Below are 144,179 nucleotides of genomic sequence, written 5' to 3' on the forward strand. Positions count from 1 at the left end.
GTCAAATTTTTGCTTTTAGCGACCCACGTTTTTGTTGATGTGGCCATACCCCTATACTTCCTTCACTTTCAAAAGGCTAGAGAGAGAAAGTAACCCCTTAGGTCCACATTTGTTTAAAAAGAAGGCTAGAAAAGCCTACTTAAAACTACCTTCTTGAATGTCCTTATCCCCTTAACCCTACACAACATTAGCCTTAATCCCTAAAAATCAAGATTCCTTACAAGGCCCATGCAAAGTCCATATTTCTCCTAATGCTACATTGCATAAATGTATTTTGGACACTACATCCCAAAATACTTTGCTCCTACATGACCGTGTCATGTCTCTGAAGAGCAAAATGGATGAAAGCGTAGAAGGGTATACATCCTACTTGGAAAAAATCAATCAAAAAATATACAAAAATGAGATAAAAGTAAATCAGACGTGTACCTGGCGGTTGAGCATAGTGTTCACTTATCCGTAACCGAATGCACATGCCCAAAATAGCCAAATACACGCCCAAATTTCTCGCCTGCAAAGGCCTAGGAAACCTAATTGAAGGATTAGTGAAAATCAAACAGTAGAGCACTAGTAATCCGGAGTGTTGCATTTGCAATCTAAATCCCTTGGTTAGAATCTACATTGTCAAACCCCTTGTTTAGATTTTGTATGGACACTGCTCAAACTAGGAGCCAACAGTGACCAATACAGTCTACTATGTCCAATAGTGATTAAAATAAACTTTGGAAGTTGAACTTGTCCACTACCCCTTGGAATATTGAGGACTTTTTTCCTTGAAAGTATAACTGTGATGAGATCTGTGACCCTCAACACCTATGGAGTGAGTGTATATCAATTGGGTCATACCCGACAAATACTACTATGAGAGACCCATTCAATGCTACAACTAAGCATAGAGAGGGTCGTAGTTGGAATCATATTAACAACTAAAGTTCAGAATGATCATATCTCTCCTTGAATAGAAGAGAATGATTCCTAAGACCCCAAATAAAGTAGTCATATGAGATTTTCTTGGGTTTGCAAGAAGAGATTACCTATTGGGAGGCTCTCTTAAGATATTCATGTCTTCTCATGAAATATTTGCTTGATAGCGAGGCCATGCCTACTTGATGCACTTCACAAAAAGTATCATCTGTATTGCCAGCACCTTGTGCATAGAAATTGCATACCATTGTAGTTATATACAACGATCGCAAGCAAATATACCAGCTTCAACTCTTTCTGAATAGAGTAGCTGATGTTATAGCAGAAGCATAAACCATGCTTTAGTGGAATAAGTCCATAAGGCTGGCATGCCATGCATGCATATCAAAAAATAGTGTGAGAAGCCCTTGACTTCACAGTTGGTCATTTGCAAACCATAACTATGAGCTTATATCCTCTTATTGTCAAACTTGTGTTCCATTATCCTCGTTCCTAAATCAATGGATAGTATTGTGGCACAGAACAGAAGCCTTGCTTCGCATTAAGTTTGTCAAAGTACTTTGATTTTCTCAGTAGAGAAATCTTATTCAAATGAAAATTGAAAAACAAATATACAAGTAGAACTTAAAATGGTCTAATCTTGTCGCCCATCTCAGAGTAGTTGCCTTTGCTGGAATGCGGCTCGTAGCCATGTACGTTGAGAAATTTAGAGTTGTCAAATGTACCTTGCATGCTATCGTGGCTTGATTCATGCCGACCTCTAAGAAAAATAACAGATTGACATGTTGCCAAGTTTCTGCAAGGTCGTAGCTACTAGCATATTCCAAATCTTGGAAGCTACTAGGCAACATGCCCTAAAGGGAAGCCTTTGATTTTCATAAGTTCATTGAGGAGATGAGATTGACACAGAGATGTGAAAGTAAAAGAAAATCGACCTTGTTGAGCTTGCATAGAGAATCGGCCTTGCCAAATCATGTAATTTATTGAAAATACTTAGATTGCCCCACCTTGAATTAAATGGCTCAGGAAGCTTATCTATCAAATTTTTATCAATGTACTTTGTGCACTTACGTTGCCTACTCTCTGGCAAGCTTTCCATAATTTCTTTAAATAGATCATGCACCTAATGCATAAATATAGATAAGGAGCCGTGCTCTTAAAATCCTTGCTTTTCTCCTTTGTTTGACAGCACAAAGAGGATACATCAAGGAGATACTGGCCGATGCAATGCACAAGCTAGTTCCTTGAGTATCTGTAGATGGAGCCTTGCTCTCGTAATGCATCTTATGGCAATGTTAGATTAAATAGAATTACAAGAAAATAAACCCCATCAATTATTGACCTTGTCGAGTAATATATCGTACTGGGAGCATAACAATACCGATAGTAATTGCAGAAGCAAAGCATACTTGAGTTGCCTAATACTACCTGTATGCACCGATTGCCATTTAATTTTCAAACCCATCAGATAAGGTGCGAGATCTGCCCTCCTTGAGAGCTGTGCGGATAAAAACTTGGGCGCTATAAACCCTTCTTGGAGAGCTTGCTCAGATTAAACGACCTTGTTCGTCTAATTGTCCTGCATAGTACCTTAAACAAACTTTATAGGCCATCAAAAACACAAAGCCTTGCTTGATTGTGATCTGCAAACTTAGCTTTGATCTTTGCTAATAGTGTACTTAGCAAAATTTAGTGCTTATGGTAATTTCTACAAGCCTTGCTTGTGCTTGCATTACTGAAATTGCACAAGTATGGACAAAAATCCTTCCATGGCAGCACACACACTTGTTGCATGCCATAGTTATCGAGCACATTCTCAAGAAACGTGAAAATCAACTGCGTACCTCATGACGTATTCATGCCAACTTGGTGGAAGAAATTCAACTTGAATTCATTGTATTGGTTTTGAGAATTCTCAAAAATCACTTGGTGAAGGATGACCATGTATGCTTGGCAATAATCACCTTGATGATTGCCCGATCTTGCATTAAGAGGTGGTCGACTTTGTGCGTTTTTCGAATCCACACGGTTGTCAAAAATGTGAGCTTGAACTTAAGCAAGCTTTGAAAAATTATCAATGTTGTTTTGTGCACTTGCCCAAATCGTTGCAATGCCGATTACGGCGTTTAGAAGCCACTAAAATAACACGTCCCTTTGGAATTTGAGACAGCTTTGAATTAAAGCTTTAAACACCATTCATTGATCCATTCCTTGATCGACTAGGAAAATTTTATGTAATTTGCTGATAAATTTCTTTAATTTAACGTGGAATTTCTCGATGCTACTCCGAAACTGTAGCAAGAGGGGACTTCCCTAGCTTGAGTTTTGTGTATTCATGTGTGTACACCACTTATCTTAAAATTTGATTGACCAAGGCCATTATCGGGTGGGTACACCCCTTATCTTAATATTTGATTGACCAAGGCTAATGGCCTTGGCCAATCAATGTTTGAAAACAATAGCCAAGAATTGGCTATGGTGTTGCACGCGACATAGAAGAACAAGAAAGAGAGAGTTTGCACGGTCTGTTACTCTGTTGGCCATGCCGTAAGGTCGTGAAGTGCTCCCCACAGCAGGACGATCCCAATCTTGCCTGGTTTTTCTCTTTCCCCTTCTCAACACAAGAGGCCCTGCACACGATCGTCCTCCTCTCCACGGTTGACCTCTTCCCCCTTCTCGACATAAGAGGCCTTGCACACAACCGTCCTCCTCTCCACTGCTTGCATGCTCATTCAATTCATGCATGTGCAGAGAGACCACGCCCCTCTTTCCAAAAAATTTTGCCTCTAAAACCAATGTGAGACCTAGGGGTGGACATGCATAATGATCTCCTCCCAACCTCCCTACTTATAGCCTTTGATTCTTGCAATAGGTGTTGGGGTAAAGGCGTTACACCTTTTGCTCGGCTCAGACATCCAGTGTCTAGTCGCCCGCCCACATGTGTACATACCCTTATTCTTCATATACATGAGAATAAGGAGCTCCTCACTACTTTTTCCTGAGGTTGCTCCACCCACATTGGTCTTGTGCTCTTCCCCTTCCTCGCACGCATCTGTGCACACGTGCACTCATAAGTGGTATCAGAGCTTTGGCGACGCGTGTGCCACGGCTTCCCGACGAGACGAAAAAGCGACGGAGCTCGGCTATGGCGGCTTGAGCTCGACGACGGTGGATCCAACTTGACGGTGTCAGATATCAACTTAGGCATGTATATTTAGCTTTGTGTAGAGCTTGTGTAGCAAGACATTGCTGAATTTTGCGGAGAAACAACAGGAACAAGAAGTGTTGCAGCTTGTTTTTGCTATTTTTGGCTCCCGAAACAATGTTTTTTGCATATCTCCGTCACACGGAGTCAGATAAATATGATCCATGAGATTAGGTGGGGGTTTTGGCACATTACAAACACGATGGTGATGTCCATTTTTTGAAATTCTAATCAGAATCACAGCAAGTGCAACAACAACAAGTTTATGCTGCGTTTTTGAACCGAAAACGGATGTTTTTGGCATACCTCTCACACTCGGACTCGGATATATGTGATCCAGGAGTCCACCCTAGGGTTTTGGCACGTTCTAGATGTGTTGATTATATCAGAATTATAAAATTATGAGTGCTGAATTTTTTGCAACAGGCTGTCAACAATCTCGACATATCAAAGTTTTGCAGTTTGATTCCTACATTGTAGAGAGTGATGCGGTTTGCATTTTTGGCTATGTATGGCACAATGTGGTGCTATTTGAGAGAGAATTCACCTTGTTTTTGCATATGCAAGTGATGCTTTGGGATGTGACTTTCGGATCTTTACACATTCGGATGCGGTTTTATGCGCATTGTATGACTATGTGGGGCATTCCAAAGAGCTTTTTTAGCACAATTTCTTACAGTTTTATGCTATGTATGCATTTTGTGGATCCCACTTGAGATAGATGTAGTTCGTAGATAGCAGATTTATAGGTTTACAACATTTTTGGACAGGTACATATCCATAGAGACACTTGTTCAAGAGTGAGTGAGTTTGCCAAGCTTTTGGCAGTACATGTACTCAGTTTACAGGGGAAAATATGTCGAATTTTTTCCCAAATTCTCCCCATGGTTTATGCGTATCCTGTTTGCTCTCTAATGGTTTAGTGGTCGAGTTTACTCCCACTGGCACAATTTCTTGGCTTGCGGTTTGTGTTGAGTTTTAGCTCATTTTGCAAAGAAAACTCTATTCGTTTTTCCTCGTCTTCTCACCATAAAAGTTTGCAGTGTTATGTCATCTTGTACAGTGGTTGATATATTCCCACTTTGACAATGATCGAGTGTTTACTCTCACTTTTGGCAGGTTTTGTCAATTTTGGACACAATTTAGTGTTCTTGTACCCACTCTCGCAAGAGTGAGGATTTGTGTATGCTTGTGTGGCTACAATACAGATGGTCACATGTTTCACAACTTTTTGTAGATTTTTGCAGGCAGTTTCTCTTGTGGAATGCGTTTTGAGCTAGTTTGATCTTTACTTGCGTATATGGTTATGCGCTTTATGCTCGGTTGAGCAGTTTGTCCCAATTTATGCTTGCAGATTGTGGAGTTGCTTTATGCATATGTGAGCATCGGTTTCGATGCGATTGGTCATGGTTGTCAAGTTACCTCCCACTTTGTTGCCAGTTTTTGGCATGGTTTATGGTTGAGATTGTACTTGAGGTTTTGCTCAATTTACGTCCCATATTTTTTTCCAGATTTCTCACCATACTTTGGTTCTTAGCCATTCACTTATGGTTGCAAATATGGGTGACAATGTAGAGTCCACTACAGTGACTTTTGAGAGACAACGGTCTCGTTCTTGCCGATACTTGCGTTGTTGGCATTGCGATCACACAAGGCACATTAGACATAGTTGTTTCAGATGTATGAGATAGCAGCGAAAATATATGCGTAGTGCAGATATGGCTTTCACACAGGTTAGAGAGGCGGTTCCAGTGGCAGTCTATGCCAGTGATGGTGATGTCATGCTTGCCTTGAGTGCATCTCTTGTAGATTTGTCTATGGATAGCACACTTTCTCCACAGTGGTTACTAGATAGCAATACTGCTTTCCACATCACACCATGTTGTGAGTGGTTTAGCGCATTTTCTAGTGGGAGACTTGGTTGTGTGCACCTGGCCGATGGCTTGGTGTTTGACATAGAGGATGCAAGAGACGTTTGTTTGTCATTGCCCAATGGTGTGTCATACACGCTATGACATGTGCGCTATATTCCTCAACTGAGATAGAGCTTGATCTCAGTGAGACAGTTGGCAGCTTTTGGTTGTCAGATACCACTTAGAGAGCAGTCTTTCCAGATGTCTTGCGATTCATTAGTGATTGCGAGAGGAGCCCACAACGGCCTGGTATATCCTATGTATGTGTCTTGAGGTTCAAGACGGTGTAGTCTTGATTTTGTTGTTGGCATGATTTCAGTGAGAGACGAGACATGTCTCTTTTGTAGGTGAGCTCCACCATGCTCCCTAGACAAAGCATTTTAGTTGTGCAGGACGTGCTAGTAGACTCCGTAGAGACAGAGATAGAGCAGTAGTGCTCTAGTGAGACACAACAGGTGTTGTCAGACTTTGTGTGTTGGGGTAAAGGCGGTACGTCTTTTGCCCGGGCCGGACGCCCGATGTCCGATCTCCCGCCCATCATGTGTACATGCCCTTATTCATTTTATACATATGAATAAGGAGCACCTCACTCGTTACTTCGTGAGGCTGCTCCACCTATACACGGTCTCTTGTCTCTCCCCTTCTCACTCTCTGCACACGCATCGCATTCGCGCACTCACATTCTGCAAGCAAAGGTAGAGCAGGTCTGCTCCCTAGAGACACAGATAGAGATGACAGACATGGAGGTTTTCTATATGCTCATGTTAGAGGCTGATGAATTGGTACCAGGACGCACAGTTCTTCCTATGGGTGACAGGGACGTATATTTCCCAGTGTCGGCGTTGACACATCCACACGTGATGGATAGTCCTAATGATGCAGTGATTACAGATAGCACAGGGGAGGCGAGTACAACTAGGTTTGTGTAGATTTTGTCAGCGTTCGGGCGTCTCATGTTCAACTTACTAGTGTCGAGGCCCGATCTAGTAGCTGCAATGGGATCATTTGCAGCACGGGTTGTCAGTCGTGCGATGGTTGACACTAGCATGATGCATAGTGGAGTTTTGCCGACCATACAGAGTAGTCTGCAGGATAATGCAAGCTCTAGCATGGGTACACACACTCGTCTACCACCAAAGCCGATACAATTGCATGTAGATCGACAGAGTGAACCAATGGGCATAGGTTGAGAGAGTCTCTCACCTAGTTTCTTGTACATACTAGTGGTTTAGCTAATAGGTCTCACTTATCGACGCATCGCCTTTAAGTGGGAGATTGTTGGGGTAAAGGTGCTACGTCTTTTACACGGCCCGGACGTCCAGTGTCCGGCCACTCACCCACATGTGTACATACCTTTATTCTTCATATACATGAGAATAAGGAGCTCCTCACTACTTCTTCCTGAGGTTGCTCCACCCACACCGGTCTTGTGCTCTTCCCCTTCCCCATACGCACCACACTGCGCATGCACACACGCACACATCCGCGCACACGTGCACTAACAATAGGACCCTTACCTTATGCCCTTGCCCTCGGCTCCTAGCCGTATTGAGCCGTTCGGAACCCTTTGGCCCTAGGACTGACACTACGATGCGACTAGTCACCCTTCTTGAACATTATTTGCCATCCAGTTTCCACGAGGAAGTTCCATGCAATCATTTCTTATGAAGGCTAAAGTTATTCATGATCAACTATCGGCTATGCGAAGTACACTAACAAGTACTTCAATTAGCTGCTTTAGCTTTCAGGAAGTTGCCTGAGGAGTATGAAACGATGTCTAGGACACCAGCCACAAATCACGAAGGAAAAGATGGAATTTGATAATCTTAGCTCTTTTCTCATCGAGGAGGAAGCCGTGTTGATAACTCAAGGCAAAATTTAGATTTCTGAGAAAAAAGCACTTGCTGCTTCGTATTCCAGAAAGAAGACCAAGAACCGTTGTTACAATTGTGGAAAGCGTGGTCATTTGTCTAAACATTACAGATCCAAAGGCAAAGACAGAGGCTCTACAAAGGGCAAAGGTAAAATCAAGCATCGAGAGGAAATCAGTGATAGTGATTGAGGGAAGGACAACAAAGAGGCTGCTAGTGTAGTGGAGTCTACACTTGTAAGGACTCCCGCCTTCTAGTCACATGGAGACTAGTGCCTCCACCAGCTTTAGTCAGAGAGAGGCTTGTGAGTGGCAAAGAGGGGCAAACAATGCTCCGTATAATTAATTTGGACCCTTGTGTTGGACTTCAAGTTATCGGTGTTTGAATCTGTGATCGGAGTTCAATGCACATGCATCTAGTAGGGAACCGATCAGACGTATCTAAAACACTATGGATGACTGCACCAATCCACTGTTGTTGGTTGAATTATGGACAGGATGTGTTCCACATTTCATTCTTGGAAGTATTTTTGGACGTGATGTGTTCACAGTTCACGAATGGGCATTCTTTGACATAGTGTGGTCTACAATTCAAATTTTCTAAACGGAAATGATGCTCAAGATGGCATTCTTTTAAGGTAAAAAGTTGAGGGTAGCAAATCGGAGGTGTATCCAGCAAGGAGTTGTTGCTGGGGTGTCCATGGTGGCTTCTTCATTGATTTGGTCTCACTATTTATGTCCACTATGAGGTACAAAGAGGGTGTTAGAGTTTTGGCATCTCAAGTGAACTACCCGTTGTGATCTCATACTTTATTTTGGCTTTTAGGTATTTATTTTACTTATTTTGTCAAAGTTTGGACAGGGCAATTTATTGAGGTTAGTATATATGCAACCCCTTGCCTGCATTGTATTACACATTCAGTTATTAATTTCCAAGGCTGATTGGTTCAAGAGTCTCTCTATCTCTCTCTCTCTCTCTCTCTCTCTCTCCCTCTCTCTCTCTCTCTCTCTCTCTCTCTCTCTCTCTCTCGTGCTCACTCTCCTTGGTCTCTACGCTTTCGTATCGTCGACTTTGACATGAATGCACTCAACCATAGTTGTAAAAGTTGCATTATGCTCAGCCTCACAATACGAGTGGCCACTATAGGGTGCTTCTTGCTCAAGCAATTTATGAATGAGCTAGAGAACATGAAGAAAAAATACTAGTAGACACCATAGCAACTAGCCTAGGTCGAGTCTTGAAAAGAATGTGAATATGGTGGCAATGATCCCCGTGAGATAAAACAATCCAAAATGTATAGCATCACTCAAGTAACAAAAGATCCTTAATTGCCTTCCAATCCATAGACCAGGCTATGCATAATTCTACTCATTTGTGAGAGTGCATACTGAACATCTGACCTCTTAGTCCATACATGTTTTGGAAAATCAATAGCGTGTTGATAGAGAGTGATCCACCAAAGTAAACTTTAGCATCATGAAGATTGAGGTTCAAGCGTGTCTTGGTAGAAATAGCAACAGGCTAGCAGTCTTCAAGCCCAAACCTATGCAGTAATATCTTCGTGTCCAAGACACAAAGCAATACCTATTGGACCTGCTTAAAACTTATGCCCACATAATGATGCAAAATCCCCAATCCAACATTTCAAAAAAGGTATCCACAATATGTCTGTCATTTGGTACAATGAGCAACATGTTATCCACAAAGAGCACAATGATCAGAAGTACATCATCCACACGCTTGGCATACAAAGTGCTCTCAGTTGTAATATTCTAAAAACCCTATTCAACCAACTAAGCATGTTTCTACTAGGCATGTGGAGCTTGCTTCAAAACCATACAAAGACTTTTTAAGCTTGTATACCTTGTTTTCTTGTTCTTTATGAGGAAAATCATGAGACTGCACTGATTAATCACATTTCAAAAACACAGTTTTGTGTTTGATTGATGTACATTCCAATCACTATGAGCTACCAATACATGCTTGTTAGTTGTCACTCCCTCATTATCCATAAGGACCGTATCCACATGTCCTGGCATAACCATATCAACCTCTAGCATGAGGATCATCCCCAAGTGATATAGTGATGAGGGTTTGACTAGTTTGGGCAGCAGCAGCGTAAACAAGCGTAGAACAAAAATGCCACGTCATTATATTGTTTCCAGCAACTGATTCCATATGTTCTCAAATTACCTTTATGCTCGTTGGAAAAGGAGGCATGAGTCAATAGGGAACAGGATAAGTCTGTGGTTGGCAAAGATGGCGCTGGCAGCAGGCAGAGTAGCCATGGTCTCTGAAGCTTCGTCCTTAGCTGCATCGTCTTCATATAGCTCCAGGGACTCCATGCCGGCTTCCATTTCCTCGTTCACTCTCGTGAGAGTTTCCAGGAATGCAATGTGTGTGCGATCCTCTTCCGCTGCTGTGGCCGAAGCTCCTGCTTCCGCTGTTGAGATGCCCCGACTTAAGTCCATTTATGTCAACAAGGTCGTACCCGCCCTCAAAGAGGAGTTCCAGTATACAAACTTGCTGCAGGTTTGCTCTTTTTTCTTGCTAGCGAAGTTTCATATGTGGAAACTGCTTCCACCTATCATACTGCAGGTTTTCGGCTCTCTCTTTGTGATGCTTCCTGTCGCTCTTCATTAAAATCTGCCTGTAGTTATGGCTTTCTTTGTGGGTTCGCACCTGTTGACATCAGCATTTTTCTGCAGATTCCTAGAGTTGAAAAGGTTGTCATCAACTGTGGCATTGGAGAAGCCTCTCAAAATGCCAAGATTTTGGAAGCTGGTATAAAAGACATCTCCACTGTCACTGGGCAGAGGCCCAACATTACTCGTGCCAAGAAAGCCATAGCCGGTTTTAAGATTCGCCAGGGTGTGCCAGTTGGTGTTGCAGTGACTTTGAGAGGAGAGGTAGATCTTCCTTAAGCATATCAACTCTTTTCTCTGCTCTACTTCTTCTTTCTTTTTGTCTGAGAGAAATACAGTTATTATCTAAGATCGTGCTGTTATCTCTCAATGGATGAAAGGCGAATCTTTCAATCACCATGTTTGTTTAGACAACAACCCAGATTCACAGAAAGATTTTGAATCACTGCTATCTAGAGCATAAAATTCTCTTTCTGGGAATTCTTGTTTTCCAGAGGAGCAAGGTTGTTAATGTTCAGGTGTTGTTCGACAGCCTAGTGCGGTCCTGACTCCCCTATGTGGTCATGTTTAGTGAGAGATTCCTCTTGTACAAAAAATGCTATTATGTTAACATGGGAATTGGCAATTCACTGAGTTAATTAAACTTAAGAGACACAGGACAATACCAGATAATGGCTAAAAAATTCCTGCTATCACCACTGTGGTGAGTGCCTGAGCAAGCTATACAAAGTGTCCACTACATCGCTGACTCATAGAGTTTATGTTCTTGTTCCACTCGAGAAGCTCTTCTTAAGGTTATACTCATCTGCTGCCATGGGAGGGAGGAAAAGTGCACAATAGGACATCCCCCTTTATGCAACCTTCATGCATTCGAGTATACAGGAAGAGTGAAGAGGCAAGCAAGTGGCACTGTTTTGGTATAGAAGCACCTATCTTTCAACATGGATGAAACTCGATGGGGCTGCGTATGTTTCAGCTGAGCTTGCCCATCTCACTCTTTCAGTTGAAGTACCCTCTGTAGCCTGCCCCCATCCCAAGAGTGGATGGCCATAGCATCGTTGTTTGTTACAACTCATGGTGGGCCGTATGAGGATCAGCAAGCTGCAATTTTTGTTAAAGTTATGGCATCTCAAGTAAACTGCCCAATGTGATCCCAATATTTATTTTTGCTTTAGGTGTTTATTTAACTTATTTGTCAAAGTCTGGGTAGGGCAATTTGCTAAGGTGACCATATAAGTACACCTTGCCCCCATTGTGTAAGTATCAATTCATTGCCAAGGTTAGTTGGTTCAACTCTCTCTCTCTCTCTCTCTCTCTCTCTCTCTCTCTCTCTCTCTCTCTCTCTCTCGTGTATTCTACTATTCTCCCCTTTGAAAAGCTGGGCTGAGAAGAGAATGGGTGGCGGGGCTCTGCATTTTAAAATACAGGAAAAGTCGACGTTTTGTCTCCTATTTGCGTTTTGAAACGCAGTGGTTAGAGGCTCCACCGGCAATGCTAGAAGGGCTTGAAGGGCTGGTCTCACAGCGTTTTGAAACGCCAGGAGAGTTTGTCTCCACTAGCAGCATTTTGAAAGAGCGCTAGGCGTGCTAAAGAGGTGGCATGACCAGTGGCATTTTGAAGGCAAGCTATTGCAACAACACCAAAGTGCAGGGGATGTGGGCAGTTTCCACGGCATATTGAGAGGCATGGCCCAATGCCCAAAGGTTTGGCCAGCTGTTTGGTGTCTGCGTTTTGAAACGTTGCAGGGCAAGAGGCCTTCCACTAGCATTTTGGTGGGCTGGGGACAAGCATTTTGAAATGCTGCATGTTGACGATACCTTTGACATGAGCATCTTGATATGTAATTGTGGCATTCAGCCTCAAGACAGTTTTGAAGGTCTGTCTAGTGCTAAATTCCGAGGGCCGTTCCCATGCTATCTCACCATCAATGGAGAACCATAGCCAATACCAATGATCGGCTATGGAAAATGGATCGAGCAATGCCCAGTTAGCGGCTTGTGCATGGGCAAAGTTCTCGAGCAAACCATCGATTTGTTTGGCTCGAGATTGTGAAGTCAAAAGCAAATGCATGTTTGCTAGAGGACAACGGCAAAGGCAAGCTTGACAAGGACGACAATACTAGTATTGAGTTAGTTGCTCGATACCGACGAGGTCCAACAACCTATGTTAAAAATGTGACACGACGCTTTGTTTGGCTCGGGAGTTTGAAGCCAAAGACAAAAGCAGAACTCACAAAGAGACAAAGGCAAAGGCAAGCTGGACAGAGATAACAACGATAACGAATTGACAAAGGAGATCGACATGTCACATGTGGTGGCGGCCACAATGGCCACGATGCCAGATTCCTAGTCAGTTGGTGGTTGTCGCAACTAGCTTCAGCCAGAGAGGTTTATGAGCGGCAGAGAGGGGCAAAATGAAGCTCCCTATAAATAATTTGGATCCTTGTGTTGGAGTTCAAGTTATCGGTGTTTGAACCTGTGGATCAGAGTTCAATACACATGCATATGGCAGGGAACCAATCTGACATATCTAAAACACTATGGATGTGCGTGCAAATCCATTGTTGTAGGTCGGATTATGGACAGGATGTGTTTCAAAGTTCATCATTTGGAAAGTTTGGACGTGATGTGTTCACAATTCACGAATGGGGATCTTTGGACGCTGTGTGGTCTACTATAACCGGCCAATACACAGTAGAGGGCGATACTAAATCAATTACCTGTTAACTTTACACTGAGCATTCAGAAGAAAAGAAGCACAAATGCGTCCAATGACCACCCGACACCCTGTAGGCCCCAAAGATTGGTGCCCCTTTTGGTATTTCTTTATTCAATTAAAAATAGACGATTTGAACACTTAGATCAAACTCTCACCAAGCTGTCTAAACATGTCAAGGGCTGAAATCGTAGGTTTCTGACTTGATTTCGGCAGCATAACGGCGCCAAAACTCCTGCAGGTCAAAAGTGCACGCAAGGACACTTCCCCTTGCATTTTAGAAGCTTTTTGGTGAGTTGCAGGTCAATTTCAGTGTGCTGTGATTCTCTGTTTTGCCACTATGGGGTGCCCAAAACCCTCTACATGGATCCCAAGGTTTTCCCGAGGCTCCTGAGGTGATTTCTTGTAGTTTATGTGCAAAACCCTAAACTTGTAGTATCACAGGCTTGGGCACCCCAAGTCGAGAACCCGACACGACACATGAGAGAATCGCTTAAAATACTTCACAACTTCAAAATCACAGTTCAATTTGATCGACACGACCCGCGCGTAGTTTCGCGCCCAAAAAGATTGGCCCCAAAGACTAGCGCCTCTTTCGGGTATTTCTTTTATATTAACGCTTGATCAAAGTACAACTCTCGTGGGTCCTCGGCTCTCTGGATCTGCGTCTAGATGCTCTGGAAAATGAGGCCTTTGGGCTCCTTATAATCTTACAAGGGATGCCAAAAGCAGAACTGTCCCAAAAGCAATTGGTCATCAAAAGCTGCAAAAAAGAACGAGCGCAATTTATGGAATTCCGTACAGCTCTGCCACGTCATTAACCAGCGTGAAACGCGGAAATCTATACAATTTGCCATGTCAGCCTGCCAGCGCGTTTTGCGGGATTCCGTACCACTGCCACATGGCATGCTGTCCGTACAGTCTGTCAGCCACATGTGTGTGTCCGGGTAACATGGCCACGTCATCATTTTGTGACATACCCCCCTCTTGAAAGAATTGTAATGGCCCTCGATAACGCCTGCAAAGTCAGACATAAGCCATAAACCGGTTCAATAGACACCGACTCTAAGTACCGACGCACTAGAAGACACAAATCCAGCACTTGTGCAAAGACGACAGTCACATCACATCACATCACATGACAGATCAAATGTAAGGTGCAGCGAATGTGAATGTTGAACTTTGCTCAAGATGAGTGCTCCGAACTGTGCTCAAGGGTTCCTTTTACTTACGGAAGGGAGAGCCTTCCGTTCCTTTAGTGAGAGTGCAAAGATCACAAACAATGTGGAAAAGCACTGTGAATGAAGGTGCTGAGACTGAGAGAGAGAGAGAGAAGAATATGACACGAGAGTGTTGTCAAACCCTCCTCTGAAGGCCCCACTCTTTGGCGAGAGCGGTCTACTATTGATTGCACAAATCTCTACAATGCAATGGCCTTGCTGACGATGTCGACGATGATGAGGACGACGACGAGATGGGCTGAAATGTGAAAACGGTAAGGGCTGAAATCAGCAAATCTTGTATCTACTGAATTCTGACTCTATGTCGGTGACAACGGCGATGACGACGATGCGACGATGACGTGCTGAAAACGCAGATGCTGAAATCTGCGAATAGCGGGCTGAAACTGCAAACGCTGGCTGATCTGACTGTGCAGCGAGGATCTGCTGTAGGAGGGTGAGATCTGCGAGGTTTGGGGGGCTATTTTGCGGTATCTATATGCTGAAAACTGAAAACGCTGAAGCAAAGGGTACTTCTGGGCTGGGAATCTGCAAAACGCTAGGTGCTCTGCTGTCCCAAAAACGCTAGGGCTGATCTGGTGTCTTGCTGCAAAAACGCTACGGAATTTGCTGGGTCCTGCTATTGCCAGGCTGATTTGCAAATGCAAGACGCTGGGGCTGATCTGCAATGCTGAAAAACGTTGGTCCTTGTTGGCTGAAAACGCTAGGTCTGCTGCCGGGGGGTCTTGCTGAGAAGGTGCACTATTGAACACTCGGTTCCTGCTCCCTCTTCTGCCAAAAATTGCTAGCGCTATGTTTTCTTATATACTGACTTACTCAATTTGCCCTACCCCCAGTTTCCCAACAAAGTCACTTATTAATAATAAGTGAAAAATACTAAAATAGGGAAAATAGGTTCTGTGCACTGTAAAAATGCTCCTGATGGGATTTGATGGTCATGCTATGTGCAACCAGAGGATATGCATCTACTCTAAGTGCCTGGACATGCACGGTCTGTGCCAGAACACTTCCTAAGCTAGGCTGATTGAACCCATGTCATGAAGTAGGTTGTCCACGTACACATAGGGTTAGATGTGCAGGTGACATCAAATCAATTACATAAAAAATCATTCCAAATCTCAGACCATGACTGTCAGCAACGTATTTAGTAATCGCATCTAGATCCATCTCGGACCTCATTGATGTCGAATTAACTAATCCTTATTACGATCATGTCTAAAGAGATTTTCAAGACCGAAATGCTGCAGTCATTCCACTCAAGCACTGTTGTGTGCGAGTAGTCATTTCCAGGAATCCCATTTCGAAGTACTTCTTTCGTAAAGTCATCCAGTAGAATACTGTCAGCACATCAATATCTATGAAGTCCAAAGGGAAATCAATAACTTTATTCCATCCAGGTAATCCATGACAAAGGAGCGGAGAAACTCCCCTCTTGTGCAGTCCCACCTGCACTAGATTCACCCGGTGATCTCCGGGAACTCTTGGAATAGCCAATGCTAGAGCAAAAGAGTCAAGGTAAAGTTCCAAATCTGAGGAGTATTTGCTAGATCCTCCTCCTCTATCCATTTCGCATTCAATGCCGGATAGTTTTTATCTAAGAACCACTGTTCACTTTACCTTTGTATCTCCTCGTTCTCTTCCACTTCAGGTTCATTCGGGAGCTGTCACTGCTCCAAAATCATCATCATCTCATTCTTAATCGTGTTAATTGTTCACAAATAGGAGGATCTTTCATAAAACATTAGTCTCATTCAAAGTCATGATACTAACGACGTTAGTGGGGATGTTGTGGTATTTAGGTTCAATACTATGCATGATGGAGTTGATGGTTATATTGTCTTGTGGGTGACTACCATAGGTCTATACCTTGCACTTTCCTTCAAGGGTGAATCTCACCATGTGAAAATTTGCCAAAAATTCAACCCATCTTCCTTGACAAGGATTCATCACTAGTTGAGTAAAAATATACGTCAAAGATTGATGATCTGTTTTAACCACTGCATCTGCGCCAAGAAGGTAATGTTTCCAAGTGCGGTAAGCATGGACGATAGCCAAAAATTCCTTATCATATGCTGGGTATCGCATTTGTATTGCTGAAAATTTTCGACTGTCAAAAGCAATGACACGATCATTTTGCATGAGAACACCACTCGATGCTTGATCAGAAGCATCGGTCATCACGTCAAATGGTTGAGTAGGATCTGCAATTGCTAAGTCAGGTGTTGTCATTAAAGCATGCTTGAGTTCATTGAAAGACTTTCTTGCTTTAGGAGTCCAATGTAGCTTATCCTTCTTTGTCAATTCCGTTCGAGGAGAAGCAATATCTGAGAACTTATGGACTTTGGTGTGATAAAAATTAGCAAGACCCAAGAAAGATCGCACATCTGTAATAGTGAGAGGTAAAGGCCAATCAACAATGACCTTAATCTTCTTTCAATCCACAGCAATCCGTGTAGCAGAAATCACATGTCCAAGGTATTCCACGTGATCCTTGAAAAACTCGCTTTTCTTCTTGTTGATGTACAACACATTTGTACGTAATGTCTCAAAGACAATCTGCAAGTGTTCTTTGTGATCTGCCATGGTTTTACTGAAGACAAGGATGTCGCCGAGGTACACGATCATCACAAATTTATCCAAATAAGGGCCAAAAATTTCATTCATCAAGGTCATGAAGGTTGCTGGGGCATTGGTTAACCCAAAAGGAATGACCAGAAATTCATCACGACCATACTTTATCCGAAAAGTTGTTTTGTATTCATCGCCAATTCTAATGCGAATTTGGTGATAACTTGACTTCAGATTGATCTTGGAATAGACCCTTGAACCCACTAGTTGATCAAAAAGTTCGTCGATGCGAGGTAAAGGAAATTTGTTTTTTATCGTCAGCTTATTGAGAGCACGATAATCAATGCAAAGACGCATGGAGCCATTCTTCTTTTTTACCAATAAGACTGGAGCGCCAAAAGGACTTTTGCTGGGACGGATATGATCTTTATCCATTAAATCTTCCAATTGTCGCTGAATTTCTTGAGATTCTGAATATGAAACGCGATAAGGAGCTCGAACTAGAGGAGGTTGTCCGGGAATCAAATCGATTGTATGATCCACAGGATGACGAGGAGGTAATGTAGTTGGGAGCTCATCAAGAAATAAGTCCATGAATGGTTTAAAGAAGTGCTGTTGCAAGTAAACAGTGGGTGATGTTGAGGATTTTGATGTTTCTTCCGTTTCTGCTTCTTTTTCTTGCAATATAACTAAGGCTGTTGCACAATCACGCTTGCAAACCAAACGCTTAACTTGTAAAGCGGAGACCAAGGTGATAGGCTTTGCATTAAAAAGACCTTGAAGTTCCACTTCTCGATGATCATGATAAAGCCGAATAGAATGATCTCTGAAGCTGATGACAGGATGAAGCTGATGACAGGATCATACTGATACAGCCAAGATTGACCAAGAATCATGTCGTAGTGCGATAAGGGCATTACTGCAAAGCTTAACTGATCCTCGTAATCTTGAATTTGAAATTGTAACTGGTGAAGTTTCTTGTTGCAGTTCAAAAAATGAACCATCTGCAAGTTCCACTTGAAAAGCTTCCAAACTCTGTTGGGTTGGTAGGTGAAGCTTGCTGACTAAAGAAGTGCTGACAAAATTTGTGGAACATTCACTATTCACGAGCACATTGATTGAATGTTGACCAATGAAACCAAGAAGACTGAGCACTTGGTTAGAAAGATCAATAGGACTTGAGGTGCGCTTGTGGGCATTTAGCATTAAGGCGCTAACCACTTTGGATACTCGAATTGCACGAACTGCTTGTTTGCCTTTGTCCTTTATAGGAGGTGGACAGTGTTCTGAATCTGTACATGACTCCATATTTGAATTTTGCCGTATATTTGAAGGGTTTGGACGCTTCGGGCATGCATATCACCTGTGTGATCCACCACAAATTGTGCACAATCCTGTGTTGTTGGATTGAGAGGTGGAGGGAGCCGAGGAAGAGGCTTGTTGCTCTACTGAACCATTACGACGGCCGTTACGTTGGCGGTCGGACCGAAACTGTCCTCGATTCTGATTGTTGTTGCTAGAAGAGGAACCGTTATATGAAGCTGCTGCTTGTCCAGAGAACCGAGGCCGAAAAGACTGTTGTCTAGAAAATTGTTGTCCAGAAGACTAAGGCTGCTGTAGTGAGCGATGATTAGGATTAAAGTTGCTTGGGTGGCCACGCTGAGAAAAGCGGCCACTGGTTGAATACTGATTGCCCATAAATGAGGTCTATGTTCGACGGCGATTGTCTCCAAGCCGTTCGACATAAGCAATGGCAGTATCCAAAGTGGTTGGGTTAAACTTTTGCACATCATCCTTCAAGTTGGGTTCTAGTCCGTCGATGAAACTTACAAGTTTATCCGAGGAACCGAGGGTCTCTATCTTCAGAGTTAGCCTTTGGAACTCTGTGATATACGCGGCCAAGGAAGCTGTTTGGTTCAGGCGGCGGAGAGCAGACCGACGGGCATGAAAGTCTGCATTCGCAGGTTCAAATGCTTTGCGAATGGAGCGCAGGAATTGTATTGGATAGGTTGTCACGTGACACATCCGACCCTATGTGTCCGTGGACAAGCTACAACACGACAAGGGTTTAGTCAGTCCAGTCAGTCTAGAATCTTAGAAGTGTTCTGGCACTTTTGTGAGTCTGTTCGCAGACCGTGCATGCCTAGACACTTAGTGTAGATGCATATCCTCTGGTTGCACACAGCATGATCATAAGCATTCCCATAAGAATCCATCAGAATCCTTCAGGGGAATTTTCCAGTGCATTTAGCCTATTTTCCCTATTTTTGACATTTTCACTTATTATTTTTAAGTGACTTTTGTTGGAAAGTAGGTAGCGCAAATTGAGTAAGTTTATATTTAAGCAAACCTAGGCTAGCACTAATTGGCAGAAGAGGCAGTAGGAGCACAAGCTCAACACGCAACTTCTCAACAAGAACCCTCTTGGTGGCGTTTTCTCCTCCAAGCAAGATACCCTAGCCCTAGCATTTTCCATCAAGCACCCATCGCCCACAGCCTCCCAAGCATTGGCGTTTTCAGCAGTTAGATTGCATCGCCAAGTCTCCTCAGGCCTAGCGTTTTTCATCCAAGCACTTGTCGCCATAGATCTCAGCCTTGGGCGTTTTCAGCAGGCCTTTGTCACCCTCTTTCCATAGCCATTTCAGCCTCACAACAGCAACAGAAGTTCAGCGATAAAGACCAGCAAACCAGCATTTTTCCATAGCGTTTTCAGCAGTAGCAAAATTCAGCCAGCAACGTTTTTGGACAGGAGATAAAGAGCATCAGATTTCAGCCACAACGTCGATCTCGTCATCCCCGTCGTCGACATCGACCTAGCCTAGACTTGCATCAGTTTTATGCATCCACTTTGTACCGGATTGTGCAATCAATAGTAGACCACTCTCGCCAACGAGAGTGGGGCCTTCGGAGGAGGGTTTTACCACGTCTCTGCTGTCGTATTTCTCTTCTCTCTCTATCTCTCAGTCTCATACACTTTCATGCACAGTGTCCATTCACTTGTTTGTGATCATTGCACTCTCTCACCAAGAACGGAAGGCTCTCCCTTCCATAAGAATAAAAGGAACCTTGAGCATCGATTGGAGCACTCATCTTGAGAAAGAACAACATTCATTCCGCTGCACCTTACACAGGTAGACCTCCATCTTAAATATCCATTGGTCTAGTACGCGCTTGTCGTGGCGACCATTGTATGGTTTTGGCAGCTTAACATCGAGCTTCTTTTTCTGTCCGGAATTAAACTTTTTATAAAGAAGCTGTAATTCATTATTGTCTACGTCTGCTGTAGGATCTGGTTCGTCTTCGTGTGCGTTCACTGAGGCTTCTGAAGAAGAGGGTGCAGCAGCAGAAGGGTTTGCTCGAGAAGAAGTGCCTGTGTAAGGTGCAGCGGAATGAATGTTTGAACTTTGCTCAAGATGAGTGCTCCGAATTGTCCCCCCATTTCTTGATTTAGCCCCATTGTACATATGCTGGTTTTTTCATTGGGAGAGTCTCCCACCATGGTTGTTGTAGCCCTCTCTTGAAGAGGTGGCTGTAGCCCTATGGGCAGTTTCAGTAACTAATAGAAGGATCTTTTTCTCGTAAAAAATAAATAAATCATCATACTCGTAAGAAATCACATCTTGATCAGACAAATCATCATGCTTATCATGCTTATCATTATCACGCAAATCATCATGCTTGTCATTATCATCCAAATCATGTGTGTCGTGCTTTGGAGAAGACGAGACTGAGAGAGTCTTCTTCTCTTGAATCCTGTCAATCTTCGTCTGCACATTAGAAATGAGAGATGAAGAATGAACAACTTGCTTCCCACGAATGACAATGGGAGTCTCACTTTTAGCATTGAAAGTGAACGTACTAGCTGCCCAATCAATGAGAGGGTTATGCTCAGGAAACCATCGAATGCCTAAAAGCATATTACATCCTGAGAGAGGATAGACTACAAATTTTCGACGGAAGGACGCTTGTTGAACAGTGAAGAAAACATCAAGGCACTCTTGTGTGATGAGAGAGTCCATACCGGGAGCGAAGCCCGACACCTCGAAAGGAGATGTCTTGCTAACCTCCAAGTGGGCTCTTTCGACAAGAGAGTCACTCATCACATCATGCATACTACCTGGGTCAAACAATATGACAACGTTGACCATTCACATGACCATAACACTTAATGAGAGACTAATCAATGGGAGGATGATGAGAGACTTGGGTCACACTCGTGTTCTCATTTATTCAGAGGAAGTGGGTTCTGTGGGTTCTTTAGTGTCTTTAGATTCAAGCTTAGGACATGTTCTTTTTATGTGACCCTTAATGTGACAAAGAAAACAACGACCTTCCTTAGAATAAGTGCTTTGCTCTTCCGACGTGATGTATCCTCCTAAAATTCCTTGTTCTACCTTTTCATATGGAGTGAGCTTAGGTTTAGTAATTGTGTTAGCCTTACCCTTAGGTTCATTTGGAGAGTTCTTTTCTGAGAGACTATTGGAAGATTGGTTCGAAGAGTTACCGCTCTTACCATTCTTACCGTTCTTACCCTTCTGAGGGTTTTGTGAAGTCTGATAGGTACTTGTGGAAGTCTTGTTTTCCTTAGGCTTTCCCTTGCTGTGCTTCATCTCCTATGCGAGAGCAATTGCTACCGCCTTGTTGAGATCGATTGGGTCGAGGACTTCGACATCAAACCTGATATAGTCGTCCAACCCGAAAATGAAAGCCTCTTTGTGCTCATCATCCGATTTGCGTAATTGGGTTCCGAGCTGCAAAACACGATTAGAGAAAAAGATAACTGGCATATCATTTTGCTTGAGACCGCGCCAATCGTCTTTCAACTGTGCTAGGTACTGTGGGGGCATAAACCGCGCCTTGAGCTTGTCTTGGAAGTCGGCCCAATTGAAGGAAAGAGGCGTGCCATCCTCGGCTTCCTCTAGGTGCGCGGTCAACTGTGCCTCTTTCCATGCATGGTACCAATTGATGGCATCACCGGCAAGGTATATAGCTGTCGTCAAAACCTTGCTATTTCCTGTCTTCTTAGTTGTTGCAAAATAAGCATTAAATTGATGTAACGAAGAATGAATAACAGTAGCATCCATCTTACCATCATACTTACTGAACTGGATCTTCTTTGTGACTGGGTTGTTGGAGTCCGAATCTCGGCTTGCGCCACTTGATGAACTACCAACATCTTTGGCTGGCTTGGACTTCGAGGCGAGAACATGTCGGACCAACTTTTGCATGCGTCGTTCACTCTGTGCCGCATCTTCGGCCGCTAAGCACGCTTGATCACGTTCACGCTCCAAGGCAATGCGAGTCGCTTCTTGTTGTGCCAGCGCAACGCGATTCGCTTCTTGTTGTTGTGCCATCATGTCCATCATCGACTTGACCAAAGCCTCCATAGGATTCGGTGCAGTCCGTGGCGTAGATGGGGAAGGGGGAGGGTCCGAAAAACCTCTTGGTGGGGAAAATTCTTCTTCTCCTCTCTCATGCTCATCACCTCCAAGCGAAGTATCCATTCCGCTTCAAGTGATGACTATCCATTGAAGTCTTGGGTTCTTAAGTTCACGAGGAACTTGGGTTCTTGTGGGTCCTGGGTTCTTGAGGGTCTTGAGATTCTTGGGGGTCTTCAGGTTCTTGGGTTCTTGAGGTTCTTCTTTCGCTTGCAATCTGTGTTAGAGAAGGATCTTCTCTTCACCCGAGTTCTGCTCTTTTCCGCGGGCGCACCCATTGGCGGCCTTGCGCTCACACCAAGGTTGCTTTTTCCCACCTCACGTCGATTGGCTGGCTTCTAAGTGCACGGTCCGCTCTCAATGAGTGAAAAGAGGAACACTGGGAGGCTGGACAAGTCCTTCTTTCTTGGGTTTCCTGTCACTCTTCAAAACACGATTAGGAATCGACACGCCGAAGAGGACTTATGTCAGGTGCAGCGGAAGAGAATAAGGATTTTGCTCGGATCTAGTACTCCGCACACAAACACAAGGGACAATTTACTTCACTTGAAAGAACTGAACTGAAAGAGAGAGAGACGACGAGAGAGAGAAAAGAGACGACTCAGGGATGTCGGGTCCCAACCCTCAAGGCCCCCCTTGCTCTGTTGCCAGAGCAAGTACTTTCTTTATTCTTGCACAATGCTGATACAATGACTAAATGTTGAGATGCTGATGCTAATGGGTACTGATGCTACTGATGATGGGTACTGGGTACTGTGGTACTGAAGGGGCACTGAGGTATTGAGGTTTTGTGCCGAAGACGAGGAGGTCGACGACGAGGTCTATGTCGAAGACGATGAGGTCGATGACGAGGTACTAAGGGTCTTTGTCGACGACGGGACTGTGTCGAAGACGGTGAAGTCGACGACGGTTTTGTGTCGAAGACGGTGATATTGACGACGGGGTCTATGTCGAAGACGGTGATGTCGACGACAGTTACTGCTGGTCTATGTCGTCGAGGATGATGTCGACGACGACGACGACGACAATGATGGTTACTGTGACAATGACAACGATGGTGTCGTCGTCAAGTTCGGAACTGCGATGGCGATGGCGAAGGTGTCGTCGTTAAGATAGGGATGTGTGATGACGACGACGAAGGTGTCGTCGTCAAGATAGGGACTTCGACGATGATGACGATGGTGTCGACGACGACGGCGTCAAGGCTGAAAACTGAAAACGCTGGGCTATCTGCTGAAATCTGAAAACGTCAGGCTGATCAGGGTCTTCTTCTTGTTGAGAAAACGCTATGGCTCCTGTAGAGGTGCTGTCTGCTTGTTGGGTGCCTGCCTCCTTGTGTCCTTGCTTCTTTTGCTACTACCGAGTGCCCAATGGGTTTCTTTTATAGATCTTTAGCAATTTGCCCTACCTACTTTTCCAACAAACTTACAAAAAGAATTCCAAAAGTCACTTTTAACAAAATGACTTATAAGAGGTGGTTCACGCGGTAAAATGCGTGCATGATGAAATGACTGTTCTTGTGCAAGAGAGGGTATGCAAGTGTGACTGGCCTGGACATGCACGTCCTGCTAGAGGCTCACAAAGGTGCCAGGCTCAGTCCTAAGCTAAGACTCATGCTAGACTATGGCAGAAGCGTGTCCACGTGGCGCAAGTGAAGTGCGCACGTGACAACTTGGGCTACGTGCGACTGCAACAAGCAAATTTTTTTTTCTGTGTGTTCTTGTGGTTCTTTCCTTGAGTGATACAGAACACTGCCAAAGCTCTGATACCAATGTAAGGTGCAGCGGAAGTGAATGTTGAACTTTGCTCAAGATGAGTGCTCCGAACTGTGCTCAAGGTTCCTTTTACTTACGAAAGGGAGAGCCTTCCTTCCTTTAATGAGAGAGTGCAAGTGATCACAGACAAAGTGGATAAACACTGTGAATGAAGGTGTTGAGACTGAGAGATAGAGAGAGAAGAATACGACACCAAGAAGTTGTCAAACCCTCCTCCAAGGGCCCCTCTCTCGATGGCGAGAGAGGTCTATGCTATTGATTGCACAATCGGGTACAAGATGTTGATGCAAACTTGAGAGACTATGATTCAATGTGTGGAGACTATGGTGACGACTACCGGGAATGCTATCTGCTACTGTAATGGCTGCTACAAACGCTGAGTTGGCTGCTGTAAAACGCTGATCTCTGCTGCCCCAAAACGCTGCTCTATGCTGTCCAAAAACGCTGCTCTATGCTGTCCAAAACGCTGCTCTGTGCTGTCCAAAAACGCTACCTGCTGGTTATGAAAACGCTGAGGTATTGGCCTTGGGAAACACTGTAGCAGCAGGCTGTAGTACTTGGCTGAAATCGCTGTAGACAGTTGGCTGAAAACGCTAGGCTTGTGGGGGTGGTTCTTGCTTGAGAAGGTGCTCCAGAGGGCCTGTTGCACTGGGTGCCTGTTGCTCTCCTTCCTCTTTTGCCAGAAATGCGAGTGCTAGGGTTTCCTTATATATTAACTTAATCATTTTGCCCTATCTAGTTCCCAGCAAAAGTCACTTAATTAATAAGTGGAAAATGTCAAAAATAGGGAAAATAGGTTTTATGCACTGGAAAATGCTCTTGATGGATTCTGATGGTAATGCTGTGTGCAACCAGAGGATATGCATCTACGCTAAGTGTCTGGACATGCATGGTCTGTGAACAGACTCACAAAAGTGCCAGATCACTTTGTATTCTAGATTGACTTGATTGAACTGAAACCCGATCATGCTGTAGCTTGTCCACGGATAGGGTTGGATGTGTCACTTGACACGTGTACTCTCAAGGAAGAACTTCTCTAGCCAAATTCTATATGGAAAGAATAGATACGATTGCTTAACTACTCCTTTGAGCATCATGAACCATGCTCTCACCTTGCTCCATAGAGCTAGATCAAGTCACTATGGGTTCCATCTGAAAGGTTTCAAGATATAGTTGCAATAGCTGAGGTGAATCAACCAATTCAGACTCTGCCATCCATTTAGCATCCAAAGATGGATAGTTCTTGAACTTCACCAAATAGCATCTTGCAACCTTTCTTCTAACCTTCCTTTGCTTATGTGCCAATATCTGTTTAAGAACAAGAATCTCATCCAATTCTTTCACTTCGGGTTGTTCGTCATCAAGCATATTTTGTGGCACATGAAACCGGCCTGTTCAATCCAAAAAGGGCGGTAGACTTTACTTTAAACCTTGATTTAGCTTTCACCCATTATTAGTCGTCTATTTTACCTGTACTTTCAAGACACAACAAAGGGGAGAGGGATACAGGCTGCTAGATTGAACCTGTATGAGTAGACGGACACCAGATTGGCCCCTAACTTAGGCGCCCCTTTCGGTATTTCTTTATTGTTCAAAAGAGGGAATAAACGCTGTGGTTCCTACAAGCTGCCCCGCACAAACTCGGCTGAATTTCCACTGTTCCAGCTCGATTTCGGTAGCATAACTGTACTAGAACCCTTCACAATCAATATTCCCACGCATTGATCGACTTTCCCGACGCATACGGGCACTTTGCAAAACTTGGCGAGAATCTGCAGCACGCTGAATTCTCTGTTTTCAGCCCTGAAAATGCGCCAGATCACCTGTACAGCGGTCCCCTTGCGTCCCCGAACCTCCTGGGGGTATTAGGGTCCGTTTAGGGCCAAAACCCTAAACCTGCAAAAATACACAGCAGGCTGTAATTCACTGTTTCGGGCTCCGTTTCGCGTGCCGGTCGCATCCCTAGCAAGTCCTCGAGCTCCGCTCCCGCACCTGTAGGGCTACTTGCCCTTTGAATCGAACGAGATTTCTGGCGTGAAACCTCTCCGAATTCACCTGTACCTGCGGGGGGATTAGCCGCTAGCTAATCCAATACCTGTGCAAGAGGCTCTTGCCTCGGCAATCGCGCATGAACCCACACAACTGTACATTGGTCAAATGAAGAGCCCACTAGAGGGGCATAACATACTGCCAAAGGGGAGAGAGAGGGCAGTGCGTAGCGTGCAGGGCATCACTCCTGGCACCGCACTGTGCATAAGAGGGAAAGCAAGCACTCCATAGCTCTTAACCTGTGACAAAAACTTGCAAAATGAGCCTCCCAGCTATAAATCACGTTTTTGCCTTCTCTATAAGTAGTAAACTGGCCTCAGAGTGCCAAGTGTCACTCATTTGTGCATTTTCCCGCTTTAGACCCTCGGGTCTAAAAATATCTCACCTGCAGCCTCTGTTGACTTGGCCACAGAGTAGCAAAATGATCCCCATGTCAAACTGTACGTAATGACGCGAAGACATTTTCAGGTCCCAAAATAGCAGTTCCCTAAATTTTAGGAGATGCTGCCATTGTATCTTTCTAGGTCATCCGACCCTCTTTGTACACTGCGGCCACATCCAGAACTGAAATGTAGCCTCTGTAGCAAAGGATTCCACTTTGGCTAGTCAATGACCCCACTTGGCTAACCATAGTCCTTGTCCAACCTTAGTGCTCTCTTGCCCTCAGGCCTGGACTCCCTCTGGACAGTTCCACACTAGCTATGCAATGCAGGGCAGTTAGATTTCCCGAGGGGTGTTTCCAAAAAGTGAAAGTAAATAGATAATAAGAAAGAAATCAACAAAAAGGATAGATAGTAGTCACACGCTGGTGACATACCCCCCTCCTGAAATCTCAAACGTCCTCGTTTGCATCTATGTCGTACATGCTTACTGTCAACACCTGTCGACACATATACGACACATACATGCTCATTGTCAACCCTGGTGTATTCAACACCTCGTCGACTGATGTATTGCCTGCGTGTGAACCCTGTCCCAATGACATAGTGGTAGCTTCGCACTCTGCCATTGCTTTGAGTCACTAACTTTCCAATGACAAAATGGTAGCTGCACATTTTGCCATTGTCTTATAGTACACGTTGGATCCCGTAACACTTTCGAGCATACCCAAACGGACAGTTTAAGAATGCAGTTACACATGTACTCTTTAATAGAAGCAATCACTGTATCCTTGACAAATTGACAAGAAATACTCACTTCTATAGCACTAACCAAACTTTTGGACATTCCATAAGAGCAATTGCCAAACTGACAATCTGTACAGCTCTAACATTCATGTAGCAGGTATTTGATTTGAGCTCACTTTAAATACCATGTACATCATTTGTTTCAGAAGCCATTGTCACACTGACAATCCATTTAGCTTTGAAACTCAAGGGGTCAAGGTAGGTTGCAAATCGAAGGCTTCCAGGTAAAGTGATAACACAGTTGGTGACTCTGCAAGTTCACCTTCTTCCATCCACTTAGCATCCATTGGTGGATAGTTTCTGAACTTTACCAAGTAACGCCTAGCAACCTTGCCTTTCACTTTCCTTTCTTTGTGTGCCAAAATCTGTTCAGGGACCAAGATCTCGTCAAGTTCCTCGACTTCCGGCTGATCTTCAGCTGGCATATCTTCTGGCACATCACCCACATAGGGTCTGAGAAGACTCACATGAAACGCATTGTGAATCTTCCAACTGTCAGGCAATTTCAGCCTATATGCAACATCACTGATTATGTCGCACACTTGAAAAGGCCCATAGTAACGCATGCTGAGCTTTGGAAACACTCTTTCCTTGCCCTTCATCTTCTTTAACCTTGCCTTTTCAAAGCGTAAAAGCACCCAATCACCAAGTGAATATACCACTTCACGACGGTGACGATCAGCTGCTTTCTTTTGCTTTGACTGAGTCCTTTCTAAGGCCACTTTGACCTTCTTGTACATTTCATCCATGTCCTGAACATACTTATCTGCTTCAAATATCTTGTCCTTTGTATGCAGTATGGGAGGAACTTTCTTGCCACCTTCAACTATCTCAAAGGGTGCCTTGCCAGTTGATGAATGCACTGTATTATTGTATGCATACTCCACCAATGGCAAATACTGCTCCCACTTTCCTTTATGCTCTGACACATAGCACTTCAGCAGATCTAGGACAGTAGAATTTGCCTCTTCTGACTGTCCATCTGTTTGAGGATGAAATGACGAAGAGAATTTGAGCGTGGTACCCATATTCTCAAACAAGCCTTTCCAGAACAAACTAGTCATGCGTGGATCACGGTCGCTAATAATCGACTGTGGCATGCCATGATACTTGAAAATATTGCTCATAAACAAGCGTGCCATCTGATCTGGCTTTATCTTCTTCCTGACAGGAATAAAATGAGCCTGTTTGCTGAATCTGCAAATAATGGTCCAAATACCATCATTTCCTGTCTGCGTTCTTGGAAGATCAAAGATAAAATCCATAGCAATACTTTCCCATGGTTTATCTGGAATAGGTAGTGGTTGCAATAACCCTGGTGCCTTTTGCCTGTCAAACTTGACCTTTTGGCATATTAGGCATTCTCGCACAAAGGCATCCACATCCCTTCTCAATGTAGGCCAATAGAAGAATGTCTCTACCGCTTTAACTGTAGCATCGATACCACGATGCCCTGCATACGGTGGGACATGACTCTCTTCCATAACTTTGCGTCGCAATGGCTTTGTGACACACAATCTGCCATGCATCATCATGAACCCGTCTTTAAGAAGATAGTGTTCATGACGTTGTCCATCCATTAGTTGCTCGAAGACCCTTGCAAAATCTTCATCATTTGCATACTGTTCTCTCATATCATCAAGTTCATGATGATAAGGAATCGACACAGCTGAAATTTGTGGCTTCCTTGACAAGGCATCGGCCACAACGTTCTTCTTGCCTTCCACATGCACAATCTGAAAATGGAACATGGACAAGATATTTGCCCATCGCATATGCTTCTCAGATAACTTTGTTTGTGTCAAGAAGTATCGCAAGGTCTGATGGTCCGTTTGGACAACGAAATCTGCACCTAGCAGGTAGTGTTTCCAACTTAAGAGCGCATGAATCACAGCCAGTAACTCTTTCTCATAGACCTGCATGGTCATCTCTGGCCCTTGCAAAATTCTGCTCTCATAGGCTACTACCCTGCCATCTTGCATTAGCACTGCACCAATGCTACTACCGCAGGCATCACATTGGACCACAAATGACTTCCTAAGATCTGGCAACACAATGACTGGATCCGAAGTCATCTTTTCCTTTAAGAGATTAAAAGCTGAAATCTCTTTTTGTGTCCATCTAAAGGTGACTGCTTTCTTTTGAAGAGCATGTAAAGGTGAAGCAATCTCAGCGAAATTTCGGATAAACCTTCTGTAATAGGAGCATAGTCCCAAAAAGCTTCGGATATCATGCACCGTCTTCAAATTTGGCCATGACTTGATCGCTTCGACTTTTGCAGGATCCATTCTGACACCGTCCTTTGAGACAATGTGTCCCAGAAAGTGAATCTCTTCCAGAAAAAACTCACTTTTCTTTGCATTGATGAGCAACCTATGACTGCGTAGCTCTTTGAACACAATGGCCAAGTGATGCCTATGCTCCTCTTCATTCTTTGAATAGACTATCATGTCATCAAAGAACGTACCAACAAACTGCTGGTGTGGACGGAAAATTCTGTCCATCATCCTATTAAACGTAGCAGGAGCATTTGTGAGACCAAAGGGCATCACTAAAAATTCGTAAAGGCCAAACGTCGTTCTAAAAGCAGTCTTGTGCACATCCTCTGATCTAATGCGGATCTGATGGTACCCACTCTTTAGATCTATCCTGCTAAATATAGCTGCTCCTTCTAATTTGTCCATAATATCATCAATTCTAGGTATAGGGAACCTATTCTTGATGGTATTCTTGTTCAGTGCACGGTAGTCGATGCACATACGCCATGAGCCATCTTTTTTCTGCACCAACAATACTGGAGAACAGAATGGAGATGAACTGGGCTGAATCAGCCCTTTTTCTAACAGCTCCTGTACTTGGCCCATTATCTCTTTCTGCTGAGCCGCACTAACCCTGTACGGAGGCTTATTTGGTGGGCTACAGCCTGGCACCAAATCTATCGCATGGTCCTCGGGTCTCTCTGGCGGTAATTGAGACGGTAATGAATCGGAAAAACAGTCACTATACTGTTGTAAAAACATTGACCTTTCTTTATCTAGCACAGATAAATTTGATTCATCACAATCTGACACTTCACGTGCAAAAACCAAGTACGCAGAAAGATGCTTTTTCATTACAGAAGTAATAGCAGAAGCTGATACAGTAGGAATAGACTCCCCTTTAAGCTTTACATCCAGAATATGAGTCTTTCCCCTGCTCTGTACAGTGATCTTTTTGTTGTAGGCATCCATGATTCCCTGTACACGAAACAACCAAGGAATACCTAACAACACATCACATCCGTCCAGTGGCATGATGTAAAATTCTTCAGCATCTACATAAGACTGGATATGTAGACGCAACTTTCCAATGATGGGTGTCACAGCCTCTGTATGGCCAGGACATGCCAAACCTGCCTCTGCTGTATACCCCATCTCTTCAGGTCTGATTCCCAACTTTGAAGCCAATTCTGGGGAAATAAAGTTGGCTTTGGCACCTGGATCAAAGAAGATAAGCACTGTTTGATCCCTAACCTTTCCCCATGCTCTGCAAAGCTCAGTTGCATCTGAATTTGGCTTGTCGCCCACCATATCTGGCACTAGACCAGCCATGGGCTTCTTTCCTTTCTTGTCTTCCTTGTCTTCAGAATCAGCTGGCCTTTTCTTTGTAGGACAGTTGTAAGCGATGTGGCCAGGCTGCTCACATATAAAGCATTTGTTCTCTGTCCTTAGGACCTTCTTTTGCTCTTCTGACTTGCGAGGAAAACGTCTTTTCCATTTCTTTGCTGGTCCTTTTTCTGATTCAGCCGTAGCTTTGTCTTTCCCTGCGTTGGCCGACTCCTGAGTCCCTTTAGGAGCCTCATTGGGAACGTGCTTCTTGGCTGAATTTTTCTTGCCTGATCCTGCCTTGACGCCAGTGTTAAATTCACAATCTTCTCCCTTGAGCAAACCATTGCCAGTGTTTGCTACCTCGATGAGCTGCGTCAAAGTAGTGACTTTGGTCTTTGTGCAGTATTTTCTCAATCCTTTGGGTAGGCCACAACAGTATTTTTCAATCTGTTCTGTCAATGGCACAAACCTATAGGAAGTTACTGGAAGTAGAGCTTTCCAAAACTTCCGATTGTAATCATCCAGATTTCTGCAAGTGGCAGCATTTAGCTGGTGCCATTTTGTCATGACATCTGCTTCGAAATCATCAGATAACCATGCTGCTGCAAAAATCTGCTTGAAGTAAATCCATGTGGACGGAGCTTGCCCTTGAAGCAATAAAGTTGTCCACCATTGTCCCGCATTCCCTGTCAAGAAAGTGGCTGCCTTGCGGACCTTTGAAGCCTCTGTAAAGTTTCCCCCTGCATAGGCCTTATCAAACTGCTGGAGGAATGAAAGAGCCTTCTTCCTGTCATCAAACCCTGTAAAGGTCGTGAATGACACTCCTTTGCCACCTTCTTTGTACGGAGTTGGCCTCTCCAGCGGCGTTAAATTGTCATATGGAAGTGACTGAAACATGGGAACACTATTAAGGTTCATCTGTGTTCCTTGGCCGCTATTAACTTGACCTAGAAATGCCATATTTGGCTGCTGATTTGTAATTCCAGCCATGCCAAAATTTGCTTGTGGCATCCCAAATTGTCCCTGAGTGCTTTGAAACCCTGGTTGCATACCCATGACACTGTACATGGGGTTAGGCATCATCGTTTGAGCACCCCCAAACACTGTTCCTGGCGTATAAAACTGATTTCCAGGTGCATGACCAGCCATGCTTTGGAATACGGATCCACCTCCAAAATAGCCAGGGTGTACTGAAGGTGGTGGGAAGACCTGTTCTTGCACCTTAGGCATACGTTGTGGAGACTGCATGTTCTCCGTCAAGTGTACAGGTGTTTCCATTGACTGTGCGGTATGAATCACCTGTGTTCGAGCCTTAACAGGCTTTTGAATATGATCCAGTGACCCAACTTGCTGAGACGGAACCGGAGGTTGCAGAAAGGCTAAAAACCTCGGATTCTGCATTACTTGTGTGAACATAGCCACAGCAGTAACCAACTGGGTCCTGAATATATCATCATCAGTCTGTGGTGGTCTTGAGGACTCACCCACTTCATGTGTCTGTTGACCCTGTGAAGAGGAAACCTCTTCAGTCACATCATCTGGTCTGTCAGCCATAATTACAATTCCCTGTGTCTCGTCTATGATCCCCTGTGTCTTCAAGCCCAAAACTGACCAAGGCTCACTTCTATGGGAAAAAGTGATTTAATCCCGTCGATGGAACCATGAAACCGGCCTGTTCAATCCAAAAAGGGCGGTAGACTTTACTTTAAACCTTGATTTAGCTTTCACCCATTATTAGTCGTCTATTTTACCTGTACTTTCAAGACACAACAAAGGGGAGAGGGATACAGGCTGCTAGATTGAACCTGTATGAGTAGACGGACACCAGATTGGCCCCTAACTTAGGCGCCCCTTTCGGTATTTCTTTATTGTTCAAAAGAGGGAATAAACGCTGTGGTTCCTACAAGCTGCCCCGCACAAACTCGGCTGAATTTCCACTGTTCCAGCTCGATTTCGGTAGCATAACTGTACTAGAACCCTTCACAATCAATATTCCCACGCATTGATCGACTTTCCCGACGCATACGGGCACTTTGCAAAACTTGGCGAGAATCTGCAGCACGCTGAATTCTCTGTTTTCAGCCCTGAAAATGCGCCAGATCACCTGTACAGCGGTCCCCTTGCGTCCCCGAACCTCCTGGGGGTATTAGGGTCCGTTTAGGGCCAAAACCCTAAACCTGCAAAAATACACAGCAGGCTGTAATTCACTGTTTCGGGCTCCGTTTCGCGTGCCGGTCGCATCCCTAGCAAGTCCTCGAGCTCCCGCACCTGTAGGGCTACTTGCCCTTTGAATCGAACGAGATTTCTGGCGTGAAACCTCTCCGAATTCACCTGTACCTGCGGGGGGATTAGCCGCTAGCTAATCCAATACCTGTGCAAGAGGCTCTTGCCTCGGCAATCGCGCATGAACCCACACAACTGTACATTGGTCAAATGAAGAGCCCACTAGAGGGGCATAACATACTGCCAAAGGGGAGAGAGAGGGCAGTGCGTAGCGTGCAGGGCATCACTCCTGGCACCGCACTGTGCATAAGAGGGAAAGCAAGCACTCCATAGCTCTTAACCTGTGACAAAAACTTGCAAAATGAGCCTCCCAGCTATAAATCACGTTTTTGCCTTCTCTATAAGTAGTAAACTGGCCTCAGAGTGCCAAGTGTCACTCATTTGTGCATTTTCCCGCTTTAGACCCTCGGGTCTAAAAATATCTCACCTGCAGCCTCTGTTGACTTGGCCACAGAGTAGCAAAATGATCCCCATGTCAAACTGTACGTAATGACGCGAAGACATTTTCAGGTCCCAAAATAGCAGTTCCCTAAATTTTAGGAGATGCTGCCATTGTATCTTTCTAGGTCATCCGACCCTCTTTGTACACTGCGGCCACATCCAGAACTGAAATGTAGCCTCTGTAGCAAAGGATTCCACTTTGGCTAGTCAATGACCCCACTTGGCTAACCATAGTCCTTGTCCAACCTTAGTGCTCTCTTGCCCTCAGGCCTGGACTCCCTCTGGACAGTTCCACACTAGCTATGCAATGCAGGGCAGTTAGATTTCCCGAGGGGTGTTTCCAAAAAGTGAAAGTAAATAGATAATAAGAAAGAAATCAACAAAAAGGATAGATAGTAGTCACACGCTGGTGACAGCACATCACCAACAAAGGGCCTTAGAAGACTGACATGAAAAGCATTAAGTATTTTCCAGCCTTCTGGTAGCTTCAACTTGTAAGCTACATTGTTGATCTTTTTGAAAATTTGAAAAGGACCATAAAATCGCATACTAAGCTTTGGAAACAAACATTCCTTGCCTTTCCTTTTCCTTAACTTGGCCTTTTCAAAGCGCTAAAGTATCCAATCACGAAGTGTAAACACAAGTTCATGACGGTGACGATCAACAACTTTCTTTTGCTTAGCATGAGTCTTTTCGAGAGCAATCTTTATCTTTTTGTATGCTTCATCCATATCTTGCACGTCTTTGTCTGCCTCAAATATCTTGCCCTTAGTTTGCAAAAGAGGAGGGACTTTCTTTCCTCCTTCCACTGTCTCAAATGGTGCCCTGCCTGTTGATGTATGTACAGTGTTATTGTAAGCATATTCAACCAATGAGAGATGGTGTTCCCAAGTTGCTTTGTGCTCTGACACATAAATATTTGAGCAGATCTAGGAAGGTAGAATTTGCCTCTTCTGACAGTCCATTAGTTTGTGGATGAAACGAAGATGAGAACTTTAGCGTAGTGCCTGTGTTAAACAATGCCTTCCAGAAAAGACTCGTTATACGTGGATCCTTGTCACTGACAAGCTTGTCACTGACAAGTGACTGAGGCTTCCCGTGCTATTTAAAGATATTGCTCATGAATATCTTGACCATGTGTTCTGGCTTTATCTTTTTCCTAACAGGAATGAAATGGGCCTGCTTACTGAACCTACAAATGATAGTCCAAATCCCATCATTGCCTGTTTGTGTTCTTGGAAGATGAAAAATAAAGTCCATCGCTATGCTTTTCCATGGCCTATCAGGGATCGGCAATGGCTGCAACAATTTTGGTTTCTTTTACCTGTCAAATTTGACTTTTTGACTTACTAAGCATGATCTTACAAATGTGTCAACATCTTGACGTAAAGCTGGCCAATAGAAGAATGCCTCCACCCCTTTCATTGTCGCAACAATTCCACGATGCCCAACATATGGTGGAGCATGACTTTCCATCAAAACCTTTGGCCGTAACTGTTTAGTAACGCATAACTTTCCATGCATCATGAGAAAGTCATTTTCAAGCATATAGTGTTCATGATGTTGCCCATCAACAAGCTGATTATAAATCCTTACAAAATCAGAATCTTGAGTGTCTTTATCTTGTCTAGTTCACAATGGTACGGAATTGACACTGTCGAAATTTGGGGCTTTTGTGACAACGCATCAGCACCACGTTCTTTTCCTGCACAATCTAAAAATGGAACATTGACAAGATGTTTGCCCATCGCATGTGTTTCTCAGACAACGTCGTTTGTGTGAGAAAGTATCACAAGGTTTGATGATTTGTTTGGACAACAAAATCAGCCCCTTGCAAATAGTGTTTCCAACGAGTGAGAGGGTGAATTACTGCCAACAATTCTTTGTCATAAACTTGCAAGTTCTTTTGGGTCTTCAAAAGAAATTTTCTCTCATATGCGACTACTTGGCCATTTTGCATTAGAACTGCATCAAGACTGTGGCCACGTGCATCACATTGAACCACAAAAGGTTTCGAAAGATTTGGTAAAATGATTAGCGGATTTGAAGTTCGCTTTTCTTTCAAGTGTTTGAAGGCTAGAATTTCCTTGGCTGTCCACTTGAAAGTAACTCCTTTCCCTTGTAGTGCATGGAGTGGAGAAGCAATCTCATCAAAACCTAGATGAACCTCCTATTATAGGAACATAAGCTTAGAAAGCTTCGAATGTCATGTACGGACTTCAAGTCTGGCCATGACCTAATTGCTTCCACTTTGGCAGGATCCATACGTATCCCATCCTTTGAAACAATGTGCCCAAGGAAGTGAATCTCTTTAAAAAATAATTCACTCTTCTTTGCATTAATGAGTAGCTTGTTTGTAATGTGCAGCGGAATCGAATGATGGTGTAAGCTCAGGATAAGTGATCAATGAGTGCTCAAGGTTCCTTTGACTTAGCGAAAGGCAGAGCCTTTCGTACTTAGTGAGAAAATGTGTGCAATGACCCAAACAACAAGAGTGAAAAACTGTGAGTGCAAAGTGCATTAGAGTGCTAGAGAGAGAGATAAATGAAAGGAAATGAAATATTATATTAAACATCTTCAAAAGGCCAAAATGACCTATGAGACCAAACTGAGACAATCTTGGTGGATCTAATAGATTGTCTGGGTACAAAAGTAAAATGAGTAAAGTGAAACTAAAATCTTAACCGCTAGATGTGAACTAAGTAGCTAGCTGGAGTTGTGTAGGATATGAGTTGGGGGGAGGGGGGAAGGGGGAAGGGGGGGGGGGGGGGGGGGGGGGTGGTGGTGGAGGCGGGGGTGAAAGTAGTGACTGGGGGACTAATACAACGCAATGTGGGTGTGCGTGTGGGAATATAATGGGTGAGAGTTGATACAAAGGCTGATACAAGATGAGTAGGATGCACAATCCTCAAAAGAGCTAAATCATAGGAGATCCATCATCGGTCGTTGGCGGATCTCATCAATCTCCGCTAGATGTGAACTAAGCAGCTAGCTGGAGTTGTGTAGGATATGAGTTGGGGGGAGGGGGGAAGGGGGGGGGGGGGGGGGGGGGTGGTGGTGGTGGTGGAGGCGGGGGTGAAAGTAGTGACTGGGGGACTAATACAACGCAATGTGGGTGTGCGTGTGGGAATATAATGGGTGAGAGTTGATACAAAGGCTGATACAAGATGAGTAGGATGCACAATCCTCAAAAGAGCTAAATCATAGGAGATCCATCATTGGTCGTTGGCGGATCTCATCAATCTCCTCCCATGGTCAATAGTCTGACCGGGCGTCATGCATGTCGGGCCAAAGTGATCCGATTCCTCTGATGCAGTCTCCGTCGATGTTGTGTAGTCCTCCGTAGTTGTGGGCGTCTAGATCTTCCTAGTTCACTTGCTCGATCGTTCATCGTGCCTCTGGTGTGAGGAGAATGTGAGCTCTGCTGTGGTAGTTGCACCTCTGGCTGCCCAGTGTCCACTCTAAAGAAGTTTGCGATCCGTCTCTGAGACTGGCTAGCCTCTCCTCTCATCAAGCTCTACCTGTGTCTGCACAGCTCGAGCAAAAACAAACCCAGACTCTCTGGTCCTGATACCCCATGACTCTAGAGAGTGGTCCAAACCCCTCTCTGAATAGGTCGTGAAAGTGGCCTCGTATCTCTTAGTAAACTGGGCAGTGGCATCTATGGTGCAACTCTGTCTCAGACTCCATGTGACATAGGGGACATGTCCTGGCCTCTACTGGTACTCCGCCGTATCTACTAATCTCGATCCAAAGCTGGTGTGAAGATGGGCGTATGTGGCCAATAGCACAACATATTCCTGAGATAAGTGGGTGTCCATGTATCTGGACCTCGTCACAAAACCATCCTCAGTAAGCTGGAGAAGATGCTCTCTATAGAAAGCAATTGTCGTGCCCAACTCCTGAGCCGGCTGTATCCAAGTCCTCCTAGTATCTAGCTGAATCAGGTCTTGGCGGATTAGCTTGGTGATCTCGGACTGTGTAAGAGTCAGAGAGGGTGCATCCAATGAGTATTGGAAGGGTGGCAATTTGTCCATGCTGAACCTGTGTACCTAAAACCATGATGTCATCTCTCCATACCAGCATGCTGTGTCTCCTTGCAAAGCTAACTGTTGAGAGGATTGACGGGCATATCTGTCTCTGGGAGGGTCCCACAAGCGGTGTAAAAAGGAGACTGATCTGGTAAGCACCTCAACCACTAGAGCTCTGCTCGAATAATGTCATGTGGTACTGAAGCCTTGGCTCTAATAAGCCGTGAGATCATAGAGACTGGAGGCTTCTCCATCTCTCCCCATCCATCAGTGCGACCCGACCTCCCGTGATGGTCCAATGAAGGCCCCCATATATGAACTCCATAGAGCAATGCGGAAGCCATCATAGTGTCAAAAAGCCAGAGCTTCGTCCGAGGCTCCTGAAACTGAATCTGTGAACACATCTTCTCCAATCCACTCAATGCTGCATGTGCTCTAGTCAGTCTAGTGTCTGCTGCTCTCCTCAATGAAAATGCTGGTCCACTAAAGACCACCCGGTGTAAGTATCTGTATACTTCACTGTCTCATGGCCGTATGTGAATGTGGGTGCTGATCTCTTGGTCCATTGTGGGGTGTTGCTAAACACCATAACCTTGGTTTTACCAAAGTTGACAGACAGACCATTGTCTTGAGCAATGCAAAGCATCCAAGTGGCGTTGCATCCCCTCCGGAGAGCCGGAGATCAACACAATATTATCAGCATATAACAATAGTGGAATCCATGTCCCTGCCAACTGTGCACCTCTATCACCCTCTCTCTCAATATAGTCAGAAACCTCATCCACGTACATACCAAATAGAGTAGGAGAGAGCGGGCAGCCCTGCTTCACCCTGATAGTGGAGTGAACTATGTAGATAACCCCTCTGGAGTGCGTACATACCCCACCACTGATCTGTATAATGCCATAATCCCCCAAATCAGCTCTGTCAGTACTCTCGTCTCCTGTAGTCTGCGCATCAATCTAGCTCTGGGCACTGTGTCAAATGCTTTGCGGAAGTCCACAAAGCTACAATAGATTCGTCTCCTATGTGATCTGCCCTCCTCAATAATGGCTTTGAGTGTCAGAATGTGGTCAAAGGTAGAAAAACCTCTCCTGAACCCTGTCTGCCCGGCTGCGCGTATACCCATTCTCTCTGCCCATTTACTCAGCTGCTGCTCAAGAATGGATTCGTACAACCGTGACAATGCGTGTCCAATCATGATAGTGCGATAATTCCCAATCTTCATAGGGTCTCCTGACTTGAAGGTAGGTACAATAGTAGATAAACTCCAAGCATCAAGCAAACCCTCACACATGGCTCGATTGAACATCATTGCTAGAAGCTCTGTGAGCAGTTCCCTGGCATGTATAAAATGCTCAGCCACTAAGCCATCATGATCATATGCTCTCCCAGTCCTCATCCTATCAATTGCCGTCTTCACCATCTTAGCGGTGAAAAAAGCACGTGTGTGGGCATGGCTTGGGGGTGGGGGGGGGGGGAGGGCGAAAGAGGCAGCTATCCAAGAACTGTGTACAGAGATGATGCATACTGGCCCTAGGCCTCTGTAGAAGTAATGACAGGAGGGGAGGAGTGCTTATGAAAGAGTCGCCATGCCTCACGTGAGTCCTGACTCAAGAATAGTTGGTATAGATCCTGCTCTAGTCAAGCCAAAAATACCCTCTTCTTCCGCCGCACTAGGCGTCGAAGGCAATTTATTACTGTCTATGAGTGATGTCCCCCAAAAGCAGCTCCCTGTGAAGCCTAGCTCTCGTCTCGCGGCACTCCTCATCATACCAGCCATTTTGGGGTATGCTCCTAGAACGTTGTCTCTGCTCAGGTTAGGTGTGTGGGTATGCTTCTGTTGTTGCATCATGCAATGTTTCTGTCAGTATAGTAACGACGTTGATGATGATGTCGACGGCCGCTAAGGGCTGAAAATGAAAAACGCTAGGGCTATGGTATCATCCTTAGGTCTCTCAGGAGGTAACTCCCCTGGCAAAGAGTCCGAAAAACAATCACTGAAACCACTCAAAAAAGTTGACCTATCTTTATCTAAGGTAGACAAATTAGATACAACTTTAGGTACTTCTTTTGCAAAGATCAAGTACGCAAAAAGGTGATTCTTGATTATAGATGAAATAGCAGAAGCAGAAACAACCGGAACAAACTCGCCTTTAAGATTTACATCAAGGACACGAGTCTTTCGTCTATGTGCAAGGGTAATCTTTTTGTTGTAAGTATCCATCATAGCATGCAGCCTGTAACACCATGGGATATCCAATAACACATCACAACTCTCAAGTGGCATAATATGAATTCTTCAGCATCCACATAACTCTGAATGTGCAAATGAACTTTCCCCATAATGGGAGTAACAGGGTTTGAATGACCTGAGCATGCCAAACCTGCTTCACTTGTTATACCCATGTCCTTTGCACGAATGCCCAACTTTGATGCCAACTCTGGTGATATGAAATTTGCACGGGCTCTTGGATCAAAGAAAACCAATACTGTCTGGTCTCATATTTGCCCCAAGCTCTGCACAATTCCGTGGCATCTATTTTTGGCTGATCACCAACCAAATATGGGACAAGTCTTGCACTGGGCTTTGGCTTCTTTCCTTTATGCTCTGACTTGTCATCTTTATTCTTTGACTTCTTTTGTGGACATTCATTTGCAAAATGTCCCTCCTCTTCACAAATGAAGCATTTCTTGGCCTCTCTTAGAGCTTTCCTTTCTTCAAAAGATTTGCTTGAAAAATGCATTTTCAGTCCTTTTCCTCGTCTAGAAGAAGGTTTAGAGTGCTTCTTGGACGTATCAGCTTTATCAGTGGAGGGTTTCTTTGTGGGAGGCACAAAAGACTTTGCTGCAGCATTGCCCTTGGTTGAAAACTGTTTTGCCCTGGGACCCTCTCTTGCTGTTAAATCCATCGGAATCTCCTTTTGACAGATTGCTCGTCACTCTCACATTTTCAATCAAGTGCGTCATATTCATGACAATAGTCTTTGTGTAGTAGTCCTTGGTGTTTTTGGGCAATCCGCAACAATTCTTCTCAATCTGTTCTTTCAATGGCACAAACCTATAGGAGGTTATTTGCAACAGTGCGGCCTGGAACTATTTATTATACTCTTCAAGATTCGCACAGTGTTTAGCATTCAACTCATGCCATTCTGTTATCACATCCACTTCCAAATTGTTTGTAAGCCATGCAGGTGCAAAAAGCTGTTTCAACTGGACCCACGTTGTAGGGGCTTGACCTTGATTCAACAATGCGGTCCACCATTGAAGCGCATTCCCTTTCAAGAAAGTGGAAGCTGTCACGTGACACATCCAACCCTATGTGTCCGTGGACAAGCTACACCATAGCAGGGTTCCCGTCAGTCCAGTTGGTCTAGATTAGAAGTGATCTGGCACTTTTGTGAGTCTGTTCGTAGACCGTGCATGCCCAATCACTTAGTGTAGATGCATATCCTCTGGTTGCACACCGCATAAGCATAAGCATTTCCATCAGATTCCATCAGAGTCAGTTTGGGGATTTTTCCAGTGACTTTATCCTATTTTTCCCTATTTTTGACATTTTTCAGTTATTTATTAAGTGACTTTTGTTGGGAACTAAGTAGGGCAAATTGGGTAAGTTAATATATAAGCAAACCCAAGTTAGCACAATTGGGCAGATGAGCAAGGAGCACAACAAGCTTTTCAAGCAACAGGTACTCCCTCCCTCTCTCAACAAGACCCTCTTCAAGATTGCCTTGGTGAGGCCACCCCCATCAGCCCCTAGCGTTTTGGATCGCCATACCCTCTCCCCCCTTTGCATTTCCACCAACAGCCATCGCCAACAAGTCTTGCCTCTTGTCGTTTTTCCCCACTACCGGCAGCCCCAACTCTAGCGTTTGCTAACGCCAGCGATACCTGCAAGAGGGCAGCGTTTTCAGCCATAAAAAGCAGCCCAACACCTGCGATAAAACAGCCTTTTTCAGCCTTCGACGACAACCACAAAAACGCAGCCTGATCTTGCTGAATGCTCAGCGTTTTTACCAGCCATAATAGCCTCGACAAATCAGGGATTTTCAGCCATAAAAACAGCAGCAAACCAATCATTTTCAGCACCCCAAAGTGGTCCAGATTCTCAGCCATTACCCCCTTTGTGGACAGCAGATAGAAGAGCATCGAATTCAGCCCTAAAGTCATCATTGTCGTCACCAACATAGTCACGAATTGCATCAGTCTATGAAGGGCTTGTCCAGCCTCCCCTCGTGTCTCTTTTCACTCATTGAGAGCGGACCGTGCACTTAGCGGCCGGCAAGGGGTGCACCCGCGGAAAAGAGTAGAACTTGGGTGAAGAGAAAATCCTTCTTAAACACGATTTGCAAGGAAAAGGAACCCTCAAGAACCAAGAACCCAAGACCCTCAAGAACCCAAGTTCCTCGTTAACTTAAGAACCCAAGATCATAGTGCATGGTCGTCACCCGAAGCGGAATGGATACTTCGCATATAGGTGATGAGCATGAGAGAGGCGACGAAGACTTTTCCCCACCAGGAGATGATTTCTTCAACCCTCCCCCTTCGCCATCTACGCCACCAAGTGCACCAAACCCTATGAAGGCAATGGTCCAGCAGATGATGGCCATGATGGATAGACAAGAAGCAAATCGCCTTGCTTTAGAACGCGAGCGTGGCGAACGCAAAGAATGAAAACAACAAAGAAAGGCGGAAGAGGCGGCACGAAGCGCGGCCATTGAGGCCGAGTGTGCAGCTCAAAGAGTGGCTTTGGAGATTGAGCGTGAAGCTCAACGAGAACCCCGCACTCAAGAATTGCTTCGGGAAGTACTTGCTTCAAAGTCTGACCCACCCAAAGATCGTGGGAGTTCATCAAGTGGCGCAAGCCACGATTCGGACTCCAACAACCCGGTCACAGAGAAGTTGACCTTCAATAAGTATGACGATAAGATGGATGCTACGGTTATTCATTCTTGGTTGCATTAATTTAATGCTTATTTTGCGACAACTAAGAAGACAGGAAATAGCAAAGTTTTGACGGCAGCTATGTACCTTGCCGGTGATGCCATCAATTGGTACCACGCATGGCAAGAGGCACAGCTAGCCGCGCACCTAGAGGAAGCTGACGGATTCACGTCCCTTTCCTTCAATTGGACTGATTTCCAAGACAAGCTCAAGGCGCGGTTTATGCCACCTCAGTACCTCGCACGATTGAAGGACGATTGACGCGCTCTCAAGCAAAACGGTATGCCGGTTATGTCTTTCTCTAATCGTGTTTTGCAGCTAGGCACTCAATTACACAAATCGGATTCGGAGCGCAAGGAGGTATTTCTTTACGGATTGGACGAGTATATCAAGTATGATGTCGAGGTACTTGATCCAATCGATCTCAACAAAGCGGGAGCGATTGCTCTCGCACACGAGATGAAGCACAACAAAGGAAAGCCTAAGGAAAACAAGACTTCTCAAGGAACCCCGCAGAATTTTCAGAACACACAAAATGGTAAGAACGGGAAGAATGGTAATTCTACTAGCCCTTCTTCCTCTAATTCCTCGGAAAAGAACTCTAACAATGAATCTAAGGGTAAAGCTAAAGCACTTGCAAAACCTAAGCTAACCCCTGATGAAAAAGCTTCACAAGGAATTATAGGAGGATACATCATGGCTAAAGAACAAGTGATTTATGCTAAAGAAGGTAGATGTTTTCAATGTCACGTCAAGGGTCACATTAAGAAGGCCTGCCCTAAGACAGTCCCATCTAAGGAACCAAAGGCACCCACAGCTACCACAAGCACTGTCACAACACAACCTGCATCTTCTCTTGACTCTGACACACACATTGATGAATCTCTCTTGAAGTGTTATGGTCATGTAAAGGGGCAACGTTTTATCATATTGTTTGATCCAGGCAGTATGCATGATGCATAGTAACAGGGAATGGCCGTTTTCAGGTCTCCGTATCCCGTTCCCATTCCAAGTTCCCGTTCCAAATCCCCGTTCCGTGTTTCAAACGTGAGTACCCGTAACAGGGAATGGCATTTTGTTCCGCGTTCCCATTCCTCGTTCCCGTTCCGGTTTCCCGTTCCTGGTAACTATGGCATGATGTGATTAGTCCCCTTCTCGTTGAGAGAGCCCGCCTAGAGGTTAGTCAAAAAGCTCCTCTCGAAGGTTTCTGGCTTCGCTCCTGGTATGGACTCTCTCATCACGAAGGAGTGCCTTGATGTGATGTTTACCATTCAACAAGCTTCTTTTCGTAGGAAATTTCTTGTATCTCCTCTCTCAGGATGTGATATGATTTTGGGCATTAAATAGTTTCGTGAACTTGACGCTCACATTAAATTTGGTGCTAACACGATCACTTTCCGACACTGATTACCCCCTCATCATTCGTGCTGAGGAGGGCTTGCATTCTTTGCCTCTCATCTCTCATGTGCAGGTAAAGCGTGAATTACGACGAGGAGCACAAGCGGCATTCATCTATGCTGCTCCAGTTTCCCAGAGCATTCAGACTCCAACTAAGTATTCAGAGTTGTTTACCAAGTTTAAACATCTCTTTTTGCAGGATGATCTTCCACCTCGTCTCCTATCCGAGCGGTCGGAGGACCATCGCATCGAGCTTATGGAGGGAACGCAGCCTGTCAGTAAGGCTTCCTACCGTTTGAACAAGTCACAGGAGGAAGAGTTAGAGCGACAACTCACAGAGTTGGTGACTAGAGGATTAATACGTCCTAGTGTAAGTCCTTTTGCTGCCCCTATTTTGTTTGTTCGTAAGAAGAATGGTTCGTCTCGTTTGTGTGTTGATTACAGGGCATTAAACAAGATGACCGTCAAGAACAAGTTTCCGATGCCTCGCATTGAGTATATCCTCGATAAGCTCAATGGGGCAAAGGTTTTGAGTAAGGTCGATCTCAAAAGTGGATACCATCAGGTACGGGTATTCAAAGGCGACATTTTCAAGACCGCTTTTCGCATCGAGCGAGAGCAATGGGAGTATTGTTATGCCTTTTGGATTGACAGGAGCCGTGGGTACGTTCAATCGTCTCATGGTAGTTCGTTTCGGCAATATGGTCGGTGTATGTGTGTTCATCTTTTTATATGATATTCTCTTTTTTTCTGCCTCGTGAGAACAACATGAAGAGATGTTGAAAGGGTACTAACTCGTTTGGATGAGTGTCAGTTGTACATTGCAGCTAAGAAGTCTGAATTTTTTCTTACTGAAGTCACTTATCTGGGTTATATCATTTCTGCAGAGGGCATCAAGCTAGACCTCGCGAAGGTGGAACAGGTTCGTAATTGGGATTTGCCCAAAACTGCATATGATGTGCATTCTTTTCTTGGGTTATGTCAAGCATATAGTTCGCACATAGAGAATTTTGCACGCATTGCTGCACCTATGACTGATGTTTTGAAAGGGGTAAAGACTCGCCGTTAGCGCGTAGACTTGCCCGAGGTAGCCATTGAGGCTTTCGCAGCTATCAAGGTTGCGGTGACAGAAGCACCGTGTCTTATCCTTGCCTCTTGGGATGATCCCTTTGAGGTATGGACGGATGCGAGCAATGTCACCATAGGCGCTGTGCTCCAGGAGCATGGTCGTCCTGTAGCTTTCCTTAGCCGGAAGCTCAATAGTGCGGAAAAGAATTATTTAGTTTATGATAAAGAACTTCTTTCATTCACTCTCTTAAGTATTGGAAGCATTTTTTGTATGGTAGAGAGTTTACAGTGCGCACAGATCATCAAGCCCTCAAGTGGCTCGAGTCTATGCCTAGTGCACATTGGAGTGATCGCCAAGCGCGGTGGTCACAATTTTTTGAGCAATTTGGAGGTTTGATTGAGTATGTGCCTGGAAAAGCTAACCCTGTTGTTGCAGATGCGTTGAGTCGCAAAGAACAGATTTTGGCTCTTGAATCAAGAACCACATTTTCTATACAGGGTGAGTCTTTTGACAGCATGAAGAATCAGTATGCAGATTCTGAGTTTGGTAAGTATTGGTTGCAGGCTCTTGCTTCTCAAGGGCCCAGCAACTATCTCATTCGTGATGGATTGTTATTTTTTCGTCAGCGTTTATGTGTGTTGCCCTCTCTCAGGCCAATCATATTGCATGATGCACATGATTCTCTCATGGGTGGGCACAGGGGTATGAACACCACATTGGAAAAGATTGAACGATTTTTTTATTAGCCTAAAATGCGAAAAGATGTGTTTCGTTATGTCACACAATGCACTATATGTCAAAAAGTAAAAGCTCCTCGGGGTAAGCAGCAAGGCCTTTTGCTTCCGTTGCCTATTCTCGAGGGACCTTTTCAGGATATCTCTATGGATTTTGTGACTAACTGACCACGAAGTTTGCATTCAAGGAACACTCAATGTTTAACAATTGTTGATCATTTCAGCAAATTTTGCATGTGGATTCCTTGTAAAGCCACAGTTACTGCACAAGATGTTGCACGATTGTTCATTAAGCATTGGTACCTCCTCTGTGGTTTGCCAAAGTCCATTGTTTTAGATAGGGATGTTAAGTTCACGTCCAACTTTTGGCGTGCACTCTTTAAAAATTTTGACACAAAGTTCAAATTTTCATCGGCTTTTCATCCACAGTCAGATGGTCAAACAGAAATTTATAATCAGTTGGCTTTCGATGTGTTAAAATCTTATATTCATGATCAGCAGTGTCAATGGGAGCTCTATCTCCCATTGGTTCAGGCTATTCTAAATGACTCCTTTTCTTTTGCTATTGGTCAAACTCCGTATGAGGCAGCCTTTGGCCGTCCGTTCCAGTCACTTTTGACTAGATCGGTCAGTCAAATGCCTGATGCCAATGCTGAGAGTCAGTCATTGGATGAGATTTCTGAGAGTGTGAAGCTTCGGCTAAGCAAGGCTCAAGAATCTTATTCTCGGCAGGCTAACAAGCATCGTCAGGAGGTCTCGATCAAGGAAGGAGATTGGGTGTATCTACGAATCATGAAACAACGTCTTAAGCAAGTTGGCAAGAAATGTCCTAAGTTGTCTTTTCGTATGTATGGTCCATTTCCAGTCATAAAAAAGGTTAATGAGGTTTCAATGAAATTGCAGTTGCCTAACTCATGGTCAATGCACAACGTTTTCCATGTTTCTTGGTTGAAAGTGTTTCAGGGAACACCTCCAAAGGACATTTCGGAAGAAGAAGAACTGGAGATCATCGATGAAGCTGAAGTCATGGAGCAGGAGCAAGTCTTGGTGCATCGGTTTCGCCATGGTTTGAAGAAACAAGTACGACAATATTTTTTGAAGTTCAAAGATCGAGGAACCCATGAAGCGGTGTGGGTAGACGAAGAGTTCTTCAAGGATTATCCAGAGTTCTTGGCAGACTACAAGGAAGCCATGTAGCTCGGTACCAGTACCTCACTTTAAAAAGGAGGAGATGTCACGTGATACATCCAACCCTATGTGTCCGTGGACAAGCTACACCATAGCAGGGTTCCGGTCAGTCCAGTCGGTCTAGATTAGAAGTGATCTGGCACTTTTGTGAGTCTATTCGTAGACCATGCATGCCCAGTCACTTAGTGTAGATGCATATCCCCTGGTTGCACACCGCATAAGCATAAGCATTTCCATCAGATTCCATCAGAGTCAGTTTGGGGATTTTTTCAGTGACTTTATCCTATTTTTCCCTATTTTTGACATTTTTCAGTTATTTATTAAGTGACTTTTGTTGGGAACTAAGTAGGGCAAATTGGGTAAGTTAATATATAAGCAAACCCAAGTTAGCACAATTGAGCAGATGAGCAAGGAGCACAACAGGCTTTTCAAGCAACAGGTACTCCCTCCCTCTCTCAACAAAACCCTCTTCAAGCTTGCCTTGGTGAGGCCACCCCCATCAGCCCCTAGCGTTTTGGATCGCCATACCCTCTCCCCCCTTGGCGTTTCCACCAACAGGCATCGCCAGCAAGTCCTGCCTCTTGGCGTTTTTCCCCACTACCGGCAGCCCCAACTCTAGCGTTTGCTAACGCCAGCAATACCTGCAAGAGGGCAACGTTTTCAGCCTTCGACGACAACCACAAAAACACAGCCTGATCTTGCTAAATGCTCGACGTTTTTACCAGCCATAATAGCCTCGACAAATCAGGGATTTTCAGCTATAAAAACAGCAGCAAACCAATCATTTTCAGCACCCCAAAGTGGTCCAGATTCTCAGCCATTACCCCCTTTGTGGACAGCAGATAGAAGAGCATCGAATTCAGCCCTAAAGTCATCATCGTCGTCACCAACATAGTCACGAATTGCATTAGTTCATGCATCATCATTGTACACCTTTGTGCAATCAAAAGTAGACCACTCTCGCCGACGAGAGTGGGGCCTTCAGAGGAGGGTTTTACAACCTCTCGGGTGTCATATCTCTCTTCTCTCTTTCTCTCAGTCTCATACACTTGCACACACAATATCCACTCACTTTGTTCGTGATCATAGCACTAAAGACGGAAGGCTCTCTCCTTCCCTAAGAACTAAAAGGAACCTTGAGCAAATATAGATCACTAATCTTGAGAAAATACAACATTCATTCCGCTGCACCTTACAAAGCCTTGCGTATCTTCGAAGATTCTGTGAAGTTTCCTCCAGCATAAGCTGCATCAAACCATCAAACCACTGTATGAAGGTCAAAGCCTTCAATTGATCCTTGGTTCCCCTGAAAGTTTCAAACTTCACTCCTTGCCCACCTTCCTTGTAATCCTTAGGCTGATTCAAAGGAGTCAAACTGTCATGAACAGGTGACTGTAAAAGTGGTGCTTCCAAAGTAACCATTTCAACACTCATATCGCCTGTTTTACGTATTATATCTGCATTTTGGGCATATGGCTGCAAAAAACAAGCCATACCAAACTGTGTTCTCTGTAGGCACCCTGAAAACCTGGTTGGACACCTATGTTCTCGAACATAGGGTTAATTATACCTGGTTGCATTGTCGCAAGCACATTCCTTGGCATATAACCTGTGGAAGGTCCTACCATTTCTTGAAAGACTGAACCACCTTCAAAATAGCTAGGATATGAGGTAGGTATTGGAAGGATCTGACGCATAGCCTGTTTATTATTCCCTCGACCATTCACAGACGGTTCTTGTCCAAGTAAACTAAAATTCTCAAACCGCCTGCTCCTCAAGTTTCTCCAAAATCTTCCACATTCACGTGTGTTTTCTTGGACTCGAAAAAGTTATTGCTTTACTTCCTATCTTCTTCTCTTTTCTTAAATCAATGCCTTGTATGTATGCAAATGACGTTGATAGTTGGCTTTGTCCATAGTTGCATCAAGCTTTATCAAGGACTTTCGAGCATCTTGACATTCTGTAAGGTGCAGCGGAATGAATGTTGTATTTTCTCAAGATTAGTGATCTTTATTGCTCGAGGTTCCTTTTAGTTCTTAGGGAAAGAGAGAGCTTTCTGTCTTGTAGAGTGCTGTGGTCACGAACAAAGTGAGTGGATATTGTGTGTGCAAGTGAATGAGACCGAGAGAAAGAGAGAGAAGAGATACGACACCGAGAGGTTGTAAAACCCTCCTCCGAAGGCCCCACTCTAGTCGGCGAGAGTGGTCTACTTTGATTGCACAAAGGTTTACAATGCGAATGCAATGGACAGATGCAAGTTGGACTATGGCGATGACGACAACGACAACGACTCGATGGCTGAAATCTGTAGGCTTCTAATCGCTGAATTCGGGGACTGTTTGGTCGCTGAAAATGACTGTTTTGGCTGCGTTTTTATGGCTGAAGATGGGGGATCATCTGCAACCTTCTTGGGGGCTGATCTGCTACGGAGTCTAGGCTGAAAACTGCGTTTTGTCACTGCTGAAATCTGCAGATTCCCTAGCGTTAGTGGTTGGGCTGAAAAACGCAGGAAATGGCTGAAGTCTGTTGGCGTTTTTGGGAAGGAAAATACTGCTGAAGCTATGGCGATTCTGCAATGAAAACGCTGGCTGAATCGGTACTCTAGGGCGATCATGCAAGGGGGACAAGCACCAGAAAGTGGAGGACTTCACGGCGAAGGAAGGTCTGTGAAAAACGCCAAGGGGAAGTTGGGGGTATGGCGAGGATCTCCTGCTGGGGGGGTACTCCTGAGAAGTTGCCTGTTGAGCGGGAAGCTCCTGCTGCCTCTTCTGCCAGAAAGTGTGAACTTTGGTTTGCTTATATATTAACTTAACAAAATTGCCCTACCTACTTTTGTTGGAAAGTCACTTAAAAATAATAAGTGAAAATACCAATAAATAGGAAAATAGGCTAAATGCACTGGAAAATTCCCCTAACTGATGCTAATGGATTCTGATGGGAATTCCGATGATCATGCTGTGTGCAACCGGAGGATATGCATCTATGCTTAGTGACTGGGCATGCACGGTCTATGAATAGACTCACAAAAGTGCCAGATCACTGCTAATCTAGCCTTGACTGAACTGACTGAACCTTGCTGTGGTGTAGCTTGTCCACGGACACATAGGATTGGGATGTGTCACGTGACTTCCCCTCCTTTTTAAAGTGAGGTACTGGTATCGAATTGTATGGCGTCGAGGGAGATCACCAACAGCATCCGGAATCTTGGAAGGAACTCTTCACCGGCCCACTTTGATGTGTGGGTCGTGCGGTACTTGAACTTCATAAAGGTCTGCAACTCTTGCTTCTTTGGGCCGCGCCGAAAGCGACTCAAAGTCTTCAGAATCTCCTTTCTTGCTTCAACTTCGTCTAGAGTCCTGCGTCTTTCGTCTTCAAAAATCTCCATGGTTGAAAATTCCTGAAACCAACTCCAACACAAAACCATGAATATACCCATTCCATGTAAAGTGAAGGAAAAAAATATTGTCTTCTCTAAAGACTGTGTATGCAATGTAGATGAACAAATAGGTGGAGTGACAACCCATTCATCAAATACAAGCAAACAATGCGATCGAATCTATTCTGTTTGATCGAAATCAATCAACTGTGGCAAATCACAATGGAAATGCCCATGTTTGGTACTCATACAATCATGTGCTCGTTCAGAAACTATGTCATGCCAAGGAAGAGACATGGAATGTGACTTCCTGACATACAAACTTTTCAACTTTTCATACACAATCCACATACATTCGTGCTCATCGATGAGAGAAACATGTTTAACATACAATATGTCATGCCTAGGAAAAGGGATCACATAACGATGCTGACTAAAATACAGGAAACCTTTACGAATGAGACACTCGAACACTGCGTGCGTATCAATCATGCGAACACATAATACTTCTTGTGATGGTTCTTTGGACCAAGGCTCGAGAGCCAAGATCGCTTCTTCGGGATCTATCGAATTGTCTTGTGGGGGATCTGTGGACCTTGACTCGAAAGCCAAGATCGATTCTTGGGGATTGATTGAATCTACAACGAGGTTAGCTTCGCTAGAAAAAGCATCAACTAACATATCATCCTTGTGAACAATCACATCATCTTCATGCAATTCATCATGCTTGTCTTTTTCATCCAAGTCATTATGAAAATCATTATCATTCAAATCATCATGCTTCTCATAATCATGCAAGTGCTGTGTGTCATGCTGTGGAGAAAAAGAGACTGAGAGAATCTCCTTATCCCGAATCCTTTCAATCTTGTCCTGCATATTAGCAATGAGAGATGGAGAAGGAGAAGTATCCACTCCATGAAAGACAGTAGGAGAATCACTGTCGGCATTGAGAGTTATAGTGTTAGCCGCAAATTTTATGACAGCATCAGTCTCACGAAACCACTCCTGAGAGAGGAGAAACAACAAATCTTCTAGTGAAGGCAGTCTGTTGAATTGCAAACAGCACATCAAGGCACTCCTCGGTGATGTGAGCGTCCATACCGGGACGAAAGCCAGAGACCTCAATAGGAGATCTCAGACTAACTTCGAGGCGGGCTCTCAACAAGAGATTGATCACATCATGCATACTACCTGGGTCAAACAGTATGACAAAACGGTGCCCCGACGTACGACCATAACATTTAATGAGAGAATCATCAACTGGAGGGTCCTGAGAAACTTTGGGCACAATCGTGTTATCATTCATTGCATTGACAGATGGGTGCTGTGGGTTCTTTAGATTCATTCGATTCAAGCTTAGGACATGTTCTTTTTATGTGACCCTTAATGTGACAATGAAAACAACGACCTTCCTTAGAATAAGTGCTTTGTTCTTCTGAAGTGATGTATCCTCCTACAATTCCTTGTGCTACCTTTTTATCTGGAGTAAGATTAGGTTTAGTAGTTGTGTTAGCCTTACCCTTAGATTCATTGGAAGAATTCTTTGATGAGAGACTGTTGGTAGATTGGTTAGAAGAGATATCATTCTTACCATTCTTACCGTTCTTACCGTTCTGAGGAGTCTGCGAGGTACTAGTGGAAGTCTTGTTCTCCTTAGGCTTTCCCTTGTTGTGCTTCATCTCCTGTGCGAGAGCAATCGCTACCGCCTTGTTGAGATCGATTGGATCGAATACCTCGACATCGTACTTGATATACTCGTCCAATCCAAAGAGAAAAGCCTCTTTGCGCTCATCATGCGACATGCGTAATTTGGTACCTAGCTGCAAAACACGATTAGAAAAAGACATAACCGGCATACCATTTTGCTTGAGAGCTCGCCAATCGTCCTTCAATCGTGCAAGGTACTAAGGTGGCATAAACCGTGCCTTGAGCTTGTCTTGGAAATCAGCCCAACTAAAAGAGAGGGGCGTGAAATCGTTTGTTGCCTCGAGGTGCGCGGCTAGCTTTGCCTCTTGCTATGCATGGTACCAATTGATGGCATCATCGGCAAGGTACATAGCTGCCGTCAAAACTTTGCTGTTTCCTGTTTTCTTAGTTGTCGCAAAATAAGCATTAAATTGATGCAACCAAGAATGAATAACAGTAGCATCCATCTTACCGTCATACTTACTGAAAGTCAACTTCTCTGTGATTGGGTTGTGTGAATCCGCATCGTGGCTTGTGCCACTTGACGAACTCCAACGATCTTTGGGTGGTTGTTCTTGTGGTTCTTTCCTTGAGTAATGCAAAACCCTTGCAAAGCTCTGATACCAATGTAAGGTGCAGCGGAATGAATGTTGTATTTTCTCAAGATTAGTGATCTTTATTGCTCAAGGTTCCTTTTAGTTCTTAGGGAAAGAGAGAGCTTTCCGTCTTGTAGAGTGCTGTGGTCACGAACAAAGTGAGTGGATATTGTGCGTGCAAGTGAATGAGACTGAGAGAAAGAGAGAGAAGAGATACGACACAGAGAGGTTGTAAAACCCTCCTCCTAAGGCCCCACTCTAGTCGGTGAGAGTGGTCCACTGGCTGAATTGGCACTGTAGGGCGATCATGCAAGGGGGACAAGCACCAGAAAGTGGAGGACTTCACGGCGAAAAAAGGTCTGTGAAAAACGCCAAGGGGAAGTTGGGGGTATGACGAGGATCTACTGCAGGGGGGGTACTCCCGAGAAGTTGCTTGTTGAGCGGGAAGCTCCTGCTGCCTCTTCTACCAGAAAGTGTGAACTTTGGTTGCTTATATATTAACTTAACAAAATTGCCCTACCTACTTTTGTTGGAAAGTCACTTAAAAATAATAAGTGAAAATACCAATAAATAGGAAAATAGGCTAAATGCACTGTAAAATTCCCCTAACTGATGCTAATGGATTCTGATGGGAATTCCGATGATCATGCTGTGTGCAATCGGAGGATATGCATCTATGCTAAGTGACTGGGCATGCACGGTCTACGAATAGACTCACAAAAGTGCCAGATCACTGCTAATCTAGACTTGACTGAACTGACTGAACCCTGCTGTGGTGTAGCTTGTCTACGGACACATAGGGTTGGGATGTGTCACGTGACACATTCTTTTTCAACCCACCTTTTGCGTGATCTATTTTTGTTGATACCATGGAGATGCTTTATGGCAAAGCATTCTTTGGCACAAGAACAGATAACTTTTTTGAAAGCTTCCCATTTAGTTTCCAATGGTGCATCATATTGAAGCTTTGTCATCCATAATTTTTGCTCAACCATTTTAATGTACATTGATGCCCGTTTGTAATCCATACATAGTGATAACTTCACTTCCCTTTGGCTGAGATTATCATGCTTAGTTGCTTCTCCACATGTAAGGTCAATACATAAGGTCCGATAGTCTGATTTTGGGGTCCATTGGCCAAACATAAAACTCTTTATGGGATACATGATGGCTTCGGAGAGTAGCATATAGTCAATCACACTATCCCCATTATGTTTTCTACGTGTAAATCCATTGGTTCCACTCCACAAAGATACACCCTTGGCAATGAGCATACCCGTGCTATTACGCATGTGTAAAACTAACCTTCCATAGTGATCTGACTTTTTCTCATCCATTGAAGTACGATCATATTAGTGACCTTTCTCCAACTCCCTTGAAATGTATTGCATGTCAAATTGTTGAGTATCTTGTTGCAATGTTTTTATGCGAGCATTCATATTCCCAAATACAATAACATCACCTTCGCCTTTGAAATAAGCAATGTCCTTTTCTAAATAAAAAAATAGATGATCTCTATCCATGCAAGCATAAAAGAGGGAATCATGATGAGGAATGTAGCAACCGGCTACAAAAATGGGTGCTCTTTTCGGTGTCATAATTTTCAGCTATACATAACGTTTGTACTCGTCATCTTTCACATTTGATACAAAATCTTCCAATCCTTTCTTAACCATACATGCTACCCCTCCTTACCCTCTTTGTTGCTTGAGATTCTTTGACCACATCAATGAATGTACATTGTAATCCTCTAAGCCGTTTATCGTTTGTGTATCATGCTCCCAAGTTTCAACAAGAAGTACATCAGCTTTGCTTGCTAGTTCATCAATGCCAACCTCCGCATTCCATGGGTATCCATTGCAATTCCAAAAGCATATTTTCAATTGTAACTCGGCCTCACCTAAATAATAAAATCACATAGACCTATTCACTTTCCTCTTCTAGCCACAGTGTGGGCTCTCCATTGCGACTCTCATCACCATAATTTTGGAGCATCGATAGTCACTCATCAGCCATACACATACTACATCACATGTAACTTTGGTCCCGTAGTCCATACTCGACTTCAAGGACGATAATAAACTCTCTCTCTCTCTCTCTCTCTCTCTCTCTCTCTCTCTCTCTCTCTCTCTCTCTCTCTCTCTCTCTCTCTCTCTCTCTCTCGTGCTCACTCCCCTTGGTCTCTACGCTTCCGCATCGTCGACTTTGACATGGTATCAGTGTCCTTGGTGAAGCTCCGTGCTTGAAGGCCTTGGAGGAGGAGGAAGTGTCCTTTTGAGAAGAAGAGCGTGACTCACAGTCGTCGGCGTTTCCCTCCCCAACCTCCTCTGTCGCTGCCCTTCTCTGACCCTTGCGTTTTAAAACACAGCCCCCCCCCCCCCCCCCCCCCCCCCCCCCTCCTTGCTCTTGCGCGTTCTAGAACGTCGGGAGCAACTGGAGGGTACTCTCCTTGGCGGCGATGGCGCAAGCCCTTGGCAGCAACTGGAGGGTGCTCCCCTTAGCGGCGATAGTAGAGGGTGCGAAGCAGTTTGGCATAAGCAGTGGAGTGGAAAAGCGGCTTAGAGATCTTTCGGCTTGGTTCGTGCGGCAACCCATGGAGTGCGAGAAGGTTTCTCGGAATTTCAGTTCTTGCAACTTTACCATGCCCCCCCTCCCCCCCCCCCCCCCCCCCCCCGCTCGAGCGCCTGTGACGACAACGATCAAAATCAACAAGTGGCTATGGATAGCGATCCACTATCCAGTTAGGGGCCTATGCATCGACACAATTTTCAAGGAGCTCGATAAATTGTTTGGCTTGAGATTGTGAAGCCAAAAGCAAATGCCCGAGTTCTCTAGAGGACAAAGGCAAAGGTAAGCTTGACAAGGATGGCAGTACCAGTACTCAGTTAGCTGCCTTGGTACCCACGAGGTATGGCCACAATTGTTATGAATGTGACTCGAGGGTTTGTTTGGCTCGAGAGTTTGAAGCCAAAGACAAAAGTAGGAACTCACAGGAAGACAAAGTCAAAGGCAAGTTGGAGAGAGATTACGGTGATAAAGATTTGACAGAGGAGATCGGCATGGCACATGTGGCAGTGGCCACGGTGGCCTTGACGTCAGATCTCTAGTCAAAAGTGCAAGTGTCACCTACTAGCTTTAGCCAGAGAGAGGTTTGTGAGTGGCAGAGAGGGGCAAGAAGTGCTCCCTATAATTAATTTGGACCCTTGTGTTGGAGTTCAAGTTATCGGTTTTTGGACCCGTAGGTCGGAGTTTAATGCACGTGCATCTGACAGGGAACCAATCAGACGTTTAAAACCGTATGGATGGTCGCGCCAATTCATTGTTGTTGGTCGGATCATGGACAGGATGTGTTCCACAGTTCATTGTCTTGGAGTTTTATATTTTGGACGTGATGTGTTCATAGCTCACGAATGGGGATTAGTAAATGTAGCGTGGTCTACAATTCCATTTTTCTACAAAGGCAACCGATGCTCAAGATGACATTATTCTTAGGTACAAAGTTGAGGGGAGCAACACCAAGGTGTATCCAGTTGGTGGCCGCTTCTGGGGTGTCCATGGTAGCTTCTTCAACGACTTGGTCTCACTATTGATGTCCACTATGAGCTGCAAAGAGCGTGTTGGAGTTTTGGCATCTCAAGTGAACTGTCCAATGTAATCCCGTTATTTAGTTTGGCTTTTAGGTATTTATTTTACTTATTTGTCAAAGTTTGGGTAGGGCAATTTACTTAGGTTGCTATATAAGCAACCCCTTGCCTCCATTGTATAAACATTCAGTTATTCATTGCCAAGGTTGATTGGTTCAGGAGACTCTCAAGGGACGGCAGATGGGCTAGCGTTAGCAGATTCGGGCTGTTTTCGGTGAGGGGAAGGGCTGAAAACTGAAAACGCTGGGCTGATGCTCGCATTATGAGGTCAAAACGCCAGGGCATGCAGGTGCAAAACGTTGGCCTGATCTCTGCTAGTGCTCCAACTTATGCAAAAACATTGGGCAATGTTCTCCCTTTATAGGACTTTTAGTCAGGTCCGGAAGTTTAAGCCAGGTTGGGAAAATGTGCAAATGTTCGCACATGGAAGTTTTTGGATGATAACTCACTGTTCTATGACCCATTTGACGAACTGACTGGACCAACACGTTCTTCTAACATGCTCGTCATACCAGATGCCCTCTAACATTTGTCAAAACGCTTGTACAATCCATTTATGCAAGAGGGTTCCAAGACTTGAAAACCTGATCGAATGGACTCGTTCGGACATGCAAGTCCTACGAACACGCTCACAAAATTGTCGATACTAATCTTCCTAGGATTCTAGACATTCCTTTCTAGGGATAGGTGCAAAATTGGCTCTGGAAGTCGATGAAGCATGTCCATGTGGCACATAGAGCCACGTGCACGTGACAAGCGCCCCACACGGTATTTTTTTTATATTGATGAAAGTCAGAGTACAATTACTTGGGAGTCACTGTGCAACTATGCAACCATGCTTTAATCTGCAAAACTAATTGTTGGGGAGTCACTATGCAACCATGCACTGATCTCTCTCTCTCTCCCCCCCCCCGCCCCCTCAACACACACACACACACACACACACACAATTTGTTTAGGTATGGTGCCTACCACATCATCACTTTGTGACAATGCTCCAATTTCTCTCACATTAGGGGTTAAGCTGTTGAAATTGTGCATCTCAAGTGAATGCGTAGTGTGATCGTATTAATTTATTTTGTGATTTTAGGTATTTTTGATGTTGTTTGACATGAGAATCAGGTCGGGTAATCATCTCCACTATGACATGCAGAGTGGGTGCTAAAACTATGCATCTCAAGTGAATGCCCAGTGTGATCTTATATATTTATTCTGCCATTTTAGTTATTTTAATCTTATTTGACATGAGAATTGGGTTGGGCAATTCAGTGAAGGTGTAGATAAGGACCCCCTAGCCCCCATTGTAATCATCATGTTATTCATCGCCAAGTGTGTTGGTTCATACTCTCTCTCTCTCTCTCTCTCTCTCTCTCTCTCTCTCTCTCTCTCTCTCTCTCTCATGCAGTCTCTATCTATCTCTTTGCTTCTGCATCGTCTACTTTTGACACAAGTTTCATGCATTGTTTTCTCTCCTCTTGCAATTAGATGAGCAAATGCACCTATTATAGGCTGATATGCATCAAGTTTATTTTATAGAATACCCTGGCTGTCAGCATCATACTTAATCATCTTTCCATCACAATTCTTCAACCTTCATGCCCTGTGCATTTGATTTTTAGCTCCTTAAATGGGATGCATTGCATAGGATGCTTTATACAAAGGTTCTGGGGAATGCGTTGTTTTCTATTTGTCCATGGTAGGATTCTTTATTGTTATCAATCTCTTTGCATTGACTCTTATTTTCTCCAAATTCTCGACCATGTGATCATTCATCTCATACACAAGACCTATGGTCACACCTTCTCTATGTGTCAGACGAAGAATTTCAAAATAGGTGAGCATATCTTCACAATCACTTAAGCTTCCTGCCTAAAGATTGCCCCAAAAATGATGTTAACTTCATTCAACGCTTTTAAAGTGGAGGTAACTTTCTTCCTTGTCCAATGTTCTGTTGTGTACACAGGCTTGGTGCCACGTGGACATGCTAGACCTACTTTCACAACCAAATAGTGTCTATAGAGCTTAGGGGATTAAGTTCGGCAATTTTGTGAGCCTGTTCTCAGGACTTGCATGTCTGGACAAGTGGATTACGTTAGGCTTTGTCACCCAAAACCCTCTGGCAGAAATTGTTTGTACATGTGTTTTCCCGGTGTACATAGACCCAACGGTTGTAACGGAATGACAATAGGCTTGCAAATGTAAAATCTTGCCAATGAAGATGTGTGGTCTCTCCTTTGACGAATTAGCCGCAACCCAAAGTGGCCAGGTGGCTAATCCATAAAAACTTCAAGAAGATCAGACTGAGAAGTCTGTACTCCATAATAAGGGAAGCCAGACGTACTAATCTGCGTTGTAGAAGCTACTTATACTGCAGCAGTCATGGAAAAACCGCACCGACCCATCGATGATCTCCTTGCAACAGGTAGATTTCTCCAAGAGGAGGGAAAGACAGACTAAACAGATAAGCTCGGGATCATTTTGCATGACGAGGCGAAGCGAGACTGAAGAGGCTACATTGTGGTCATTTTCTGTGAAGAGAGAAACCCAGACTAAGCTGTCTGCGCCGTTATTATGCTTTTATCTCCTACCTCCAATCCTCTACTGTCAACCAAAACACGATGCATGCCAACAATGCCACCAAACCGCAATTCGTAGTGGCTCTTAATGTGCATGATCTGGGAGAGGATGCTATTGAGGTCGGCGGATAAGTTTTCTGTAATGTTACCGAGGGCGAGTGTAAACTACCAAAAGGAGTCCAGAGAATTGAAGTGATACTCCAATCTGCAAATCGTGGGAAGGGACCTCTCAGAGAAGAGATCCAAGATCCTCTCTGTAAGTCCATGTGTATGCTCCTTTGTAGGCAACGTGCCTATCATACCAAGGTCCAAAGGTATGCGTATATGTCCACTAGGAATGGCGGTGTCCTCTCTGGCAACGTGAAGGTCCCATATGCCATTAGCACGGCCATATGCTGCAAGGAGGGCCTCCTCTGAGTCGCGTCGCCTATTTAGCATTGGAATGAAAGGTCCCCCTGTTGATTGCATGCCAGAATGCAAGATCAAGCTGAAGTCGAGGCTATCAAAAGTTGCAGCTGTCACCTGTAGACCACACGTACCACCCTCTAACCTTATGAGACACAAAGCCCTAACAGGGCCCAAATATATCCTTCATGGAGAGGATGCCACCTGTCCCTGCATATACACTAGGCGTAGAATGCTGCTCCATGAGGCAACTACCTGCAAAGGTCTTTGGCTCAAAAACATACAAATTAGGATGATGTATGGCTGATCAAATAAAGCAGATGGAGGGGCAGCTATGTATGACTGCATGACTGCAGAAAATACGGTGAAAGAAAGGTAGCTTGGGAGGAGAGACTCCAGTTTGCTGTAAGGCCAGTCAAGCACCTTTGAGAGGCTGATGAATGGTCTTGGGGCACCTATCCACGAATACCAAAGAGAGAGGCTAAGATGGCGTTTTCCAAAATGCAAGTGTTAAAGATCTTATTGGCTGGTTTTTTGCAACAAAGGTGGAAGTAAAGGGTCGCCTATTCGTATGCCTTATGTTTTTGAGCCCCCGAATCAGCCATTGCCTTAAAAGGCAAACTCAAATAGTAGCAGCCAAAGGGATGATCTCCACCTGCCTTATTTCAAGCCAGTTGACCATCAAACCTAAGGGATTTGGCCACTTGCAGACTTCCAAAGCCTCTCTTAAAGGGTAGAATTTGTGGTGTGTGCCTGCAGCCACTACCTGTAGAGTTGTTTGGAACATTGTTCTAGCACCCAGATTGGGTCTTTTAGCACTTAGATATACAGAATATCTAAGCCAAGTCAGTCCAAGAGAATCCAGATTTCAGCCCATCACTAGTCTTTTCCCCCCCAGAGGAGTCAGATCCTGAGTCCTCAATCCCATCCACATTTGCCCAATGGTATGTCCTTGGGGGAGTAACTTGGGAGCGGTTGGGTAGGAGGAGATCTAATCCAAATCAGTCCAAGAGAATCCAGATTTCAGTCCACCACTAGTCTTTTTTGCCCCCCAGAGGAGTCCTCTATCCCATCCACATTTTCCCAAGGGTATCTCCTTGGCGGAGTAACTTGAGGATTTTCCCTTAAAAATTTTGATGATTCAATATTGAGACCCCAGTATATATTGTGGTTTGCCTTTGGGCTTTTCAGTAATTTGAAAGTTCTTTTTTTTTTGGGATGATTTGTTTTTAGAGAGAGAGAGAGAGAGAGAGAGAGAGAGAGGTTTTTAACTTTTTTTATGCAGCTCATGTATTCTTTCCTGGATCGACTGCTAAATTTGGTGCTTCCACGAACTCGAGACTTTCTAGGTGTCAGCCCTTACAGCTTTGATGGAAAAGGAAATTACAATCTTGGGCTCAAAGAGCAGGGTGTGTTCCCAGAAATAAAATTTGACAACATAGACAAACCCAGGGGGATGGACATATCTATTGTTACCTCAGCAAGGACAGATAAAGAAGGTCAAAAGTTGTTGACATTGCTAGGAATGCCGTTCCGTGCAGGTGATGTATCAGCAAAACCTGTTGTGATAAAGAAGAAAGGAAACTTCAATATCAAGGGTGGAAAGGGCAAAGCTAAGAAGCCAGTCACGAAGAGTAAGAAGAAGAAGTGAGGAAGGTAAAGGCAAATGCTGGAGACAACCATGTTGGTTGTTGATTTTGGAGAAAAAGAGATGGCTATATTTACAGCTCTCGCTTATATAGTATGTGATATTGAAGTTCTTGCAGTCATTTTCGAGGATTCGGTGACCAGTTCAAATGGTCATTTTGATTCTCTGAGTAAAGGCTATGGAGCTCCGTTGTTTTTGTATTGACTTGGAATTTTTCAGGGATTTGAAATTTCGGTTGACAAAAGTCGAGCATATAAACCGGCAAATCCTCTCTTTTGACAAAAGTTTGAGCAAATTTCAAGTCTGTTATTTTGTGCCCATTTAAAAGGCATAACTTGTCCATCCCAAGTACAATCTGTGTGCCTACCTCTCGCTAGCTCGTCCTAGCATGTGTAAGCTCGTCAAAATATGGCCATGGAAGCCCATTCTTTGCATCATTCTATTCATTGTGGCTTCCATGCAGGAGAATGTTTTCCACCTATATGCCAATTTGCTCATCATGTTTGAGAGTGTGTATATTTACCCTCTCATTTTGTGCTTATAATACTACCCCTTATCTAAGCAAAGCTTTGTCCATGTAAGTTCTTGTTTAATGCAACATGCCTCAAGATGCATATTTAATTGCATGTGGAGAGGGACCCTTGCTTTGCCCTTTCATAATTACATCATAATTGGCACGCATGTCAGATGAAGCAATGGTAGCATTTGCCTTGCCTCTTACTAAGAAACTCATGGTCGACCTTTTTGCAGGTTTCATACTTGCATAATGCCAAAAGAGCACTATATATAGTCTAGATTGACTTTAGAAGTGGCTAAATTAAGCGGCAAACAAAGTTTATAAAGAGAAATGTAGGCTTCTCCAGCATGATGACAAATAGAGCATACGAGCACAATGTTAGAAGAAGACTTGTTTTTCATAAAATGTTGCACGTGTTTGAGATGTGTTTTGGGGAGCGCTTTGTGGTTGTTTTGATGTTTTATAGGTTCAAGCAAGTGATTTAATTAAAAAGCCATTTCCATGTATAAGCATAAGGTTGTGTGCAAGAAATGCCTTTAACTCAACCTCTCCCTAAAATAAACTAATGGTATAAAAGCTTAGCAGGAGAAGGGATTAGTCCATCAATAAGTCAACGCTCTAATTGATTTAAGTCAAGGCTTTAAACAAGTGTTCTTTTCCTAAGTAATAGTCTTACACAAGCTATAAAACTAAATTTTGTTATGACAAGATGCTGCCTTGTAAACACACACAGACAATGATGATGGTTGCCCCTTTCGAAAAACACACACGCACACGCACACGCACACTCACACACATACACGGCACTTTCATATGTGGCTTACTATTGGCCTTTCCTATACCTAGAAACTTCTCTCTCTCTCTCTCTCTCTCTCTCACACACACACACACACACACACACACACACACACACACACATAACTTTTTCAATGGCTTACTTGTAGAATAATGTCCCCGACTACTCACCCACCCTCTAATGGTATAAACAATATTATACTCTGCTGCACTTTCATTTTTTAGCCACCTAGGTTTATCACCTCTTTTTGTGGTGGTCAGGGGCTAATACCCGTATACCGGTGATCTCGGTAATATATGTCCATTAATCTTTTCTCTCTCTCCCTTAGCTGATGATACTCCCCTTGAGATATCTGAATGGATGCATCTTTTTGCTCAAGTCTCAGATGCCTTGAACTTTGACTCATAAATGAATCTTGGTATGACATACCTCCTATAATAGCATGCACACTCACACTTGATGTGGGACCTCACTCCATTCGGGTAAAATGGTTACATCCTTCTGGCCTTTGTCCATCTTCGTAATTTCGTGGAAGCATGACCCTCCCCCTATCTAATTCTCTGAGGTACACCATATTAAAGATACCTAGCGTGGCATTTATTGCTGCATGCCTCCAATACAAATTATCTGCTAGTCATATACCGAGCTGTCGATCTGCTCTACTAATCCTTAAAAATACTCCTCTCTCTCCTCTCCTAGATTTCGTGTAGGCTATGCTTAATCAATATAGTCTCTCTGTGGCTCCCTTGTAGCAAGAACCAGGTTGTATGGCTCACTCTCTAGCCTCTGGAACCTCGAATCTCCTCCGGATCCCTTGCTAAAAGCTTTGAAGGTGGGGGATGGTGATGGGCGCTACCTCCTGCTATTTAAAGGTGAGGGTGATTTCCCCTCACTTAGCCTTGGATCTCTTTTTATCTTTCATTATGTCAGATAAGGTCATAGCTTGCTTACTGGCTTGCTATCTTCAACATGGAAATCATAGAGAAGGGTGAAGCTTCTCAGGTTGATGCCGAAATTAGTGTGTAGTGTCGATTTTATAAATGTGGTAGCTTTGATTGGGTATATTTTTTGGCATTTAAATGGCGTTTCAATGTTCCCCTCCAATGACCTAACATCTCACGCGTGGCGCTGAGCCCAAACTGTTGTTTCTTTTTGGTTTTAAAAAAATTAAACCATCGTTGGTTTTGCATATGAATAAAATTCCTTAAACCTAATGCTTTCTGCAATGACTCGTTGATGTCGATATCGTGTCACTATGGTGGCTTTGAGGAAACTCTTCTAGGCAACTTTTCGCTTAAAACTGTCTGAATACTGTTGATTTCAATGATGATGAAAGTCTTAGTAGCTTGCTGGTTTTTTAGTTAATGTGCTAAGATGAACTTGATATATGCTAGTTCTGACATTTTTTGGGATTGATTGAGCAATTTGTGCTCTTTCCCAGTGGTCCTTCTCAAATTGTAGGTTGCTGTTTTTCACTCATTGATAAATGAACCCTCTTCTCTGGCGGGTTAGCCGAACGTAATGAGCTGACCAGATAATAGGGTTTCATTGTTTTGAACTCCAACTTTGATACTGTGATGTTGACTTATTATTTCGTATTGATAAAGGGATGAAGTAGCTTTAACTTTTGCTGGAAAAAATAATACTTACTTCGAATGCTATAGCTGATACTGTTTTGGTTTAACTAAACCTTACCAGATGATTGTCAAGACCGACTCTTATTTGTCAAAATTTTAGGCCTGCATTTGAGAACTGGCTTTAGTGCTAGATTTTACAATGTCTTGCTTATATGATTGAACACACCACCTCTTACTATGGATTACAGTCTGTTTAACATTATAAACACAGACATTGGCTTCAACTATATACAAGGCTGTGGCTGCTTCCTTTTTCCTAGCTATGACCTTATGTTTGATGTTGGTTATTAGGTGACCTCTCTTGTATCCCTTCTGATAAAGTCTCTTCCTAGCTAGGATTATGAAGGTTGACTCTCACACTTATCTGATGGGTTGATACAGATCAATATTAGCTTTGAGGAATCCTTTCTAATATTATACCATTAGGTTACTGATTTACTTTTGATAAATTTCTTAGGAACATGTACTAGCATTTTTGCTGATCCTTAAGGACAAGGTTCTCATGTAGTATAATTACCCCTTTTGCTAGGTCTACTGACCCTAAAAAGCTATGTTTTCTTTTTATATCCCCAATTTGATGTGGTTTAGATTTGATCTAAATTGTCTTCTTACTAGGGTTTCTAACAAGTGTTTGATGAGCTTGCTAGTTACTGGCAGGATATGCATTGGCTGACCTTGAATTGCTTTGGTCTCTACAAATCAATGCTGGGATATAATACTATATGCAATGGAAATTGATCTTTTGTTATTTACTACAACTGACAGGTGGAAAAAGTATGACCAAGCTATGGTCTATGTAAAAAGATATCACATTTATGTACAATTTATTATTCAAGTGCTCTTTATGAGCTATGAACGTTACTATGTCCAGCAGGGCAGTCTGTATCCATTATGAGCATTCAAGAAATCTATAAATAAATACGTGTAAGAGACAAATGCTCACTCTTGCACGGGGGGAGAATGCACCAAGCGTCGGTGTCATTCTTGTCCTCTTTCACTTCTCCTCTCTGTGTGCCTGTGTAGCACTCCACTTTAGGAGGTGCACTAACACGTGCTCTTCTTCTCTCTCCTCGATTCTCTATCTCTTAGATTGTGCATAACTTCAACTATGTGGATATGTGATTCATCAGGTACATAGATTTGTGGATTTTTTGACCTAGAGTATGGTGTTTTTTGTGTATTTTGTAGGTACACCCCGTACCCATTTGTAGCAATGATATTAGAGCGCAGGTTATGCTCTTGGCTAGGACCAGCAATCATGGACGTGAAGGATTCACCTCCCAGGAACATAGATCTGTGCGATTATGCACCAAAGGTAAGTACACTTATCGAATTATTTACTATTTTTATCCTCTCTTCTTATCCCTCCTTGATATTACTTGTTACTTGTAAATCGTGGGATATCTTAACATTAATCCTTCATTAATATGTAATTAATGAAAGTGATCAAAATAAGATATAGGAATCATGATATTTTTATACTAAGCAAAGTCCAAATATTACTAATTTCTCAATTAGCACTCGATACATATTGATATCTTGTTAATACAGTAGTAGGTTGCACATGAGATTAGAAATGATTAAAAATCATACTTCATTAAATCAAGGATGTGTATAAGACAAGAAGGGATTCTTTATATCGAAAGAGCCTTCGTTGATTTTTGTAGTAGAAGAAGAGGAATCATCACAAATTTAACACTTTTAGAATCACTCCCGAGAGACTTCAAAGGCACTCTCCGACTAGTGCTCATCTCAAGGCCAACTACTCATGAGAGAATGGGGGTGAACATTCTATAGAAGATCACCCGCCCACAACATCACGCCTATCGGCCGTAATCGCACTCAATGAAGCGACCTATGAAACAACTCCTTTTTCCACCCGCCCAGAGGCTTCCATAGCGTGGGCGTGCACCCCACCAGAAAATAACCAAAATAAGCTGGTAAAGCAGAGGATTGAGTGGTGCAGAACATGGATAAAAAAATGGATGCAACCGCTAGCAAGGCCCGACACAGTTGAGAGGCGGCAGTACGGGGCGTATGGTAGAGGCACTAGATGATGGCAGCATGAGATTGATAGGTAGCAGCAACATGTACAACACGAGATCGATCGGCCAAGCATGTATGGCATGAGATTGATGGGCACACCAACAACATGTACAACACCAGCTTGGACAAACGACAGTGCATGAGCAACAACAACTACATGCATAGTAGCAATGATAGCATAAGCCACCACCAGAGAACACTCGTAGCTCCACGACGACGGCTTGAGCTGTCACACCTACATTGGGAGGCACCTCCATGCAGCTGACCTTTCCCCTACCCATCGCCTCTATCTCATGGAATAATGATTCAAAAGAAGTGCCCAAATTGGAAAACCACGCCCTCCTCCTCTTATTATCACTCCCACTCACCTGTTGAGTTCTTCACCCACCAACCGCCCACATGCAAAGGCAGTACTTTCCTCTCTCTCTCTCTCTCTCTCTCTCTCTGTCGTCCACCCACCCCAGCGCGTCGATGGCATGCAATCACACCAAACCTCATAGGGTGTCAACAATTGATCCTTTGCCAATCCCACATCTATGGGAAGTTTCAAAATCAGCCAATAGCCTCACTCCTCTTCTGCTTGAGTGGGCATTGCAATCCCTCCCCTTTTAGCATGCCTTTTCATCCTCGATCACTCTCGACCTTTGGGTCAATCACCTCACTGCGCACGGAGCAACCCACTACCATTGATAACCTCATCTATCCCATGCGCCGTGTGCATACAACACACACAACTATTATCTCCTCACTCTGCTCATCATCTCACTCAACAATTCACTATGACTTTGAACGCAACAGTCACATCCTGGTTACCCCCGAAAACCTTTGCATCTTTTTTTGTGTTGCCCATTGCATAAAAGCAGCCACAATACAAGATTTATTCATCTACTACTATGGCATATTCACACGCCATTCCTTATCACTCAAAAGCCCGATCAAGCTCAATCACTCTCAATATAGCTTTTTGGAAATAGCTTTCCCACCTGAAGACGTACATTGTGGAAGTATAATCCATGGTTGACTCTTTGATAAGATGCAAAACAATTGATGACATCATCAATGTCAATGAAGTACCAAAAGACAATGGCGAGCGATGATGCCAAAATGATGGTACTCATGGTTACACTCGTCGTGACTCCACACGTCATCACCAAACGGCTACATAAATCCTACCCTGTAATGCCTACGCTCCCCCATTTTATTCATCAAATTTTGGGCTCACATGCTGCTCATTTTTTTCAAGCACCTCGAAGAGTCGATCGAACTCAAGGATCATCATATGATGGAACTATCTTGCTTTCTATCATAGCTCTATTGAGGCACTTTACCTATGTCATGTCCTAATTTGACTAAAGAGACAAACAACACATACACAGTGGTGGTCATGGTATTCTTGATAGTAGAAACAAATGCAACGATTGACACAATGGCCGAAATCCCACCAGAAATGATAATCGATATCCCAAAATTGATGAACGACTCACAAATATTTTTTGACACGACCGGACAACCACGACAGTGATGATGACTATAGAAGGGATCATTACCACAAGGGCGGGGCAAGATACTACAATATAATAAGCTCAAGCACAATTTTAGCTCTTACAATAGATTAGGTCACACCTCATGATTATCAAGGATTTGAAACATTATCTTTCATTGTAATGGACCTTGGAATAGTTGTTTTAGAGGTGTTTGCATTTTATTTCAATGCTCATATTCATTACTCTTAATGAAACAAGACATCGTTGTTGACATTTTATTTTCTCGTGATCGCACATAAACTCTTCATCATATTGCGCTCCCCCCCCCCCCCCCCCCCCCCCCCCCCCCCCCCCCCCCCCCTCTCTCGCTCTCTCTCTCTCTCTCTCTCTCTCTCACTCTCTCAGGACTTCCCCAATAGACTCTATAATAGTGGCAGTCTGTAGCAATTGACAAGATGGTGTCATTATTTAACCCTACCATCCACCACAATTTTGATAATTAACTATAGGCGTAGAAACCTTTACAAAAACTTTAAAAGTAGGCAGTATTAATAGGTATCAACAAAAAAAAAGTACTTTTTCAACTACCGCAAATAGCTTGCATAGCAATTCTGAGAGGATCTTATTGATCCTTTCTCGATGTCATTTCAGCCATGAGTTGTGATTTTATTATGGCATTTTTTATTATATATAATCATTTTCCTATGAGTATCCATCATGGTATTTAAGAATCCTTTGTTCATCCTAACAATCTTGTTAGCATTATATTCAAAATTGATACTACTTTAGTAGCGTAACTAGCCAATTCTATTTGCAAACATTACTAGTATAGGCTTCATTTTGATAATAGAATTTTGCAAGTTTGAGGTTAAGCTATCCTTTATGACTATTCCACGACTTGTTCATAAATTGATGATATTAAGTATGGCATGAAATTTACGGCAAGTGAAAATTTGTGCAAAATTTTCTCTTTTTTGTCATGATTACATTAGTCATTATTACATTTTTTGACTTGTTAATTACATTAACAATACTTAACATCATTATGTCTACACAAACTTTAAGCGAGTACAAGTATATGTCTTGACTAAACTTAACCAAATGATTTTCATGATGTTCTTCATTTTCTGTTCCTGACTTGTTTAATGTCTCATGATTCACAAAGTGCTATGCATACCATAATATAAACTATTCCCTTTTTGAGTTTATTGTAAGTGTACCATTAAGGACAAAGGTGTTTTGGGTGCAGTAGTTAGATAAGTCTTGTCTTTATTTTAATTTTGTAATATTAGTTTACAACTTTGGTTTAGTGCTTATTCGGTTGATTATACTGACTGTCTTATGCAAGACTAGGCCAAAACTCTTAGATGTGGCTACTGCTCCCATTCAAATAGAACAATATAGGTAAAGAGACTCAACTTAGTTGGCTTGCTTATCACCTTGATTAATAAGCTATTTCTTCATCGAACCTCCATGTATAAATTTCTCAAGGTAGTTTATTCATTTACATTTTAGGAGAAACTTTGAATTTTATTGATGTGTTAGCTCCTATATGTATCTATTGCTACTTATTTCCTTGTTTACTTTAAAATATCATCATCATGAGATCTGCTTATACTGCAATCTACCAGTTTCAATACACTACTACCCCTCATCCTTATCTTCCCTTTACATTGCACATAATTCGTATAAGAGCAGTACTATTTTCATTTTAATGATCCAGAAGTCATGCCTACCCTCAATAGATATGTTTGCAAGTATCGTGAATCCTTCATTTTTTTAATTGTATCGTATATAATCATAAGCAAGACAAGCCCTCAGTGTGTACTGAAAGTGTGTACTGAAACTCATTATTTAGTCTTGAATATCTTGTATACTCGTATCGCTTTATAGGTTAAAAGACACTGCTACTCTTCTCAAGTATATGTTGGATGTACGTTAATTTTTGTTCAACAACATTGCATATTGTTTTGTTTCATGAAATTGACACATTCTAGCCTCATTAATGATACTTTGGTGTGAGTTTGTTAGTCGCCTCTCTCTCTCTCTCTCGCTTGTACAAGAATTTTGTTTACGACACCCCTCTGATCCAAATTATGACTCTTCAATTATAGCTCTCTCTGCACGCACACACATGTACATACATTTTTAGATGCAGCATACCCTCTAGGTATGTACATCAAATACATCACTCCTCTTTTCATATTTTATTTATCTGCATTGTCTTATACGCTGTGCAATCAAACACTTCTACACTGAATGAAATTTTTGTCGAGATGATTTGTCATTAAGCTCTGTAGCTACTGATAAGAGCTAAGATGCTTTTGGATAGTGAAAAACAATTTGTAAGTACTTTGGCACCTAAGCATACTCCAATTTTGTGTTGAACAATTAGTAGATGTTATGTTTTTATGCCTTGTCTAGTCCATTGGTCACACGCACAAAGATTCACCGATTTAGTGTGTAAATGCTCATCGTGGTGTATATTCACTAATATAGACAACACCAATTATATGTGCAGATCCGCCAGTTTAGGCAACACAAGTGAAGATTTGCCAATTTAGGCATCACAAAACTAAAATGTCTAGTTTAGGCAGCAGTAGTGCAGATTCGCCAATTTAGGCAGCATTAGTGTAGATTCGCTGGTTGAGGCAACATCGATCACAAAACCATGTTGCAGTGACTGGCCACCACTGTCCTTAGAATGATTTTGTTACCCAAGTATATAAAAAGGAAGATTTTTTGGATTTGGATTTGTAATATGATGACTTTTTTGTCATGATAGTGTTTATGAAACTTGAGATTTATGAAGATTGATTTATTGAATGGTGAGTGTGACCAATGATATCCAGATTTATTAGGGTATGACATATACTACTTATTCTAGTGGTATGGGACACTAGAATATGTAGTATGTGGATGATGACATACATAAGCAATGTTGTTTAATTTTATGAAATTTTCTTTGAATATGTGATATTTTTGACAAAGAATATTAACCATTGTTTGTGACAAGGATGGTTTGTAAATTCTTATCTTAGCAACTGAGGACAATTGCTTTCTAATGGAGAGGTATGTAATGAAAATTGATATTTTGTTATTTACTGCAATTGATAGGTGGAAAAAGTATGACCAAGCTATGGTCTATGTAAAAAGATATCACATTTATGTACAATTTATTATTCAAGTGCTCTTTATGAGCTATGAACATTACTATGTCTGACCGGACAGCTTGTATCCATTATGAGCATTTAAGAAATCTATAAATAAATACGTGCAAGAGGAAAATGCTCATTCTTGCACCGGGGGAGATTGCAACGAGCGTCTGTGTCATTCTTCTCCTCTCTCACTTCTCCTCTTTGTGTGCTTGTGTAGCACTCCGCTTTAGGAGGTGCACTGACATGTGCTCTTCTAGTTCTCTCTCTTCGGTTCTCTATCTCTTACATTGTGCATAGCTTTGATTATGTGGATATGTGATTCATTAGGTACGTAGATTTGTGGATTTTATGGTTTGGAGTATGGTGTTTTGTGTATTTTGCTGGGACACCCTATATCCAATTGTAGCACTATATTCTGATTACAAAATTCTTCTTATGACATTCTACATTTTACCATTTTACATTAGAGTAAGCCTATAAATATCGGATCAGAAGGGGTGGTGGCCTTTTGATCATATTGAAAACATGTGGAATAAAACTTCTTTATATTTTAGGGTTTGTAAATTCAAAAAACTACATCTTGAATACTTCAATTTTTAAAAAAATTCTTAAGGGATCTTTTGACACTTGGATCAGAAGGCGGAGTGGCCTCGTGATCACATCAAAAACATACAAAAATACAGCTTTATGTTTTGGGGTTTGTTATATCTTATTCAAAATACATCACAAAATTTGTAAACAAAAATAAAATATTAAGGGAATCTTTTGACACTTGGATTAGAAGGGTGGTGGCCGTATTCAAGGCTAACAAATCTGTTGTTTTGTTTATATGGATGTAGGTGAGAATTCTATCTTTACTTATGATATTTTTGGCTTAGCTGTTGTCCGGCACTAAAGAGACTAGCTTACTCTACTTTAGAACCATATCTTTTGACTATCTCATGTATAAATTCATTGGAAAGATACTTCATTCTCACTTTGATGTACAAAAATGAAGCTAAGATTGAGTCATTTTTGTGCTAATCTCTATCCTTTATCTAAAGCCAACTGTCTTTTAAACTTTTATGTTTGCTTGTGCATAAGTATAAGTTTAATACAACACACACACACACACAAAGTACTTATAAACCATTTGAAACTTTATAGGACTATAGTAGATTTAATTATTTTTAAGTTCTTGAAATGAATAACAATTGATAGGCTCTTTGACACATGTTCAAAGCTAACAAAATTTGTTGTTTTGTTTATATGAGAGTCCTACCTATTCTTAAAAATGTTTAGGCATGCCGTAGTTGACCTGAAAGATCAAGACCTCGTTTCATTTACAGGCTCTTGTCTTCTCATGATGTTTAGGATATTTCTGTTGGGGTGTGGGCATTGTAGCACCTTACATTTGTGTGAAAACCCCCTAGTTTAGGAGTCATGTGTAACATGTGTGTGTGCCATTAATAAAGGAAAGAATTGTGTGTCAACAAGAAGTTGTGTATGTGTAAGAATCATGTGTAGAAGGCAAAGTCCATTTGACAAATATATATAAAGAAACCCTTTGTATTCACAATGTTGTCTAATGCAATCACTATGTTTATTTCCAACATGAACGATTCATTGTGCACCATAGCCTTTCAATTGGTATCAGAGCCATCATCATGTTGGCACGAGCATAAACCATAACCTTGAGTCTCTTCTCTATGCTAGATTGAGCATCACCATAGCCTTTCAATTGGTATCAGAGCCATCATCATGTTGGCCCCTAGTTTAGTAGTCATGTGTGTGTACCATTGATAAAGGAAAGAATTGTGTGTCAACAAGAAGCTTGTGTATGTGTGAGAATCATGTGTAAAAGGCAAAGTCCATTCAAAAAATTTATAGAAAGAAACCCTTTTTATTCACAATTCTGTCTAATGAAATCACTATGTTCATTTTCAACATGAATGATTCATTGAGCAACATAGCCTTTCAGTTGGTATCAGAGGCATCATCATGTTGGCACAAGCATAAACCGTATCAAGTTTATTCTCTATGCTAGATTGCACATCACCATATGCTTATTTGATAATCATACCATCCCTTTATATTATTTAGCAATAAGAATACCTACACTTGCTGATTTAATCAAGGTTTGGGCATGTTATTGCCCATCTAGGTTGGTGGTTCAGAAGAACGTTTCAAAACACGTGTAGAGGTTGCAGTAGGTGCAATTTTGCATGCAAGGTTAATTCATTGGATAGCTCATTTGATTCAAGGTGCAAAAGGGAAAGAGGGAAGATTTTTTAATCTAGAGCTGGTCACATGCACATATATGCATCGTCTCTTCCGAGTTATTGCATCTATGAAATTGATACAAGTTCTAATGTTCCAATTTTTTTAATGCCAAAAGAGTACCATGAGAAATATCAGGTTGAATATCTATTTGATTAGTGCGTTTATTGAAAGTGGTGGCAATGGAATGCCTTTGGTCTTTTCCAATCTTTTATCCTTAAAGCTCTCCAAATAAATCAAAAGGTGAACTATTCTTAGTTGTTGTAGATACACCACATATGGTCCTTCATTCATAGATAGTCATTTTTTTGGTCATCTCTTGATTGGTAAAGAAGATAGAAGTCATTTCAAGCAACAAGATGTACATCAATATATGCACTTGTTTCATGTCCAAGCCTTGTTTTAGGTTATCAGTTGTCAAATACTGCCAAGTCAATGGGTTATATAGACACTGCCACACATAAGCGGTGAGACCTCCCAACTTATCAGATTTTGTTCTATCTCAGCCTATTGTAAACCACTTCTCATGAGGTTATTGGATAAACCTAAATGCAAGGTTTGGAAGTGAACCAAAAACTCCATTCGATATTAGTTATTTTGACTTGCACCCTATGTGTTTGAGGGGGGGTTTTATTGTGGTAGCACCAAGTTATGGGCATAATTAAAACCCTTGGTTGTGAGAGAACCTAAAACTCACAGTTAACAAGTACACCAAAACTCAAAGTTTCATGAGAGTAGTGTGTCTAATTGGGGCTTGAGGGGGGTATTGTTGGGTTTTCAAGCCCTAGTCATCGATTGTCTTAACCCATGGGAAACTACCCTATTGGTTAATTGATGAGAGCTACTTCTTTAGTGTAGTTGTCATGATGGCTCAAATATGCATGCATTTTCTATCTATCATGTATAAGGATTATAAAAAAAATTCAATTCATAGCGTTGCTTTTGTTGTGTCGATCTGCTCTCTCTCTCTCTCTCTCTCTCACACACACACACACACACACACACACACACACACACACACACACACACACACACACACACACACACACACACACACACACACACACACACACACACACACACACACACACACACTCATTCATTCATCTTCTCCTCTTGCTCTACACACCCTCCACGCCATGGCTCCTTGTTGCTACCACCCACCATAGCCTTGCTCCTAACACATAAGGCATTGTATAGCCTAAAGCAAGGCTAAAGGAAGTGGTACCAAAAAGTTGACAAGTAAATGCAGTCCCAAGGTTAGGTATGGAGCCGATAAGATCACTGCTTGTATATCCAAAATTTGACTGATGGTTCACTTATAATCTTAAGCCTTTATGTCGATGATATGTGCATTGATGAGAAGTCTAAAAAGATTGCCATCTTGAAGAAGTTACTTAGCACGTAATTTTCGATGAAGGATTTGGGAGATGCAAGTTACTTTCTTGGTATGCATATCAAGATGGATAGGAAACATGGAATACTAGAGTTATAGTAGGAAACAACAAGGTCATGCAAAGTTTTAATATGAAGGGTGGAGAGGTTACATTGAATACCCCAATGAAGACATATGCAAAGCTTAACAAGAATGATGCTCCCAAATCCATTGTTGAGAAAGAAAAAATGGCAAACATTCCATATTCTTTAGTGATAGGCAGTCTTATATATATGCTATGATAGGCTGTAACCACCAAACTAGACATTCCATTTGGAGTGGGAATAATTAGCGAATTTATCAAAAATCTTGGCAAGAAGGATTGGAAAGGAGTGAAACACATTTTGAGATACCTTAAGGGTATAACAAACATGTGCTTATGCTTTGGGAACTGTAATACATCCATAGTGGGCTACATGGATGCATACTATGTGGATTGTGTGGATAGTCAAAGATCCACATTTGGCTATGTATCCCTATTTGTTAGCATAGTCATCTCATAGAGATCACGTCTCCAAAATTGCACTTTGTCTTCCACCATAGAGGCAGAGTATGTTGAAGTTTTTAATGCTAATAAGGAGTTGTAAGGTTAGCTTGTCTAGTGAAATACCTTGGCATTTATCAGACTTCAATCCTACATTGTGATATTCAAAGTGCTATTGCGTTCACAAAGAACCTCGTGTTTCACTCGAAGTCAAAACACATAGAGGTCACATATCATGTGATACGCAACATACTAGCTAGCAAGCGCATCAAGATAGTCAATGTTCATAAAAATGACAAACCTACAAATGCTCTCATGAAAGAGTCTAGCCTCATAGCGGTTTGCACATTGCATTGAGATAATGGACATAGGGTGATGTTACTGGAATGCTTCACAATTGTACATACATAGGTGGGTGTAGGGTGAAGCTACTCGAATGCTTCACAATTGTATAATCTGTACATACATAGGCCTTTTGGGCCATTTTGGCCTTCATGTGGGAGATTGTTGGGTTTTAGGCGACCTAACTAGACGCCCATTACTAACCCATCATTATTCGATCACTTATTTTTTACTTGAATATAGAATAAGGAGCATGAAAGAATAACTCTCATATCGAGCTCCACCTATATTGTGTGTTTGCTCCTCTCCTCTCTTGCACTCTGCACGCACCGTGAACTCTTCAATACCATCGATATCTTCTTCTCTAACAATGTCGAGTACTCAAATCATGCGCATAGGCTCAATTCAACATATATGCATGAACTACTCAATACTTGCATGAATGCCTCTTCATATCTTCAAAGAGAAGAAAATAAAATAAAATTCGAGAGAATCATGAAAGGGAAAAAACTTATCTCCATGTTTGTTGGCCATAGAGATCTCCATTGCCATGATCCATGCACCACCAGGAAAAGAAATCTACACCTTGATACCATTGCTACATGCCAAAATGTGGAGTGTCTCCTAGAGTGGAGTGCTATGCATGTGAGCGAGCAACAATGAGAGAAGAGAAGAAGAGAGACATAGGCCACTGGCTGCAATCTCCCCCCATGCAAGAATGGGCATTTTCCCCTTGCACGTATTATTTATAGATTTCTTCAATGCTTAGAAATGATTACAAATTGCCCACCTAGACATAAAATGGTCATTTCTTGTATAGAGATCTCTACTAAGAAATATCCACAAAATTGACATTCACTTATGCCTTTTCCACCTATCAGCTGTAATAAATAAATATATATCCATTTCTACCACACAAGGAGGGGAAAGTGTTAGCTACCAAGCTAACCAAAACACTATTTTTTAGCAATTCAAGCCAAACCCTTGTAATTTTTCTTCAACTACTGAATGAAATTCCCATCAAGTACAATATATTTGTATCAAAAATCATTTGGGCATGTATAATAGGTAAATGCGGCCAAGAGCTAATGTGGTCCCAAGTGAGGATGCAACTGACTTGAGTAAGCTATGTAGGGTTTGTGTCTGGGCTTGTGTAGTGATTTTTATTTTCCCAAGAAAAGATCCTTCCATTAGTTAACAAACTGCCCAAAGAGCTATAATTTGCCCCTACTAGAGAGGGCTACATGAGCATGTGGAGAGACTCTCCCACTCTAGCTACTTGTCCAATTTTGCCGCATCTAAGTTACTCAAGAAACATGGTTATAAAGTTATGTTAGGTTCTCCGTGTAAATTTGCATTGATACAAACTCTTTATAGCCTTCATCCCTCAACAAATGAACTACAATCACAAAACAAGCAATTGATACAAAGCAATGTTAGTATTTGCATGTATCTTTGTAGCTAGTGACTCACAGGTTTGAGGACAGACTCTTTTGGGAAGCCATGATTTTGAAACACAAAAAATTCCTCTCAATTTCTCCTTTTCTCACTTCTTCCACTAGCCCCCTCCCCAAATATGATACCCCCTCCCTTATTTTTAGGCTTCGGAGATAAATTATCGAGGGCCTGCCCCTATCTGATACGCTTATGTAACTTGTAAAAAAAAACCCCTCCCTTGTACTTACATGGTGCAATATGTTTTCCATGGTGAATCCCCCGGGGTGACTCTCCTCGACTATCTTTTGTCCCACAAGCACTCCCAAAACACTGCCAAGAAATAAAAAAGCCATCTCTCATGCCTCAATAATGATAATGTGGAGATGAACCTCTCTCTAAACCTCAAAGAACATGTAAGACCCTGTGTTTGAGCAGGCCCTAACTACAATGAGGACCTCCAGCCATGTGAAGGCCCCCATCCAACGAGAAGCTATTGGATCTACGGGGGTGAACCACTCCTTTGGTATAGCCTGTGCAATATCCTGACACATACTTGCATTAGGGAAATTTTGGGCTCAATTTTGGTCCTTTTGGTGTGAGAGAGAGAATGCCATCCAACCAATAGAATTTGGCCTATCGTAACGGTAGCTCCAATTTATCTCGTTTCTATCTCAAAATTTTACGTTTTTAAAAGTGATGTTTTCATTGCTTTAAAAAGCTTGGAATAAAAGACACACCACAATTTGCGCAAATCATCCTTCTACTTGGACAGAGGTAAGTCGAATGTGGTGAGGCGGTCCGGGGCGGGCAACAAGAAGAGCGGCCTCTAAACACCCTTCGAGGCTCCCGTGTTGCTCAATTGGGGGTGGGGCAAGCACCATCAGAGACAACAACAACCCACAGCCAGAAACCAAACAAGAAAAGGGGCACCACCTAGTTGTAGATGCAAACTAGGACGCACGTGATATCTCCTTGTACTCAAACGCACAAAGAGACGGGAATGCAAGATAGCCACACACACCAAACACAAACATTCACCATGCCAGAGAGAGGTAAAGAGCACAAATCAACTTGAGTAACTCAGTCTTAGCCTTAAAGACTAGATGCACACAAAGCTTGATGAGAAATAGAGGGACAACACAAAACTTGACCTTGTTGCCAATACACAAATTGTCTTAGGGTCACGGGAGCCCTCTCACCGAGCACCCTCTTACAATTGAAAGTTTTGGCAAACAATTCAACAAGCCCTCAAACCACCAAGCATGAAATGGCACAACAAACTTCAAGGACAATATACCTTCAACCACCTGATGAGCCAACTTATCAAGTCAATTTGGAGAGAAGAGTCGTAGTTGCAGCATACAATTGCACCCAAAACTATGAATCTTATTTATGGACAAGAGTAGGCTACAAGTGTGATTGCAGAGTATAGTATCACTCCACTCCTCTAGATGGCATAACTAACTTCAAGCTTCTCCATGCACCTATGTGTAGTGATGGAATAGAGCACTCACAATGCACACACTCCACACAACTAGGCTTCAAGAGTGGTGTGTTATGTGTTGAGAATGGTGTGGTGTAGTGTGATCATGTGATGATTTACAAGGGAGAGAAGGGCTCTATTTATAGGTTTTAGAAGCCCCGATTTGGATTAGGCCTAATCAAGTTTATTTGAAGGAATAAAAGATTATGCATATATATATATATATATATATTAATGAGGGTGGGTCTCTCTTGTCCTTTGAGTCACATGGATGTGGGCTCAAGGAAAGAGAATTATTGAGGATGATAGGAGAGAGGATTGAGTGAATAATTTGGGAGTGCTTACTCTAGTAGAGGGTGCATTTTACAATAAGGTTAGTGGTTAGTAGTTAGTAATTATCACTACAAAATATTTACAAAATCATTCACCAAATGGTGAGATATATGATGAGAAAAGTCAGAGAAGGGATAATCTTGTAAAGCAAGGTTGAAGCTTGGAGAAGTTGACATTCACCTCTTTACAACAACGGTAGAAGAAGCGGTCAGCATGGCGAAGTAACGCGTGTCGATGAAGCTATGTTATCTTCAAACCTTGGAAAATTCATGATAAAAGCCTTCATTTGCAGATGTTATCCTTGGATTTTTGCTGATTTTTTGAAGTTCTTTACAAAGCTGAAGAGAGTATGGTAATATGGACATATATGTAGAGAGAAAGGGGGACACATAGGGTGTAGAAATGGAGGATGAAGGCTATGGAGGTGTGAGAGATGTGGCAATGGTGAAGAGGGTGAATTAGGACATGGGAGTTGCAGGTTTGGGAGTGGGAAGGAGAGGGAGGAGTGTGTGTGAAAGAGGAAAATGATAAAGTGGAAGAGGGAGTGTGGCTGCATAGCATGGGCAAACTGGGGTCCACCAATAAAATCATAGCTCACAGCTCGTAGCTCAAAAAAATATGAAAAAATTTGAGGTGAAAGTTCAGCTCACGAGCTACAACTTTTGTTTGTATCACCTTTTCAAATTCGGGGAGCATGTGATCTTTAAAAATTCAGAAAAACCGACTGTTTTTTCCACTGCACAAAGTCCTTGTGAGGTCCTTCTTTGGATGATTCTTTTGAATACCTCCAAGAGTGAGCTCCCCATGGTGCATGCATGCATGCCACATACCCTTGAAATTATTTGGTAGGTCTATATTTGAAGATATTATTGACATCATGATATAAGTGAACAGTACAACTAAGAAAATCAAATATTGAGGGGTCAAAAAAAATATGTACATGTCAAATATAAATAATATAGGTGGAAAAAATATAAAGGGGTCAAAATAAATCTCTCTCATTATAAGTCTACCATAAAAAGATGAATATTTTTGGTGGTCTAATTTATGAGAGTAATAGAGAATAGATGTAGGAAGGAAAAAATGACAATAGTGAAAAAATATACACATAAATAAAACTAGTTTTTTTGGATTTTTATTGGGATGGAGTTACACCAAAAATAAGAGAAGCTTGCATGAAATTATTTTTATATGGAATAAAGAGTATGCAAAATGGTAAGAAAAAATATGGTAATGGTGAGTCAATGTACATAGCATAAATAATACACACCTAAGTATAAATATTTAAATAAATACCAAAATAATTATGAAAAATCTTTTTATTTAGGCCCTATATACAATGAAATATTTATACACAAATGGGCCATATATATATATATATATATATATATATATATATATATATATATATATATATATATATATATATATATATATATATATATATATATATATATATATATGGCTCAACTAGCCCAGTGACTAGCTAGCTGAGGGTTTTAAGAAAATATGGAGAAAGTTCCCTAACTCACACACGCCTATGTATACTGAAATGGTAGGGATAACCAAAATGTTTGAGTGATTTGATAGGGTGAGGTAGCTTACTATGGCAATTATGGAAAGCCGAAAAACGGCTATCATTAGCCCCCCCCTTAGATAATGGTACATTCATGTATCATTTATCCGACCATACAACATGTAGATTGTGTAACGTCTGCCTTTGTCTGCTCTCATCTTTGAAGAACCTTTGTTGTATGATTAAAAAACCTTGTGTGATATGAAAGGTTCTCAGAGCCAATAGAAGGATGTAATGAAGTGACGGAGTAAACCTCCTCCATTGAGAAAGTTTCCATAAGCACCCCCCAGGATCAAAGATCTTGAAATATCTTTCCCAAAGAGAGATGTATGGTATGGAATCACTTACTGATTTCGGTTGAAGAAACTTGTATATTCTATTGTTGTTCATCATTGCATCTATCACTATGAATGTGATATAAAAGATTGGTACCTCTTCCTCCTGTGTAAAGTTGATGTATCTGCTACGATCTTCAAGAGCTTGTATGAGCAAATTCCTGAACTGTAGCTCATAAAATTCATTCAACTTGGGTAGGCTCATCAAGTCAAAAATTCTATGACCTTCATGATTTATGAAAGCTTGATCCATGCTTCCAACTGCTATTGGAAGATATTGCAAATAGTTTACCACATAAGTAGATGATAGACGAAGGTTTCTATTGCTTCCAACACATTGGAAGAGAATAGATTTTGGTACTGATTGATGGAATATCCACATGTAGCAATCAACAAGTTTTTCATCTATGATGAATACCAGAAGCATCACAATGTGCGACCTCCATACACCAAAGAACCAAATGAAGAAGGTTTGGAAACATCCATTCATCACCAAGTATTCATGTCCTCTTCCACTTAAGAAGGTATGGTGCCCCCGATGAAAGGTATATATGAAGAGGGGAGAAGTTAACTTTGAAGAGGTGAAACCCAATGTGAAGATGATTGGGGCTTCAAAAGCTTGGATTTTCTTGCTAAGAGATTGTCCCATGAATGGAGAGCCACCCACTAAAACACCATTGGAGAGAATGATACCCTTCTGATAGTTTCCTTTTATGATTTTATTTTTAACTACTCTCCCATGTTCTTCATCCCCTTCTAAGCCCCCCCTTTGGCAAGGTTGTAACTCCTCACATTGTACCACCTCAAAGGTTGATGGATTACTGTTTGATTTTGTGAAAACTTTGGCTTCTTGCATGATAGGTTACTCCATGCTTAACATACATGGGTCATACCAATGCTTTTCAACATCCTCCAACACTTCTTGAAGATTATCCTCACATGGATTCAACTCACACTCTTCTACTTTGTTTTGGAGTTGGCATTCCATGTACACAATCATCTCTTTATGATCAATGTGGTCTATGATCTCTTCACCTATGATTTCATCTTCTTCTTTGCTCTCTTCTTTTAGACAAGATACACTCTCAGAACATTCCATAAGATCAAGGTTACCTTTAAGGTCTTCATTCTCCATAGAGTCATGTTGCACAAAAGCTTCGTCTGCTTGGACTAGAAATTGATCCTCCGCCAAAAGGTTGGATGTATCCATTATTGAATCATCAATGCCATTTGAGATATCTTGTGTCGATTTTTGCATGCTTGTGATAAAGGTAGAAGAAAGAGATTCCACATTTGAATCTTGGCCACACACTTTAGCACTTGAATAATCACTTGGCATGTAATTAACTTCTTCAACATTTGTCGGAGTGGAAGGAGACAAGTATGGCAAAGGAGATGACTCCTTGATAGAAACACTTTCATGATGGTTGGTTCTTCCAGCATGATGGAAACCATTTTTGATGTAGAAGTACTTGTGAAACTTCCTTCGGGCAATAGTGACCGCTTCTTCAAAGGTAGAGGGTCCACTACAAGTAACCTTAGTCTTTAGGAAATGAGACAAACCCGAAATAAATTGCTCCATTTTTACATAATCTGGAAATGTAGAACTAAACCCACATCTTCCCCATTGACGAGAAAAAATATCCTCATAAGCATAGTAGTCTTCATCATGTTGTTGAAGTCTCCCTAATGAAGCCCATGCTGTCTCTGTTGTTGGAAATTTAGAGAATCTGGTCTTCAAAGCTTTGGAAATTTGGGTATATCCATCTTCAATCTGAGAAGACATACTCCAAAACCATTGCTCAGCGTTGCCTCTAAGGCATAGCAATAGAAAATCCCCTTTTTCAATGTCATCCCTTTTACCAGGGATACGACAAACCATTCTAAAATCAGCAAGAAAATCATCAACATCCTCTTCTAGATTTTCGAAGAAGATTGGGATATCATCAAAGGTATAGCGTGTCATAGTCTCTCAATGCTAGAACCACACAAAGATTAGTTCCAAACAATCATTTTCTCTCATGACATCAACTAACTACACAAAGTTTTGAAAGGTCTTTCAACATGAATTCTAGATTCTTATGTGAAAATGTTTTTTTCCTTTCTTATGTTATGCTAATCCAAACCATATTCTAGATCAATTTTTGTTGCATTGAAATTAAACTCAGTCATACAAGTTTTCATGATTCATATAATCTTCTTGATTATGCTAAAATTCAAGCATTCATGCAATACAACAACAATAAGTACAAAGTCAGTTCCTCAGTGGGGGCACCAATTTGAGGCGGTCCGGGGCGGGCAACAAGAAGAGCGGCCTCTAAACACCCTTCGAGGCTCCCATGCTGCTCAATTGGGGCTAAGGCAAGCACAATCAGAGACAACAACAACCCACAGCCAGAAACCAAACAAGAAAAGGGGCACCACCTAGTTGTAGATGCGAACTAGGACGCACGTGATATCTCCTTGTACTCAAACGCACAAAGAGAGGGGAATGCAAGATAGCCACACACACCAAACACAAACATTCACCATGCCAGAGAGAGGTAAAGAGCACAATCAACTTGAGCAACTCAGTCTTAGTCTTAAAGACTAGATGCACACAAAGCTTGATGAGAAATAGAGGGACAACACAAAACTTGACCCTGTTGCCAATACATTTGACATTGTTGCAAATACACAAATTGTCTTAGGGTCACGGGAGCCCTCTCACCGAGCACCCTCTTACAATTGAAAGTTTTGGCAAACAATTCAACAAGCCCTCAAACCACCAGACATGAAATGGCACAACAAAATTCAAGAACAATATACCTTCAACCACCTGATGAGCCAACTTATCAAGTCAATTTGGAGAGAAGAGTCGTAGTTGCAGCATACAATTGCACCCAAAACTATGAATCTTATTTATGGACAAGAGTAGGCTACAAGTGTGATTGTAGAGTATAGTATCACTCCACTCCTCTAGATGGAATAACTAACTTCAGGCTTCTCCATGCACCTATGTGTAGTGATGGAATAGAGCACTCACAAGAAGCGTTTATGACCAAACGTTGCAAACAAGCAGGTACATGTCTCTATCTTCATGCCATTACATGTGTTTATCGACTTCTTTCATGATGAAAAGGCTAGAAAGATAGAGACCATGTTCATCTGAAAGTAAAAAATCTGCCTTGATTTTCTAAATGACTCTTGGGATATCCATGATCCTGAGGGAATTTTGTGCAAGGTGGAAAAACAGTCAATTGTGTGCAAATGTATGATAGCATTAGAAAACTTTATAGTTTCTTTCTACTACATAAGGTGGCATCAGGTAAAAGGTCACTTAGTAGATATGGACTAGGACCTATGTGATGATGCTAGTAATCCCTTGAGGGAAATTGCAATAATGTGTGAAATGAGCTAGTGACAGTTGATAGCATAAGAAGTAACGTCACCCTAAGACAGGTGTGGGAGGATTTGCTTAACATGATCGACCTCAACATGCCTGCAAAATTTATTTTCAAGTGCACCATGTGAAAGGTAGTACGATGCAAGTCCACTAGTTATTATGTCTATGTAATTTATGTTCTCATTATGATCATGTTGAGTCAACTCTTCTCCCGCTTGGTATGCTGCAGATAACCAAAAGAAAGGAAACTACGATAGTATGTGGAAAAATTACAGATGATAGACTGGATGTTGTGTGTTGCACAATTGATACAAAGACCAATTTCACAGATCACTGAAACAAAGCACTTTACCCTAAACCCAAGACAACATACAAATGCCATTTTCACTCCTCCCAAGACTTCTTCAATCTAGGACCTACGATTTTGATTGCTTGCTGAAGGTCCTAGTAAAGGAGTCTCACACTTTAGAGTTATTTGCATTGACATCTTTTCAAAGCTTGCACAAAGATTTTTTGGACATGCCTCTGAAAAGAGGGTCTTTGAACAAGTGTGCACCCAGTGGGAGTAGATTTTTAGACCCTTTAGAGTCTTGTCCTTCTCCTTTGTCTTTTTTGAGTTTATTGAAGATTGGCAAGGGACTTAAAAAATATTGAGAGGTTACCACTTTCATATCCAGAAGTGATGAAATTGAGTTGGCTTGGTGAGAGAAATAGCACCTATCAAACTAGGAAGCTGTCCGAGCATGTTGTAGGCTCATGTACATGAAGCCTATCATGCTGTTCCAAGGGCCAACCTCCCATAGGTCCACCAACACCTACTTCTCACAAAGGCCTAGCCAATTTGATTTTTTAGATCCAACTAACATACTTGAGGATCATGTTCTATCCTTACTCTTCTTCACCATATTAAAATCTCCAACAAGGAGCCACTTCCCATCAATTGGGAAGTCTTTGAGTTGCTCCCACAATTTGGCTCTTTCTTTCACAATGAAGGGACCATACATGTTGATAATGGTAACAGACTGATCTACCCACTTGAACTTGGCCCCAAGAGATCTCCTAGATGGATGATTGAAGACCACCTTTGGCTCTAGGTCCCTATCAACAATGGAGAGGATGCCATTGTACTCACAACTCCCTCTCCATAGAACACTAGCTTCTTTCCCAATGTTTGTTTTCTTTTGCTATGAGAATCCAAGTGGTGCTCTTGGATGGCCCAATAGTTGATCTCCTTGCCTTTTCTAACTTCCTCCTAAAGGAAGAATCTCTTCTTCCGGGTTTTGAGGCCTTTTATGTTCCATGACTGGATAGATATCTCTTCCATTACTCAGATATGGATACATACTCCTGAGCTTCAAGAAACTCCTTCTTTGTGTCCTCTTTCTAGTTTTCTGCCTCCATAGGTACTTTCCCATTTACAAGATGAGTGCTTGACTGCTCAGTTGTCATGTCAAAATAGCCCGTATAGAAAGCCTCCTCGAAGGTCTGCATGTAGTGGTTTGGGAGGAACATAATTTTGGAGAACATAGATTACCTTCATCTTGGGGGTATCATTCAAGCTGAATATAAGTCCTTTGTAGCCCTCCAAGAATGAAGCCCACTTTACTTTGGTGGCCTTTGTATTTTTGAATGTATTGATACATGTGGAGAGCATGTAGCAAATCTTCAACATCATTTTGCATGCTATATCTGGCTTTCCTTGAACTAGGCTGATCATTTGCTTTATAGCCTTCCTCATATAAGCGAGTGAAGGTGCCTCTCTTGGCTTGGGCAAGATTGGGTATTTTAGCCATGTAGGGTGAGAAACAAGCAGTTGCTCGAAGTCATCCCATCTTCTCCTCCTGATGATTGGGCAGTATGTTGGGTCGATCTAAATATGGGTGCGAGAAAGTGAGTTTATTGTTATTGCTTCTTGTTCTCCCCCATGAACTGAACTTTCCATGCTAACTTGGACTCTTTGGTTTGTTTTGTGGTCCATTTCAAAAGATAAGCAGCCTTGTAACTCCCCTCAACATCTGGTAGAAGTGCTGGTAGTAGCTCTTTCTTCTTTTCTAGTGTTAGCCACTTGAGTAGTGGGTAGGGAAATTCTGGCTTAAGAACCTCCTCTTGTAGCTACTTTAGAGTGATGTATTTCAATAAATCTGATTTCTGAAAATGATGCGTGTAGCACAGGTTCCCGGCCACAACTTCCCTAGTCACTCCCTAGTGTTCCTCCGGTAGATGTCAGTACTCTTGATGTAATTTATGAGGTTTAGTTGAAGTACCCACATCTACCGGGCCATCAAACTGCTTGTACTCTTGTTCTATCTCTTCTTCTAGTTCTCAAAGGCTGTCCTTGTTTCCATGGGTCCTTGTTCTTTGGGAGGGATGTTTTGGAATTGTTTGATCATTGATAGTTGCTTTCTTAAATCCTCCACTTCCTTCATAAGCATCTCAATGCTTTCATCCTTTGCTTTTTCCTCTCCTATCATGGCCTTGCTTTTATTGTGTAGAGCCTCTTACAGTGTAATCCTTGTCGTTTGAGAGACTTCTAGTGCTTGTTGCAAATATGCAATCTATTTCTTATAGATGTCAATGTGCTCAGAACTACTTGTAGGGATGAGCAAAGGGTCCTCTGTAAATGCCTCTAGCTGTCTGCTTTCTGATCAGATATCTGGCCCTTGAGAACATCTATTGATATCTTTTGCTTCTGAGCTAATGCTGCTGACTCTTTGACGCTCTCATGTGCTTGTTGATATTTATTTTCTTTCTGGTCTAGGACAACTGGTCTAGGACAACTGGTCTAGGACAACTGGTCTAGGACAAGCTTATTGGTTTGGGCTATACTCTCTTGTACTTGCCTGGCCATTACTTCCTTCTCATAAAGCTTTGTACTTTTCTAGCTCTCCACTAACATGTTCTATTTGTGCATCTCTCCTTTGCACATCTTCTACCAAAATTGTGTTGGTCTTGATCAACTCTTTGTTTTGTCCATTTCTTGCTTTATGCTGACCACCGCTAGACTGAGATCGGCATTGTTCTCTTCTTCCTTCTCATACTTGAGAGTGATCTGGATGATCTCTTTCTTTATATTCTTCAGCCAACTTAGAAACCAATGTTGCCTTGGCCATACTAGTCATTGATTCTTGAAAGATTGGTCCTTGAGCAACATCTTTTATTGTTTCTTTGGCGTATTTTTAGATAGATTCCTTGATATCATCTTTCTTGATAAGTTTAATTGTTGGTTGAGTGAATGTATCCGTCCTGTGATTTGATTTGCCTTTAGGTGGAGCTTCCTTAAGACAGTGCCTGGGCAAGGATATCAACCCCGCCTTCTTTTGGTGCTTTCTCCATGACCTTGGTCCCAACTATAAAGGATCACAAAGGTGCACATGATCTCTTGGAAGGCTTGGGTGGCTTAAAGTAGACACACCATGGATTATTTCCCGAAGTAAGGTTACAAACATTTAATGATCGATATCACAAGTTACAAATTTGTAACCCTCAAGCACTATCGATTAATACATTGACAATTTTGCATCTTTTGATTGTCGTCAGGACTTATGTGCATCATTAAATGGTTTAAGATGTTTTTGCTGAGTATGAATTTTGTTTTTCTACTACCTCTTTGATATTGTTGGGTGTTATACTTCAAGTTTTGGAAATGGTTTGATATGCTTTTCTTTGAAAGGAAATGGCACAACCTAGATTATGGATGTTGGCATTGAGATTGATTACGATAAAGTGCAACACATCCTATAAGAGGAATCCCACATGTTTGGCATGGAGGGACTGGCTTTCTTTTTTTGTTTAGGACATGGAGCACCAGGGGCTGCAAGGTGAGCCTCTTGACCACAAGCGGTGCAGTGAGCTTTGACCTTCATGGTGACTCAGGAACACTCCTTTTAGAGTGTTTGGACATGCCAAGTGAAACTCACCATTGAAGATTTCAAAAATGTGGCATAAGAGTTTGGCAAGGTGGTTGTTGGTGTGCTTCATCCAAAAAGAGTGCACGACACCAAACAACAATCATATTGCAATGTACTTCATACAACATGGTTTTGTACAACATATCTTGGGACAAAGGGTAGACTAGGCAAGCAATATCACACAATGTAGGTGTGGGCTTGGGAATGGCAAAGGAAAGGTCCAACAATGAAGAGAAGAGTTTACCCCTTGCCCCCACACACAAAGAAAGAGGCCTATCATGTTGTCTCCAAAAAAGCATGATCATATGTTGGAGATGGCCTCCTAAGGGGCCATATTGGCTAGTCTTGAGGCATTGTCATGAGAACCTACCTATACCGCTAAGAATGAGTACCCTCTTCCTAGGATAGATAAGTTATTAAGATCAGATGGGGGATGTAAGATTGTTTCCAAGCTAGATTTATGATCAAGATACTATCAAGTCAAGATAAAAGAGGAAGAAATTCCAAAGGTAGTTTTTAATGTCAGGCTTGGGAATTATGAGTTCACAGTTATGCCACTTGGATTGACGAATAACCCCACCCACTTTTAGCCGGCTCATGAAATATTTTTTGAGGAGGAATTGAGAAACAATGTCTTAGTTTTCTTGTGTCACAGGAGGAGTCCTCCATAAAACTAGAGAAAATTTTGGAACTCAAAGAGAAAAAGCTATGAAATAAAATTATCCACACAAAGTTTTGGTATAGTGGAAGTGGTACCTATTTGAAAATGCTTCTTAGGAAGATCGGGACTAACATTTGAAGAAATTTCTCTGTTTATCAAGTTGAGGGCTGCTCCTTTTTAGTTAAGGAGTTTGAAAGGGCCCTCCCAACCCACACACAACAAGTCAAAACTTTGAAAAGTCAACAAAAAGAACTTATTTTGGAATGCAAGAAAAAATTATTTTTATCACCCAATCATTTTGGGAAAAGTAGTTAAGAGGAACTCAAAGTATCTTGTAGCTAATCATTGCAACACTACTCTTAATTTTTTATCTCCATGCAAGATCGTTTAGTCGGTTTGTGAATTCAAACTTGATAAAAATTGTCCCAACCAGCAATAAAGTTTTTGATAGGATTTAATTGAGGCTATTTTTTTTAAAAAAAAAGGTTTGAACTAGCATGACAATTGGAATTTCTTTAACTTAAAATGATTCAGATGAAGAAAACATCAGGAAAGAGAGTATGGGATATGATTTGTAAGGAGAGATTCAACAAAGAGAAAAACCCTTCGCCTAAGAAGGATGGTCATATTATTCAAGTAAATTATTATAAATTAATAGTACTCTAGGATTTATCGATCACCATGCTTATACAAGGAGGGGGAGTGGGTGGGGGCGTTCTTACAAATCAATAATATCTTTATTGGCATGGTCACAAAAATATGTTTCACATGCAAAGCAAACATTAAGATGTTGATCCAAATGTATAATTTGATTTGAAATTTTTGTTAAGATCTCTCTAGTGTGAGGTGATATTGTAACCAGACCCCCAATTGGTAAACCAAAATAGGGATATATGCTTATCTACTGATGGGGACGAACTATTATAGTAAGAAGACTCGATGAGAGAAATTGAGTGGGTATGTCCTCATCAAACTATAGTATTGGGCTCCTAGCTCCAAAGCTTCAAATACAATGTTCATTGGTCAACCACATCTTATTACAAAAATGATCTCGATCCCAAGTAGTCACCCTAGTATTGTTATACTTTTTCATACGGTCTTCCTGATTAGTTAGAAAGAGTCATTGGTATAATCTATGGTAAGAAAGGTCATCAAACAAACTTTGACTGTGTGACAAAGTAAGGAAAGACTAGACCATGGGTAAACAATGGAAACAAAGAAGCTCATTAAAGAAATTAGGTAAGGTAACAGAATGTCATAGAAATTGAAATATCTCCTAGGGAGCTTCCCTCCAGGTTGGTTTGCACCTATTTGTCTATTGATTGATTAATTATGGGAATGAAATTGACTTTGAAATGATGACAAAGAAACTCTCAATTCCTTCTGCAATCTAACCTATCTTAAAGAATCATGTAGGTGCTTTCTACTTGTATAACTATAAAAGATATTGATTTTTAAGGGGAATGAAATAGGAATTTGGAAACTTAAGGAAAAGAAGACTCTTTCAGGGGATCTCCAAATGAGCCCAAGTATAGGATGGAGTAGCTTCTCAACATAATCAAGGAAAATGGGAAGGAAACTATTCTAATTTTTTTGAGCTATGGTGATCCCAAATCCAACCTTGTCTATATAGATCTCCACATGAGGTAGTCCAATGGAGACTATGCAAATTGCAGCTTGAGATAGCATAGGAAGTCTTGTCATAAATTGTCACATGAAGCAATGGAGGACTTAAGAAATCCCTATACAAATTGCTGCATAAGGTAGTGGAGTGGGATTGACATGATGATCACCACATGAACCACTGTAGTCATTAGAAATTGCACATGAGAAAAATTGAAGGAGAGGAGAATAATTTGAAGGGGTAAAAGTAGATGAAAGGAGACGTTTGGGCTAGAAGGTGCAATTAATGAAGGAACCTATTTTCCTAAGATTGGAGAAAAGGAGCAATGGAAGGCTAGGCACTTAGGAGCTACTCAATATGTTGCACACGGCTATTAGAACCTCTTACTTGCACTAATTTAAAAAGAACATAAATTAGGGGTTGGTCTTCCCCAAACCTTTAGAAATTGTAGTTAAGGATCAATGTCTAGGAATCACCTCAACCCGTGGCGGAGGAGATAGGATGGGGTCCAACCCAGCAAGAAAGATAATTTGTGCGTGGATAAGTATATTGTGTTTGGTTGTAGTGGAAATTGAATATGGTATTATATAATCATAACCAAAAAAATAAATAAATCCTGAAAGATGGGAAATTACCTAAAAAATGTACTATTGGGAGTTGTCCCCCAAAGTGTTTGGTTGGGTGGTGGGTTGTACTAAGGGTGTTATTGTTGTTAGTATACCTACAATGCCCACCTGTCAATTTTGTCGACCATAACGTATGTTGCATAGTTTGTAAGGTTCTCATACAAGGAGAAGCCACTATTGCACATATATTTGGTGGATTCCACCTTGCATTCCAATGAGATTTGTATTTGTATGAATGGCATGGAGCAAAGTCAGGAGCACATTCACCAAAATATTCCTTTTTGTCGAAATACCTTGGCCGCACGACTGTAAAAAAAGGATCAAAAAATGGCCAACCATGGTGATCGGTAAGTCAATGGCCAATGGCTAGTGACCGCCGATGGTCCTTGGCTAGGGTCCTTAGCTAGTTGTCTTTGGTCGGTGGCCAAAATTCAATGGTCTATGGTCGACATTCAATGACTAGTGACCGAGCTCTACTTGGACTTGTCTACACATGGGTGCATGGATGGCTCTCTCTCATGAGAGAGAGGGCAGTCCATAGAGGCTCCCTTACATCTATATAAGGAGGCCATCTCCATGAGCCATTGTACACATTACACATTCCTACATACTTTCTCTACTTGTCTATATCGCCATCTAAGCTCTACCTTGAGAGTGCATGGGTGGATGACGCTATCACCTTGTAATAGTGTTGAGAATTGTTTTTGATTTTCCACTAATCTGTTTTGCATCGTATCTCTCTCTACTCGCCTTGCTACAAGATCCTATTTTGTTTTGGAGTTCTTACAATGGTGGTATAGAACCCCCCTTTTTCTCCTATCCCACCTTCTAAATGGATAGGAAAAATAGGGGGGTAACCTAGTAGTTAGTATTAATTTATCATAATGTATGTGGTAAGTTTGGGATTAGCATTCAACATTGACTGATTTTGATCAATCCTCGTACATTAGACTCACCATTGGGAGTGGAGTTCTTGAGGAATTCTCAATCTAATTATTATAGGGGGAGACCCAAAAATAGTATGACAGGACTGGGATTGTGAGCCTTTACACCTACATATGCATCCTAATTCATTTTTAGTATGTTCACCATATCATGGTCAACCATTGTCCCATTTTTTATCCTTTTCCTATTTTGCAGATCTCTAGGTAGTGCGCTACCTAGAGATCTTCATATGCATTGTAATTCATTTTTAGTGTGTTGGCCATCTCTCTCTCTCTCTCTCTCTCTCTCTCTCTCTCTCTTTGTTTCTTGTTTGTGGTGCTCCTCACGTCATTCATTCATGGTACTAGAGTGATTGTGGAGATATGAAAGGGGAGGAAATGTGTGCTCTAATGAGCTAAAATGTGTGTGCTCTACTCTACTTCTACCGTTATGAACATTTTAAAGAATAAAATGGAGATTGAAGAGAAACTGCACATTGATTAAGCAACCAAATTAGAAAACATGCTTAATTAGCTACTTCAAAATTGCACAATACAAGTGTGAGAAAAAATCACTAGATATATTCATAATCTCAACCACTGGAATTGGAGCTGATCTCTTGAGATAGCTAATTCTAGTGTTAGAAGATTTCAGCTCTACGAGTATGAGAAGATTTTAGACAGTAGACTGGCAGAAATCAGAAACTAGACTGGAATTTGGATACTGGAATAAGAATCAGACTTATGTATTGGAAATAAGGTTCAGATTCAGATTCAGAAGACTGGACAAGAAGTAAGTGTAACTGGAATATATGCCATGATTGGAATTACAGATCAAGATTACAGCGAATATGATTTACAAAGAGAGAGTACAACCGACAATACTGCCAATGATTCTCAAGTACAAGTGTAGCCAAAGTGCAAACCCAAATGATAACAATTGCCAACCCGATTACAATGTAATGGGCCCTATTTATACACTTTGGATTTTACTGTAGTGATTACCATAGTGACTACTAAGTAATTCGCTGCCCATCACCTAAGACGACGTTCCCACATAGTGAATTATCCAGCCGTCTACATCCTTCCCTTCTTTCTTGAATTTTGGCAAGATTCCAAAATTTCTGAAAAATTCCCCTGTCTGATTCTGATGTGAGACTGAAAAATCCACCGTCTGGTACTGATGTTGGGAATCTGGCTTGACCATTGACAGAGTGGTCATACAAAGATTGCAAGAGGCAGCTGAAAAGGCCAAGGGACTGCGAGAGGCAGTTGAAAAGGCCAAGGTAGAGCTCTCACCAGGCCAAGGTAGATCTCTCATCAGGCCAAGGTAGAGCTCTCATCTCCACCTACCTGCTGAGGAAGAAAATTCGCCATTGAATTCTGAGATGGAACTACCTAGTATCCTTCCATTGGACCGTCTTCCGTTTACCCTTTGACCTGGAAGGTGCTTGAGAAGTCCCAGTACCAGAATTCTCCTTCTGAATCAGTCGGTAAATGGCCTCCTGCTCAGGCTGATCCCGCCTTTCAGTGGTCATCTCTACTTCATAAGGCGTGAGGGAATGATAGGTTTTGGTGTCAGGATCATAGAGTGTACGCCTGCCCTTGGTAATCCTGGTTCTAGCCAGCTTATGACAATGCGAAGCACTATGGATCCATCCTTCTGGAAGAGGATGATTAATTTTGACTCGAGCTTTGAAAAGAATCTCAGCCATCTCCCTATATTGTGGTGCCAGACCCGCCTTTGCTGCAATATCCTTTTCAGGCAATTTAGAACATTCGGCAGTAAGTTACAGCAGTTGATTAGTAATCCTGGTTAGGCCTCTGATTTGAACCTTCCACTGGCCCATACACATCCGGATCCTATGCATCTCCTCTAGCCAAGCTGTTATAGATGTATCTTTCAGTAAGAGAGGCCTTCAGAGCTGTATGGCGAATGAACAGGGAGTTGAATTCCACCCGCTTTATTTTGAGCATTATTTCAGCCCGTTCTGCAGCTCTCAGTGCTTCATTTTGTTGATTCTTGATGACCATTATCTCAGATTCAGCCTTAGATAGCTTCTTGTTTAATAACTCATTAACCCTTTTTGAATGAGCTTCCAGTACCCTGTGTTGTATGTTCTACTCTTCTCGGATTTTTGGAGCTTTTGAATCTGATCTTCAGCCTCCTTCAAGTCATCTTTAAGCTTTTTCACTTCATCTTCTGACCCAGCAGCCTCCACCAGTTGTCCCATACAACTGACAATGGTATTCCAAGAAGACTGTATGAGAACTGAACATCTGTCTTTAACTGTAGCTGGATCAAAATTAGTAGGCTCATGTATTGTCACTGGAGCCATGTAGGGTAAGTTGCATAATTAGGTTTGCGTAGCAGAAGATGCCCTTTCAATTGATGAGTCTGCATTTGCTGCAACTTGTCCTGTTTCACCAGGTGCAAAATGTGTTCAGTATTTGGAGTAGAAACTCCACCTCGCAGAGTCAAAGAAGCTGGGCATTTTCCTTTGTCCACGTGGTTCTTGCCTTTGTCCATTGACTGGTCTGCTATCTTCTCAGAAGTGGCTGCCTTGGCCTGATCTTTTCCAGAACCAGTAGGAACTGCACTTTGTCCTACTGACTGGCTAGGCACAATTTTCTGAGCAAGTTGCTTCTCTGTCTGGCTCACTATAGCTTTCTCAGTAGTAGTCACTGTCTTGACTTTTGGCTTTCTATCTGCCTCAAAAACTCACTGCTCTTTTTCAGTGTAGTCTTTGGCTTCTTTGAATTGCCAGCCTGTTCTTCAGTTGCTTTTCTTTTCAGGTCTGTTGAAGTAGTCTGACTATCCGTTGCTTCGTTGTCTGAGGACAGCTCAATGTTCTTGGGCTCAGAAACTGGCTTCTCACTCCAAGCCTTTTTTACCTGCTCATGAACATCTGCACCAGTGGCCCAATACAGAAATCGCCAAACATACCAAGCTTTAAAAACATTTTGAGATTTTAGCTTGGCAGTTTTCTGGATCACATTGTGTGATAGGATTTGACAAAGGTTAATAGGAACCTTTGGATCCAATATCTTGGCCAATAGCATAGCAAAAAGTTTCTCGGATACATATGTTGGGTTGTTCTTAAGGCTTACGGCTTTAGCTACAAACCTCTAAGCAGTGGAAGCTTCCAGTCCGGCTACTGGAACACCTTGACCACTTGCCTTGTGCTTACATTTAGCCTCTTCATCCTCCTTCAGAGCTATACTTATATGCTGTGGAGTTGCCATAGATGGTTTGGGCTCGTTGGGAATTTTGAATGCAAATACTATGGTCTCTGATGTCACCGACACCTTTCTACCATTTACCATGGCACTGCCATCTTCAACGTCAAAAGAATCAAGAACTTGCTTGATGATGTCTGCGTCAAAAGCAATTCTTGTAGCTTGCAACACAACTCGGAGATCCCATAGTTGTAGCAGAGTCATTGCTTGGTCAGTGAATACATAACGTTGGATTTTACTGTATGGTATGATGGGAAGGCTTGCCTTTGCAGCAGCAACTATGGCTTGGGTTTCCTCAAGAGACTCCTGTATCTTCTCTGAGCATTTCCTTCTACCCATACACTGTGAAGACGATGAAACAGGCGAAGGAGAAGAAGACTTACTTGATGTTTCAAAGCCGTACCCTGGTGTCACTGGCAAGGCTAGCTGACAGTTAACTGTCTCTTTAGAGGTCGAGGTTTGCGGCTGTAGTGAAGAACCTCGGAGCTTGGCGATGGCGAATGGTTAACAGGAGGAAAGTGTCGCGCAGGGGATTTGTGAGGAAAAATGCCAACTCTCCTGACTGTTATACGTGTTCACGTCATAAAAGCTCCACCACTCACCATTCCTAGACTTGTGTGCGTCGCTGCTGTCATGGAAGACATGCATTGGACAAGACTGTGACCCATCCTTAAATGATTACTACTGGCGTGCCATTTGACCGTTGGGCGCTTAAAAATTGAAAAGTTTGTCTCCACTGATACTGGACTGGTTTCTAGTCTGTCTTGATCATACTGGTACTGATTCTAAGATCAGTATGATCTGGTTCTTCTGGTACTAGTTCTGAAATTGAAACTGGTTGCACATGAAAAAGCCCAAAAATATCTGATTTTGGTATCTCTTGATCAACAAGTCCCAATTCCTTAGTACCTTGTTCTTGCCCATTTTCTCTAGCCTCTGAATAATAAAGCTTGATCTTTGCCCCATTATATACTCCTGGCAACCATAATCCAGATAAATCTTGTAGTCTGACTGTGCCATTGGAGAAGACCCAGTCTACCTCAAATGGTCCTGCCCAGGCAATCTGCAGGTTTGGCTTCTTTGGACCTAGTTTAGACTGATATAGAAGCACCAAATCTCCTTTCTAAAATTCCCAAACTTTAATTCGGCGATCATGCCAGTGCTTCCTTCGTTGTTGAACAATTTCTTGTTCCAACATAGCCCGTTGCCTGAGTTCATCTAACTGCATCAGTTCATCTAGCCGTTTTTTAAGATTATGGTTGAAGTCTAAGCCATACTTCACAGCCATTCTCAGACTTGGGATCACAAACTCCATAGGAACCACAACTTCAGTGCCATACACCATTCTGAATGGTGTCATTCCAGTAGTGACCTTATAAGCTATCTTGTAAGCCCATAGAGCAGTCTGGAGTTTCTAATCCCACTGGTCTGGTTTCTTTTGTACCACCTTAGTGAGAATAGTCTTTATTGTCTTGTTGCTACTTTCAGCCTATCCATTGCATCTGGGATAGTAAGGAGTAGATTTCGGATGCTTGACTGAAAGCATATCCAATAGGATTTCCATAGTGTCATTGATAAAATGTGTACCTTGATCTGTCACAATCTCTACTGGACATCCATATCGGCATACAATATTCTCAAATAGAAACCTTGCAGTTGACTTGGTTGTGTTTTCAGGAAGAGCCTTAGCTTCAACCCACTTGGTTACATAACAAGTAGCCATTACTATGACTTGTTCTTTCTGGGGGTAACCTTCTTAAAAGGTCCCATAAAATCTAGTCCCCATTTCATGAGCACTCCCAGTGGTTGTACTGGCATCAAAGAAGTCATATCTGTAGCTGTTGGTCGACCCATTCTTTGGCATATGTCACAAGTTTTACAAAAACTTCTGACATCAGCAATCAGTGTTTGCCACCATAGGCCAGCTTGTAGAATCTTCTTGTAGGTTACTTCGTTGGAAAAGTGTCCAACAGATTCACCATTATGCGCTTCTGAAATCACTTGCATTCTTCCTTCCATAGGGACACAACATCAAAGTATACCATCGACACCCAATCGATAAAGTAATCCTCCAATGATAGTGAATTTCAGCCTTTTTATTATCAGAGCTTTCTTCTGGTTCTGCTTCCAATCCTCTGGAAAGGCACCTTGGGAGAGAAATTGATAAATATCATACCATTCAGGATAAATTGATTCTTCTGTCTCTAACTGAAATAAATCAGCGTAAACTGGTTCATCTCTTAAGGGTGATTCTGAATATCCTTCCGTACTTCTTGAGAGAAAATCAGCTCCACAATGGTTTTTGCCAGGCTTATGGAAAATTCTGAATTCAAACTCCATTAGGAACATCATCCATCTTATCAACCTGCCTTGAATAATGACTTTATTAATAAAAAACAAAAGAGCCTGATGGTCCACATAAAAATGGAATAACTTTCCCAATAGGTAATGCCTGAACTTTGTAGCGCTAAAAACCATTCCAAGGGCTTCTCTCTTAGTAGTTGTATAGCCTTGTTCAGCCTGACTGAATCTGCGGGTGGCAAAATAAACCGGATAATCAGTTCTTCCGTTTGGCTGAGATAATATTGCCCCCATTGCCAATCCCGAAGCATCTACATGTACGTGGAAAATAATATCCCAGTTTGGCTGCCTAAGGACTCGTTTACTGATAATGGCTTTTTTCAGATTCTGGAAGCTCTCCTCAAATTCAGCAGTCCACTTGAACTTACTGGTCTTCTTTGTAAGCTCATATAGTGGTACTGCTTGAGAAGAAAACTTATGTACAAATCTTCTATAGAAATTCACATAACTTAAGAAAGAGCTCAAATCTGAAGCAGTTCTGGGTGCTTTAGCTTGCTGAACACACTGAATTTTTTCATTGGCCATCTCTATTCCATTTCAGGAAACCACATGTCCCAGTAGCTGTCCCTTCCAGACTAGAAAAATAGATTTGAATGGATTCAAACAAATCCGCTTCTCCTGACAGCGTTTGAAAACCATTTCTAGGAATAGGAGGTGCTGTTCCTCATTTGAATAGAGAGTAAAGTCATCCATGAAGATGGCGAGGAACCGATGAAGGAATTCATTAAACATCTCCATCATACACCGCTGAAAGATAGCTGGTGCATTGCACAGGCCAAAAGGCATCACCAGATACATGAAAGCTCCCCACTCAGTGATGAAAGTGGTCTTGGCTCTATCTTCAAGAGCGATCTGTAACTGGTTATAGCCACTATAACCATCCATGAAGCTATACATTTCATATCCTGCGATCTCATCAAGCAACATGTCAGTAAAAGGCAAGGGAAATGGATCTTTGATAGTTTGGGCGTTTAGTTTCCTATAGTCGACACAAACTCTCAATTTCCCATTCTTCTTGGGAACGACGACTATGGGAAATAGCCAATCGCTGCTTGCCACTTCTGTGCTGAACCCAGCCTTGAGAAGATTATCAATCTCCTCCTTGACCTTCTTTGCATATTTGGGGTTCATCCGGTATCTTTGCAGTCATACTGGCCTAGCATCTGGCTTCAGCGGTATTCGGTGCTGACATACTTCAGGATCCACTCCCTTCAGATCTGTATGTTCCTAGGCAAACACATCTTTATAGTGATGGAACATCTTACGTGCCTTCTCCTTCATTGCCGGGTTGAGGTGCTTGTTGACCTTGATCACCCTAGGATTATCCTCCGATCCTAGGTTCCACTCTTCCACTTCTTGGTCGTCTGGAAGCAACCAATTAGGCCCGCCTCCTTTTCGTTTGGTCGACTCTTCAGTGTAATCCCAAGATGGTCCATTCATTTCTGAATCAGTATTCTGATCTACTGGTTACTCTTCAGAACGTACTTGTTCTTCTACCATACCAGTATCAGCTGGTTCCACCATCCTTCCAGTTAGCTGAACTGTTCTATTCCCTATGTTGACTTCAGTAAATTGATCAGGGAATTGTCTTTTCTGCTTGTCAGCCTGCTCTTTATTCAACAAGACTGCATTCAAGTCAATCTCTGCCAAAGGGAAAATGTTCATGGCTGATAGCATTTGCTCGATCTTCTTGGCCCTGTACTTCTGACATAACTCCTTCAGCCTCAGTTCCTTTCTCCAGCTCCTAGTATTGTTTGTCTGGATTTGGATTCTACCACTGGCCCTTTCTATGGTTAATGTTTGGTTTGCATAGTCATGAACAACATGTGCTGTTCTCAACCATGGGCGCCCTAGTAGCATCCCATATGCCCCTTGCACATCGAGAACTAAGAAAATGGTTTTTAATTTCTCCCTCCCAACTCTTATCTACATGTTTTCAATCATACCCGTCGCTTGTACCACTCTATGATCTGCCATTCGTACTTTGAATGGTGCTGGTTTCATATTAGTGATACCCATTCTCTGGTGGAGATGAACTCCCATTATGTTGACTCCTGCTCCTCCATCCAAGATAACACTTGAGAGAGGTTCCCACTGCTTCCTAATCTTGTAGTCCACTTGAATAAGTGGAACTTCATCGTCTCGGACGGCCGTCAAGTCCGCTGTTCTGGCCTTCGCCTCAGCTTTCCTGCGCTGTCTGATAAAGTTAGCCACTTCAGGCAAGGTTTTTCTGATATCCTCCAGCTCGACAGTCAGCTTCTGAATTCTATCACAAATTTTCACATGAATTTCTTCTCTTTCTTGGTCAGTTTGATTGTCAGAGCTTGAAGAATTGGTATCTTCACACTGTCATTCCTCTTTTGCAGTGCTTCCACTCTTTCCATCCACTCTCAGTTCATCAGCTAGTCCATGTACTACAGCCAGCATGGTCTCAGTTATGGCCGGTACTGACTGATCTTTATCATTCAATTGGGCTGGTATCCTCTGAATGACTCTAGCTTTGGCCCTTTCTGGCTGCTCTGGCAGCTTCTTGGCTAAATCCTCTGTGATTTTAGCCACTAGTTCCCTCTGCTCTTGCCACTCATCTACCACCTTCTCTTTACCTTTGGCCTTCCAAATTTTTCTTTGTTGAGCCCACTTGCTGCTGGTAGGATTGACTGGTGCTTCTGAAGTGTCTGGAATTTCTTCAATGACTACACCCTTGCTTCTAGTAACTACCCTGACTGGGACTGGCTCTGGTGCCTTAACCTCAGTAGTAGTAGTTGCAAGTGTATCTGGGGATTGGGCTGCAAAATGGCCATACTTTCCACAAGTGTAGCAATTCATGCTCCTATTTTGGAAGTTTCCCTGTCCTCTGCCTCTGCCCATTCCTGGTTGGATCGGCCACGTCCCTGACCAGTACCACTGGTACCTGGTCTCTCCTCTTGAGCTACTTTGACCGGTTCTACCTTCATTGGTTCAGTGTAGGCAATCACTGACAGATCTTTGCCTTTCTTAAAGTGGTGGATCCTGATGCCACAATTGTTTGATAGATGACCAAAAGCCTTACCGTAGGTACATTGTGGACATTTATTGGAGGTATGGTCCTTGGATTTGCATTTCGAACACCAAGTCTCCATCTTCCAAACTGTCTGTCTTGTGTGGCTAATTTTGGCAATCTGTCTAGCCATTTCTTCAATTTTCTTGGTCCAAGATCCCTTCTTTGACTTCTCCTTGGATCGTTCATTAGAGCTGCTCTCGGAGCTACTGGACACCTCACCGGAATTAGAACTTTCAGTAGCAGAGCTACTGCTACTGGTCCTTTGCTTCTTGGCTTACTGTTCCAGCTTTAATGCCCTTTGGACTAGATCATTGAATTTCTTGGTAGGGGCTGGGACCTCTTGTTCCCTAAGCTTTTTTCTTCTGAACCCATTCAGAAACCATGCCCTCAACCTCTTCTCAGATGGCGGTTCCTGTAAATGTCTGGTTAGCTCTTTGATCTTTTCCACATAACTGGGACTGATAAATTTCTCTGTTTGATCTTATTTAGTTCACAGAGAATATCTTCATCCCCTCTATTGTTGGAATATTCCAACCTGAAGGCTTTAAGAAATTTGTTGTATGATCTGAGTTGGCAGGCAGGGTAATGGTAATACCATTTCCTTGCTGCCTTATTCAAGGTTTGTGGAAAATATTCCCCCCAATCATCTTCATCAATATTTTTCAGTTCTGCATACTGCTCGAAAGCCTGTATGTGAACGTCTGGATCATCCTTCTTCCCTCCCTTGAATATTGGAAAAGAAATTTTCAGGGAAGCTGTGTAATCATTTTGATTACCACTGATCTTGCCACTTCTCTTCTTTGATTCAGAATGGCGCTTGGGAGTCTTCTTGCAATTGTCAGTGTTAGCATCCCAATCAATCTCTATCTCTGTCTCAGTGTCAGTATCTTCTTTGGTTTGTCTGCTAGAATTACGGTGACTACCTTTACTTCCCTTGGTACCCTCATCCCCCTGTCGGGACCGAGAACTCTTCGAACTCTTGGCTTTTCGTGCTTCCCGTTCTGCCCGTCGGCATCGAGAATGACTGGAGTGCTGTGAGTCCTGCACCTCATCAGCCTGACTCTGCTCCTCTTGAGCCTTAGTGTCAGTCATCTTCTCTTGCTTGGGGTCAAACTCTCTTCCTAACTCCTCAGGAATGGGATCAACACGAATGGTGGATTTCCGGCTACGACTGGATTTTGGTGCCATTGTTGAAACTTCCAACTGGGAGAAGAGTCTTTCAGTCAATGAGCTTCAGTTCGAGCCACCGTGATCGCCAAAATGGAATTGGAGCTGATCTCTTGAGACAACTAATTCTAGTGTTAGAAGATTTCAGCTATGAGTATGAGAAGATTTCAGATAGTAGACTGGACAGAAATGAGAAACTAGACTGGAATTTGGATACTGGAATAAGAATCAGACTTATGTACTGGAAATAAGGTTCAGATTCAGATTCAAAAGACTGGATGAGAAGTAAGTGTAACTGGAATATATGCCATGATTGGAATTATAGATCAAGATTACAGCGAATATGATTTACAAAGAGAGAGTACATCCGACAATACTGCCAATGATTCTCAAGTACAAGTGTAGCCAAAGTGCTAACCCAAATGATAAGAATTGCCAACCCGATAACAATGTAATTGGCCCTATTTATACACTTTGGATTTTACTTTAGTAATTACCATAGTAACTACTAAGTAATTCGCTGTCCATCTCCTAAGAGGACGTTCCCACATAGTGAATTATCCAGCTGTCTACAACCACCATGCATAAGTAATCAGATCAAAGGCAAGCAAAACAAGCAGATACAACCTCTTGGGAGGATAGGGAAGCTATGGAGGTACTTGGTGCTCACGAAGCTCTCAAGATCTTAATGTGACTAGATCTCAGTCTTGGAATTGCTGGAGATAGTTTATCACCGAATGGTGGCATCCTAAGCTCCATAGCATGGTTGTATAGTCACATTGGCCCTACATATGCATTTTAGTCTTGTAATCCTATTTTGGTCAAGTTGTCGTATTTTTGGTATTTTTGGTCCTTTCTCTATTTTGTGGATATTTAAGCCACTAACAAGTATATAGGTGGCCCATACCCCTCATTATCATTTATTCAATTTTATAATGATCTCAACTAACCTTCATGTATTTCTCTTGATCTCTCTCTCTCTCTCTGCTCTTTGTGTGTGTCTCGTTTGTGGCATTCCTCACATTATTCCTTTAAGAACCCTCAAAATAACTCAAAAATAGTTTGCCATGATTACTTTATAGGGGGTAGTAATTTCAACTGAAAATATAATTGCATTACATTATCACCTCGGTTACCACAAGGCACTAATATATGTCGTAAGAAGCCTTGGCCAACATCTCAACTTGAATTTCCTTACCCTTTGTCAATAGTGCCCAATAGAATATAGCCTTGGAGGACGCAAACAAAGTTTACTCTGTTTGGAAAAATAATATAGAGCCAAGTGACCATCTCACCCTTTTAAATTTAAAATTATATCCTATGGTAATAGAATTCCATGTTGCAAACTCATTGAATATGCTATGGTTTAGTTGAAAAAAAAAGTTAATGACTCCTTTGCTATCAGCTGATCTAGAGCACCTGTACAAACTTTATTCATTTTGCCAAAATTGCAAGAATAGAAATTTAGATCTTACCAAATATCTATAATAATAATTATTATCTACAAGCATGGCTTCATAAGATCATGGTCAATGCATTACTTTCTCGCATGCCGTGCGCACAAAAGAAAAAATCCACACATATGTATGGTGGGGACCATAACTCTCGTATAATTTTTTTCCTTCTCTAGTGTTGAAGGGTAACAATATTCTTCTTTTAAGTGTTGAAGGGTATATTTGGTCACTTTTCTTTGGATATGCAATGCATAGGAAAATAAATCCATTACTTTAAACATATTTACACATTTGATTCTATATAGAAACTTGCTAACTACACCCTTTGGTTTTGCTTTTCCATTGGTCTTTGAGTTTATTTTGCTTGAGATGTGAGCTTTCTTTTTGGTAAAGTGGCTTCTAAAGCCTCATAGAATAGCCTCATTCTCTTCAACCTTTAAGAAAATATGTAGAAGAGCAAAGTGCTAATATGGACGCGCGGGCGCAAGCAACATTCAGAGGATTGGTCTAGGACTACTTGTGCCTTGTTGTCAGCAGATGGAATGTCTAGGACGGAGGAAAATCTTGGCCATCGGTAAATAAAAGATCTCAGAAGAAGGATAATATTATGGACGTTGTATGTCAAGGAGGAGGGGGCGGGTTGGTAGGGGTGGCTGCCCTGATAGCCGATGTAATTATAGTCCCTGGATGATGTCATGGCTCAACAAGAGCATGACAAGACCTTGTAATTTTTTGGGCTGTTTAATATAATTCACTCAGAATTGTGAGTTTTGCTAAAAAAAAGAAAATATGTAGAAGAGACCTATGTTAGCACATCATGATGTTTTGGCTTCATTGTGATGACACCTCAAAGTAAGGGGGGAGCTCAAACCACATACAATGATGGTATTGGTTGCATCCATAGGATTTGGTGCGTCATTTATATTCCCACTTATTCCAATCAACATTGCAACATTGGGCATGGAAGGATGACATGCAAGTAGTTGATGTACACATCATACAGCCAATTTATGTAGATGAATCTTATGTTGGTGTGTTCACTACCCTTCCTGTTCAAGGAAAAGGTGCACATTTACATCCTTTAAAGATGGTAATTATTCATGGTCCATAACCTCATGCTTGAAATAAATTTTTTAAAGACTCAATAGCTCATAAAAGGAATACAAACCATAAACTACAAGGTGAGCCATAGCACACATACGACATACATGCTGGTTGAATCACAATGTAAAAACACATCCCGATTGGCTATCCTGCACAACAAATGTCAAATTTAGAATGAGTAAATGCAAGTGGTTCCTAACGCAAAGAACCCAATTCATGAGATCAAATTAGCTCAACCTTTCAACATAGTAGACATGGCTAGATTTTCCATTGATCTTAGACTCTTGGAGGGAGCAGCTAGAACCACATAGTACCCTTCACAATTGTCATAAAATCTAATATCTAACCAACCCAAATGATTTTGTCATATTAAACTAATCATTTAATGTGGGAGAATAAACGGGAACAAGGGTTAAGATATAGACATGTGCTTATATATCTATCTCAACACAGGGTCAATGGTAAAGGGGCCCAAATGAGAGGTGGTCTATCAAAGAGTAAGGCTAACCAATGGAGCATAAGACCTTAGGGTTAGCTTCATTCAAGACCTCCAATAATTAGTGTAAAAGTCCTTTGACCTTAGGTAAATCTAGGGCTGAGCTTGAGGTGGGAACCTGGCCCAAGCTTAAGGTGTTTGAGGTGCGTGTCGTGCTTGATGACTAAGGTGCTTGAGGTGCTTGATGATTGAGATTCTTGAGGTGCTTGATGACTAGGATGCTTGAGGTGCTTGTCATGCTAGGGTTGTACTTGAGGTGGGAACTTGGCCCTAGCTTGAGGGGCTTAAGGGCCAAGCTTGTGGTGGGAACCAAGCCCAAGGTTGAGTGGATTGAGGTGTGCAAAAGGTCAATGCCAATCCCTACAAGGAGGGGGTGAGCCCTACATGAGGGGGGATGAGAGAGAACACACACACTCACACAAGGCATGCCTAGTACAAAGAAAGCAAAAGGGACACTTGTCAAGTTCCTCCTCATGTTACCCTCATGGTGTGCCTAAAGCCTATTGGTTGGCCACCCAAGGGGTCCAATGATAATTTAGGATATTTAATTAATTGATTTTGCATTTATCAAGTCCTCTCTCTTCAAAGGGGAAAGGGGGACACTTGTCCCAAGGCTACCCTTGTTGCTTGGTATGACTCCTTCTCAAGTATTTCATGACGCAAACCAAGCTCTCCGACAAACAAATGAGGTGGAAAAATTTTCTTTTGCAATTTAATTTCCATATTGCTCACATTGCTGGTAAGCACAATCAAGTGGCGGATGCACTTTCACAAGTGTCTATAGCTACTCAAAATGATCTATCTTCTATGATAGATGAGTATGCTACTGACCTTGAATTTAGAGACATAATGTCAGCTCTTGCTTTGGGGAAGAAAGAGGAACCATTCACCTTGCAGGATGGTTATCTTCTCCACAGCAATAGGCTATGTGTTAACCATTCCCTTCGTGAGAAAGTTATGTATAAATCCCATGCTCCTCCCTATGCGGGGCATAGTGGTATTCAACCTACTCTCCGAGGAGTAGAGACGTACTTCTATTGGCCTACCATGAAAGTGGACATACAAGAGTATGTTTCAAAATGTGTAGTATGCCAAAAGACCAAATATGATAGAGGGATGCAACCTGGATTACTCCAGTCATTGCCTATTCCAAATTCACCATGGGAGAGTATATCCATGGATTTCATATTTGGATTGCCCAAGTCTATCCATGGGAATACGGGAATATGGACAATATTTGACAGGTTGAGCAAGCAAGCAGTAAGGTGAAAAGGGATCCTCTACCCGCTAAGTAAGATTGACCAATGACTAAGGATTTATCTCTTCTACCTCATAGTCGAGGACGACTATGATTTCAAGAGAGAGGTAATTTCATAAAATCTAATATCTAACCAACGCAAATGATTTTCTCATATTAAACTGATCATTTAATGTGGGAGAATAAACGGGAACAAGGGTTAAGATATAGACATGTGCTTATAGATTTATCTCAACATGGGGCCAATGGTAAAGGGGATCAAATGAGAGATGGTCTATCAAAGAGCAAGGCTAACCAATGGAGCATAAGACCTTAGGGTTAGCTTCATTGAAAACCTCCAATAATTAGTGTAAAAGTCCTTTGACCTTAGGTAAAGCTAGGGCTGAGCTTGAGGTGGGAACCCGGCCCAAGCTTAAGGTGCTTGAGGTGCGTGTCATGCTTGATGACTAAGGTGCTTGATGATTGAGATGCTTGAGGTGCTTCATGACTGGGATGCTTGAGGTGCTTGTCCTGCTAGGGTTATACTCAGGGCCAAGCTTGTGGTGGGAACCAAGCCCAAGGTTGAGTGGATTGAGGTGTACAAAAGGTCAATGCCAATCCCTACAAGGAGGGGGCGAGCGCTACACAAGGGGGATGAGAGAGAACACACACACACTCACACAAGGCATGCCTAGTACAAAGAAAGAAAAAGGGACACTTGTCAAGTTCCTCCTCATGTTACTCTCTGTGTGCCTGAAGCCTATTGACTGGCCACCCAAGGGATCCAATGATAATTTAGGAGATTTAATTAATTGATTTTGCATTTATCAAGTCCTCTCTCAAAAAGGGAAAAGGGGGACACTTGTCCCAAGGCTACCCTTGTTGCTTGGTATGACTCCTTCTCAAGTATTTCATGACGCAAACCAAGCCCTCCGACAAGCAAATGAGGTGGGAAAATTTTCTTTTGCAATTTAATTTCCATATTGCTCACATTGCTGGTAAGCACAATCAAGTGGTCGATGCACTTTCACGAGACGATTAAAAGTTAATGCGGTGTCTATAGCTACTCACAATGATCTATCTTCTATGATAGATGAGTATGCTACTGACCCTAACTTTAGAGACATAATGTCAGCCCTTGCTTTGGGGAAGAAAGAGGAATCATTCAACTTGCAGGATGGTCATCTTCTCCACGGAAATAGGCTATGCGTTACCCATTCCCTTCGGGAGAAAGTTATGTATGAATTGCATGCTCCTCCCTATGCGGGGCATAGTGGTATTCAACCTACTCTCCGAGGAGTAGAGACGTACTTCTATCGGCCTACCATGAAAGTGGACATACAAGAGTATGTTTCAAAATGTGTAGTATGCCAAAAGGCCAAATATGATAGAGGGAAGCAACCTGGATTACTCCAGTCATTGCCTATTCCAAATTCACCATGGGAGAGTATATCCATGGATTTCATTTTTGGATTGCCCAAGTATATCCATGGGAATACGGGAATATGGACAATAGTCAATAGGTTTAGCAAGCAAGCACACTTTATTCCTGTCAAAAAGACTATTAAGGCACACCAAATGAAAACTCTCTTCATATCTCAGATTTTCAAACACCATGGATTACCCACATCCATCGTGTCAGATGGAGATCCTAGATTGACTAGTAATTCCTAGAAAGGTCTCTTTGAAAATCTAGAAACAAGATTGAATTTCTCATCGGCCTATCACCCACAAACGGATGGCCAAAGTGAGCTTACGATACTCGATTTACTGAAGACTTATGTTACCGAAGTAGATCAATGCTCACAATGAGAAAAGTACTTACCTCTTGTAGAGCATGCCTACAATAATACTGTACATACTTCTACAGGAAAAGCACCTTTTGAGATCATTGAGGGAAGACCTGAAAGTCCCTTGCTACTCAAATTACATGGGAAGATCTTCGCTGGTGATGAATATAGCGGAGACCTACAAGAATCTTTTCAAAAGATTAAGGAGGCTATATCCATCTCTCAACAAAGGCAATAAGCTATTGCTGACAAGCACAGAAGGGCCTTAACGTTCAAAGAAAATGATTGGGTCTTACTTAAGTTTCCTAAGGCTCGATTAAGGAAAACGACGGGCAAAAGTCCTATGGGGCCATCAAAAGTATTATGCTAAGTTAGCAAAAAGAAGCCCATCAATGAGATGGCTTACCAACTCAAGTTTCCCAACCATTGGCTCATACACAATGCCTTTCATGTGAGCCTACTTAAGCCCTACAAAGGAGAGCCACCAAGTGAACCAATCATTGAAGACCCTCCGAAAGTTGAAGACCAAGAAGAGGTGCTACAACCTGAAGCTATCCTTCGGCATGAAGATAAGGTACTACGAGATGGTAAATTATCCGACGGTATCTTATTAAGTTCAAAAATTATCCTTTTGAAGATGCTAGATGGATGCAAGAAATACAGCTTAAGGATAGTATGAACCTTGTCAATGCTTACAATGCTAAATTAGAGTAGGCAAATGTACAAATTTCTATTAAATGACCCATGTTTTTTTTCTTATAAGACTAGTTCTCTTTTTAATTGTGCACAAATTTAAATAGTCTGCATGCTTAGAATCATGTTTGTGATGACGACGTCTCTTAAACACCAAGTAGAATTTGTCACTCTACTTTGGGAATATGAAATGGACTAAAGAGCAGCCATGCTTGCGGCAGCTATGTCTCCCAAGCACCAAATGGATCAGTCATCCATCTTGGAAAGATGTCGTAAGGTAAAAAGGGATCCTCTACCCACTAAGTAAGATTGACTGATGACTAAGGCTTTATCTCTTCTACCTAATAGTCGAGGACGACTATGATTTCAAGAGAGAGGTAATGTCATAAAATCTAATATCTAACCAACCCAAATGATTTTCTCATATTAAACTGATCATTTAATGTGGGAGAATAAAGGGGAACAAGGGTTAAGATATAGACATGTGCTTATAGATTTATCTCAACATGGGGCCAATGGTAAAGGGGCCCAAATGAGAGATGGTCTATCAAAGAGCAAGGCTAACCAATGGAGCATAAGACCTTAGGGTTAGCTTCATTGAAGACCTTCAATAATTAGTGTAAAAGTCCTTTGACCTTAGGTAAATCTAGGGCCAAGCTTGAGGTGGGAACCCGGCCCAAGCTTAAGGTGCTAGAGGTGCTTGTCGTGCTTGATGACTAATGTGCTTGAGGTGCTTGATGATTGGGATGCTTGAGGTGCTTGTCATGCTAGGGTTGTACTTGAGGTGGGAACCCGGACCAAGCTTGAGGGGCTTAAGGGCCAAGCTTGTGGTGGGAACCAAGCCCAAGGTTGAGTGGATTGAGGTGTGCAAAAGGGCAATGCCAATCCCTACAAGGAGGGGGTGAGCCCTACATGAGGAGGGATGAGAGAGAACACACACACACACACACACACACACACACACACACACACACACACACACACACACACACACACACACACACACACACACACACACTCAGACAAGGCATGCCTAGTACAAAGAAAGCAAAAGGGACATTTGTCAAGATCCTCCTCATGTTACCCTCATGGTGTGCCTAAAGCCTATTGGTTAGCCACCCAAGGGGTCCAATGATAATCTAGGAGATTTAATTAATTGATTTTACATTTATCAAGTCCTCTCTCTCAAAGGGGAAAAGGGGACAGTTGTCCCAAGGATACCCTTGTTGCTTGGTATGCTTATGATGATTGGCTAGGCATGGAGGAGTCCAATAAGCTTCAAGCATGAGCTACAAGGGGGGGTAGAACAAAGCTAGTAGGGGGCTTGCTTAGTGGGTATACTCTCCCACACACACTCACACACACTCTCATTGTGCATCGTGCAAAGTGCAAGAGCTCCCTCTCCTTCTCCAAGTAAGTAGAGGTTGAGAGCCTACACCAACCCTCTTGGCTATGGAGTGCAAATCTAACCAAGATCCATGCTTCAACCCTTAAGCTTTCCATCTCCTCCATCTTCATTACTATTCTATTATATATGCTAGCAAGAAGATTTATGATAAGTGAGGAGATAATTATTTCTCCTATGAAATGTTTCTTTTTCCTCTTCCCTACCCTCATTCCCTGCTAGTTGTCTCCACCTTCGAAGGTGTTTGAGGTCTTGGGTCTGAGGCTTGGGATAGTTAAATCTTTCTTCAAAGTTTATGCTATGCTTGTGATGCATGGAGCTTTCCATCTTCATTGCATCACTTAGGTCACAAGGAACACAAAGATTGTATTGTAACAAGTATCTCTTAATGGGAGAAATCATAATACAAATGCCTATTGGAGGGGGGACCCCGGCTCCACATAAATTTGGTCCTCAGCTGTTGTCATGTTCTCTAATTATCTCTCTTGCAAAAGTATTGTTCATGCCGAGTTAACTAATTGCTATGATTATGTTGCTGACTTCAATTATGTTCACCCGCTATGCTCACAAAGTAATTTCTCAAAAGTACTCTCATTAATTTCCACTACTCTCAAGTTAATAGGCCAATTCCATTGCAACAATACTCTTTTTGGTAGTGAGGTTTGGGATGCTCTCACTTAATCTACTACTTTTCTAAATTGTGTCTTCTTTTTATAATTTATGAGTTTAAGTTTATTGTAGCACCAACTTTAGCACGTGATCAACATCATAAAAAAGGGGAGTATGTGTGCTCTTCCTTTAGACCTTGTACCATGTCTCAACTGTTGCACTTCTAACTAAGAGAAGAATAGGGATATATTCGATTCCATTGTTGAGACCTACTACTCCCATTGTAGATACAATGGAGTTTGAGTCTATTGTATTACTAGCTTTACAAACATCATAAAGAAGAGGAGTATGTGTGCTCTTTCTGTAGTCCTTGTACCACGTTTTAATTGCTTCACCTCTAAATAAGAGAAGAATAGGAATGCATCGGATTCCATTGTTGAGACCTACTACTTCCATTGTAGATACAATGGAGCTGCCTTCCACAAAAATCTCAAATATCTTTCCTTTTGAAGGGCCATTCTATTGCATAAGATGGAGCTCCTATATTTAGCAATAAAAATAGAGTTCACTTGTAGGATTTCATGGGATTTGATTTGCAAAATTTTGCATTTGTATTGTGTAAATTTTGCCTTATTTTTTATAATATCTAACCAATCATTTCTCTCTTTTTGGCAAAGATCTTCTTGATCAGCTTTCATTTGAGCCCTCAGCTCTTTGAATTTCATGTCATTAGCCCAATAATCATCTCGCTAATTATTTTCCCAAAACTAGGTGTGTGTGTGTGTGACCATGTCGAGTTAAGTCTAAATATCATATTTTTGAACCCTTCTAACATGTGAGGCAACTTGGAGAGCATCTTCATACTATCCTTTTATGGTAGAGTGGGCTCAAGGTTGAACTGCGTATTTCTGGGGAGTCTATGTGGACTTGAAGTTGTTGGTCAATTGTAATTTATTAAAAGATCTAGTGCACAGGGGTTGTTTTTCCACCGCACGCTCTTTCTGGCCACTATTCAAACTTCAAAATCCTTGGAGTTGAACTCATTTTTTGTCAAGTTTTCAAATAGGGTATCCCCTGGCCATCTCACTGATGCTCATAGCACCCTCACAATATTCACTAGCAAATTTAAGGGGACGTCACCTACTTGCACAAAATTTACCATTTTAGCCCCTATATATATGGGACCATTCTTTGTAAAATGCACCTTTTCTACCTATTGAAACCCCCCTTTCTTACACTCATGTGCTACCTTACGATAACCGTCAATGAATCCTGTGGAATAGCACCAAGTGCTCAAATCTATAATAAGCTCTTTCCCATAGGGCATCCAGTGTTGTTTCAATCATAAGAAAAGTTCCCATAGAGGCAACATAGGGGCATACCGAGTTAGAATTTGTTCACATAGGGTTTTGAAGGTAGCCCAAAATCCATGCGTTTGAATTCATTCCAAACTGAAATTTCTTATTCTCTCTCTCTCAAGTTGTTTTTTGCTATGCCATTGTTGGGAGCAAGAGATTGACATCTTTGGATGGTATCCAAATTTGTTAAGACCACTCCACATGCATAAATTTATTTTATGACCAAGGCTCCCATACTTGGCAGACGAAATTGTGACGATACTTAATGAAGAAAAACCTTTAGTCCATTGTGAAGGTGTCTTTAAACAAGCAGCCACAACTAGATCCACTCAAACTAGGGAATGATCTTCTACTATTTTTGCACATTTGGCTGCAAAGGGGTGCCAGTATGGAGTGATCCAGGGGTAGCAAGGACAATAAAAATCTTTAAACCTAAGTGAAACCCTTTCATCGAACAATAAGGACAAGCTTGCTATATTTATATAGATTCCAAATGCAACCCTAAACTACTGCCCGTTTGTTGCTATATCAAGAAGAAGAAGAGGAAGAGGAAGAGAGAGAGAGAGAGAGAGAGAGAGAGAGAGAGAGGTTGGATAGAAATGATCTTAAAATCTCAATCAACTTTGAACCACACTCAACTTGATTAATCAATTACAATTCATTTAGGCAATAGCCATGCAACACACCACATACATAAACCCGCTGGTTTCGTGAAAGCAAAAACATTTAAAAAATTATTGGAATCATAATTCCATTGCATGAGGGGCAAGTAGTTTGTGAAGATTATGCTCATCTTGCTCAAACAACAACACATGACAGTGCTCAAACAACAACACATGACAATGCATAAAGGCAATGGCCAATACAAAAGTACCTATGCTTGTGAATTTCTCAAACAAAGTGTCCTTGGGACTGGTGAAGAGTGACACAATGTAGTTCACAAGTCTTTGCACACATTGGGCATCACCCCTCCATGGCCTACCTTTTCTTATAGATAAATCCTTTGTTGGCACCCTACATCAAAAACATCTTAAATTATTGATGGTAGTAGCTATGAAAGTAGGACTAGAAAGCACTTTCATATCGTAGATGGGAGCTTTGCCAAACCACAAGCCATCCTTGAGAGCCTACTCTCCCAAGTAGTCCTTATGCTAAAGGAGCCCATAGGGGAAGACGAGTGCATAAGAATGAACAATATCAAGCAAGAGACCCAAAAACATTGAACGATCAACAACAATCCACAATGTTAAAAGAAGCACATATATCAATTATGCGCTAGTTGTGCCAAGTACTTGTGTGACCATATGTCCTATCTTTCAAAACCTAGCAATGCTTGCAAAACGAAAGGTCTTTGCAATCTACTCAATGCCAATGCCTTTTTTCATAGTTTAGAAACGCACCAAATACACCTTGTCTGATAGATAGAAGGCTTCCACCTTGAAGGCACTCTCATAGAGATTCTTGCCAATCTTGTTCCAAAGTGTACTTTCAAAACGCATAGATATTGACGACAAACTTGGAAGAGAACTCAAAAAATATGAGCTCCACACTATAGTGTACTCACATTCCCCTATATGTGCACAATGTTGAGAGCCTCACAAAATCCATAAGCAAGTGGTTCATTATCCTCGGGTTTTAAGCAAGCTGCACATAAGTCTTCCACCCAAACATTGAAATCAAATACAATTCCTACAAGCAATGGAAAGAAAGCTTAATCACATGATTAACAATTGTCCTATCCTCATCATCCAATGATTCCTACAAGTAGAATACTTGATCGCTTCAATTAATGAGGTGCACATGGTGCATGACTAGTACTAGCTGAGTTGGTCATTGTCTATAGAGCATGTCACTATTGAGCCTCTAGCCGTTTGTTAAGAAGCTCCCCCCCTTGGTTCACTGGAGGGGTGACTTCCTATTGGCGCTACAAGAAGCTGAGGCCATGGATGCATGATTGTCCAAGTTTATAGTTGTCATTTGCATGCTCTAATTTTTCCCCTCATCATCCCTACAATTGGGCTATCTTGTGTTGCCGTGATAAATCACGAGTTGCTTGTTTGGCACAAATTGTCCAACAACCAAGGCTAATTCCTTGACTCCACTACGAGCAACTCCTACCAAAAACTTGCAATGAAAAACAATGCTATTTTATCAATACACTCTTCTTACATGGGCTAATCTTGAGGTTAGTATATGTTGGAATTAAGGTTGGAAGAAAATACACATAGCCTTGGAGAAGACGAAGGAAGCTCAAGGTACATGATAGAGGTGTATTACTTAGTGTGCAATGGAAAGATAGATAGCCCTAGAATGATGGGCGTATATACAAATCACGGGGAAAAAAACTTCTAGTGAGGGAAAAAATGCCCCGACGGTCCTAAGTGTGTTCACACACATCACTACCACATGTATATGGTAACAAATCTCCCTTGGAGTGATACGATGGACGAGAGATGACACATGAGTAAAGGGAAGTGCCATGCCATGAGGACATGATCAGTCCACAAAGGAGAGTAAGCCCAAATATTTGCGGAAAGCTTTGAACTTCTCATGAGACAATGTCTTTGTGAAAAGATTTGCAAGGTTGTCCTGCGTTGGCACATAAGCCAAACTGATCTCTCCTGCTAAGAACCTCTCCCTGACATAGTGGTAATGCACCTCAATGTGCGTTGTGCGAGCATGAAAAATTGGGTTTCTCAAAACTGCCAATGCACTCTGACTATCAATGTAGATAGTTGGCAGTGTCTTGTCCAACACCCAAATCAGCCATAAGGTGTTTGAGCCATATACACTCAACCATAGCTGTGAAGACTGCCCTATACTCAGCCTCACAACTAGAAGTGGCCACAATAGGTTGCTTCTTGCTCAACCATGATACACATGAACTACAAAGCATGAAACAAAAACCACTCATGGACACTTGTGTGTGAAAACAACCAGCCCAATCTGAGTCCAAAAAAGCATGTAAGTCTGGCGGCAATGATTCCCCCCCTTGGGATGAAACAAGCCAAGATGTAAAGCTCCACTCAACTAGCGGAAAATCCTCTTGACAGTCTGCCAATGCTTAGACCCTGGATATGCATAAATCTGCTGATCTGTGAGACTAAAAACAAAATATCAGGCCTTGTGTTGCATACATAAATGAGGCAACCAACATTAGTTTGGTAAAGAGTGACATCAGTAGGATCACCAGCATCATGTAGACTCAAGGTTCAAACTTGTTTCCATGGGAGTGGCAATAAGTTTGCAATCCTCAAGTCCAAACTTACATAACAATGTCTCTATGTAACTTTTCTAACACAAGGCAATACCACCATCACACTACGTAAACTTTATGCCCAAGTAATGATGCAACAGTCCCAAATCTTTCATCTTGAAATTAGCATTCAAATCAGTCGAAATTTAGTAATGTGTGCCTCATTGGGACTAGTGATCAGCAAATCATCCACATACAGAACAACAATGAGAAGTACATCGCCCTCACCCTTGACCAAATAGCTTTCTCATACCAAGCACAAGGAGATTGCTTCAACCCATACATAGCCTTCTTTTTTCTGCACACTTTGTCCTCTTGTCCTTTCTTGACAAAACCGCGAGGCTGTGTTACATAGACTTCCTAAAAAATGTCACCATTCAAGAAAGCAACAGTAACAATATCGGATTGATGTACATCCCAACCAAAAGGAGCTGCTAGTGCACATAATAAATGATTAGTAGTCATACGACAAGTGGGAGAAAAAGTTTCTTCATAATCTATGCCTTTCTGATGTGCATAACCCTTTGCAAAAAGTCGAGCCTTATAGCGATCAATCTCACCATCCGGCTTGCGTTTCAACTTGTAAACCCACTTTGTACCAATGGTCTTTTGCCAGGAGGCAAATCACATAAAGTCCATGTGTCATTTTCTATAAGTGCATCATATTTTGATTGCATGGCAACCATCCAATTTTTTGAATTCTATGCTTCATCAAAAGACAGAGGTTCCTCAATATCATGTAAGCTAGACACAACCAAAGCATTACAATCTGATGCATAAGATGCATGGCGAGAACCTGAACGAATATGGCTAGAAAAAGATGCATCCAATTTATTGTCACACAAAGTATGCACCAGCCATTTAGGCATACCTCTAGCTTGCTCATTCTTAGCCCTTTCCTCATCAAGTACATCATGTACATGTGCATCAATAATAGGCTGACATGGAACATTTAAAAAAACCCCCATAGGTTGTACATTTTTCTCATTTGAATTTACATTCAAACTTCCACCATTGAAAAGAGGCAATAAACTGTCATAAATGTCATGTGAGCTTACATTACTATCTCTAGTACATGATAGCAAACGCTTAACAAAATCTTCCACAAACACATAATCACGTGAGACCAAAATACACTTTGTTTGTAGATGGTACAACCTGTAACCTTTGCTTTCAACACTATAATTATCAAAAATACATTTAATAGCCTTATCATCCAATTTTCTACGCTGTGTTTGTGGCACCAAAGCATATGCCAAACATCTTAAAACACACATGGGCTCAATAGAAGGTTTTCTATCATGCTATGCCTTCATATGGAGTAATAGACTGCAAAGATTTCATAGGACACATGTTTAGTACATAAGTGGCACACACGATGGCCTCAAGCCAAAAAGAATGCGGTAAAGCTTGACTTTTGACCATACATCGTGCCATTTTTGTAAGTGACCTATTTTTCCTCTCAACGATACCATTTTGCTGAGGAGTATAAGACACTATACATTAGTGTTTTATCCCACGTGACTAGCCAAAAATGCATTAAATTCATGAGACATATACTCCCCCCTTTGATCGGAATGGAGGGTGCCCATAGTACATTTCGAAGACATTTTTAGCCATAGCCAAAAATTGTTTGAAGCACATAAACACTTCGGACTTTGACTTAATAAGCGGATACACCCATGCATGCCTAGAGTAATCATCAATAAAAGTTACGAAGTAAAGGTAATTTTCCAAGGACGAAGTTTGTATGGGCCCACAAACATCACTATGCACAAGCTGCAACCTGCATGTGGCCCTAACTAAACCATCCTTTGGAAACTTAGAACACTATATTTTACCCAAAATACAACCTTCACAGACATTTTTGACAGGTGCTTTAAGAGGCGGCAAAGAAGCACCCATAGCAGATTTTTGCAAATGCAACAAACTGGCAAAATCTAGATGACCAAAACGTGCATGCCAAAGTTTTGCATCTGAAATAGCCTTTGAATCCACAACTACATTTGCAAAATTATGCCCACACTTGTCATACAAAGTGAGCTTATGCAACCCATGACATAAAATGCTAGATGCAACAATTTCATAACCAAAAACTGAGATCATGTATTGTACATTTGTCATCCATAATTTTACTACAAGACCAAGTCTAGCAAGTGCAGATTGTTAACCCTCACGGCTCACGGACACCCCATCACCTACGACGGACGTGTATTATGTATTTGGTAGAGTCAATTACCGCGCTTGTCGGACCAATAGGAAAAGGGTAAGAGTGATCACCGATGAGAGGCGCACTCTAACTGGGACATTCAAGGGATTAGTTGGCTAAGCATGGGCGCCCAAGTGTGAATGGGGTGAGCTCATATAAAAGCCAACTAAACCTAAAATTCATGGATTCTCTCATTTGTGCAATAGAAGAGTGCCCTTGCTCCATCTCCATCTCCATCTTCTTCTTCTTCACCTCCTTGTGTGTGTGTGTGTGTATGTGAGAGAGAGAGAGAGAGAGAGAGAGAGGGAGAGTGTGTGTGCGATCGAGCATTACGAAGGCACGACGGCGGCGAAGCGGTTGAGCGCGGCACAACTGCAGCTTCTTCTTCATCGCGGCGAGGAATCCACCACGAAGGCGAGCGTAGAGCGGTGAGTGACACACCCTTTGCTCTCTTGAGCTTGCTAGTTTAGGCTTGTTGTGTGCTTGGAGCCATTTGTGGCTCGCACACGGTGTATCCGCAAGTCCCTTGCTTCGACAGTGCAGAAAGGAGCGCACATTTTTGGCGCCGTTGCCGGGGAAATGCCCTACACTACGCTTGGTTAAGCACTTTACACTTTCTTGTGATGCAATTTCAATTGAAGGATTTGTGAAGAAGGAAGGTGTGTGGTTGTGTGGAGAAGATTTTTGTTACACTGTACTGTCTTTTTTGTTTTCTGTAAAGAAGGAGTTACAATTTTTTTGCAATGTATTGTTAGAATTAAGGTATTAGCTATGGAATGTTAGTTCTGTAAGGTTCAATGTTAGTTCTATAAGGTTAGTTTTGTAGATCTGTTAGCTATTGTAGTACTGTGTAAACAGTGTTAGAGTGTGTGTGGCAGTATCTCTATTAGCTGTAAGTAGATAAGTTAGGTGTAGGTTAAGTGTGCGTGTGCGCATGCGTGCGGCGTGGCCGCGACGACTTAAAAAAAATAAAAAAAAAATAAAATTAAAAAGAAGGATCGGGCTGGGGATCATTCCCCAAGCTCAAGCCCAAACCCAGACCTCAGTCCTCAGTTTTAAAATATAGTTTATACACCTTTTTATATTTAAAAACTATTTTAGGAGTTCGAGGACTATAAAGACTATTTTTAGGATTTCGAGGGCTTCACGTAGCCGAATAGGGATCTGTAAAGCACGGCACGTTCCTTTAGCAAAAACGCTCGTCTTGAGCTATTACACGCCATATTTTGTGGCTTGGTTACAAAAAATAACCAAGAATAACGAAAAACTTGGGTTATAAACACCTTAAAAAAAAAAAAAAACTAAGTGAGCGGCCTTCACGGACACTCACCAACGCGCTTAGAGTGTGGAGGTCACATGTACCTACGCTCTGGACGAGTGTTAGAGCACGAGCATATTGGTAGTGCCTCCATTTACGCGGGCACCCATTATTCCTCCACCCTAGGTTCTGGACCTTTGGCCGGGACTCAAGGTAGCGCGAACCAAGATCCTCATATCGCGTCTAGTGATTCTTCCTCTGACTACGAAGTCATGGAGGGGTATATGTTAACCCTCACGGCTCACGGACACCCCATCACCTACGACGGACATGTATTATGTATTTGGTAGAGTCAGGTACCGGGCTTGTCGGACCAATAGGAAAAGGGTAAGAGTGATCGCCGATGAGAGGCGCACTCTAACCGGGACATTCAAGGGATTAGTTGGCTAAGCATGGGCGCCCAAGTGTGAATGGGGTGAGCTCATATAAAAGCCAACTAAACCTAAAATTCACTCATTCTCTCATTTGTGCAATAGAAGAGTGCTCTTGCTCCATCTCCATCTCCATCTTCTTCTTCTTCACCTCCTCGTGTGTGTGTGTGTATGTGAGAGAGAGAGAGAGAGAGAGGGAGAGTGTGTGTGCGATCGAGCATTACGAAGGCACGACGGCGGCGAAGCGGTTGAGCGCGGCACGACTGCAGCTTCTTCTTCATCGTGGCGAGGAATCCACCACGAAGGCGAGCGTAGAGCGGTGAGTGACACACCCTTTGCTCTCTTGAGCTTGCTCCTTGCCGCACTGTCGAAGGAAGGGACTTGCCGATACACCGTGTGCGAGCCACAAATGGCTCCAAGCACACAACAAGACTAATCTAGCAAGCTCAAGAGAGCAAAGGGTGTGTCACTCACCGCTCTACGCTCGCCTTCGTGGTGGATTCCTCGCCGCGATGAAGAAGAAAAATGTGCGCTCCTTGCCGCACTGTCGAAGCAAGGGACTTGCCGATACACCGTGTGCGAGCCACAAATGGCTCCAAGCACACAACAAGACTAATCTAGCAAGCTCAAGAGAGCAAAGGGTGTGCCACTCACTGATCTACGCTCACCTTCGTGGTGGATTCCTCGCCGCGATGAAGAAGAAGCTGTAGTCGTGCCGCGCTCAACCGCTTCGCCGCCGTCGTGCCTTCGTAATGCTCGATCGCACACACACTCTCCCTCTCTCTCTCTCTCTCTCTCTCTCTCTCTCACATACACACACACACGAGGAGGTGAAGAAGAAGAAGATGGAGACGGAGATGGAGCAAGAGCACTCTTCTATTGCACAAATGAGAGAATGAGTGAATTTTAGGTTTAGTTGGCTTTTATATGAGCTCACACTATTCACACTTGGGCGCCCATGCTTAGCCAACTAATCCATTGAATGTCCCGGTTAGAGTGCGCCTCTCATCGGCGATCACTCTTACCCTTTTCCTATTTGTCCGACAAGCCCGGTACCTGACTCTACCAAATACATAATACACGTCCGTCGTAGGTGATGGGGTGTCCGTTAGCCGTGAGGGTTAACATGCCCCCCTTTCTGATGTAGATTTCGTCCTCGGAAGCTATTTGAGTTGAAGCTCGTTCGTCGAGGTGGAAGAGCATTTGAGATGAATGTCCTTAGCTTTCTGCAGTCACTGCAAAATCAAACAACATTGGCACAGTGATTGCATTCTCATAAGTGATTAAAAAGCATATGCAGTTTTAGGTAGACAAATTGATTGGTAAAAGAATTTCAAATAATTTGTCAGCAATGAACATTAAATTGCAATGTAATCAAATGCATAAAGAGATGTAAAGGTAAAAAAAAATTAAACAAGTCTGGGGTCGCTACTTTGACGGTCGAAAGGCACTAGAGATCGAATATTAATACCATGGGTAAGCTTCTTAATTTTTTGTGGTCAATTAAGTTGTTTAATCGCGAGAGCCAAGTATTCATGTTCGAGGGCTGACTAGAGGCTATATCTAGAAGACCTTGTAGTTAAGCTACCATAAAAGGAATTTCTTATGAAATCATCGCCTGACTGATTACTTTTTCTTTGACCCCCCAAAGTCTTTTCACAGTGATTCAATTTTGATGTGTGTGCTTATTTTGTATGCCTTGGGTTTTTTGCTTTTCAAGTAAAAGCGCCCATACTGGGAACCTCTAGGGCTCTAGTACCATAGGCAATACATATGAGTGAAGTACCAAATCAAGCTGAGATTTCTCTTCCAGCTTAAGAGTTTACAGTGTGGCACTTTGATTTTTTGTTTGTTCATATTCAGCATTTTAATTTTGTAACTTTGGGGGGTCATATCACATCGATACACCTCCCCAGGCTCATCACACTAGTAAACTCCCTTTATAATACTTAAGCTAAAGGTCAATAGGGTCAAGCCCACTAGAAAGCCCTAGTACATTTCACACAATGCTGCCTAAATCGGATTAAGAACCTAAGTAACCATTGATTATTAGGAAGGCATTCCCCATGGTATTAAGAGAAGATTTCTAACACCTAACTTGGTCAAACTAGCTTAGTCGGACTGCTTGATTTTTAAACCTAGACAAGTGATTATGACAAAAAATTACATTGAATTAAATGTTTGATACTAAGCAAATGCGGTGAATATGAGGCTACCAATCACAATTAAAGCAGACAATCATAGATGCAAAAAAGATAAGGGGCAATGCTAATGGACAAGAAACACCTGTTTGTGTCGATGGTCGCGCTTGATTTGAAGAGTGAGTCGAGATAAAGATTCCATGAAGCTCCAAATCCTACCAATAGCAACACGCTCCTGTACACACTAGGAAACAAAAGGAATACTACAGGAGGCACATTAGTGGAAAAAGGTACCAACGCTTATTGAACACAACAAAAAACATAAGGAACCCTAACCTAATTATTTGCACTCCCCCTAGAGAGTCAAGGGAATAGGATATTGTAGAGGTTGGGAGGAAACCCTAAGGCTAAACCCCTATCCTCGTCGTCGAGATAAACAAAGTCATCATCCATGAGACCATATGTGCCATCCGTGTAGTCGTGTAAATTTTCTTCTTCATCATAGGTACCCATGTTTACTAAGAAGGTCACTAGACGCCTATAGTCATCTTGGTCAAAAGGGTAGGCTTGTGCAATGGGAGAAACGCTCTCTACTAAGTATGGATCAGACGTGGTCAAGAGACGTATCAGCCATTCTAACTCCTCAAAATTCCTCTCACATGCTAGCGTACCTATCAAATCCCATTCACATGCAAGCACTGGAAAGACCATGTGAAATATTTGTGAAAAGTAACGAGGGTACCTCTCACCCAAGGCAGGAGTGGATGACTCTAGCGTACTAGCCATATCTGTACATGCAAATAGATGATGGTTAGAGTGCAAATATTACAAGGGTCGTGTTCTTGTGCATAATTTGTTTTTATGATTTGTGTCATGGCTCTTGCTCTTTTACTTTTTTATCTTGTTTTTGTGAGTATAAGGCTTTATATATACATTCCCTAAGATCGAAGATTAAGAGGTCAGGGAGAAAGGTTGAGAGGGAAGCAAGTGAATGATGGATGCCCACAAACACTCCCCCCTTGCTTGGGTAGATCATACCGTTTGAAATGATGTCGTCACCCTTTGAAACCAATTGTTCCAGTTGGTAATAGGTGAGGATTTTTGCCAGTAGTTTTCTATTACCCTAGGTGCCTCGTCAAGTTGCAAGGGTGGTAAGGTACTCTCCCAGGATCGAACTTGAAGTGGTTCATCAGGTGATTCTTGAACACTGGGAGGTGTGGATTTTTTTGTAGCTTCATGGAGGTCCATTACTATAGATGGAGGCTGTGTAGAAGCTTTTACCTCTATGGATGTATTACATGAGGAGCTAGAAGCTTCATGGAACTCCCCCTTCCTGAGCTAGGTGGAATAAATTGGTTTTGCCTTGGAGCCCAAACTAGCTCTGGACTAGGTGTGTAGCATTCTGTGATCTTTCCCTTCCCACGGTCTGCCATTGGCTTTAGCGTTACACTCTTTGACTCATATGGGTTTGTTGTCGATAGGGAAGGACACATTTTACGTTTAGGTACCCAAATTTGCTCATTTCCATCATAGTAGCCTTGGGCTTCTAATAGTTGTTTTGGAATCCATCGTGATTTGGTCTTGACTCTCCTAGGGCGCGCTCTTGGTTTTCCCAGGAAATTTTTTCTTGGAATGGATGGGAGGGTTGAGGTAGTTGGAAGTAAGGCCTTGGGGACCCATTGATATGTACTCTTAGGTCGTGGATGAGTACTTGCAATATTACTGCTTGCTGCAACTACAAGTGTTGAAGTGCTAGGTTCATGGGTAGCTGGCAAAGACGAGTTAACCACCTTGGTTTGTGAATGTTGGCTATCCTTTAACTTTGCTAGAGTTTGCAACGTAGGTGACTTTGCTTGAATGATAGGGGTAAGAGTCGGTGGTCGCGTCGTGACACTAACAGTATCCCAATCAATAGTGCATTTGGTTGCCAACATCCACGTGCGTCCCAGGTTTACGTTGCCTTCCATAGCTCCCGTGGGCATGACTAGAAACCTCTGCACTATGCTTCCATTGTCATAGACAACAGGGGCCTGAAGGACTCCAAGAATATCAGTTTTCTTTTTATTAATGCCCTTGACTTGCATTGTACTCGGGGATAGGACACCAAACTCCATAGGATAACAAATTGTGTTTAGCTCCCGTATCTAATAAGGCATTGTATAGTACTTTCCCATAGGGGCTATTTAGCTCAATTGGGTATTGTAGGGGTGGCTCAGATTCTAATGAGTCGTCATCTGTGTCCTGGAAAAATGCTTGCGTGATTCCCAGATTAGCCTCTCATTGGCGTCTAAGACGTTGTTGTCGTTCTCGAGCCTCAACTCTTGCTTGGATTTTTTTAAGCTCTGCTTATTCCTTGGCAGCCTTCTTTTGATGGATGGCTTGCAACTCTTCCTGGCTTAGAGGATCATAATATCTTTTGAATTTACTCCCATTAAGGAATCCAATGGTTTCAACTCCATCTAGAGTCTCCACACGAATGGTACCTTGCGGGGTAATTTCACACACTCGATATGGCCCCTTACCAGCGTATTTCAATTTCTTCTTTTCATTACGTACCCCGTACATAAGAACTTTATCACCAACCTTGATGTCTTTATCCTTTAAATGGCTATCAAACCACTTCTTTCTCCTATCCTTCTCCACTAGAGCATTTCACACAGCTAATTTCCTCTCTTCATCTAGCCTTTCCAGGATATATAATCGCTCCACTAAGGGGTTACCATCCCAACCTTCTTGAGAAGCTACTCGAAGACTAGGAATGACAAACTCCCATGGCATAACTGCTTCTTGGCCATACACCATCTTAAACGGTGTGCAATTAATAGCAACTTTATACGCAGTATGATAAGCCCATAAAGCTGATGTAAGTTTTAGGTCCCAATCAGTGCGATGAGCCTCAACTGTCTTTGTCAAAATGGAGATGAGAGTTTTGTTGGTACTCTCAGCTTGACCATTTTCTTGGGGATAGTAGGGTGTAGACTTGTGGTGAGATATCATGAAGTTTGATGTGAGTTCTTTTATTACTTCATTTATAAAATGAGTTCCATTGTCACTCACAAGTTCAAAGGGGCATCCAAAACGTGTGATAATGTTCTCAAAGAGGAACTTAGCTGTTGTTTTTGCATCCGCCTTTCGTGTTGCTTTTGCTTCAGCCCATTTGGTTACATAGTCGGTAGCCACAATGATATATCGTGATTGCGTGTTACGTGCATCCGGACTAATCGGTCCTACAAAGTCTAAGCCCCACTTTTCAAATTGTTGGGTTACCTTGATGGGCTGTAGAGGCATCCTATCACTTCTTTGTGGCTTCTTGAAGCGTTGGCATTCATCACATCCCTTTGCAAAAAGTGATGCATCCTTAAACAGAGTGGGCCACCAATAGCCTGACTGTAAGATCTTTCGGGCAGTCAAGTTTCCTGAAAAGTGACCACCAGCTACGCCCATGTGTGCCTCTTGTAGAATATATAAATACTCATCCTCGCGGGCACAACGTCTAAGAACATCATCTTTTCCTCTCTTATAGAGAGTTCTAGCCAGTAAGCAATAGGGTTCGCATTCCTTGATTAATTTTCGAGCTATATCTTTTCGTAATTCTTTGGGTGGAAAACCATTAACTAAGAAGTTAACAATCTTTTCACTCCATTCAGGCATTGTCTCAACAATGAACAAAGGAGTATCAGGCAATTCATCATCAACCCCCGTAGGAGCTTCGCCATTCGGGATACGAGATAAATGATCCGCCATGACATGTTTCCTCCCAGGCCTCACAACAACGGTGAAGTCAAACTCAAGAAGAATTAACAACCATCGTGTAATTCGACCTGTGGAACACGGCTTGTTTACCAAATATAGCAATGCTTGATGATCAACATAAAACACAAACTTGGTAGCAAGAAGGTAATAGCAAAATTTCTTTACTGCGTAAATCATAGCTAGACCTTCGCGCTCTGTAGTAGTGTAGTTCATCTCGGCATCATTTAATCGGCGACTTGCAAAGCTAATAGGGTAGTCCAATTTATGTTCTCCTGGTTGAGTTAGAACACACCCAATATCAAAATTTGATGCATCAATATGCACATGAAAAGGTACATTCCAATCAGGTGTTCGCAGGATTGGAGCACTTGTTAGGGACTTCTTTAATAACTCATAAGATTGATGACATTCTTCCGTCCAGTGAAACTCGATAAGAAGCTTGTACAATGGACGCGCTATCTCGGCAAAGTTTAAAATAAATCTTTGATAATAACCAACATGGCCCATAAATCTTTGAACTCCTTTATAGTTCGTAGGTGGTGGCAAATCGGCAATGGCTTTAATCTTACTCTCATCTGTGGATATCCCGTTCTTGGACACTATATGCCCTAGAATGACTCCATGCTTAACCCAAAATTGGCATTTGAAAGGGTTTAATGAGATGCGATAAAATCTGCACCTTTCAAATATTTTTCGTAGATATAACAAATGCTTCTCCCAAGAAGAATAAACACAAAGGTCGTCTAGGAAAGCTTCACAAAACTCCCTTAGAAATTCTTTAAACGTAGTGTTTATTAATCTTTGGAATGTAGCAGGGGCATTTGTTAAGCCAAAAGCCATAACACGAAATGCAAACACTCCAAACTCTGTGATAAAAGCAGTTTTAGCTTGCTCCTCTAATGCAATTGTGATTTGATTGTAACCAGAGTACCCATCTAAAAAGCTATAAGCTTCCTTGCCCGCAACTCTTTCAAGCACATGTTTTGAATATGGCAAGGGATAATGATCTCTCCTAGTGGCTGCATTAACTTTCTTGAGGTCCACGCACACTCTTAGTTTCGCATTCTTTTTTGGCACAATGTTTATTGGAGAAACCCATTCTGAGTGCTCAATAGGGTATATGAATCCACATTGGATAAGTTTTTCAATCTCCTCTTGTACAATTTTGGCGTACTTAGGATTCATTGGATAGGGTCGTCGTTGGATGGGTTTAGCAGTGTTGATCATGGGAATTGTATGTTGCACCACAGAAGGTGGAACGCCCTTCATGTCATGATATGTCCAAGAAAAGATATCCTTGTATTCCTTGAGGAGCTCCTTAAGTACAGCCTCTTCAGTTTCGGTAAGGTCTTGAGCAATAAAGACTGGTTTAGACTCCTCACCTGGTTCTGCTAATTCTATCTCTTTAACTACCGCTGGACCATCATAGACTCCACTGCTTTCATTGGTAGGTATTTGTTGGGCCTTGGCATACACAACCTTTCGCTCCCCCGTGGTATAAGATTTAAAATGTTCAGGAGCCGTATGTAAGTCAGCAGGCTCTTGTCCTGACGGAGACCTTTCTTTTAGTTCTGCCTCCTTTTGTTGTTGTGCTAACTCTCGGTTTTGACGTATTCTTATAGTTCGAATCAATTTCGGCTCTGTAACCTCCAATTGAGCGAGGTCAATGGGTCGCGGGCTGCACCACATGACACTCTGGAGATGTTCACCCCAATTGTCTACTAGCTTTCGATGAGCATCACATGCCCCTAGATAGCTAAGCCATTCTGCAGTAGATCTTTCCTTGTTTATCCTAGCTCTCACATTTGCTCGATATCGTTGTCTCTTATATGACCTTTGTTTCTTGTTAAGGTTTTGATTTTGGTAAATGTTTGAACTCGACTCGCTTGATAGGTCTTTGCTTGTATCTTCTTCACTCTCATATAAATTACCATAGATGGTCGTACTAGACCTTGAGTGTTCAGTTTCTATACTTGGCTCACTCGATGTTTCCTCAGGTTCTGAATCCATTTCTCCCTGAGATTCCGTTTCTGATGTGTATTGGCCTGAAGCCTTTGAGGAATCATCGGTTTCACTCTCAGGTAGGTGTGCCTCTTTCTTATCATCGGATGTTACATGCGCTACACCTAACATGTTTACTGGTGCAATGTGTGGTATCTCTTCCCCATCTGGTGTTACCCAGGTTGTTCCTCTAGCTCCCCATGTATCTATAGTTGCCGCTAGGTGTACCCAATCGACATTGTCTGACTCAGCCATTCCGGGTAGGATATCCATATAAGGAGAGTTCTCCCCAATATCCGTGTCTTCGTTACACGTGTAACAATACTGTAATGGAGCTGAGTGAATTGTTGTGTCTGATAGATTATCAATGATGAATTTATTTCCTAGAGGATGCGTTCGACCACTTAAAAGATCAACTCGAATGACAGAGTCTTGGAATTGTAAGTAGACGTGGTTTTTGGACCAGTCATGCACCATTTTTGCTTCCCTTATGAATGGACGCCCTAAGATCATCTCAAATGACATAGGATGCTTGGAAAAATCCATAACAATGAAAGTCTGCCTTACCTTGTGTCCCAAGACCTTGATCCTGAGATCCTTAAGCATTCCAATAGGCGTAACAATAGATCCATTAGCCATTTTTACCACTACGCTTGTGGCTTCAAGGTGAGGTCGCCCCATAGACTCCCAACAACTCTTTGTCACCATGCTGACTCCCGCACCACCGTCAAGGACTCCCTTTACAATTAACACTAGGTTGGTAACCTAACAGGACATAAAAGTGTCCTTTCAGGGTTTTGAAAAAAACCTCCAAAACCATAGTAGATCCACTCATTTTGTAAAATCCTTTCATGAGGTTATAGTTCAAGGCCTACTACACATGGAAAAAAATAAAAAACTTGTAAAATTTCTCATCTTTTGGTCACACCAAGCCTCCAAAGTTGATGGACCAGTGCATTTTCATCAAAACAGTCATTTCTTACGTTTTGTTGCATAAAAATAAGATTATGGATTTTTGTAGGACTTGAGATAAATTCCCTAGTTAACTTCAATGGGTTGGTGATCAGAACATATGATTGCTTCTCACTCACATTTTTTTGTTTTGCCAAAGGAAATAGGTACAAAAAGTTGAATTTTTACCATTCTGCAAACCTATCATCAAAGTTTCTATAGCCACGCTCAATACAAATAATATATGCATGTTTTATTAGTTCCCTATTGTCCTTTATGTTCATAAGGAGCCATGGAGCATGTCAAAAGAATAATACATTTCTTACCAAGGGGAATCTTGGGGACAAAGATGAAGTGTTAAATACAGCAAACATGAAAAAACTGGGCTCAACATTATGAGTTGTAGAATCCCATAGACACTATTCAATATCTAGCCAAATTTGATCCTTATGACTAGATATGGTTACTACCTACAAATGCATGTAGTTGTCACAAGAAACTAACAATATTGAAAAGGCTATACTTGATATACTAGAATGTTTTGTTTTCTTCTATAATTGAAAAAATCAACCATCGTTGTGTACTATGCAAATTAGGGTATTAGGTGCCCCCAAACTCAAGGAATATTAGCTTTATGTTACAATATGCAACATAGAAAATAAAAAATGCATTTGGATATCATGAAATCCACCAAAAAAATCATAGAATAGCTAAAATTGACTAAAAAACAAGATTTGACAATTTTTGTAATTTGGTCATAACTTACAACTTTAATATTTATTTCTCCCTAGAAGCATCGGGACATGTTGAGGACTACTAAAGATAGTTCTCTAGCACTATAGACCTCACAAACATGAATTCTACAGTGGTATAGTTGCAAAAAGTTGAAAAAAGCCAAAAACAGGACCCTTTTTTTCACACAGTTTAGGTTGTGAAATGTTGTGCAAGGACAATGTTAAAGATGGAACTGGTATTCCAAAAAAATGTCGAGTTTTTTTCAGCTCATGAGACAAATTTCTAGATAGATAGCACCTCAAAATCCATTTTGAAACTCTTGACATAATTCAGGGAAAATGGTCACTTAACAGGACATAAAAGTGTCCCAGGACATAAAAGTGTCCCATTACCAACCTAGTGTTAATCCTTTAGTAGTGATTGGCAGAGTAGCATTAGATTCATCACCTTCAAAGTATTGCCCCAACTTGTTAACGGGTACTTCAATTACAGATTCATGTCCCGCTAGGTCAGATGGTGGTGCTAAATGTTCCTCATCATTCATTACCGAGTCAGGTTTGTTCATATGTGCAAACTGTGGTAATCCGGACTGTAATTCTCCATTGAGGAAGGCTCGAAGAGCTGAGACTAGCTCGGGGTCTTTATATAGTTTGGACATGATGGTGGTTCTAACTTCTGAAGACATGAAATCCATCAATTTGGCAACATTTAATGGCATCTTGTGGGACGTAGGACCCTGACAAGAGAATGGTGAAGATGGAATCTCCACTTCCTCAAGGGGGTCGGGCATTCCCTCACCAAACATTCTCTCTAGTAGGAAAGGTGTGTGTCCACTTTCAGATGTCCTACCCTCACTCTCTTCCCGAATGATACTGGGTATAGCTAACGGCCTGTAGTTCTTGTGAGGTTGAACTTGTGTGGGAAACACTGTGTCCGACATCTGGATATGTTTGGGTTCAGGTTCTAATGTTCGTTGAGTTTCTTCCACCAAACCCCTCAGTTGTTGGACTCGTTCAATTTCCACCGTTGGGTTTGGATAGGTTCCAATCTTTCTCTTGCAATCCTCATTTTTCGTCTCTCGTGGCTTATCTTGGGGGTTTGCAAGGTGGTTTAACTTTGAATACTCTTTTGGTGTTCGTCGTAATTCCCTCTCGTGATCCTGCTCACTGGCTTTTTCCTTTGTAATAACAGTTTTGGTCTCCGTGGTCTCTATCGAATCTGAGTCATCCTCAGGGTCATTCATATACATGGGATCCTCTCCTGTCCCTATGTTAGTCTTTGAACTAGGTTTTGAGCTAGAAGCATTAAGGGATTTCTTTCTTCGTGTTTTCTTCTTTCTCGCTCGGCTAGGCTAATGGATGCAGCATCTCTCTCTTCGAGGATGTAATTTTGCTTTTGAAGCATCGACCATGTGAGTGCATTCACTGGTGCTATGTTTATAGTTGGTGGTGTCCCATCAACAATCTCTATTATGTTCAATGGTGTGATTTTCGGTGCGTTTGGATTGTTAGGACACTGTGCGATCAAATGATCTATGCCACAACGATTACAAGTGAGTATTGGCATTGCCAATGCACTCCCTCGACTAGTTTGCATTAGTGCAGCATTCTTTTGCATTCTAATGGGGCACTCAGCTACTCGATGTGGTCCACCACATTCGTAGCACTGAAGAGGTGGTCTCCTGGCAAAACTATTAATGTTTTGGCCTCTTGCTGCTAGCGCAGTAGCTTGATATACCGGTTTGATTTGTCCCCAGTGGTCTTCCATATAGTACATGGGACACTCCTCAAGCATGTCGACTCCATAGGTGATACTAGGGTCTATGTCCCCTTCGCAATCTACATATGTACTAGATGACTCGCAACCTATTTGGTTCATAGGTGTAACTCTTGGATGAGGGGGTTGCGGTCCTAGAACTGGAGGTGGCAACGGTGTGGTTTGGACCACATTTTGGGTTCTAGGGACCATGTGCTGTAATGGCAACTGTTGCTCCGTGGGTGGGGTAGGCATCAATGCAAGAACTCGAGGTGAGTCTGCCCAAGCTATAGGCGGTCTATTTTCCATGATGCGTTTAAGCATTAGGCAATCCTTCGCTTGATGGCCATACCTACCACACGCGTTACAAGTCCCGTTAAACTTTACTCTGAAAGTAGGGCATTCACTCGTAGTATGTGGGCCCAAGCAAATTGAGCACCATTGTTGCTCCCTTCTTGGATACATATGAGTGTTTTGTGGAGCACGATTACCCCTAAGGATTTCTTGGATGGCCTTGGTGAGATCTACCAAAGTCATCTCAGATATCGTTTGCTCTTTCACGATTGGCTTTATCTTCATTGGCTCATGCCCTGATGCTTGCGAGCTACTTGACTTCGGCTCGGCAGACACTCTTTCTCCTACAATCATTAAATTATCCTCCAATTGGATTGCATTCATGGTGACTGCTTCCCAAGTAGTGATACCTCTAATGACTAGGCCATTATAAATACTTTCATGTCGTAGTCCCCTAATGAATCTATCGAGCAATTGGTTGTTGTTGAATCGCTCGTTTGGATTGCATCAAGAATTCAAATTCTTTAGGCGACTAATGAAGTCTCTCACGGATTCACCTTCTTCTCGTTGGGCTTTCTGGAGCTGAGAGGCTACACCCCAAAGTACTCCCTCTCGTATGTATTCTTTTAAGAACAGTCTCCTAAGAGTAGAGTAGATCGTTTTTTATTCTACTCTTAAGGTTCTATACCAATCTCCAGCCTTTCCGCTTAGGGTCAAACTCAAAGCCTTACAATTATGTAGCTCATTGTGCTCTTCCAAGGAATCGCACACATGTTCAAAGACTTCCATATGCTTTCTAGCAAATCCGTCTCCATTGAATTTCTGTGTGAGCTTAGCTACTTGAACTGCCTTGCTCTTAGGCTCTCTATCAGGTGCACTGCGCATGTTTTCCGCAATAGAGCGACCGATAGTTTGAGCAAATGCTGCCAAATCTCCTATTTGAGCAGGTATAATGGGTGTATGTGCTCCTGTAACCACATGTGAGATGGGAGTTGGCCTTGGCCTTGGCATACGCGCGGCTCTTGGGTCCCATATTTCATATGGTGGTGTACCAGACGGTGGTCCAAAGTTTACAGGCGTGGCCCTAGGCATAGGGGGTGCCTGATATGGCATGTTATTATTAAATGGCATGGCTCCACTTGTATAAGAGCTTGGATAATTCCATTGTGGATTGTAAGCTCTTGGAATAATAAGAGGTGTAGGAGCTACATGAGGTTGAGGTACGACAGGTGCACATGATTGATACATACATGTAGGTATAGTTGGGGGCACTGTGCTACTAGGCATCGACGCAGTGTTAACAAATGAACTCCATGGTGTACTTCTTGTCATGCTCACCATTGGGATATGCATGGTAGCCGTAGTGTCATTAAGAGAAAGATGAGCTAGATCTGGGAAGGTAAAGCTGCCACTTGTGGGCTCAGATTGTACTGAGGCTCCTGGCGAAACAACATATGGAGGATCAATGGGGCTCACTGAGGGAGTCTCCATTTGTGACAGGGTTGGTTGGTTGGCCTTTCCCGTATCCAAGAATCTCATTAGGCCTGTTGAAGGCATGTTGATCTCTGTGTTCTGTCTTTCTAACTCGACAATCCTATGGAGGACATCACAGACTTTCTGTTGTTGCTCATCTATGCTAGTAGCACCCAATGTGGATTGTAGAACATCTAACCAACCCACATGATAGGTGTGTCCTGTGTACTGATCACTTAAAGCTTCTGCTTGTAGGTCATACTCCCAATTTTTGTTTAGGAATATCCCATCTAGGCCCGGCGTGCTGGAGGTTTCCCTTGAAGTGGAAGCATTATTGCTCCCCATAGCTTGCCCCTCCGTGACTGCTACCTTGGGAGCACTCGGTTGCTCGACTGGCATGATTGTTGTCATAGGAGCCTTTGCTTTCAGGGCTCGACTTTGTTCTAGCCTTCGTAGGTTCTCAATTTCCCTCTCCCTTGTTGCTTGCATATAGCGTTCGATCTCTTGTACTTCAGCAAGACTCCTACCATCTGGTAGTAAAACCTCAGAGGGAGATAGTCCTAAAGGATCAGGAGATGCAGTGGATGGAACATTCACATGCACACTCTCAAGAAGCATAGGGTCCATTTTAGGCATGAATGACAAATTTACTTCCCCACTCCCTTCATTTATTTCATTAACCGCATGTTCGGAGCGAGTAGCTCTACTAAGGGTCTCTTTTAAGCGGCTAAACACGCTGGACCCGGGCCGTGGGCCCATGGCATGCATGTCTTGACTTGAACTATCAGGGTTTGGTGTAGGATACCCCTCCATGACTTCGTAGTCAGAGGAAGAATCACTAAACGCGATATGAGGATCTTGGGTCGCGCTACCTTGAGTCCCGGCCGAAGGTCCAGAACCTAGGGTGGAGGAATAATGGGTGCCCGCGTAAATGGAGGCACTACCAATATGCTCGTGATCTAACACTCGTCCAGAGCGTAGGTTCATATGACTTGGATCCCCTAGAAGTGTCAGTGAGGGCCCATGAAGGCTGCTCACCTAGTAATTTTGGGTGTTCTGCAACCCAAGTCTTTTCTTATTTATTTATTTTTTGGTCCTTTTTTTCTGACCCAGCTATAGAATAGAACGTATGATAGCTCAAAACGAGCGTCTCGGTCAGAGGGACGTGCCGTGCTTTACAGCCCTCCGTTTGGTCACTTTATGCCCTCGGAATCCCTAAAACCGTCAATTTCTAGTAGGGAACTAGGCCCGAATTAGAAAGTCTAAGGGTGCAAGTGGGAAGAGAAGGGAGGAGAGTGGAGGACTTGGCCCACATGCTCTCATTCCCTCTTGTGGGGGTAGGGTATATATATAAGAGTGAGTCTAGTATATATCATAGGACTTAGGCCTGGGCTTGGGCTTGGGAAAATGATCCCGATCCCGATCAAAATTTTAGTGTAGCCCCCCAGTCACTCACGCTTAAATATTTTCGGTTTTTTTTTTAATTTTTTAAATTTTTTTTTTTTTTGGCGATGACCGCGGGCGGTTTAGGTGACCCTTTCTTGGCCACACACATTGTCACCTACCTAACCTCCCAATCAACAGCTCACAGACTAATCTGTTAACTGCTTACTGACAGTGAGTTAACTGTCCACCTACTTCCTCTCTCACTACCTTACTGTGCAAAGACTGTGTGCAGCCAAACCTTGACAGAAAACTGTGTGCAGACTGTGTGCAAACAGAAATTGCTAACTGCCTTCCTACTTATTCATTCACTGCAAACAAGCTAACGACTACTAATTGGGCAAAGACTGTGTGCAAACAGAAAACACAACATTATGCAAAAATCACAAAACTTGCAGACAACACAGAAATTAACAACTTACAGAAAAACAACTCATTCCTCTTCCTCTTCCCTTCTTTCCTACTACAAACAACTCATAGGAGAAGCACAAAGTGCCTCTTGGGCTTAGTGCAGGGCGATTCCCCGGCAGCGACGCCAAAAATGTGCGCTCCTTGCCGCACTGTCGAAGCAAGGGACTTGCCGATACACCGTGTGCGAGCCACAAATGGCTCCAAGCACACAACAAGATTAATCTAGCAAGCTCAAGAGAGCAAACATTAGGGGAATTTTGAGGTCATTTTTGTGCCTTTTAGCGTGTAGAGAGAGAGTGGTCTCAACCAATGGTTGAAGAGCTTCCGTTACGGAACCTCTATTTTTGAAAACTCACAAGAAAAGAAAATATTCTATCTTTACCGCAACTTTGAGCTGGTAAATAGCAATGTAAACGAGTAAAAGTGTAAAGGCATTCAATAGCTGTCGCTTTTAGAAAGACGTACTTCTCATATTATATTGTTTTCATTTTGCACGTCGTCATCATAAAACAACGTTTGGATTCTATCTCATGATCTTTTCCAGATTTGAACCGTTTTTTGCACATTCTGCTTATTCTTCTCTTGAACTTAGACTAGACTTCTCTTCTCATTTCTTTTTTCACCATGGAATGTTCATCACGATCAAAATGACCAAGAACTTCCATTGAAGCCATTGTCACTTACAACACGACTGATCAAAATGGACAATGGATTCCAATAACTATACACAAGGGAACGTGGATACTGATGCAACATAACAAGAGAATAAAGTCTTCCACCAAAAACTCTTTCTTGGCGGGATGGAAGGGTATTGTTAAAGATTTCAGCTTTGGCGACAACAAAAAATCAATCAAAGAGGTGTTGGTGCAGCATGTGTACATGCATAAAGATCTTCATATTGACTCAGAGAGTTCTGCTTTGCCATTACATAGACCAAACTGTAACTCTCTTAACTTAAATCCTTATTTGTAATGCATGTTGTATAAGGTTATTTGTTGTACAGATTTGTATCCTTCAAACATTATGGAATGGCATCCAGTAGAATGTGTTATAAATATTCTGGATGTGTGTCATGGATCAATTGGTGAAGAAATATACAAGGGAAGGACTAAGGGTTCACTGGCAGAGAATGGAATATTCTTCTTTGACCATTATTATGTTCCACCTAGAAGGACTGGAGAACTTGGAGCCACAACCAAGCTAGACTTGCTTGATTTCAAAAGTGGAGAATGGTCACTCCCTAGCTCAAATACAAGTGAGGGCTACAGGTGAAAACTGTTTTGTGAGATTCAAAAGTGTTTGAAAGCAAACATAGCAAGAAAACAGAGTAGAATTTCTATATTCATGCCCATTACAGTTTTTGTAGACTTCTTCTCTGATGCTGAAGTCACAAAATCTAGAACAATGTTTTCAGTGAAGACTTTAGACTCAACAAATGTACTTGAATTTGTGGACGAGGGTTGGAACACCAAAACAGTGAATGGAATCACTTGTAATGTGCAAGCTGGCTCAATTGCTTGAAAATACACGATAGGGACACAAAAATTCATTATGTCATTTTATTACAGAAGATGGCACTATGTTGGTGGTCAGCTAGCTCCACTTGATCAAGACATGAAGGACTTCATTGACAGCCCAATAGAAGACATTGATATATGGGTAAACAATGAGCATCTGTCAATTGTAAAGATAAGAGGCAATTGTAGCTTACAGCAATTGAGATTGGACTTGCAAAATGATGAAATTGAACTGCCCACAACATTCTGCTTTCAAATAAATGGTGGAAAGGTAACTGTTATGCCTAAAAGTCTCTTGTTCTCTTATTGGTTCTTTATTTAACTTGGACTATTTTTGTAGGTATCAAAAATGAATGAAAAGAGGCTACAGTGCAAGGACATCTTGGATGGCATTGTACATTCCTTCAAGGCAGTTTTGTAACACATGCCCTGCAAGGATCTTGTTTTGTATCACATGACCTGCAAGGATCTTATTGAAATAAAGATCTAAAAGGATCTTTATTTTTTTATTGAAATGCAACTTTTCCAAACAGCAATGATTTTACTTCAATGATTAACACAGTCTTAAAACAAGGTGATCAAAATGTATTCAATTTCAAATATTTGCAATTACATACAAGGGTCCATTGGTTACAAGTGGGCTATACAAGAGCCAATTGGATACAAGTGGGATATAGAATAGACAATTTGATACAAGTGGGAAGCTTGATACAAGTGGGCTACAATAAGAGTGGGCTACAAAAAGCTAGAATAGTTTTCTGCCAAGAGTTTTCTTGTCCCTAGGGGACTTCCTTAATGGGGTTGGTGCTTTTGCAGTGGGCTCTTTTGTCCTGGGAGATTTGCTTGAGGGCTGCTTCCTCTTTCTCTTATCATCCATCTCTTCACTTGCCTTTTCCTGCTCACCACTCTCTTCTTCCTTGTGCGCTCCTTGCCGCACTGTCGAAGCAAGGGACTTGCCGATACACCGTGTACGAGCCGCAGACGGCTCCAAGCACACAACTAGTTTAACTAGTAAGCTCAAAGAGGGCAATGGTGTGCCACTCACCGCCTTATGCTCCTGTCGTAGAGGATTCCTCGCCGCGAAGAAGAGGGAGACGCCGCTACGCCACGCTCAACCGCCTCGCCACCATCGTGCCGCCGCAACGCTCGATCGCACACACACTCTCACACACTCTCTCTCTCTCTCTCTCTCTCACACGCACGCACACAAGGAGATGGTGAAGGAGAAGGTGGAGATGGAGCAAGAGCAGCTTCTATTGCACAATGAGAGAATGACTCAATTTTAGGTTTAATTGGCTTTTATGTGAGCTCACCCCATTCACACTTGGGCGCCCATGCTTAGCCAACTAACCCTAGCATGTTCGTGTTAGAGTGCGCCTCTCATCGGCGATCACTCTACCTTTCCCTATTGGACCGACAAGCCCGGTGCCTGACTCTACCTAAATAAATAATACGGTTACAGTGTCCGTCGTAGGCGATAGGGTGTCTGTGAGCCACGAGGGTTAACATTGCCCCCCTTCCTAATGTAGATTCCGTCCTCGGAAGATATTGAGTTGAAGCTTGGTATGTCCATGTTGTAGAGCATCTAGATTTGAATCTGCAAGGCAAAGTCACTGTTTTAGCAAGCGGAATTATATTGCCATAAATCATGAGGGGAATGTAAAGTACATGTGGAAATGAGTAAATGCAAGATTTATGAAATGTTAGACTGCCATTAAGGACAAATAAATTGCACTTTGAGTAAATTAATTAATCAAGAGTTTTGTGCTTATGGGTGAGTCTATCAATTAGTTAGCTATGACTAAGGTTAAAACAACTACTCTAGTACTAGCTAAGCTAAGAAGATTATCTAAATGCAAGATTCCCTAATTATGCTTTTCAGCTTTGATTAGCCAACTCGCTCTCACAACTGCAAACAAAAGCTTGAAATGTTAACTGTAAGCTCAATGGAAGTCTTTAAATTTTTTTTATTTTTATTTTTTTAATTCTTTTTTACTTTGGGTCACAATCATGTGACGTGTGTGCTTATTTTGTATGTCCGGGGTTTTTTGCTTCTCAAGGAAAAGCGCCCACACTGGGAACCTCGAGGGCTCTAGTACCATAGACAATACATGTGAGTGAAGTACCAATTCAAGCCAGGATTTCTCTTCCAGCGTAAGATTTTTCATTTGTGGCACTTATGTTTTTTTTTTCCTTGGTATTCGCACTAGTGTTTTTTGTTGTTTGAGTGAGCAAGCCTTTCTCTGCCTAAAACATTCCTAAGGTCTCAAATACTCGGATAATTTTATTAGCTAGGCCTAGTGGTCAAGTAAATGAGTTAACCTAAAGTCACGGTCTCCTAATCTCCAGGCTCATCCATAAGATTAAACTGGAGTTCAATCAACTTAAGCAAAGACAAATTTATACATCTATAATGGCAGATAACAATCATAACTATTGCACTCAAACAAAGAATAAAAAATCATTATTAGCAATTACACATATCCACCAACATGAATCATGGAAAGTAGTACACCTGGAGGTATGGAGTGGCTCATTTCGTTGAAGCAGATGTCCTCAGCCATGTGGATGGAGATCCATATAAGTCCTACCTAACACATCCAAAAACAGGCACTATACCTCTAGGAGGCATGTCAGTGTGAAAAATTAAAACTCCTAAAAAACAAACTCAAAACACAATCTAGACCCCTAACCTACCTATCTGTCACCCCTTTTAGAATCAAGGAAAGAGGATATTATATAAACCGGGTGGCCACCCTAAGGTTAGGCCTCTATCCTCATCATCTAGATAAATAAAATCGTTGTCCGTGAGTCCATAGTCTTCCTCGGTCTCTATTAGTTCCTCTTCATCATCCTCTTGTGCAAGAATGCTAATCAAGAACCTCGCGATGCGTGGATACTCATCTTGTGCAAAAGAATAAGCATGTGCCATTGGAGACACATTTGCTACTGGGTATGGATCACTAGTTAGCCATAGACGTATCAGCCATTCTAACTCCTCAAAATTTCTCTCACATGCAAGGCTCTCTATCAAATCCCATTCGCAAGAAAGTATAGGGTAGCATACGTGGAACACTTGAGGAAAAGACAAAGGGTACCTTTCATAAAAAATAGAAGTGCATGCCTCTGGTGAAGTAGCCATTTCTGACAAGACAGATAGATTTGGTTAGGCCTTTAAAACATAAGAGTTGTTTTTGTGTGTTGCTTGAATTGACACGGTGAATTTGGACTTATATGTAAGATGTGATAGGGTGCTCTCTCGTTGCTAGTCGCTCTTGCTCTTTACTATTTTTGTTTTTTGTGAGTATAAGGCTATATATATACATTCCCTAAGATTGGAATTGAGAGGTCAGGGAGGAAGGTTGAGAGGGGAGCGAGTGAATGATTGATGTTAGCAAACACTCCCCCCTTCCTTGGGTAGATCACACCTTTTGGAATGAGGTCGTCACCTTTTGAAACCAATTGTTCCAAGTTGTTATGGGTGAAGGTTTTAACCAATAGTTTTCGACCGCCCTATGCGTTTCATCTAGTTGCAAGGGTGGTAAGGTACTCTCCCATGAATTTATTTGCAACGTTGTTGTAGGTGGTGAACTTACCCCGGGAGGTGAAAACTCTTTCGTGCTTGTATGGATATGTACAGTGGTAGGTGGAGGTTGTGTCGAAGCTTCTATTTGCGTATAGGAACTACATGAAGAGCAAGAAGCTTCATTTGATTTCCCTATTCCTGAGCTAGGTGGAACAAATCGTTCTTTCTTTGGTACCCAAACTAGCTCTAGATCGGGTGTGTAACATTCCATGATTTTTTCTTTTCCGCGATTTTCAATTTTTTTTGGAGCCACAGGATTGGGTTTACATGGGCCAGCAGGTGACAGGTAAGAGTACACTTTACGTTTGGGCACCTAGATTTGATCATTCCCTTCATAGTATCCTTGGGCTTCCAATAGTCGTTTAGGAATCCAACGTAACGTTTCTTTACATTTCTTGGAGTGAGTGGGACGGTTCTTACTAGGTTTTCGTTTTTTTTCATCAACCATGCTCATTACAGAGGCTTTAGGGACCCACTTGTATGTTTTCTGTGTTATATTAGGATGGTTCTTGTGTGTCTCAAGCTTTCTTTCAACTACATCAGTTGAAGCTCTAGAGAGTTGGGCTATGGGGACGTATGGTTCAACCTCCTGGACATGCAATGTCTTGGGTTTTATTTCCTTAGGCAATATCTCAGGGACTATGGCTTGAGTGGTAGGGCTAAGAGTTGGTTTTTGCGTCGTAACACCCCCAGTCCCCCAATCAATAGTGCATTTGGTGGCTATCATCCACGTGCGGCCTAGGTTTATATTACCCTCCATAGTTCCAGTAGGCATGACCAAAAAGTCTTGAGCTACAATCCCATTGTCATAACTGACAGAAGTGTGCCAGATTCCAAAAACGTAGTTTTTTTCTTGTTGACACCCTTGACTTGGATAATACTCTCAGATAGAGGTGGCTTCCCTAACTGACACCACACCCCATATGATAGCAGATTATATTTAGCACCCGTGTCCAATAAGGCGTTATATAGCACTTTTCCATAGGCACTATTTAACTCAATAGGGTATCGTAGAGGTGTGTCAGAGTCCAACCCATCCTCTTCGATTTCCACGTGGAATGCATTTGTGACTCCAAGGTTAGCCTCTCGTTTTTGTCTTATACGTTGTTGTCGCTCCTTAGCCTCAGCTTGAGCTTGTATCTTGTTTAACTCGGTTTGTGCTTTGGCGGCCTTTTTTTGATGAATGGCCCGTAGTTCTTCTTGGCTTAAAGGATCATAATATCTTTTGAATTTACTCCCATTGAGGAATCCAATGGTTTCAACTCCATCAAGAGTTTCCACACGAAGGGTACCTTGTGGGGTAATTTCACATACTCTATATGGTCCTTTACCAGCATATTTCAACTTTTTCTTCTCCTTACGTACTCCATACATAAGGACTTTATCACCAACTTTGATGTCCTTGTCCTTCACATGGCGATCAAACCACTTCTTTCTCCTATCCTTTTCCACAAGAGCATTTTTCACAGCCAACTGTCTCTCTTCGTCTAGTTTTTCTAAGATATACAAACGCTCGGTTAAGGGGTTACCATTCCATCCTTCTTGCGAAGCTACCCTAAGACTAGGAATGACAAACTCCCAAGGCATAACCGCTTCTTGGCCGTATACCATTTTGAATGGCGTACAATTAATAGCCACTTTATAAGCAGTACGATAAGCCCATAGAGCAGATGCCAACTTCAAATCCCAATCAGTGCGATGAGCTTCTACCGTCTTGGTTAAAATAGAGATTAGAGTCTTGTTGGTGCTCTCAGCTTGTCCATTAGCTTGCGGGTAATAAGATGTAGACTTATGGTGGGATATCATAAAGGTCATGGTAAGCTCTCTTATTACCTCATTTATAAAATGGGTACCATTATCACTAACAATTTCAAAAGGGCAACCAAATCTTGTGATAATGTTCTCAAAAAGAAACTTAGCTGTTGTCCTCGCGTCAGCTTTTTGTGAAGCCTTAGCTTCAGCCCACTTTGTTACATAGTCCGTAGCAACTAGAATATATCGAGATTGAGTGTTGCGAGCTGCGGGACTAATTGGACCTACAAAGTCTAAGCCCCATTTTTCAAATGGTTGGGTTACTTTAATAGGATGTAAGGGCATTCTGTCTTTGTGCTGTGTGGTCTTGTAACGTTGGCACTCATCACACCCTTTTGTAAAAAGTGATGCATCCTTAAATAAAGTTGGCCACCAATAGCCTGATTGCAGCACCTTTCTAGCAGTCAGGTCTCCTGAAAAATGTCCTCCTGCTACACCCATATGTGCTTCTTGCAAGATATACAAATATTCATCCTCGCGGGCACAACGCCTAAGAATATCATCCTTGCCTAATCTATACAGAGTTCCGGCAATCAAACAATAGGGTTCACATTCTTTTACTAGCCTTCGAGCGATATCCTTACGGAGTTCCTTGGGTGGAAAACCATTAACTAAAAAGTTAACAATGTTCTCACTCCATTCAAGCATAGTCTCAACTATGAATAGGGAAGTATCGGGTAATTCATCATCAACTCCTGTAGGGGCTTCACCATTGGGTATGCGAGACAAATGATCAGCCATGACGTGCCTTTTACCGGGTCTCACTACAATCGTGAAATCAAACTCCAGAAGAATTAACAACCATCGTGTGATTCTTCCTGTGGAGCATGGCTTGTTTACCAGATACAGCAATGCTTGATGGTCCACATAAAATACAAACTTGTTTGCCAGAAGGTAGAAGCGAAATTTCTTTACTGCATAAACCATTGCCAAACCTTCTCGCTCTGTAGTGGTGTAGTTCCTTTCAGCATCGTTCAATTGACGGCTTGCAAAGCTAATGGGATAGTCCAATTTATGTTCTCCTGGTTGAGTGAGAACACACCCAATAGCAAAGTTTGATGCATCAATATGCACATGGAAAATGACATCCCAGTTAGGTGTCCTTAAAATCGGAGCACTTGCTAGTGTTTTCTTCAATTGTTCATAGGCCTGGTCACACTCTTCAGTCCATTTAAATTCAATGAGAAGCTTGTACAAAGGACGTGCTATCTCAGCGAAAAATAAAATAAACCGTCGATAATAACCCACGTGTCCCATGAACCTTTGAACTCCCTTGTAATTGGTTGGTGGTGGTAACTCTAGAATCACTTTAATTTTGCTCTCATCGGTTGAGATACCATTCTTGGATACTATATGCCCTAAAATAACTCCATGCTTGACCCAAAATTGGCATTTGAACGGGTTCAATGAGATACGATATAACCTACACTTTTCAAACACCTTCCGCAAACATGATAGATGTTCTTTCCAAGAAGAGTAAACACAAAGGTCGTCTAAGAAAGCTTCACAAAACTCTCTCAAATATTCTTTAAAAGCAGTGTTTATTAATCGTTGGAATGTAGCAGGGGCATTTGTTAAGCCAAAAGCCATCACACGAAATGCAAACACGCCAAATTCTGTGATGAAGGCAGTTTTAGCTTGGTCCTCTAGCGCTATCGTGATTTGGTTGTAGCCTGAGTACCCATCTAGAAAGCTATAAGCTTCCTTGCCTGCAACTCTTTCGAGTACATGTTCGGAATATGGTAGGGGGTAATGGTCTCTTCTAGTAGCTGCATTAACTTTTTTGAGGTCCACGCACACCCTGAGTTTCCCATTCTTTTTTGGCACAATAACTATTGGAGACACCCATTCAGAGTGTTCAATAGGATATATGAACCCACATTTGATAAGCTTTTCTAGTTCTTCTTGAATGATCTTTGCGTACTTAGGATTCATCGGGTAGGGTCTTTGTTGTACGGGCTTCGCAGTGCTAATCATAGGGATTGTATGTTGGACCACAGAAGGTGGAACACCTTTCATATCATGGTATGTCCAAGCGAATATGTCCTTGAATTCCTTGAGAAGCTCTTTGAGGACCGCCTCTTCAACTTCTGTGAGGTCTTGGGCAATAAAAACAGGTTTTGATTCTTCATCGGGGTCAGCTAATTCTATTTCTTTAACTATTGCCAGACCATCATAGATTCCATTATTCCCATCGATAGGTATTCTTTGGGCTTTTGTGTACACAACCTTTGCTTCCCTTGTGGTGTAAGATTTGAAATGTTCTGGTGCAGGATGCAAGTCTGTGGATTCCGGTTGTGCTTTGGTTTGTGCTTCCATTTCTGCTTTCTTGTGTTGTCGAGCTAACTCTTGGTTTTGACGCCTCCTTGCAGTGCGGCTCAACCTTGGCTTGTCTATGATCTCTAATTGGGCTATGTCATGGGGTCGTGGTCTACACCACATAACATTTTGGAGATATTCACCCCAATTGTCTACCAATTTTCGATGAGCATCACATGCTCCTATATAACTGAGCCATTCTACTGAGGATCTCTTCTTTTTTATCCTAGCACGTACATTGGCTCGATATCGACGCCTCTTAAGGTTTTTCTTTTTCTTATTTGAGACCTGCTTTTGATTTGCATTTAGATCTGGCTCACTAAAGGAGTCCTCGTTGGTGTCCTCTTCACTCTCGGGGGAGCTATCATCGGTTGATGTGCTCGGTCCTCCCGAATTTTTTGACTCTGAACTTGCTCCACTCTCTAATTCATGAGATTCAGAATCCGTTTCACTCTGGAAGTCAGTGTCCAAGTCGTGTTGGTCAAAGTCTTCTATTGAGCTATCGGTGTCACTGTCAGATTGGTCCACAATTGCCTTGCCCTTAGAAGATGCATGTATGGCACTTATCATGTTCAGAGGTGCAATTTGTGGTACCTCTTCCCCCTCTGGTGTGACCCAAGTGGTTCCTCTATTTCCCCAGGTATCTATGGTTGCAGCTAGGTGTACCCAGTCTACGTTGTCTGATTTCGTCATACCCGGTAACACATCCATGTAAGGAGAATCTTGGCCAATGTCTGTATCCTTCTTACAAGTGTAACAATATTGTAGTGGGGCCGAGTGAACTGTGGTGTCAGAGCGATGATCAATAATGGTTTTACTCCCTAAGGGGTGTACCTTACCAGTCACCAAATCCACTCTAAGGACAGAGTCTTGGAATTGCAAATAGACATGATTTTTAGACCAATCATGAACCATTTGTGCTTCCCTCATGAATGGTCGTCCTAAAATCATTTCATATGACATAAGGTGTTTAGAGAAATCCATTACAATGAACGTATGTCGTACCTTGTGTCCTAGAACTTTGATCTTAAGATCCTTGAGCATCCCCATAGGTTTGGCTATGGTACCATTTGCCATCTTTACCACAATGTTAGTAACACTGAGGTGGGGTTTTCCCATGGATTCCCAACAATCTTTTGTAACGATGCTAACTCCCGCACCACCATCAAGAATTCCCTTTATAGTTAATCCCTTGGTAGTGATGGGTAGCGTCGCATTAGACTCGTCGCCTTCAAAATACTGCCCTAATTCGTTAATGGGTACCTCGATCACAGACTCGTGTCCATCTAAG

General features: G+C 42.2%; 1 protein-coding gene across 1 annotated transcript; it reads left to right on the forward strand.

Annotated features, from left to right (window-relative positions):
* The first annotated feature begins 10,112 nt into the window (after positions 1–10,112).
* LOC147436732 (Ribosomal L5P family protein) lies at positions 10,113–61,277 on the forward strand. The gene is made up of 3 exons (XM_086486166.1): positions 10,113–10,445; positions 10,622–10,822; positions 60,778–61,277. The coding sequence occupies exons 1-3, from the start codon at positions 10,173–10,175 to the stop codon at positions 61,141–61,143; spliced, it is 840 nt and encodes a 279-aa protein (XP_086342292.1). The 5' UTR covers positions 10,113–10,172; the 3' UTR covers positions 61,144–61,277.
* The last annotated feature ends 82,902 nt before the right edge of the window (positions 61,278–144,179 follow it).

This window comes from Adiantum capillus-veneris, chromosome 17 (assembly GCF_014529385.1).
Source record: "Adiantum capillus-veneris isolate H3 chromosome 17, ASM1452938v2, whole genome shotgun sequence".
Classification (NCBI taxonomy): Eukaryota; Viridiplantae; Streptophyta; class Polypodiopsida; order Polypodiales; family Pteridaceae; genus Adiantum; species Adiantum capillus-veneris.

What these genes read in the sequence shown, in the direction of transcription:
- LOC147436732 (XM_086486166.1), top strand. Translation starts at nt 10,173, where the DNA reads ATGGCGCTGGCAGCAGGCAGAGTAGCCATGGTCTCTGAAGCTTCGTCC. An exon ending in AGTATACAAACTTGCTGCAG is followed by an intron (nt 10,446 to 10,621) that starts GTTTGCTCTTTT and finishes ATTTTTCTGCAG; the next exon opens with ATTCCTAGAGTTGAAAAGGT. An exon ending in CAGTGACTTTGAGAGGAGAG is followed by an intron (nt 10,823 to 60,777) that starts GTAGATCTTCCT and finishes TTTTTTATGCAG; the next exon opens with CTCATGTATTCTTTCCTGGA.